Here is a 144,179-nt window from a genome sequence, read left to right as displayed (position 1 = left end):
GAGGAGGTCCCCAAGTCAAGGACTGGCAGCTGTTAGAAATCAGAACAGGCAAGAGAACGGACTGGCTCTCAGAGCGTGCACACAGGAATACAGCTAAGCCAGCACCTTGGCTTTACCAGGTGAGGCCCATGGAAAAGTTGCAACCTCCGAAGTTGTGACATAGTAAGTCTACCTTGTTTATAACCACTAAATTTGTTATAGCAGAGATAGGAAACTAATTCATATGCTTATAAATTGTATTTAAGAACTATTTGAGGCAAGTGTAGTAAGCTAAGCCTCCTCCTGCAACACCTGCATTCCATATGGGCGCCAGTTCTTGTCCCAGCTGCGCCTCTTCTGATCCAGCTCCCTGCTATGGCCTGGGAAAGCAGCAAGGATGGCTCAGGTGCTTGGGTCCCTGTGCCCACGTGGGAGACCTGGAAGAAGCTCCTGGCTCCTGGCTTCCGATCGGCTCAGCTTGCAGCCATTTGGGGCGTGAACCAGCAGATGAATGAGCTCTCTGTTTCTCCCTCTCTCTGTCTGTACCTCTGCCTCTCAAATAAATAAATATAATCTTTAAAAAAAGAAGTATTGATGAAGTGTTTATTCTGTGCTTCATGTTGCAATGATGCATATGGGGAGAAGATAGAAAAGAAGTGCTGATGCCTGCTACAACAGACATCATCCGGCATGTGGCTAACTGTGGAATGTCTGACCGCCCCCAAGACCGTAGTCTACACATCATCTGCCACAGGACTATTGTCCTCAGAGGTCAGTGAGAACGACCCAAGATCACAGCTGAGCTCTCGCCCAGTAGTGGCTTCTGATTTCCTGCATGGCATTCCTTGTGCTGGGAATTACCACTGCTGCCACTGGTTTCCAGTCACCTTTAGGATTCCTGTGAAGCCTGCAGGCCAAGTGCCCAACACTCTCCCACAGAACTTCATATTCAAGCATTCCAGGCATAAGACTCGGACATATGGGGACAAGGTGTGTGGCACAAGAATTGACTGTGCTGATCGCTCGGATGAAGCAGTTTTCCAGGGCCCTACATGTGTCCCGGCTGCAGATGTGCGGCTGTTTTCTTTGCTGACTGTGACTGCATTCCCAAAATCTGCTGCAAAGATGGCATTAGAGACTATGCTGATTGGAGTGATGAAAACTTCTGTGAAGAGAAGACTTTTCTAATCATTGTTTTGGAAAAGCTGAAAACTGTTTTCAGATGCCTTCAGACTTCTCTGGAAAAAATTGTCATCTGGGGCCGTTGCTGTGGCGCAGCAGGTTAATGCCCTGGCCTGGAGTGCTGGCATCCCATATGGGCACCGGTTCTAGTCCCGGCTGCTCCTCTTCCAGTCCAGCTCTCTGCTATGGCCTGGGATAGCAGTAAGAAGATGGCCCAAGTCCTTGGGCCCCTGCACCCATGTGGGGGACCTGGAAGAAGCTCCTGGCTCCTGGCTTCGGATCGGCACAGCTCTGGCTGTTGGGGCCAGTTGGGGAGTGAACCATCGGCTGGAAGACCTATCTCTCTCTCTCTCTCTCTCTCTCTCTCTCTCTCTCTCTCTGTATAACTGTATAACTCTGACTTTAAATAAATAAATCTTTAAAAAAATTGACATCTGAGTCTATCTACACATATCTCTTTCTGGGGGCTGAGGTCAGAGAAGAGCTACTAAAGAACATGAATCCAATGCTCATGGAGATAGAAAATGATGCATAGAAATCAGTCCCAAGCTTCAGTCCATTTCTAAGCCTGTTTCCCAAGGTTAGATTTAAGTTTCCACCCTGTGCAACACAGGATTGCTATGGGGATAACACATGTGTACTTGTTATTTCAACAAATAAAGGATATTAATCCTAAGAATTCTCAGGAAAAGAAAAGTAATGCTAAACATTGTGTTACCTTTTCACTAGTCATTGACATTTCAGACATGAAATAGGATTTTATGGAGCTGGCATCATGGCGTAGTGGGTTAAGCCACAGCCTGCAGTGCTGGCATCATTTATGGGTGCTGGTTTGAGTCCCGGCTACTCCATTTTGGATCCTGCTTCCTGCTAATGTGCCTGGGCAAGCAGCAGAAGATGGCCCAAGTGCTTGGGCCCCTGTACCCACATGGGAGACCCAGAAGAAGCTCCTGACTCCTGGCTTTGGCTTGGCCCAACCCTGGCTTTTGGTGGTTATTTGGTGGTGAACTAGTAGATGGAAGCCCTCTCTCTCTGTGTCTCTCCTTCTTTCTGTGTAACTCTGCTTCTCAAATAAATAAAACAAACTTAAAAAAAAAAAAGAAAGAGGATTTTATTTCTGGTACGCAGATCAGTAGCTATCATTATGTGATGCTCATAGATTCCTAGGTAACTGCTGGTTCATATAGTCCTTCACATTGAGTGCCTGCTCTGTGCCACATCCTGTGCATACAAAGCTAAGGGCGATACAAAGATGAACAGTGTATAATTACTTAATATGACCAAAGAGAATGTTTTGTATGTACTACCACTCAGTCCTTTACTCAATTCCTGAAACATCCAAGTCTACAAAATAGTTAAGGGTTGAGGTTTTCAACCAATGGTATATGTGAGAATCATTATTGTGGGGCATGAAGGGGCAGCTAAAAATACAATTTCTGGACTTGCCTCAGGGATTTCTGACTCAGAAATCTCAGAAGCATTTGGCTATAGCTTTTGGTAAAAGCTTCCTAGGTAATTGTTGACTATGCTTTAGAGATAAATAAATGGAGTAACTCAGGTCATAATGAGAGATTAATGGGTACAGAGGTATTGTTGGATGGGAAGAGCAGGTTCTAAGGTTGTATAGCCCAGGAAGATAACTATGGTTGGAAATAATTAATTGAATATTTAAAAAATAGCTAGTAGAGATAATTTTTTAATTTTTTTCTAAGAATAATGTGGTGATATAATAATTAGTAATATAATAGATATAATATGTAATGTAATAATAAGGCAAAGAAATGAGGTGATAGGGCCATCGCCCTGATCTGATCATTACACATTGTATGCATAGATTGCATTTTTTAAAGATTTATTTATTTATTTGAAAGGTAGAGTTACAGAGAGGCAGAGAGAGAGAGAGAGAGAGAGAGAGGTCTTCTATACGCTGGTTCACTCCCCAAATGGTTGCAACAGCTGGAGCTGCGCCAGGAGCCAGGAGCTTCTTACTGGTCTCCCACACAGGTGCAGGGGCTCAAGGACTTGGGCCACTTTTACCACTTTCCCAGGCCTGGATTGGAAGAGGAGCAGCTGGGACTAGAACCGGCGCCCATATGGGATGCTGGCACTGAAGACTGGGGCTTTAACCCACTGTGCCACAGCACTGGCCCTGAGTTTTTTTTTTTTTTTTTTAAAGATTTATTTATTTATTTGAAAGGCAGAGTTACAGAGAGAGGTCTTCTATCTGCTGATTCACTCCCCAGATGGCTGTAATGGCTGGAGCTGGGCTGATCCAAAGCCAGGAGCCAGGAGCTTCTTTGGAGTCTTCTATGTGAGTGCAGGGACTCAAAGACTTGGGCTATCTTCTACTGCTTTCCCAGGCCATAACAGCTGGATTGGAAGTGGAGCAGCAAGAATTTGAACTGGCGCCCATATGGGATGCCAGCACTACAGGTGGCAGCTTTACCTGCTATGCCACAGCACTGGCCCCATAGATTGAAATTTTACACTGTATTCCATAAATATGTATGCTTAATGTGTGTCAGTAAAAAAGGCCATGACCGGCGCCGTGGCTGACTAGGCTAATCCTCTACCTGTGGCACCGGCACCCTGGGTTCTAGTCCTGGTTGCTCCTCTTCCAGTCCAGCTCTCTGTTGTGGCCCGGGAAGGCAGTGGAGGATGGTCCAAGTCCTTGGACCCTGCATCTGCATGGGAGACCGGGAGACCAGGAGTAGAAGTGCCTGGCTCCTGGCTTCGGAACGGCGCAGCGCGCCAGCTGTAGCACCCATTTGGGGGGTGAACCAATGGAAGGAAGACCTTTCTCTCTGTCTCTCTTTCTCACTGTCTAACTCTGCCTGTCAAAAAAGAAAAAAAAAAAGTCAGGCCATGAAAGAAATCTCAAGAAATTAATATTTTTTTGATTTCAGTAGGTAGTTATATGTTATTTGATTACAATGTAATATGATGACAATTTAACAATAGAAAAAAGCTGTTCAAAATCTATACATTTGAAAATTAGCAAAGCATATCCTTAAATAATTCTCTAGATAGGGAGTCAAAGTAAAATTGTAAAACATTCAGAATTAAACCACAATGTAACTAGTATATATAAAATTGTAGTCAGTGGGGCTGGTGCCATGGCACAGTAGGTTAGTCCTCCACCTGCGGTGCCAGCATCCCATATGGGCACCGGTTCTAGTCCCAGCTGCTCCTCTTCCAATCCAGCTCTCTACTTTGGCCTGGGAATGCAGTAGAGGATGGCGCAAGTCCTTGGGCCCCTGCACCCGCATAGGAGACGGAGAAGAAGCACCTGGCTCCTGGCTTCGGATTGGTGCAGCTCCGGCCGTTGAGGCCATCTGGGGAGTGAACTGATAGAGGGAAGACCTTTCTCTCTGCCTCTCCCTCTCATTGTCTGTAACTCTGCCTCTCAAATAAATAAATAAAATCTTTAAAAAAAGCAAAATTGTAGTCATCAGCCAATATGACATTCAAAGGGAAATTCATAGGCTTATTCTTTTTTTTTTTTTTAAATGAGAGATTGAAAATAAATCATTCAACTCAAGACGATAAAAATGAACAAAAAATGCCAACATAGATGAATTTACAGTAGATTAAAGATAAAAGCAAAAATCAACCCAGTAGAATAACCTTCATAAAATTGGTTTATGAAACAAAAACACTTTTTTCCCTTGAAAAAAGATGAAAAAAGCAAATACACTTTGGTTGTGCTCAGTATGTACTATAATTATGGTGAGTAGTAGCAGTAGGGAAACAGGAGAATGCTCTATGTCAGGGCCATTTGCTGCCCATCAGATGTGTGTGTGCGTCCTCCTAGGGCACTTTTGGCTATGAGGGTTGCTGGCCACTGGACTGGAAGCAGAATGATATTTGCGCCGTCTCCAAAGTAAAGCATGTAAGAGCCTGTGCACAGTCCTTTAGCTTCTTTCTTCTGCTGCAGTTATGGTCTTGAAAGCCATGTGCTGAGATAGTAAAACCATTCCATGGGAGGAGTCTGGATTCCTGAGTCCTCAGAGGGAGACCAATGTAGGGAAGTTGCCTAACTGACATTGCACTCTGTGTGAACAAGAAACTCAACTTTGTCAAGAGAAGTGGCTGGCTCATGTTGTAATGTCACATAACCTACTTTATCCTGCTTCATGTTTTATAAAAAGCATTCTTCTGAGAGTCCCTCTCACTTCTTAGATAAATATCTCTAGCTTGCCCATTTATTCTGAAAGTGAAAGTGCAGGAAGGGGGTGGAAAAGGAAAGATAAACTGAGCTCTTCCCACGTTATGCACACCCGTGAATGCACATACCTCCAAGTTGGCAGAAGGGAAGTTTCCAAGCATGTGTTTTATTGTTTTCTGCTCAGAACATTTCTCTTAATTTGTCCATTCACTGTCACTTTAGAAAGACAGCAAGATTAAGCATCAGTCTTTTGTAGCTTCTAACTCCCAAAGACTGTTAGTATGATTTATCACAATTAACTCATTACAGCATATTTCCATCAAAGTGGGAAAAATGAAAAGGAAACCAACAGGTCTCTGTATAAACTACCTGTAACTTAATTTCACTTGATTTTCATGGTAATTCTCATGTTCAGAATGCAATAGAGCAAGCCACTTAGTGGATGCTGATTCTATGCTATTTATACAGAATGTTTTAAATGGTTAGTTGTATTTCTGAAATATTGAAGTGTGCCATGGTTAAACACATGGTGCCATCTTGTCTGAGTTCATATCCCAACTCCACCATCTTACTCGCTAGGTGACCTTGGGTGCTATTTAACCTCTTTGAGCTGCTTCAGTTTCCTTTTGTGTATAACAGGAATGAGAATATACCACCTCAGGGAGTCATTGTAGGGATTACCAGTATTACTCCATGTAAATTTTTTACTAGATTTTATTGTGGCTATCGGTGCTGCTGCTGCTGCTGCTGCTGCTGTTCAAGACTGAAGTCATCTCAAAGCTGGCTCTGATGGGCAGCTCTGCCTCTTACTGTCTGTGTGTCTTTGTGTCACTGATCCTTCTTGTGTTCAGTTTTCTTATATTTTAGAAGAGGTAATTATAGCTATCCCATAGACTTATCAGGAAGATTAAACCAGAGTATTACAAATAGTTTACAGCATGCAGATGGTACTCCAAGCACTCAATAAATAATAGCTATTACTATGAAAAACAAAGTTAGAAAATTATCACTTTGGTTATGTATACAGCACAAATATCATCCAAAATAATATTCTCTGCTACCAGGCTCTTCTGTGTCTTCCTGAGGACTTAAACATTGCTATTATTTTCTGAACTACCTGTATTTAAAAAAACTTTATTATTATTTTTAGTTATTTGAGAGACAGAGAGGGGGAAGACTCACACACACACACAGATAGAGGGAGAGAGAAAGAAGGAGAGAGAGAGGAGAAAAAATACTTACATTCCATCTGCTCTTTCATTCCTAGATGCCTACAACAAGGGCTAAGCCAAGACCGAGCCAAGACTCAATCCAGGTTTCCCTCATAGGTAGCAGAGACACAGTTACTTGAGCCATCACTGCTGGCTCCTAGGATCTACATTGGTGGGAAGCTAGAGTCAGGTGCTGCAGCTGGGAATCAAACCCAGGCATCTTATGTGGGATGTGAGCATCCTAACTGCTATGCTGAACACATACTCCCTTTAAAAATTTTTTAAAAGATTTATTTATTTAATTGAGAGGCAGAGTTACACACACACACACACAGACAGAGAGCAGAGAGAGAGAGAGAGAGAGATCTTCCATCTGCTGATTCACTCCTCAAATGGCTGCCAACAGCCAGGGGCAGGCCAGGCTGAAGCTGGGAGCTTTATCCGGGTCTCCTACGTGAGTGCAGTGGCCCAAGTACTTGGGCCATCCTCCACTGCTTTCCCAGGTGCATTAGCAGGGAGTTGGATGAGAAGTGGAGAAGCCAGGACTTGAACGGATACCCATATGAAATGCCAAAGCTGCAGGCAGTGGCTTAACATGCTGCACCACAGCACTGGCCCTTAAAAATTTTATTATTATTTTTTTTAATTTGAGGTTTTTTTAAATGTGTTGGTTTCATATCTAGAAATTAGAAATCGTTCTGTTGTTTTACTTGCTCATAATGGAATGAACTCAAAGTTCATGTTTTTGTTTTTCCTGTTTTCTTTTTTATTTCTTCCTTTATTTTCCTCGTTTCTTTCCCCTCCCCTCACTCCTCCCTTTGTGATCTTCCTTCCATTCTTCTTCACAGTTAGGTATGCCTCCAAACTCTAGGAAGCATCGCAGCATGAAGGACAGGATCTGCTTTGTGGAAGAGCAGTTCCGAGAATGCACCATCAGTTCTGGCTTGGACCTTTTCAGCTTCCATATGCCCACCTCAGTGATCGTTCACTCTGCCACACAGAGGCTACCATTGCTTCCAGTCTCTCATTTCTGCCTACACTTTACATTTTTCAAAAGCAGTGACTATTTCAGGTTGCAATCTTATTTGATTATTTTACGCCCATGCTTCTTTCTTAAATGCTACTGTAGCCCTTGCTAGCTCTAGATTTTCTTTTGCTTACTAATTTTAAATCCTGAAGGAAGATGCCAAACAATTAAAATCCAGTCTGGTCTGGCAAAATACACAGCCATATAAAATGATACTGCTTTACGGTCAAGTCCTGACCACAGAGAGAAAGGGTTCCTGGGAAAGCAAACAATTTCTTTCTCAGATTGCAAGACTATTTATTTGTTTGGCACCAAGCTTCAGGGAAATTGAATTATATAGATTGTCTCCAGTGAAGAGGATTCTCACTTTCTGAAAATGTTAAAGCACATGGACTCTTTTAAGACTTGAGTATATTATTAATATTTTATTTGAAAGTACCAAGGAATATTAACAGTTATTGTGTGGGGCTTCTTATCACTTCCCTGAGGAGGACGGGCCACTATGAGGTTTGGGGAGATTGGAGAGAGATCACTTCTTCAGGCATGTTTGGCTCTTGGAAGAGCAAGGGTGGGAGAAGGGAGTACCATGAGATTGCAGCTGGGACACGTTTGTTGTCAGCCTCCTTGTCTCTTTTGAGAAGTAGGGGCACAATTTTGCATATCCATTTTTTAAGAAATTATTTATTTGTATTTTATTTGAAAGGCACACAGACATACAGATGGATGGAGATAGATAGATAGATAGGTAGATAGATTCCATCCACTGGTTTATTTCCCCAATACCCCTAATGGTTGGAACTGGGCCAGGCTAAAACCAAGAGCCTAGAACTCAGTCTGGATCTCCTATATGGGTAGCATGGATGCATCTTCTTGAGTCTTCATTTGCTGGCTTCCGGGACGCTCATTAGCAGGAAGCTAGATGTGAAGCAAAGTACCTTGGACTCAAACCCAAGCACTCCGATATGGGATGTGGGTGTCACTGCTATGTCAGATGTCTGCTCCTGCATATCCATTTTGAGGAGGCAGGACAGCATAAGGATGAAGAGCAAAGGCTCTAGAGACAGCAAAGCTTCAGGAGCCCACCCTAACATTTGCTATTGCATGAGCTTTGACAAATTACTCAGTTTCATCAAGCTTTGGTTCATTCATCTGTTAAACAGAGATAGTAACAATACTTTTGTGGCCAATATTCTGGCACAATGTGTTAAGCTGCAACTTGGTCTCCTATCAGAGTGCTGATTGGAGTCCTGGCTGTTTAACTTCCAATCCAGCTTCCTGCTAATGTACCTGGGAAACAATGGAAGATAACCCAAGTACTTGGGAGGCTTGGATGGAACTCCTGGCTCCTGGTTTTGACATGACCCTGGTGTGGCTACTGTGGTTATTTGGGGAGTAAAGCAGCAGATGGAAGATGTCTCTCTCCTCTCTCCATCACTCTGATTTTCAAATAATTTTTAGGGTTATTAAGAGAGTTGAGTAAGAATGCCTAAAAAGCATTTAGCATAGTGCCAGTCATGTAATAAACTCAGTGTTTAGTATTGTTATGGTTGTTTTAGCATTACTATTATTTTATAGTTTTCATTAAGTTTTATAATGTAATTACTGAGTTTAGGAGGGAATGAGTTTTTTTTTTTTTTTTTTTTTTTTTTTTTTTTTTTTTTTTTTTTTTTTTTTATCTCCGGTCATTTGATTCTTGATTTCAACTTCTGGTTTTAAAATGAGAAGGGCTGCTAAAGGCATTTTGGTCTGGCTGAAAAGCCCATGAGAACATTTCAGGCATGGAAGGCCAGGACACTCATGTAAAAAGTGTTCCTGTATGGAGAACCTCCCTGGGTGAGACCCCAGTGGAAAGAAGTGGTCATCAAAGAAGGAGGTACTTTTCTCTGAAGGGAGGAGAGAACTTCCACTTTGCTAAGGCATTGTCTGAATACTGATGGAGTTTGTCGATTCAAAAGGGCTTCCATGGCCTAGGCAGCTCATATCAAGAGCCTCGGGTGATCACTGATGTCACACTTAAGAGTGTTGTTAAATTAACAACAGGAGTCACTGTGTACTAACTTCCCATGCAGGACCTCTCTCCTCAAAGAGTTACAGTATTAGCATTAATGGTAAAACTTGTTCCCAAAGATTTACCTTATTCTAGTGTGTTATATTCTTATGTGCCATAAGTTCTATTATGTCTAAATGTTAAGTTCCATTGCCTGTATTCTTAGGTATTTCTTTAAAGTTTATTTAGTGTTTCAAACATGGACTCTTATATCCATGCTCTCAGTGTTATTCTTATCTCATATGTTTTAACATAAAGTCAGATACAGAATACAGAGTTGTTAAAAGCCTCAGGACTACTAATAAGACAGTCGCTTCATTGCAACTTATTGTGCGCTGAACTTTTGCCTAAGGGATGACTTCTTCTGCAACCCACTAAACCTGGAATCTAGGATACAGAACTTTCTAAACAAAGCTCAGGTTTCTAAACTAGCGGTAGATTACATGGAATATGTTCTAATTCCAGGAAAGTGTGCTCTCTCAATCAAGGGAAGAGAAAGCTATTCTGTATTTAAAAGACTACTAAGGATATTTCTGGGGATGGCAGAATTCTGTGGAATTTGGATTCCAAGCTTTTGTATTTGCTTTAAAAAGGCCCTGATGCAGACACTGTGTTGGAAAGGGTAGCTACAAGAGTTGTTCCAAAGAATTAAGGAGCTTCTAACAGAAGCTCCAACATTGGGAATTGCTGATGGCAGAATTCTATGGATTCCAGGATTTGGATTCTAAGTTTTATATTTGCTTAAAAAGCCCCTGACACAAAGACACTGTGTGGGACAGGGGAGCCACAAAAGGTGTTCCAAGGAATTAAGGAGCTTTGGACAAAAACTCCTTGGACAAGCCATCTATAGAAAGATCCTCTTCAGATAAGTTGCAGCTTGAATAAAAGGGATCTTACCAGATGCTACAGAGCACAACTACCTCAGTGAAATTAGGATTAAACTTCTACCTCTTAAGTCTTCACAGGTGACTTGACTATCCCTGTAAGCCAATCAGAGACCTTAAGTATCTCTTCAAAGCAAAAAGGACAAGTACAGCCTTTACTCTCCTCACATCAAGACTGCTGTACCTTGAGGCAGACATGCCGTGCCTGCTTCCTCTTTTGATTCTCTCTGGGAACTGTTATTGACAATAAAACTCCTAATGTGGTCTTCTATTATAATCCTCTATGCTCAAGCTAAATGGGGTTATTACCTATCACCAGCCACTATCTGGGAGTCTGTAAGATATGTTCTTTCCATCTTATGGGGCACTCCACTTACAATTGGTCTTGTTCCAGTTTTGCTTAAGCTAATAACAAACTTATATGTTTCAGGACTCGACTTCTGGGAATAACTGACCATGCAGGGGACACAGACATTGGCAGTGACTGAGACTGCTCCAGCTCACAAAGCAAATTTATTAAATGAGATAGGCAGAGACTTCCAGACCCAGGACAGGCAGGGCCTGTGCTACACCCCTCATAAGCAGAAAGCAGCTATAGAAGATGTGATGATCCTACTCCCTTCAACATCCCTTAGGATTAAGGGTATGGAGTCTCTGAAGGGGAATGATGTAGGCAGGTATACAGGATAAAATTCACCACTCCCCTGTGTGACCTCATGCCCCTACCTGACCACACCTGTGTGTCCACCTGCCAATCAGGGTAATTAACCACTCCCATTTGAAAGTGGATTAAAGGCCTGAGATATGGTGGGCCTTTTTTTTTTTTTTTTTTTTTTGCCTCTTTTGCCATTGCCGGCCCTTACTGCCCCATGCCTTCCAAGATGATCCAAGTGCTGGCATCCCAAATGGGCACCAGTTCGTGTTCTGGCTGTTCCACTTCCAATCCAGCTTGCTGCTCATGGGCCTGGGGAAGCAGTGGAGGATAGTCCAAGTCCTTGGGCTCCTGCACCCAAGCGGGAGAACTGGAAGAAACTCCTAGCCCAGCCTAGGCCTTTGTGGCCATCTGGGAAGTGAATGAGCAGATGGAAGATCTCTCTTTCTGTCTCTCCTTCTCTCTCTCTGTAACTCTGCCTTTCAAATAAATAAATAAATCTTTTTAAAAAAATGGGAAGAGCTTATATTTTTCTTTTGTGATTTTTAAATGTTGATTGGAATCTCCTTCCCAGTCCCTAGCTGCTAGCATCCTGGTACTTATAGACCCAGGCTGGCCAGGACCATTGAAGTTCTGAGCAGGCTGCAGCTGCCTGCTGGCTCACTGAAGAGGCTGACACTGTGTCTTCTCTCTCAAAAAGGTTTGTAAGCTGCTGATGGGGTCTGGCTAACCCACGCAATAAAATGTAGGGGCTCATGGTAAAATAAGAGAAATCAACACCAAAGTTCTGGCTCCCAATGCCTCTCTGATGCACGCTTGCTCTCAGCCTCCTTGGGGACACAGGGAGAAGAGTTCTGTATCTCAGTGTATTCTTTCTCCTGAACTGAGTGCAATTGATAAACAGATGATAATGAGGGGCTCAATGAATAGAAAGTCTTTTATTTTCAGGCAAAAGCCAATCAAGTTCCTACAATGTTTTGTTTTAAAATGCAAAAGTATCATTTTTCATTGAAGAAAAAAACTTTTTCTGGATTCCAAAATCTGTAACATATTTTCCAACCAAAAGGGGAGGTGTAGAGACTTAGAAACGTGGAAAGCCTCACTATAGACAAACTCAGATGTTTACCTTTACCCTATCCCACTTGAGAATGATAGAATTTCAAGTTTTCTGATATAAATGCTGCTTCTTATGAAACGTTGTGGTTGAAAGACCATGAGCGGTGTCAATAGTGCCTGGTCTGCTTGGCAAGCAAGCCTCAGGAAATCCACAAAAATGAAAGGACAGGGGAAGTAAAAGGACACGCATGCTTTATGCAGGCCCTTTGTGGGGTAAGGCTTCACTTCCCTATAAGGACAGCTGCTAAAATATAATTATATTCCATATTTTTGGCCCTATTTCTTTGTAATACACTCATCAGTTTGGTGTAATAACCTAAGAAAGTCTTTACGTATTTCATAGCTGATAGTAGTCCTGTTGAGAACTTCACTCTTACCAAAGTTCTCTTTTATTTATGGGCTTCTGGGGCACCCGTGATGCTCCACAAAGAATGGCCAAGACAAGTTCATGCTCTGGGCCTTCTTGAGTGCTTGTCATTTAGATAGCAGTGGCCAGTATGAGAGTGAGCAGCTTTGTGAATTATCGGGAATGATAGCCTCCTGCTAGGAATGGCAGGCTGTCCCCCTTGGGAGGATGGGTGGGGAGGACATGGTCACCAGGCATTGCATTTGGAATCATTTTTCTATAAGTGGTGATGTCCCTTAAGTAAGGGACGGAGTTAGGGAGGGTAGAAAGGGAGCAGAAAGGCATTTGGAGTGAGGGAAAGAGCATGGCCAAAGCTTAAGTGGGCTGTATCTGGTGTGTTTGTGGGACACATTTTAGGGACTAAAATTGAATAAAGCTGAGTAGTAGGGAAGGCCTGCTAATTGTACGACCTAGAGAGGTGGGCCTCAGAATTCAAGCAAATGAAACAGTTTTTCATTGCAGGTTTCTGAGTAGAAAAATGCCATAATAACAATGCACTTTTTCTTGCTATGATTGCCACACACAGGTGATGATACAAGTGCTCCTACAGACACTGACTCCCACAGCCCTGTGACATAAATGCTGTTACTCCTATCCCACTTGCAGAGAAGGAGACATGGCACAGCTACATGGCCGAGGCAGAATTTGCACCTCATCTGTTCAGCTCTAGAGAAAATGTACTTACTCACTAGGCTGGCTGGTAGTCCTCAACATGGTAAGTGGTTATTTAGGGAAGGTTAATTTGGTAGGGATGCACAGGGTTGACTGGAAAGAAGAAAGCATGGCGTGACAGTAATTCTAGGGGCATCAGAAGCCACTCTCACCTCTGCTTCCTCCCTGTCCATCATTTGATTTCATCCATTCCCCCTAGACTTATGCTAAACCCAGGCTCCTCATTCCCTGCCTTCTGCTTTACTACCCTGGACTCCATTCTTCACTGTGCAGAGGGTCTTTATAAAGAGCAAATCTGTTCATGTCACTCCCTTGGCTGAACCCTTCCTGTAGAACCCACACTCAGGTTAGTGTCCTCCATGAGTGGAGCTGGCTCTCGTTTGCTGCCCCAGCCCTGTGTCTAGGCACCTGGGTCCTGTCATACCACTGTCTTGACTCATGATTTGCCGCCTGGCTGCACGTTAGAATCCTCTGATGTCCAGGTCCCACTTTTGATATCAGAAGCTCAGAGGCCAGGGAGAGCAGAGGAGGCTTTGAAAACAAAGAAATCTCCCCAGCTGACTCTAATATGCAGCAGGGTTGAGAACCACTGCGGTAGAGACAGGCTGAGCAGACTCCTCTTTCTGGAATGACCTGCTCTTTTTCTCTGGGGCTTTGAAGGTATTCTTTTCTGTCTGGAGCACCTCTTCCCTCACCCTGTTTCACCTGATTTGGAAGCAGAGGCGCTGGGACTTGAACCAACACTCTCATATGGGAGGTTGGTGTAGCAAGTGGAGGTTTAACCCCTGAGCCATGACCTGGGTCCAAGTCTTTGGATTTTATTGCTGTCTCTCTATACTTAGAAGGGTGCACATAGTAGGCTCTCAAGAAATATTTATTGAATCATTGAACCAACCTGGGTTAGAGGACTGACTAGTGGCCCCCCAGGGTCCACATTCTAATCCCCAGGACCTCTGGATATCCTACCCAACACAGAGAAGGGACTTTGCAGAGGCATTCGAATTAAGGACCTCGAGACAGGGAGGGTAGATTGGATTTTCAGGTGGATCCAATGTCATCAAAAGGGCCCTTATAAGAGGGAGGCAATCGGATTGAAGGGAGCTCAAGAAGTAAGAACAGAAGCAGAGGTCAGAGGGGTGAGATTGTGCTGCAGGCTTTGAGGCTAGAGGAAGGAGCCACAAACCAAGAGGTGCAAGCAGTCGCTGGCCGCTGGAAAAGCAGCACAGCCCTGCCAAGAACCTTGAGGTCAGCCCAGCGACATCCGTCTCAGACTTCTGACCTCCAGAACCAGAAGCTCACAAACTGGTAACAATCAATATTGGTTGTTTTAAGTAACTAGATTTATATAATTTGTTGTAGTATCAGTAGTAAACAAATATATATCTGAGAAGCTTTTTCTGGCCAAGAGCATGTTAAGTGCTTCTACTTGTTGCCAAATATGCCTTTTCCAGGTCTTAGTTTCCCCAAACATTAGGTGCCCAAACTGTTAGCTGTGACCATTACACCATTTTAGCTTGTTTGGCATGCCACTGTGCTTGCTGAATGAACAGTGAGTAGGCATAGAGATGGATAGGATCCATAGCCATAAACTTTTAATCTTCCTACCCACCTCTAAGCCTGATCCCAGGGCCTCGGCAATGGTCCCTTTGGGACCTGTCTTGAAACTATTTCCCCTCTTAGCCCTGTCCTGTTGGAGGATCTCTTTCCTGGCCTCCATTTCACACACACCCTGGACTCCTGGCTCTACGGACTGGAACTCATCCTCAGAGCCCTGAGCCCCCGTGCTGCCTTCAGAAAAGAATTCAGATCAACTCAAAGGAAAAGGAGAGGTGTCACTCAAAGGTGGGTAGATGGTTGCAAGCCGGCTGACTCAGAATGATGGAGAAGGCAGCTGGAGGGGACGGGAGGACTGGGGCTGTGGCGGCTTTCCTTGTTGGCTGGCAATGCCAGTCTTCCATCCTGTGAATGGGTTCGATCATGGCACCTACCTTATGAGCACAAGGGTATCACGACGTTTAAAGGAAAGTGACCCTTTGGTGCTTTGGCACAATGCTCCATCTGTGGGCAGCATCCTCCGGCAGTTGGCATCAATCTGAGCAGGAAAGACAATAAAAGGGCATGACCTGTGTGAGTGACTTCGCAACATTTTGGTATTAGCAGGCACCTTTTACACTCTTACTCTTCATTGAGGACCCAAAGAGCTTATACGTATTTGTATACTCACATCTAGGGATATTTGCCATGTTAGAAAATAAAACTGAACTATTTGAAAAGTTATTAATTCATGAAAGAACATCAATAATAGATCCATTATGTCATCATGCTTTAAAAATAGAAAATCGTCAGTTTTTTTTTCCAAAACAAAAATAATTCCGATGGCATTGCTTTACATTTCTGCTCAGCTGCTTAATGTTTGACTTAGTAGAAGCAGCTGGGTCCCCACATCTGCCTGAGCGCTCACCCTGCTGCAGAATCACACGGTCAGGTCCTTCTGGAACATCCGCGTACCCTCATGAGAGGAAGACAGCAAAAGGCACGTGCCATCTTGCTGTTATTCTGAAGCAATGTTGTCTAAAGGGGTCTCAGGGACCCCTAGATGGTACTGAGAGCACTGACCTGTGAAGTCTTTCCAATCTGTGTATATAGAAATCAAAATAAAAATGAAATTGCACAGAACCTCCATCACCTGGGCAAAAGCTAGAGGCTGACGACACCACGTGTTTCTGAGGATGAGCCAGCAGGAGCTCTCGACCTCTGCTGGTAGTGATTTGTTTAATCAGCGCACTAGGAATTGCCAGTGCGCTAGGAAATCCCCTCAAAGTTCAAAGTGCTCCTATTTTACCACACATCGACTGCACTCCTTAGGAGAATTATGAAACCAACTATGGTGTCTGTAATTGAGTAGTGAATAGTGTTCTGAGTATATTCATATAATGCTGCGATTAGAAATGAATGAACCTAGGCCATGTTGTTGGGCTACGGGAGCCTGAGGTCCAGGTCGACTCATGTGAATTCCCAAGAAACCATGCGAGTCTGGTGGAGAGAGACACTTCCTTCACTTAGGGGAGGGAGCGATGGCAGAGTGCACAGGGTTAAATAGTAGGGGAGTAAACAAGCACAACCGGTTTGTGGTCGGAGCAGCTGGGCGTGTTCCCCAGCTTCTACAAGCTGCAGCTGTATTAGGCCTACATTGGCCTCCCCACCTGATTCCACTTACAATGTTTACTCTGGAGGGAAACAGAGGTCCCTCCCAGAGGCCACCCCCAGGACATGGACTACTCTTTCTCATGTAAACATGAATAAATCTCAAAAATGATGGTGAGCAAACAGATTCAAGTTCAGTGTACCATTTATGTAAAGTTGGAAAATGTGTAAGACCTGGGCCAATGCTGTGGTGTAAGAAGGGGACACTACCATCCCATGTGGGCTGCAGTCCCAGTCCCTGCTGCTCCACTGCTGGTCCAGCTCCCTGCTAATGTTCCTGGGAAAGCAGCAGAAGATGGCCCAAGTGCTTGGGCCCCTGCATCCATATGGGAGACCCAGAAGAAGCTCCTGGCTCCTGGCTTCAGACTGGCCCAACCCCTGGTGCTGCAGCTATTTGGGGAGTGAGCCAGGGAAGGGAAGACTCTCTCTCTCTCTCTTCCTCTCTAACACTGCCATTCAATTAAATAAATCTGTAAAAAGAAAACTATGTAAAACCAAACTATATGTCATTGATGGGCACACACATATGTCATAAAAGTATACAATCACACATAGGAATGAGTAATAGCACATTTAATAAAAATGGTTACCCCTGAAAAATGAGAACAGGTAATGGAATCAGAGAGGGGGTTTGGGAGGCTTTAATTATGTCTTTAACATGTAATTTTTCATGTACTTAAAAATTTTGAATGAAAAAAATGAGTTAAGGACAGGAAGTTAGCCTTGTGGTTCAGATGCCCATGTCCTGTATTGGAGTGCCTGGGTTTGATTTCTGGCTCCAACTCCTGACTCCAGCTTCCTGCTAATGTAGACCTCAGGAGGCAGGACAATGGATCAAATAGTTAGGTCCCTGCCCCCCCCCCCACACACATGGAAGACCTGGATTGAGGTCCTGGCTCTGTTGTGGCAGGTATTTGGGGAGTGAGCCAGAAGATAGAAGATCTCCATCAATGTATCTTTCAGTCTGTGTCTTTCTTCCTTGCAAATAAATAATTGTTAAGAAGAAGTTAAGTTCTGTTTAAGCATTTATTTTGCTGGGAGACAGAATATGGTTTAAAAAAAGAAGCCATGACAATAAAAATAAAACATCTGCAACATGCCTCTGGACAAAATACCCCCAATATTTTTGCTCATGTCGGCTGTGTGGACAGGTGCAGCGATGAGCATCTCGGCTCCAAATATTCATTTGTAATTGCTTGTCTCTTATCTCAGGTTTTCCTGTAGAAACAGCTAAGCACCTGCTGAAAGGGCTAGGCCAGGCACATCTGTCCAGCAGACAGAAACCTGTTAGTTAACTTTACAAAATGCCCAACCAGTAGAAAGAGACCTTCAGGGTTCAGAAGCAGCTCTCTGGGGATGTTTGTTCTGAACCACAGAGCTAGAACACATCCTCTCCCTGGCTGTCCCAATCTGACCCTCCCATACCTTCCTTTCCAGCCAGATTTTGGGGTAAGAGTCTTCTATTTCTACCCCTTCCTTCCTCCCCCATCTTCTCCCTTTTTAAATATTTTTATTTACTTGAGAGGTAGAGTTACAGACACAGAGAGATCTTCCATCCGGTGATTCACTCCCCAAATGGCCACAACTGCCGGAGCTGAGCTGATCCGAAGCCAGGAGCTTCCTTGGGGTCTCCCTTGTGGGTGCAGGGGCCCAAAATTGGGGCCATCTTCTGCTGTTTTCCCAGGCCATAAGCAGAGAACTGGATCGGGAGAGGAGTAGCCAGGACTCAAACTGGCACCTATATGGGATGCCAGTGCCACAGGCAGAAGCTTAGCCTACTACTATGCTACAGCACTGGCCCTGAGTAGTTGTTGTCCATTTTCTTTTGTTATAATAGAATGCTTGAGACTAGGTAACTTTTTTTTTTTTACACTTTGGTTTCTTTAAAAAAAATCTATTTTTAAAAAAATTTTTTTATTTATTTGAAAGTTAGAGTTACACAGAGAGAGAAGGAGAGACAGAGAGAGATAGAGAGAGGTCTTCCATCCATTGGTTCACTCTCCACTTGGCCATTATGGCCAGAGCTGTGCCGATCCGAAGCCAGGAGCTAGGAGCTAGGAGCTTCCTCCAGGTCTCCCACGCGGGTACCAGGGCCCAAGGACTTGGGCCATCTTCTACTGCTTTCTCAGGCCACAGCAGAGAGCTGGACTGGAAGTGGAGCAGCCAGGACTTGAACCGGCACCCATATGGGATACTGGCACTGCAGGTGGCGGCTTTGCCCGCTATACCACAGCACCAGCTCCGCCAATTTATTCTTTTATTTAGGAAGTCAGAGTTACAGAGAAGGAAAGACAGACAGAGGGATAGAGATCTTTCATCTGCTGGTTTACTTCTCAGATGGCTGCAACAGCCAGTGTTCAGCCTAGCTGAAGACAGGAGCTTCATCCAGGTCTCTCATGTGAACAGCCAGGGCCCAAACATTTGGGTTATCTTCCATTGCTTTTCCCATGCCATTAGTAGGGAGCTGGAACAGAAGTGGAGCAGCAGGATCAGGAACTGGTGCCTTTACAGGATGCTGGCATTGTAGCTGTGTCTTTACGCACTATGCTGAAACACTGGCCCTGAGACTAGGTAGCTTATGAAAAATGGAAGTGTACTGTGACTCACAGTTGTTGGGGCTGGGAGGTCTAAGAGCACAGCATCAGCATCTACCCAACTCTGATGAGGGCTTGCTTCATTCTGCTTCAGCTCATGGTATAAAATAAAGCGCAAGTGGGAGGGAGCAGAAGAGAGAGAATACAAGGGGTATTTATTTGCAAGGGAAAGAGAGAGATCTCTTTCCATTCTGGTTCTCTACATGGGTGGCAGAGGCCCAAGTACCTGGGCCATCATCCGCTACCTTCCCAGGAGCATTAGCAAGGAGCTGGATTAGAAGCAGAGCAGGTGGGACTTGATATGGGACTCTGGCATCGCAAGCTACAGCTTTACCTTCTGAGTCACAGTTACGGTCCACAGCTGTGCTTTGTGGCAACCTGTCCTCACCGTCACTGAGTCAGTTCTGTGAGGACTAATGTAGTCTGAGAAAAACATTAATCCATTCATGAAGGATCTGTTCCCATGCCCTAAATACCTCCCCTCTAGGCCCCAGTGCCCCACACTGCTGTATGAGAAGCCACATTTCTTTTCTTTAAGATTTATTTATTTATTTAAAAGTCAGAGTTACACAGAGAGAGGAGAGGCAGAGAGAGAGAGAGAGAGAGAGAGAGAGAGGGAGGGAAGGAGAGAGGGAGAGGAGAGACAGAGGTCTTCATCTGCTGGTCACTCCCCAATTGGCTGCAACGGCCGGAGCTGTGCTGATCCGAAGCCAGGAGCCAGGAGCCTCCTCTGGGTCTCCCATGTGGGTGCAGGGGCCCAAGTACTTAGGCCATCTTCCACTGCTTTTCCAGGCCACAGCAGAGAGCTAGTTTGGAAGTGGAGCAGCTGGAACTCAAACGGCACCCATATGGGATGCTGGCACTGCAGGTGACAGCTTTTACCTGCTATGCCACAGTGCTGGCCCTGATAAGCTACATTTCTAACACGTGAACTTTTGGAGGACACACTTAAACCTTAGCATTAGCTAATCTAGGTTGGCTAGGGTAGGAAGTGTATCTGGCAGGACAGTCTGAGGTTTGTGTTTCTGGGGGTGGATGGCCTGAGGATGTGCAGGTAGGAGATATGAGGAATCTACCAACCTGAATCTCTAAGTTGGAACATCTCTCTCTCTCTCTCTCTCTCTCTCTCTCTCAAGATTTACTTATTTGAAATGCAGAGTTACAGAGAGGTTGAGACAGAGATCTTCCATCTGCTGATTTACTCCCCAAATTGTCGTAATGGCCAGGGCTAGGCCAGGCTGAACACAGGAGCTTGGAACTCCATCTGGATCTCCCATGTGGATGGCAGATGTCCGAGCACTTGGGCCATCTTCTTCTGCTTTCCTAGTCGCATTAGCAGGGAGCTGGATTGGAAGGGAACAGCTGTGACTCGAACAGGCGCCCATATGGGATGCTGGCATCATAGGAGGTGGCTTAACCAGCTGCACGATTCCAGCCCTTGAAATATTTCTTGATCTGCAGTCAGCTTTAGAGTCCTCCCTTGCTGATTTGCTGCTAGGACCTCTTTCACTACACGGCTTCTGAGATTCTCTCTTCTGTTCCACTGTGGACAGAGGCCACTGTCTTTGCACAGAGCTTCCTGGAGCCTGCCACATAGCAGATTTTCAGCTGATGGTGATTCCAGAGTTTCCTTACTCTGGAAAGGAAGGCTTTTAAGATGTGTCTTTCAACATTTTATACAAGCTGGAGGCAACCTCGGTTGTACCTCTTAAATAGAATGGGAGCTGATGGAGAGATGGAGGTTGAGACTAAGCTCCTCTAGCCATTCCAGTTTCCCTACCAAACCCAGTGAGTGTTCATTCTCATCCTTATCTTCACCTTTTTTTTTTTTAAAGATTTATTTATTTATTTGAAAGTCAGAGTTACACACAGAGAGAAGGAGAGGAAGAGAGAGAGAGAGAGAGAAAGGTCTTCCATCTGCTGGTTCACTCCCCAAATGGCCACAATGGCCGGAGCTGCATCGATCTGAAGCCAGGAGCCAGGAGCTTCTTCCTGGTCCCCAACATGGGTGCAGGGGCCCAAGGACTTGGGCCATCTTTTACTGCTTTCCCAGGCCACAGCAGAGAGCTGGATCGAAAGTAGAGCAGTCAGGACTCAAACTGGTGCCCATATGGGATGCCGGCACTGCAGGCGGTGGCTTTACCTGCTAAGCCACAGCACTGGTCCCTCATCTTCACATCTTTTCAATGTCTGAAGTGATCTTAGCTCAGGGATCTAGGAGGAAAAGGCAGAGACTAAAAATAAAAAGCAAAAGGAAATCCAAGTTGATGTCCGTGAACTCAAAAGGCTTCCATAGCCTTGGCAACTCATGACAAGAGCCTATGGAGATTACTGACGCCATAAACAAGAGTGTCAATTTGTTAAGTCTACAACAGGAGTCACTGTGCACTTACTCCTCATGTAGGATCTCTGTCCTTAATGTGTTGTTCAATATGAATTAATGCTATAACTAGTACTCAAACAGTATTTTACACTTTGTGTTCTGTGTGGGTGCAAACTGTTGAAAGCTTTACTTAACATATACTAAATTGATCTTCTGTATATAAAGAGAATTGAAAATGAATCTTGATGTGAATGGAATGGGAGAGGGAGTGGGAGATGGGAGGGTTGCAGGTGGGAGGGAAGTTATGGGGGGGAAAAGCCATTGTAATCCATAAGCTGTACTTTGGAAATTTATATTTACTAAATAAAAGTTTAAAAAAAAAAGGAAATCTGGCCGGCGCCGTGGCTTAACAGGCTAATCCTCTGCCTTGCGGCGCCGGCACACCGGGTTCTAGTCCCGGTCGGGGCACCGATCCTGTCCCGGTTGCCCCTCTTCCAGGCCAGCTCTCTGCTGTGGCCAGGGAGTGCAGTGGAGGATGGCCCAAGTTCTTGGGCCCTGCACCCCATGGGAGACCAGGAGAAGCACCTGGCTCCTGGCTTCGGATCAGCGCGGTGCGCTGGCCGCAGCGCGCCTACCGCGGCGGCCATTGGAGGGTGAACCAATGGCAAAAAGGAAGACCTTTCTCTCTGTCTCCCTCTACTGTCCACTCTGCCTGTCAAAAAAAAAAAAAAAAGAAATCTAAGAATTCCAAGCATTCTCCAAGAGTTTCCAATATGTGTTGGTCCTGATATTCCTTAGAACACAAGTTTAGCTCATTAAAAGTGAATGTTTAATTTTGCTACAAGTTTTTAATAATAATAAGAGCAGATTAAAAAAAGACGCTATTCACCCTTCCACCCCAAGTGTTCTAATTTTTAGACATTCCATTTCAATCCTTAGCTGTAGATCATAGGGGCATATACTTTTAATATTTGTATGGAGTGGATTACAGGGACATGAAGTTCTTATATTATTATTCTCACTGTGTGTATACTTCATAGGCTTCTATCTACTCGTGACACTTACTTTTTACTGCCTGGCAACATTCTGTGGGTATTAATAGAGAAGAGTAATGTGTTCTGGGTTCACACATGGGGAAGACATCAATCCTCAGACTGCTGATTGAAGAGTTGAGGTCATGGTAGACGTCAGGAACCTGCAACGGTATTGAGAGAATCTGAGGGCTGGATAAATGTTGGCTGCTATTATCTATCACCACATCTTCACGTTTGCGCTTCTTGAAAGTCCCACCCACCTAATGAGAGTTGAGGCCTCTCTAACGATGCCCTGCTGTCTGGTTTTAGAGACAAAGGTACACATAGTTGATCACTCTGGATCTTGGGCTGACTAAAGGACCTAAGCAACATCATTTGCATTTCAGAAGGGCACTTCAATGAACTTCATCTCCCTTCTTCACTACGTAACCTTGTCTTTCTGGGGTGGGCATTTGGCATAGTGGTACATAAGACGCTGCTGGGGCACTGGCATCTTATACTGGAGTGCCTGGGTTTGAGTCCCAGCTGTGCTCTGAATTCCAGCTTCCTGCTAATGTGTACCCTGGGAGGCGTCAGGTGATGACACTGGAAGTTGGGTCCCTTCCACACATGTGGGGGACCTGGATTAAGTTCTAGACTCTTGGCTTCAGCCTGACCTATCACTGTTGCAGTGTTTGGGATGTTGGGAAGTGGATCAGTGGCTGGAAGATTCTCTCTCTCTCTCTCTCACTCTCTCTCTTCCAACTAAATAAAATCCACAAAAATTTAAAAAAAAAAAAAGGTGTCTTGTGGTGTGGTGAGTGGGTTGAGAATTCCAGCAGCATCTCTGGCATGAGGCAACTGGAGAAGTGCTGGAGTCATTCATGAATGCTACAACAGATACTTTTTGAGCATCACTTGTTTTTTAAGGCCAGTTTAGTGCCAGACACAGAGCAAGGCTGCTAGGCCCTGAAGATACAGATGAATGACATTTTCTGCTCTAAAGATGCTCACTGTGTAGTAGGGAAAATGTCAAGTGGAAAAAGTGTACATGGGAAGAACACTCAGTCTGAGAGGTCAGGGAGGAGGCAAATTCTCACTGGGACGCTGCTCAAGCTGAACTGGGTAGGGGCCCTGCTGGGAATTGTGCAGTTTAGGTAATGACATTGGAAGAGGTGCACAGGGGCCAGATCCTAAAGAGTTCTGTGTGCTATAATAAGGAGCATTCTCCTGCCCCACCCCAACAGGCCGTGTAAGAAGTCACAATGTATGGAGAAGATAGGAGAAATGGGAATTGAAGGGCAAGCCTTCATCTCTCTCATTTCTCTTTGTTTGCAGCCCCTACACATTTGATCTTTAAGAGAACAAAGGTTATAGCTAAGAAAGAGAGGGAGAAAGGAGACCTGGAAGGCAAAACTTCCAAATAACGACTGCAGAGAGGGAATGGGAGGTTTTGGAGCCAATGGCTGGTGCAGTCATTTGTATTTAGGAGACGTATGTAATTTAGGCATCTGAAAGCCAGAGACTGTCCCAGAAAATAAATTTCTCAGGCTATGCAGCAATCCATCAGTCCTGAGCTTCATCTCCCAGTTATTTATGAGTTTGAAAAACTTGAGTACATTCCAGGCCAGTTTTTTTGCGTTTGGCCCCTCATTTAGTAAGTTTATATTAGAATATGTTCTCCTACAAACAAGTTAAAAGATCCATACACCATGGGGTGAAGATTACTAATGCAAGTTCCAGTCCCAAACCAACTCTTCTCTCAATCACAAGTCAATTAAAGCCAGGGCATTTTTACTTGAGACACATGGAGGTGAGTGTAGATTTAGCAGATGCCACATTGACATAACAACCTTGCAAGGTTAAATAATACCTAAGATTCTAAAAGAATATTGAGCTTGACTCAAATACATTTGCATTTTCTACATGAGTACGAGGCTGATTATACAACCCTGTGTAAGTGATGACTATGATACTATCTGAACATCTGAAAGAACAAAGTAATTCCTTTAGCAACTTTTAAAATTAACCATTTCAATAAACTCTTTAGAAGATATAGGAAGAATTTTTAGTGGAATAACTATGATTTATGAGTGATAAAGACTTCATCTTGGGGTAGGTGTTGGTGCAGTAGTTAAGACGCTGCTTGGGGCATCAGCATCCCATATCAGAGTGTGTGGTTCAAACCGTGGCTCCTCCTCTTTGAATCCAGTTTCCTGCTAATGCCTACTGTGGCAGGGGTCGGTGCGGATTGGGGAGAAGTTAAGCAGGTAATTGCTTAACTACTTGGGTCTTTGCCACCCCCATGGGGAGCTTGAATTGGATTCTGAACTCCTGGTTTTGGCCTGGCCCAACTATGTCTATTTTTTTTAAAGATTTATTTAGTTATTTGAAAGTCAGAGTTACACAGAGAGAGGAGAGGCAGAGAGAGAGAGAGGACTTCCATATGATGGTTCACTCCCCAACTAGCTGCAACGGCCAGAGCTGTGCTGATCCGAAGCCAGGAGCCAGGAGCTTCTTTTGGGTCTTCCACACAGGTGCAGGGGCCCAAGGACTTGGGCCATCTTCCACTGCTTTCCCAGGCCATAGCAGAGAGCTGGATCTGAAGAGGAGCAACTGGAACTAGAACTGGTGTCCATATGGGATGCTGGCACTTCAGGCGAGGGCAGTAACATGCTGTGCCACGGCGCTGGCCCCTCAGCTGTCTATTGCAGGCATTTAGGAAGTGAACCAGTGGATGGTAGATTTGTCTTTCAAATAAAATGAAAATAAATAAATAAACTTTAAAAAAGACTTCAACTATAAGAATAAGTTACATATTTTTTCATATCTAGAGGATCTTAGTTGTCGTGATTGAGTGTAGGTTTGGAATAAGAACTAGTAATAAAATCAACCAGAAAAGTCTAGTGGGAGATCATTCAAAAGTTTTATTAGAAACGCTTAAAGAGGAAAACAACACGAACAGTGACCTCATCAAAATGAGGTGTAAAACATAAACAGATGGGACCCTAGAGGAAAAAAATGTTGTAACAAATCTATTTTCCTTCCACATAATATCCAAAAATAATGAAACCTGTAAAAATTATGTAATGTGGAATTAGTAATGCTTTATTCTATCCCTTTTGTTTTCTCTTTCCCACTTTTTTCATATCTCTATCTGTGCACATCTATTCACAATTAAAAGACGGTGTTTCTTGAAGCCGGTAAGGGGAGAGGAAAGAAAGACCTCCTATGCAGCCCTCAGTAAATAGGCTTATGTCCAGTTGAGCGGAAGTTAGCTGGCTGTGTAGGCTTACCTGAGGAAGGTGGATGTTTTCCTAAGGTGACATGGGTGTTTTTCTTTAAGTTTTTGGTATTTTTAAAAAGACTTATTTATTTGAAAGGTAGTCTCTCTCTCTCTCTCTCTCTCTCTCTCTCTCTCTCTCTCTCTCGCATGCACGCACACTCCCCATATGGTTGCAATGGCTGGGGTTGGTTCATGGGTGGCAGGGGCCCAGGCCCTTGGAACATCATCTATTGCCTTCCCAGGCATCTTAGCAGGGAGCTGAAATGGAAGCAGAGCAGCCAGGACTCCAACTGGCACTCCGATATGGGATGTTGGCATCCCAAACAATGACTTAACCTGCTGTGCCACAATCCCGGGCCCAGGACTTGAAAGCTGGCTGGCAGGTGCTGGTGCCTGTGGAAGTTGCTGTAGGCTCCTCCCGGCTCCTCCGCATCATCTCGGTTGGACAGTCAGGCGGTGGTGTAGGTTCTAGGCAAGGGTAGTGGAATGCTGATAAGCAGACATGAAAGGCAGAGGCCAGCAGAGAAGGTGCCTGTTTGAAAAACTCTCCCAGAAGCTCCACTCTGGTTTTTGCTTACATTTACTCAGCCAGCACTGGTCCCATGGCCATGCCTAAATACAAGGGAAACTGGTGGAGGGCAGGGCTCTAGCTGGGTACATTGCCACTCCCAAAAGAACTGAGTTGTCTTGATAAGGAGAAGGAGGAAGGTGCTTTTATTCTTGATCAGAAAAAGCATTTCTCTTGTTCTTAAATGGCAGTTAGCATTAATCTATTTTTGTTATGCCCTTTCATTTCCCACTGAACCTAATATAATACTTTGCATGTAGTAGGCATTCAACAACCGTGATTGGCTGATTGATGGACTGATTTGTTACCAGAATTTAACAGTAATTGTGCTCCCTGTTAATATTCCAGGATGTTTACAAATAAAGTATACATTCCTGCCTTTAAGGACATTATAATTTTAGACATTTTTATATATATATATATATATGATAATGAGAAAACACTACAACTGATATAAAAGGCATATTTCTTCATTTAGGGTTCACTTTCTATTTTTTGGTAATTATTAATTTATGGTACTAGATTCAGTTTCATGTATGTTTTTATTAAATTATTTGGTTAAATATATCCAATTGTGCAAAAAAAAATTACCCAAAATAAAACAAAACATAATGGGGTCTTTAGACACTTGGGTTTTCATTGCATCACAGTTGTGGGATGGTTGCATAGTCTTTTTACTTCTCATTTTCTCTAGTGCAAAACGTGGACCATACAGCATAGGCATATGGGGGGGGGGTATGGAGACAGTGAGGAGCTGCATGGGCTCCAAGATCCAACTACCCAGCTTCCTCTTCCAGCCTCTTGTCAGTTACTAACTGTGTCACTGAGGGTGTGTGTCTCAGTCAGGTGATGACTGTAGAAACCACAGGGGCTGATGGGAAGATTAAGGCTGCTAATATATGCAAAGTGTTTAAGAGCTTGGCACATGGTAAACACTCAGTAAAAATGAGCTACTATTGTGTAGTGCATAGTGTTTTCCAATTGTTTATTTAGAAACAAAATAGGATCAGCTTGGAAGAACAGGCTTTTTTCCTCCCATGCATGTTATCATGTGTGCTTCCTCCTCTTCCCAGCGTCTTCCTTAAGAAACCATTTTGCCTGTGTCTGCACTGACATCTTTCACTGGATCAGAGGAAGAACACCTAGGAGTCAGGGGGCAACTCAGATGGCTCTGGAGGTGGGCAGTAGCTCAGTGGGGGCAGGATGCCATGAACTATTGTAATGGGCTCTTGAGCTGCATGCCAATCAAAGGAAAGCAACAGGGACCTCCAGGAGAGATGATTTCAGCTGTTACACCTACCCCTTTGTGGACTCTCCCCAGGACTCTTGACTCTTGATGTATGGTCGTTTGACCTGGATTTTTTTTTTTTTTTTTGACAGGCAGAGTGGACAGTGAGAGAGAGAGAGAGAGACAGAGAGAACGGTCTTCCTTTGCCGTTGGTTCACCCTCTAATGGCCGCCGCGGTAGCGCGCTGCGGCCGGCGCACCGCGCTGTTCCGATGGCAGGAGCCAGGTGCTTATCCTGGTCTCCCATGGGGTGCAGAGCCCAAACACTTGGGCCATCCTCCACTGCACTCCCGGGCCACAGCAGAGAGCTGGCCTGGAAGAGGGGCAACCGGGACAGGATCGGTGCCCCGACCGGGACTAGAACCTGGTGTGCCGGCGCCGCAAGGCGGAGGATTAGCCTGTTGAGCCACGGCGCCGGCCTTGACCTGGATTTTGTTAAGCATTCCTTGCATCTTTATATCTGTGTTTTTCTCGTAGTATGTGTGCTACACGGGAGCCAGCGTAGTACTACATTCTTGTCTGGTCTTCTGCCCCAAGCTCTCCTGAGAGTCCAGCTCCTCTCTCTGTTGCACCAAATCCAAAGAGTGAGGTCAGGAGTTCAGAGGCCCAACTCAGCTTGCTCATCAGTGGAGCGATGAGGGTATTTTGTGTTGTTTCCCTTCTTAAATTTCTTCCTGATTTAGAATTACAAATGGGTGCTTGGGGACCTATAGGTCAAAAACAGAATAATCGGGCAAATGATTTTTGATTATAATGATTATCATGAACTTAGCATTGATAATGACCATTAAGGGTTCAGCTCAAAGACATTAAAGACAGAGGCACTAGGCATCTTTTCTCTCTCCCTTTTCCCGGTTCTTATTTCATATCTTATCTCTAGGCATAGTGGTATTAGGATATGAAAGAAGTGAATAAAAATCTTTACCCAGAAAAGTAACTTACTACAATTTATTTTGAATAATTACTTGACAGACGAAACTCCACTTTATCTTATGCTGTTTGCAAACAAAAACAAATGAAAAATAATCCACTCTAATACACAAAGCTGACAATGCCTTTAAAACTCCTGTGTTTGCCTAATTGGAGACATTTCTGGAGTGCTTGTCAAAGGGAAACAGTTACTGCATTTGAGTCTAAATATATCTTCTCGCTTTTGTTCTACTTCAACCTGAGTATTTTAGAAATTCTTGGGTAGAGTTGATTTTCCTTTGTTAAAGATACTGTTTTTCAGAATAGATTATTTTAAAAAATTCTTCTTTTTAAAATTCATTCTATCCTGGGCTCCCACATTTCTTGTTGAGAGTATTTTTCTGTCTGAATTTCAAGAGAGCGATGCCTCCTCAGCATGTCTGATGTTGCAGATGTGGGTTTTATATTGTTCCACTAAAGCTTCTAGCTCTTCCTCTCTCTCATCTTCCTGGGTAGAGGGAAATGTAAACAGTGACAAACTAACTTCTTCAAACTCTCTCCCTCACCCCCCCCTCCCCCCCCCGGTGTCATCTTCCACAGCATTCAAATACATAGGATTTTTTTTAAGGACAGGATTTTTTAAAAAAAATATTTATTTATTTATTTGAAAGAGTGGCAGAGAGAGTCACACACACACGTGTGCGCATAGAAAAATCTTTCATCCACTGATTCATTCCCCAAATGCCCACAAACCCTAGGGCTGGATCAAATTGAAGCCAAGAGCCAGGATCTCCATCCTGGTCTCCTACATGGGTAGCAGGGGCCCATGCCCTTGGGCCATTCTCTGTCTTCCCAGGCACAGTTGGAGGGAGCTGGGTCAAAGCAGAGCAGCAGAACCAAACTGGCATTCCAATAGGAGTCATTAATGTTAGAGGCAGTGGCTTTACAAGCTGTGCCACAACACTGGCTCTACTACACAGTTTTTTTTTTTTTTTTTTTTTAAGATTTATTTATTTATTTGAAGGTCAGAGTTATACAGAGAGAAGAGAGGGAGGGAGGGAAGGAGGGAGGGAGAGAGAGAGGGAGAGAGAGTGAGAGAGAGATCTTCCATCCTCTGGTTCACTCCCCAGTTGGCAGCAACGGCCAGAGCTGAGCCAATATGAAGGCAGGAGCCAGGAGCTTCCTCCATGTCTCCCATGTGGGTACAGGGGCCCAAGGATTTGGGCCATCTTCCACTGCTTTCCCAGGCCACAGCAGAGAGCTGGACTGGAAGTGGAGCAGCCGGGACTTGAACTGGCGCCCATATGGGATGCTGGCACTGGAGGCGATGGCTTTACCTGCTATGCCACAATGCTGGCCCTACTACACAGGGTTTTAAAAAGAAATAATCTCCATTACAACAGGGACTAATGAGGATTCTGTGAAATACTAAATAATTAGGGAGTTTAAATCTGCTAGACCCTCCATATCCATTATTATGGACAGGACTGATAACCTTCATCTCTGTGCCTCTGTAAAGATCTTTGTGGCACTTAAGATATGTGAACTTAGAGCATTCCACTTAAACCAGATGTCTCCATTTCTGCACTGAGGCGGGGTGGGCGCTGTCCCAAGCATTGCAGGATGTTTCATAGCATTCCTGGCTTTTACCCACTAGATGCCAGTAGCACTCCTCCTCCAGTGTTACAACAAAACATGTATCCCAGCATGGCCAGATGTCTATGTGGGGCAATGCTGTGTCCAGGTGAAAACCACTGGTTTATGGTAACTTTCAGTCTGGGAGCACAGAGACAGTTTCTCTACAAAGAGCAACATCACTAGAGGATGTTAGGAGTTAGAACTCTGCACTGCTGATGTAGCTGCAGAGATACCAAAGTGTGCACATGCCCAGTTTGTATGCTAGGGCCTCACGGAGTAAAACCTCCCACAATGCCCGGCTCCGTGTACCTGATGGGTGTCGGTCAGATGCATACTAGAAGGGGAAAGCACCAAACAGCTCATCAAACTTGACTTTGACTAGTTCAGGAAGCTTACTCATGATGTATTAGGGGATATTTCCCGGGGATTTCTAATTTATTTTTTACTTCTGACTGTGGGGATGGGAAAATATCTTTTTCTCTACTCATCATGGGCTCATATCTGGGGCCCAATAACCAATGACAGATGAACAACAGAAAAGCATACACATTTATTTGATATGTTCTATGTGACACAGGCACCTTCACAAGGAACTGAAGACCCAAGAGACATGGGGAAACCTGCATTTTTTTTTTTTTTTTTGGACAGGCAGAGTTAGACAGTGAGAGAGAGAGATCGAGAGAGAAAGGTCTTCCTTTTTCTGTTGGTTCACCCCACAAGTGGCCGCTACGGCTGGTGTGTTGCGGCTGGCATGCTGTGCCGATCCGAAGCCAGGAGCCAGGTGCTTCCTCTTGGTCTCCCATGGGGGTGCAGGGCCCAAGGACCTGGGCCATCCTCCACTGCCTTCCCAGGTCACAGCAGAGAGCTGGCCTGGAAGAGGGGCAACCGGGACAGAATCTGGCGCCCCAACCGGGACTAGAACCTGGGGTGCTGGCGCCGCTAGGCAGAGGATTAGCCTAGTGAGCCGCGGCGCCGGCCCAAACCTGCATATTTTTTTTGACAGAGTGGACAGTGAGAGAGAGAGACAGAGAGAAAGGTCTTCCTTTTGCCGTTGGTTCACCCTCCAATGGCCGCCGTGGCTGGCGCACTGCGGCCGGTGTACCGCGCTGATCCGAAGGCAGGAGCCAGGTGCTTCTCCTGGTCTCCCATGTGGGTGCAGGGCCCAAGCACTTGGGCCATCCTCCACTGCCATCCCGGGCCACAGCAGAGAGCTGGCCTGGAAGAGGGGCAACCGGGACAGAATCAGTGCCCCGACCGGGACTAGAACCTGGTGTGCCGGCGCCGCTAGGCAGAGGATTAGCCTGTTGAGCCGTGGCGCCGGCGCCGGCACCTGCATATTTTTAATACTATGTTTGATGAGGACTGTAGTCATGGGAAAATATGATAGGGCCAAAGGGTAAGATCTCATGGCAAGAAGTGGGTAGATGTAGTGAGGCCTGCCTGTTCAGAGTCTTCTCTGGTACTCTCTGTCCTCAGAAATAAGGACGCTTGCTCTAGACAGAGGTAAAGCCCCTCTCACGTGAAACGTTTATGACCCATTTCAGGGGAGGGTGAGCCACCACCCTTCCCAGGCTGAAGGAATGAGCTGCTTCAAAGGGGTAGGTGGGGAAGGTGAGGGCTGCCTTTCTGCTTCCTCCAATCCTTTCAGCTGAAAATATTCCAGGTTGGACTGTGATGAATCCCATTAGAACGTTGGACATATACTGACTAGATGATGCAGTTTTAGAAATGGCTACAGCAGCAATCAGTGACTCATCAAGTTCATTAGCATTTTTATTTATAAGGATTTATTTGAAGCAGAGTGACACACACACACACACACAGACAGAGACATGCTTCCATCTATCTGCTGGTTCACTTCCCAAATGCCCATATCAGCTGGGGCTGGAACACACTGAAGCCAGGGGCCAGTAACTCCGTTGGGGTCTCCCATGCGGGTTGTAAGGGTTCACGTACTTGAGCCATCATCTGCTCCCTTCACAGGGACATTAGCAGGAAGCTGGATTGGAAGCAGAGGAGCCAGAACTTGAAGCAGGCACTCTGATACTATATGCAGGCTTAACCCACTGTGCCATAATGCCAGTTCCATGTTCATTAATATTTAAAACGTGGGGCCAATGCTGTGGCATAGCGGGTAAAGCCTCCACCTGCAGTGCCAGCATCCTATATGGGTGCTGGTTCGAGTCCTGGCTGCTCCACTTCCAATCTAGCTCTCTGCTGTGGCCTGGGAAAGCAGTAGAAGATGGCCCAAGTCCTTTTGTGCCCCTGCACCCACGTGGGAGACATGGTTGAAGCCAGGCTCCTGGCTTCAGCTTGGCTCAGCTCTGGCTGTTGCAGCCATTTGGGGAGTGAACCAGCAGATGGAAGGCTTCTCTCTCTCTCTCTCTTTCGCTGCCTCTGCCTCTCTGTAACTCTGCCTTTCAAATAAATAAATCTTTTTAAAAAATTAAAATGTAAGGAACTTTATTTCCTTTCTCTTGTCTTTTAAAAATTTATTACTTGTTATTTTTCTACTTGTTCAGCTAATGCAAGTTCATTGTAGAGAGGACAAAAATATAAGCCAAAGAGGGAAAATCATCCTGAATCCTATGACCTCAATGTAACTGCTAATAACATTTTTTTAAACTTTTATTTAATGAATATAAATTTCCTAAGTACAGTATATGGATTACAATGGCTTCCCCTCGCATAACTTCCCTCCCACCCGCAACCCTCCCCTTTCCCGCTTCCTCTCCCCTTCCATTTGCATCAAGATTCATTTTCAATTCTCTTTATATACAGAAGATCAATTTAGTATATAGTAAGTAAAGATTTCAACAGTTTGCACCCACACAGCAACACAAAGTGAAAAATACTGTTTGAGTACTAGTTATAGCATTAAATCACAATGTACAGCACATTAAGGACAGAGATCCTACATGAGGAGTAAATGCACAGTGACTCCTGTTGTTGATTTAACAAATTGACACTCTTGTTTATGGCATCAGTGATCACCCGAGGCTCTTGTCATGAGTTGCCAAGGCTATGAAAGCCTTTTGAGTTCACCGACTCTGATCATATTTAGACAAGGTCATAGTTAAAGTGGAAGTTCTCTCCTCCCTTCAGAGAAAGTTACCTCCTTCTTTGATGACCTGTTCTTTCCACTGGGATCTCACTTGCGGAGATCTTTCATTTAGGTTTTGTTTTTTGGTTTTGACAGAGTGTCTTGGCTTTCCATGCCTGAAATACTCTCATGGGCTAATAACATTTTGATGTATATTCTTCAAAGATATGATCATGTAGTTACAGCTTCCTTTTTCATGAGTTCTACTGTGACGAATGCTCAATATTTTCTTTATATCTACTGCAGCAGCATGACATCACTATGTAGGTCTTTATAAGATACGTTTCTCCTGTACACATGGAATACTTAACAGAGGTATTCTGCTACATGACTATCTTATAAATCCCAGTGTGGTAGGAGGAACAAGAATTATTATCTGTTATTTATGGGATATTAAAAGGTAAAGAGGGGTTGAGTAGATTACTTTATGCCACAGAGTTGATCAAGGCAAGAGCTTTGAAAAAGATCCCAGGTTTTCTGCTTCTTAATTCAAGGTGCTTTCCATTAGCCTGTTTGAATTATTTTAAATATAGATTTCTATAGACACCTTCTTAACCGAAACCTTAGGGGCTTTAGAGATAACTTGTAATTCAAAGAATGCCTGAAACTCTTACAAAGAGTTGTAATGACAAGCAAAGGGATAGATCAGAATTAGTGCTCATCTTGCCCTACCTGGCCCAAGTGCGTTTAAATTTGCTGAGCTCTGTGGCTGCCAAAGAAAACATGTGCATCACAATTCTCAGAGCTAGATCAAAGAGGGGAAGAGTGTGAAGGCCTGTAAGACACAAACAGCTGGTGAAAATTGGTGGAATGAGCTGGGTGTGTGTTAGGGCATGGTGGGGGTTGTGGCTAAGAATAGTGGCCAGGCTCCATCTACAGGAACAGTGCTCCTCAGCTCTGATGGAGAGATGGGCCCTAGCATGCCAAGTCCTCTGATCATATTGAGAAACCAGAAAGAGTATTTTCATATAAAGTATTTAGAGCAAAAAGCAATGCAGGCCATATTAGTATGTTTGTGGCTGAAGGATGCCTCACGGCCCTTGGCCTATTCTAGATGTGGTTGAGTTTTGGCTTCCAGGTATTTTCAGATTTCGAATTCTACCAGGAATGACAATTGTTCTGATGGGTGGATTTTGTTTTCATTTGTCAATATTTTTCAAGGGGAGCTTTAAAAGTGGCTTGATTCCTCCCCATTTACAGATTACTTTCCTTGGGGTAGGTTTTGTGGCACAGTGCATTAAGTGCATTTTGCTGCCTGCGGTGCCAGCATCCCATACGGTCACTGGTTTGAGTCCTGGTGCTCGACTTCAGATCCAGCTCCCTGCTCAAGTGCCTGAGAAAGCAGCAGCAGATGGCCCACGTGCTTGGACCCCTGCCATCCAAGTGGGAGACTGGATGGAATTTTAGGCTTCTGGCTTCAGCTTGGTCCAGTCCTGGCTGTTGCAAGCATTTAAAGAGTGAACAAATGGATGGAAGAGTCTCTTTCTCTATGTCTTTCCTTCTTTTTTTCTGTAACTCTGCCTTTCAAATAACTAATTTTTTTTTAACTTTTATTTAATGAATATAAATTTCCAGTGTACAGCTTATGGATTACAATGGCTTCCCCCCCCCCATAACTTCCCTCCCACCCGCAACCCTCCCCTCTCCCGCTCCTTCTCCCCTTCCATTTGCATCAAGATTCATTTTCAATTATCTTTATATACAGAAGATCAATTTAGTATAAAGATTTCAACAGTTTGCACCCACATAGAAACACAAAGTGAAACATACTGTTTGAGTACTAGTTATAGCATTAAATCACAATGTACAGCACATTAAGGACAGAGATCCCACATGAGGAGCAAGTGCACAGTGGCTCCTGTTGTTGACCCAACAAATTGACACTCTAGTTTATGGCGCCAGTAACCATCCTAGGCTGTCGTCATGAGTTGCCAAGGCTATGGAAGCCTTCCAAGTTTGCCGACTCTGATCATATTTAGACAAGGTCATAAAAGACAGAGTGAGGATAGTAACCAATGATCCTAAGAGTGGCATTTACCAGGTTTGAACAATTATACAGCATTAAGTGGGGAAGAGGACCATCAGTACACACATGTTGGGAGTAGAGCCATTGGTGGTAGAGTAGAGGTTATGATTACAAAGGAATGAGGCCCAAGTGCACTAGACAGGGCCTAGAACAAAGGACAGAGTCATTATTAGAGGAGCTAAGAAAGGTGCTGTCTAAGCTACAATTAAGTTTTCTGATTGAGAGGCAAATAGAACCTGATAGAAGGGGCTTGATAATAATCTGGTGGGCTTTAGGCCTTGTAAATTCAGAGGCCCAGACCTATCTATCTCTTCCCATGGGGTATATCCTAAGGGAGGTGTGAACCTCCTAGGGGAAGGCACTCTGTTGACTTTCATTGCTTGGCTGGCCTGGGAGGAGAGCTGGCCAGGTAAAGGCAGGGGGCATCTCTAACAAGAAATGTACAGTTCTGCCTGCAATGTTGCTGACCCTACTTGACCATCCCCTCAGCTGCAGTGGTCACTTTGGAAGTTGGGCTGAGTGAAGGGCTTTTCAGCTTAGAGCCACTAAGATCTGTGGCTCTGACCTGGGCATCCTTCGACTCCAGGGCAGGTCCATTTCCAGTGATCCAACTCTTGGCAGAGCTGCCAGGGCTCTTCACAAGCTGACTTCTGCTGAAGCCCAGGCTTACCACATTGAAAGCCACTGCAGTGGACTGGCCTGTTGGGTCTCCTTGAGGGCAGATCACTGTACAGATCAGCCATTAATAGGCCTGCCACCCATTGCATCTGATGCCTAGCTTTCTTTTCCTCCTGGTTTTTGTTAAAGCAGACCAGAGGATGCAAGTCAAGGGAGTGCCCGTTTCCCATCTCTAATCTTCGGTGGCCTGAACTACAAGTCTATAGTCACAGGCATGTTCTGTAGTAGTTTTTCTAAGGTAGACAATGCCCATGAGGAAAATTATATTCTCACTTTAAAACTTTCTTTCCCTTTGGTCTGAAAGGGAGGTTTTTTCTACTTACTGTATACTTCGCTGATGGCGAAGTGAATCTAGCTATGAGATTATTATTTGAGTTCTTATTTTGGCTATGCTATTGCAGAAAAATGTTAGCCATCTCTTTTATAAGGTCTAAAGATTAAATTGTGCATCCTACAGATTCCTTCATAATAGAATTAGTTTCCTACCTTGAAGAGAATAGAGAAATGAAAGAACAAGTTGGGCTTAGAATAGAGAAATGAGGGAGCAAGTCCTAGATCGCTTGCTGACAATAGCAATATCACATGAATACTTAGCAAACCGTTTCAACCATTAGATAACAACTTAAGAAAACATTTACTAGAAGGTCCAATGCCTTCTATAAATTTTAAGAATCATGTATTTGAAAACACCTCTTAAATATCTAACATGGTGTAGTTTGTTTAGCCAGTAAACTTAAGCACAACCATCTAAAATGTTTTTAGTTTCTTTCTACCAACAAGTCTAAAACATATGATACACAGATTCAGGTCCCACAAATTAAAATGTATCTTTGATTGATTTTAGCAGCTTAAATTTATGGACAATCTTATCTATAAGCCATTTAAAATAAAACTCTTAATAAAATTTCCCCATGTGGACATACAATATGTACACACATATAATATAGCATAATAGACCAATATAGCAATTTTAATAATAGCTTTTAAAATCTTTAACTCTTGTTGTAGATTGCCAATTGATTTGAATTGCTTTTTGTTTTTAGTAACCTCAGTGAACCATACTTTCTCTCAGTTGGTACTGTTAATACATTATTGGCTTCATCTGTTTACAGAGCCATCCCAAAGTACTGAATACAATAGAAGTGGCTGGAAAAAGTCCATAGGAACCTATAGGAGGACAGCTAAACACAGAACCAACAACGCTTTAGTTTTATGAGCAGCAAATCATATATAACTGTGGATGACAAAAGACTTTAAGTCGCCATGTTTAAAATTATAAACTCATCAACTAACAAGAGGCACTTGCTTACTTCACAGTATTTTTGAAAGCACCTGTAGGATTTTACAAGTATTTAACCCTTTAGGCCTCTGGGGCTTTCTCATTAAGATAACTATCATGTCTAGTAACACAAGATCATTAGACTTTTTAATTCTCAAACATTTGTATTAATAGCATTTTCCATTAGAGAAACTTAAAATTTGGTACCACATCACATCTTGACAGTACTTCTAATATACTCCAAATAGACTGATTAGTTGGTGTCTCTATAAGATGAGAGACATAGGTCCTTCGATTTTTTCAGTTGGGCCCAAACTGGAAAAACCAAAGTCCAGGATTTACTGGAAATTTTAGAGACCAGATTGTTTCAAACTTTGATTTTTTGAATGCCTGTCAAGAATGCCAAGAAGGCTCAAAATCCAAAATATCTGGTTGAAATAAGATTCCTTAAAATCATGACATAATATAGACCAAATTTGATCATTGTTACAAGGTGATTATTCAAATTTTTGAAAAAAGCACATATTTAAATAACCCATAGCTCTTAATAAAAATTCAGCTGTTTTTGAACAATTAGAATTTAACAGACATCAAGAGAACATAATAGATTACTTTAACACATTGCTTTAACAGAGCATCAGAGTTTAATTCTATGTCAAAGAGAAATTGAGCTTCCTGTGATCTTTTGCTGTGAGGTTTCCTTCCTTTACCTTCTTTCATATTGGTGACCATGTTTCTGTGTTTCTGTGTGTAACACATCTTTAAGCATCTTTTGCAGGGCAGGATGAGTGGCAACAAATTCTTTCAGTTTCTGTTTGCTATGAAAAGTCTTAATTTCACCTTCATTCACAAATGAGAGCTTTTAGGATATAGTATTCTGGGCTGGCAGTTTTTCTCTCTTAATACCTGGGCTATGTCTCGCCATTCCCTTCTAGCTTGTAGGGTTTCTGATGAGAAGTCTGCTGTGAGTCTAATTGGAGATCCTCTAAGAGTGATCTGACATTTCTCTCTTGCACCTTTTAGGATCTTTTCTTTATGTTTCACTGTGGTGAGTTTGATTACAACATGTCGTGGTGAGGATCTCTTTTGGTCATGTTTATTAGGGGTTCTATAAGCTTCCTGTACTAAGATGCCTCTGTCCTTCTCCAAACCTGGGAAATTTTCTGCTAGTATCTCACTGAAAATGCCTTCTAATCCTTTCTCCCTCTCCATGCCTTCAGGAACTCCTAGAACCCGAATGTTGGGTTTTTTAATAGTATCCTGTAGATTCCCGACAATATTTTTTAGATTTCTAATTTCTTCTTCTTTTCTTTGGTTTGCCTGTTTCCTTTCCTGTTCTCTGTCTTCTAAGTCTGATATTCTCTCTTCTGCTTCGCCCATTCTGTTTTTAAGGCTCTCTAATGTGTTTGTCATTTGATCTATTGAACTCTTCATTTCATTATGATTTCTAGTCACTATCAGAGTTTCTTGTTCCACTAGTTGTTTCATTTCATTTTGATTCCTCCTTAATATTTCACTTTCACGAGAGAGATTTTCTATCTTGTCCATGAATGATTTCTGTAGTTCAAGAATTTGTTTTTGAGAACTTCTTAATGTTCTTATCAATTTTTTGAGATCCGCTTCTTGCATTTCTTCGATCTCATCATCTTCATAATCTTGAATTGGGGTGTCTTTTTCATTTGGGGGCGTCATAGTTTCTTCCTTGTTCTTGTTAGCTTGGTTTTTGCGTTTGTTGTTTGGCATGTTGGAGATATTTGGTTTCTTCACTGTGGTGTTTTTTCTTGTTACACTATGGCTCTATATTAAGTGGACTGTCTGCTTTCAGTGGAGCCTTAGAGGCTTGAGATGAGTGTGGACTGAGAGCTGTGTTTGGTTCCTCAGGGTTGAGGGTGTGTCAAGGATGACACTCCCAGGTTAGGTGTGGTAAATCTCTCTTTTTTTGATTTAAAAGGGAAGTAATTCCGCACAGCTGAATGTAATTGGAGGTAGTTAGCAGGCAAATGCTATACCCACAGGAGCCAGAGATCTGAAGCTCTTTCCCAAGGACCACACGGGGAATCTCTGCTGCCCTCAGTGTGGGCTCCAATTCTCTTGCAGTCTCCCACTGGGTTTCCAAGTTAGATGCTAATCTCCTGTTATTTCACCCCTCCCCACAGAGTCAGGTTTTTCTGCTAGGCTCAGGGCTGGTGCAGACCTGAGGTTGCCCTGCTTATGACGTATGTCCAAAATGGCGCCTGCTCTGTCTTGCTCGCCTTTGAGAGGTGAGCGGAGAGAGAGAAACTTGTGTCCGTATCAGTCACTTTTTAAATTTTTTTTCTCTCTCTTCTAGTTAGCCTGGTGAACTTTTCCCCACGGAGTTTCAAGCCTCGTTCCCTCTAGTCTCCTCTTTCCGCTTGCCCGCTGGTGTCTCGGGCTATTGTGGTTCGGCTCACCTCGCGTTCCAGCGCTGGTGCGTTGAGTCTGCCGCTGGTGTCCCGAACTTGGGCTCCCACGCTCTCCACGCAGGTCCACTGTGAATCACTAGTTCCGGAAGAGTTTCCTCTGCTGTTTCATCCCCTACTCTTCCTTGACCCTGCAGTATCTCCACTTATATTAAACTTTCTCTCCCCCCAGACTAAGTGTGCTCCCTGCCTATTCCGCCATCTTGCCGCTAAATTTTTTTTTTTAAAAACTGGTTTTTTAAAAATTATTTTGAAAATTATAGAGAGGAGGAGAGGGAGAGGGAGAGAGAGAGAGGGAGAAAGAGAGGGAGAGAGAGAAAGAGAGAGAGGTCTTCTATTTGCTGGTTTGCTCCCCAGATGGCTGCAATGACCAGGACTGGACCAGGCTGAAACCAGGAGCCAGAAGCTTCATCCAGGTCTTGTATGTGAGTGGCAGGGGCCATTAGCAGAGAGCTGGATTGGAAGTGGAACAGCTGGGACACGAACCAGCACCAATATGGACTGCTGGCATTATAGGCAGCTGCTTTGCACACTATGCCACAATGCTGGCCCCGACAAATAAGTCTTCTAAAAATTTTTCCAACCTTGTGTCCTGTTAGGGCTGCTATTTACCCACTGTCTACACATCGTAGCTCCCATGTGGGTGAGCTCTCTCCTTGGGCAGGGCTCATGATACAGACACAGAGGCATCAGGCTTCTGCTTAGTGGTTCTGAGAGCTGTCAGTCAGGCCCAAGGAAATTGTATTTTAATATCTCTGCCTGTGTGGCCACTTCTCTGGTCTGTGATTTCTCATTGATTACAGGAGATCGGTCCCTGTAGGAAAGCAGAGGGTGACTTTCTCTTTACAACTGCAAACTACTCTTTTTATCTGATACTAACACTTTTTTTTTTAACCTAATAATACACTCATTTCTTGAAATATAACAAACGCTTCTCTAGAATGGGACAAGATTGTTATTTCTGTCACATGTGTTCAGATTAGAGACACAAACATTTTCTGTTCTGGAGTTCTTCACGTTTGCCATCTTGAGAAAAATCTTTCTTCCCTGCGGAATGGAATTCTAGAAGTTCAGGAGCCCGGTGACACCCTGATGTATTTTCCACTCACTGAGTTCTGTAAAACACATGCAAATGGTGCGAATCTTATCTTAGATGATGGTGCAAATCTTAGATACAAAAATGTGCACAGGGTGTTGTGTTATGCAGATAACATATTTCTTGTAGGTACACAGGCAATGTTCTACAAGGTCCTCTGGGGAAATGAGGGCCATGAAAATGTCCTGACTGTAAACAGTGCCATGCAATTAATGACTTGGTCATGAGAGGGCAGCATTGCCTACACAAATCACAGGACGGAGCCCGAGTTTGCACTGTATAGATATATTTTTGTGAGACTCTTCCACCATTTGGTTTCAAGCATGAGGAACAATAAGAGAAACAACATTATTTATGCTCACACTCATCATTTTTTCAGTAAAGCATCTTTAATATCTTGTTCTGGGCAGCCAGTAGGATAGGCTGTTATTTAACAATGGTACATTTCTTTTCCCTTTATATTTCTCTCCCTCCCTGTCTCTCTCACTCTCTCTCTCGCAGGTCCCTACAGTTCTATAACTCAGTTTCTGTAGTTTTATTGTTACTTTTAAAAAGGCACCTTGCTCTTATACGATCCTGGCAACACTAGTTAATCCCAGTCAGACTCAGTTCCTTTTTATTATTTTTGAGGTTTTTATTTATTTTTGTTTATTTGAAAGGCAGAGAGGGATGGGGAGAGGGCATGGGAAAGAGAGAGGGAGGGTGGGACTGCGAGAGAGAGTGAGCGAGCGAGAGAGAATGTTTCTATCCACTAGTTTACTCCCTCAATGCTCACAACAGCAAGGACTGGGCCAGGTCTAAACCAGGATCCTAGAGCTCAGTCTGGATCTGCCAAATGGGTAGTAGGAACCCGAATACTTGGACCATCACCTGCTGCCTCTTGTGGTGCACATTAGCAGGAAGCTGGACTTAGAAGCAGAGCCAGGACCCTGGTATTCCAAAACGGGATGTAAGCACCCCAGGCAGCAGCTTAACTTCTATAAAAGCTCCTGCAACAAGACTCAATGTTTGTACAGTGCTTATAAAACTCATAGGTAGTTCAGTGTGGATGATAAAAATGGGACCACAGCTGTGGGTAGGTGTTGGTGAATTTCTACTTGGAGACTTGCTTTTTTCCCATTGGTGAACTGAAGGTAGTTCAAGCATACTTTAAAAAGATCAAAAATGGAATTAAAAGGTAAGTTTTTTGGGAAGGGAGTTTGGTACAGCAGTTAAGATGCTAGTTGAGATGCTAACATCTTATATGAGAGTGTCTGGATTTGAATCCTGGCTCTGCTCCCGACTCCAGCTTCCTGTTAGTGTGTGCTCTGTGGGGCAACAAGTCCTGACCCCCAACTATGGGAGACCTGGACTGAGTTCAAGGGTCCCAGCCTAGGTCTGGCTCAGCCCTAGCAGTGGCAGGCACTTGGGGAGTGAACCAGCAGATGGGCTATCTCTCTGCTTTTCAAATAAATAAACACATACATTTTAAGAAGTTTTAGAACTATAAGTTTATTAAAAATAGTTGATCTAACTTAGAATGTTGATTTAGTAGAGTTTGGAAAGGTGGTGAAAGGGCTTAGAGGGAGGTTAGATAATAGGCACCAAAATACACTCAAATAGGAGTAACCAGTTCTAGTTGTAACACAGTGGGGTGATGGTGGTTCACAATAATGCATTACATTCTGTACAAAGAGCTGAAAGAGGATCTGGTGGGCTCCAAACAGAAACAAAAGACAAGAAAATGAACAGGCTACCTGCCCGATTTGATCGGTGTATGCTGTGCTGTGTATTGAAGTATTATGTGGTGCCTCAGTAACATGTTTAAGTATTGCATGTTAGCAACAAAAGTTTTTAAAAAGATTTATTTATTTATTTGAAAGACAGAGGTACAGGCCAGTGCTGTGGCTCAATAGGCTAATCCTCCGCCTGCGGTGCTGGCACCCCAGGTTCTAGTCCCGTTGGGGTGCCGGATTCTGTCCCAGTTGCTCCTCTTCCAGTCCAGCTCTCTGCTATGGCTCGGGAGTACAGTGAAGGATGGCCTAAGTCCTTGGGCCCTGCACCCACATGGGAGACCAGGAGAAGCACCTGGCTCCTGCCATCGGATCAGCACAGTGAGCTGGCCGCTGTGCACCGGCTGCAGCGGCCACTGGGGGGTGAACCAATGGCAAAAGGAAGACCTTTCTTTCTGTCTCTCTCACTGTCCACTCTGCCTGTCAAAAAAAAAAAAAAAAAAAAAAAGGGAATATAGCGCCCAGGGTTAGAAACCATGACGGGGCGGGGCTGGGGAAAAAAAAGAGGTACAGAGAGAGACAGACAGACAGATCCTCTATCCACTGGCTTACTCCCCAAATGGCCACAATGGCTAGGGATAGGAGCCTGGAGCCTCCTTCAGGTCTCCAATGTGGGTTTAGGGGTCCAAGTACCTGGGCCACCCTCTGCTGCCTTTCCTAGGCCATCAGCAGGGAGCTGGATGGGAAGTGGAGCAGCCGCAACCCGAACTAGCACCCAGACCTGAACTGATGCCCATAAGGGCTGCTGGCATTGCAGGTGGCAGCTTTACTTGCTGCACCACAATGCTGGCCCTGCAAACATTTTTAAAAATAAACTATTCAAAAAACATTACTTTGGTACAAACGAACTTTGAAATCCATACATAATTTTTTGTTATTTTTTCCACAAGTTCTTTTTTTAAAGATTTTATTTATTTATTTGAGAGGCAGAATTACAGAAAGATAGAGGGAGAGACCAAAATCTTCCATCTGCTGGTTCACTCCCCAAAAGGCTGCAACTACAGGAGCTGGGCTGATCCAAAGCCAGGAGCCAGGAGCTTCTTCTAGGTCTCCCATGTGGATGCAAGGACCAAAGCACTCAGGCCATCTTCCATTGCTTTCCCAGGCCATAAGCAGAGAACTGGATTGCAAGAGGAGCAGCTGGGACATAAATTGGAACCCATATGTGATGCTGGTGCCACAACGCTAGCCCCTCCATAAACTTTTTGAAGCTCTCTTGTCGCATCGCGTTGGTCACAGGGCTGTTGTGAGGTTGTACTTTACAGCGGCCCTGTCTTAGTCCACAGGGGCTGCGTTCTAAGACCCCAGCGCATGATTGATGCTGCGAATAGCACTTTCACAGTCAGTCCTCCATGTCTGCAGGTTCCACGGACTTAATGTACATGGAGTCAACCAACTCTATAAGAACAACAACAAACTGTGTCTAGTAAGCAGGTACAGACCTTTGTTATTCTTCAAAAATGCAATGTAATCACCATTTATGTGGCCTTCGCATTATATTATAAGAAATCTAGAGATGATTTAAAGTATCCTGGAGGATGTACATGGTTATATTGCAAGTATGACTCCATTATAAAGGGGCCTTGAGTGTCCACAGATTTGGGGATCTGAGGAGGATCCTGGAACCAATCATCCTCAGATATCAAGGGATATGATGGTATTCCCCCAACCATGCACACAAGCATATGATAAAATTTAATTTATAAATGAGGCACAGTAAGACATGAACATCTAATAATAAGATAGTAGTTACGATAGTCATAGCAACTAGCCTTATGTGTATGTTGTCCTTTCCGTTAGAATATCTTGGACTGTCCTGTTGTGTTTGGTGGCTGTGGGGAACAGAACCCTGGAAAACGAACCCGTGGATATGGGTGACTATTATAGAACAGATTTATATAGGGCTTGGTGCATAGAAAGTGCGCAACAGACAGTGCAGGAACAGTGGTGGATTTTCTTTTCATCCGAGGAGCTGTGAACACTTGCATGCCGGAGAGCTCACATAAAGTCCATTTCCACCAGCCCCGCTCCTCCCACGCAGGTTGCTGGCTTGGCTTCTCTGGGCCCTGGGCTTCTTGTCCCTTGCTGAATCCTTCCATCTCCCAGAAATCTGTTCTCTTCAGATGATGACAACACCTACACCACGGCCAGCCAGAGAAGCAGCGGGAAGGACGCAGGCTCTTCCTCCAAGTTGCAGGATTGGGTTGCACTCAGTCCTGATAACTCTCTGTAGATTCTTTTATCTGCTCGATCCAAAGCCCCTGGGCTGCAGTTTAATCTAATTTGTTTCTTTTGTCGGTTTTCATTTCGAGGTCGAAGCCTTTGAGAGAACAGGAAAGAATGTTTCCTATGGGAAATCTGGTCTCATTCATTGTAGGTGACAGGCTGGGGGTCAGGCCTGGCAAATTGAGAGGACATCTGGGGCCTGATGGGAGAACAAAAGCCACTTCGGCCAGACGTAGGACAGCTCCTCTGTGACATCCTCTCTCTCCTTTTCCCCTTTCACTTCCTCTTTCCTCTAAGCCCTGTGTGTTAAGGGTCATCTTATTTTTATTTCTAAAAAAACAAGAATTTGTGATTTATAACTAAATGAATTGCTTACAGTAGGCATTCAGGGAGCTGGCTTTGCGCGCCCCAGTGAGCTCCTGGCTCACACCTGTCTGCTAGGAGCAGACCGGGGCACGTTTACAAAGCCTTGGCCAGGAGAGGCTCGGAGGCGGCTGCTCTTGGTGCAGCTGCTCTGGAGGTGGCAGCAGAAGCCCGGGATGGCGTTTCAGCTCATTGAGAAGCCGCACACATCGACGGGCCTCTGCGAGAACCCTTTCCAGACAGTAAATCGGGGCTGGAGGAGCTGCTTAATTAAGTAAGTCCTGAGGTCACGGGAAGGAAGTGCACCCCTCTCCCTCCCAGACCTGACCTGGCTCACGTAATGTGGCTGCTAGAGAGCCTGGAAATGTGTTAGTAGGACTAATGTGCATACAGCCAAAGAAGCCACTTCCGGGCCAGACTACCAAGCAAGCAATTCCAGCTGGAGACGACTGCAGCTCTGTCCTTCCAATTTAAGTCTGTGTGCAAGAAACAGTGATAAAGATGGTGAGAGAGGCTGAAACGCTGTTTCTGATCATAGTGCAAAGGATGGCTTTTTTTAAAAAATAGATTTATTTATTTATTAAAGGCAGAGCTACAGAGAGAGAAGGAGAGACATCGAACAAGCGAGAGTGAGTGCAAGCAAGCTGGTGTACTCCCCAAATGGCTGCAATGGCTGGTACCAGGCCAGGCCAAAACCAGGAAGCAGGAACTTCTTCAGGGTCTCCCCATGGGTGCAGGGGCCCAAGCACTTGGCCCATCCTCCACTGCTTTCCCAGGCACATTAGCAGGGAGCTGGATCAGAAGTGGAGCAGCTGGGACCCGAACTGTTTCCCATATGGGATGCTGGCGCTGCGGGCTGTGGCTTTAACCCACTGTGCCATAGTGCCAGCCCCAGAATGAATTTCTTAAAAGAATTTGGGTCTTCTCTGAAGGGAGGAGAGAACCTCCATTTTGCTTATGGCCCTGTCTAAATACTGACAGTTTGTGGACTCAAAAGGCTTCCATAGCTTTGGCAGCTCATGACAAGAGCTTTGGGTGATCATTGACATCATAAATAAGAGTGTCAATTGTTAACAACAGGAGTTACTGTGCACTTGCTCCACACGTAGGACTTCTGTCCTTAATGAGTTGTATTATGAGAATTAATAGTAAAACTGTCTTCAAACAGTACTTTATACTTTGTGTGTCTGGGTGCAAACTGTTAAAATCTTTACTTAGTATAGAGTTGATCTTCTGTATAAAGGTAATTAAAAATAAATCTTAATGAAGAATGGGATGGGAGAGGGAGTAGGAGGTGGGATGGGAGTGGGCGTTGGAGGGGGGTATGGGGGAAGAACCACTATATTCTAAAAGCGGTACATATGAAATTTGTATTTATTATGTAAAAGTTTTCTAAAAAAAAAAAAAAAACACAAACTTGGGTCTAAAGAATCCTACTAGTGGCCAGAAAGGATGGGAAGCTTTCAGGCAGTCCTATATTATGAGTGTTGGGAAGTGAAAATAATTAGCCACAACCACTAAGTCAGGAATGAGCATAACCTAGGATTTGATAACCTAGATGGGACACAAGCTAAATGGAGTACGAAAGAAGGGGAAGACACAGCATAAAGAAGGCAAATGGAGCAGGCCACTAAAGGCAGGACACTGGGCGTGCCACCAAGTCAGTGTATTCTACACAGGAAGGCCGGCACAAACCACTTGGCCTCTGCTTTCTTATTGAATTTCCTCTGCAGTCCACAGGCTGTGTGGTTGCTGCTCACTATAGCTTCTCTCCTCACCCCTCCCCCACTTTAAAGGTAGGGTCACATGACAGAAAGGAAAAGAGCAGAATGTCAATATGAAGTCACAGCCTTGGCAGGATCTTCAGTTTTAGCTCTCGGACAAGAAGACTGAAGGGGGAACTTGCATTTAGCCTGGCCAGCAGGTGTAGGATGCTGGCCCCGTGGTCATAGTGGATGGCCCTGTCTCAAGCACGTGGTTCCAGTGATGAATGTCACGATGTGAAACAAAGGGATTGGTGCCTGGGAGTCGTTGTCTAACCTGTCACGTCTATAATCATTTATTGATTTTGTTTATTTTTCATTTATAATTTTCTATGACTCCTTATTTCCCATGATACAGCCCTATCAACCTCATTAGCCCCTTTGGATCTATTCATTAGCTGGATCAATTCTTGTTAGGATTTCAGGTTAAGTTCACAGGTGTGAGAGGAAAGCTTTCGGAGAGACATTTATTCACTTCTGGGTCTGGTAGGTAGACACAAACCTCTCCCATGCCTTTTTTTTTTTTTTTAAATCTATTCCTCCTGGCACTTTCTTCTTTCTCCTTTGTCTCCTCCTGTTTTCTTCTCCTTTTTAAATTATGAGGAGAGTCCAAAGGGTGAGGTCAGGGTTTGTGATAGAGGTCAAGTGTTTGCCTCACCTTAATCAGCTGTCCCTCATTCCTAAGCCTTTAATGAATAGCAAAGAAATGAAGCACCAAGGGATATGGACAGCAATGTCAAAAGGTGCAAAAAAGACCTGCAGGGCAGGGGATCTGGAGGCAGGAGACCTTTGACTTGGTCAGTCATCTACCCCTTTGGGCCATGGTTGTCTCAGCTGTAAGATCAAAGGACCAGACTGGCATGCTCGAAGACTAGCTCTGGGGTTCTGTGACTCATGAACTGGGAAACAGCAATTTGCAATTTTAAAGTCCTGTTGCAGACTTTTAATGTTTATTTATTGAAAAAAAAATCCCTTTGTGTGATCTGTGCATTTATACCCCATTATCAATGCTGTGGCATAGGAATATCATACTAAAGTCAGTCAAAAATGGGGCGGGGGGGCAAAGAGCAGAGTGATGAAGTAGGTACTGATGCTACCAGGCTCATTCTGGTAGGTGAGTAATTTGTTTATTTTCTCTGGACTTGGAGTTGCCACTACAGCTGGACTAGAAAAACTCATAAATATTTTTAATGTGACAAGAAAATCAAAGCATTCTGTAGGTTGCACACTGTTGTTACTACATGTTTTCTTTCTTTCTTCTTCTTCTTATTAGCCATAACCTTTGGGCTGGTCTGGTACAAGAGCCCTGTGTGACCCTGAGAAGGGTGAGAGGCCAGGTGGAGCCATCTCTGTGTGCTGGGGCATCCAGTAGTAATTCAGAAGACAATGATCAGGGCCCTTCTGCTAAGGTATATGGAGTTGATTGGTTGTATAATTCAGGAATACTTATTTTTATCGTGGGATTACCAATATATAGTTGAGTCTTAGGCTAACCATGTAGAAAGGTTCAAAATCTCTTCAGACCCATACACATTTTCCACAAGCAAACAGCATTCCCATTGTCTAACTTGATCCGCCCAGCCATTAGCAAGTTTATTCTCTTCTCTCCAGTACATTAAATAAAGGAAACACACACATGCGCGCACACACACACATCATCTGCCCTTCTTTTTGAAAACTTAATAAAAATAATAGCATAGCAAAGAAAGGCAGGGTTTATTCAATTTGGTGTAGACCTGGGCAACATTAATTTCCTTGTCTCAAGACAGCCCATATCGTAGAAGGATTTTATACAACTCGGCAAAGGTAGACTTGCAGCTGGGGAGTTGCATGTAGCGACTCCTCCTACTGGCGCAGAGAGAGTTAAACTTAAAAAAAATTGAAATGCAATCTCGGCTCATGTTACCCATTAGCTGGGTATACTATTGACTGAACTTATAGTCCGATAATGCAAACAATAACAAAGTTATTGATTGTGGGGATGTCAGGCAAATAGGTACTTATCATGATGCTGCTGATAAGCTTGGGATCTCCCTCCTGTGGCAGCGACAGAGGCCTATTGATTTTGCAGTTGGTCATCTGTGGCTCTCAGCCTTATGGGATCTGCAGGCTGATTCCATATGCAGGGGCTGAACTCACAGCAGCACAATGCTGCTGGCAGCAGAAACGATGCTGCCAAACTCTGGCTGTGTCTCCACATCAAAAAGAGGAGTTGGCAGTGCCACTAGGTCACATGGCACTTTGGGGCAGTGTTCTCCTTAGGGTCCGCTGCTTCCCCCTGTGGCTGCATGTTGCACACTGGAGCAGGTCCTTAAGCAGCTGGCATTAGCGTGGAGATTCGAGCTGACCAGTAGGGGTGCAGAAGACAGATGAGACCTGCAGACCCTCCCTACTGAAAGCCAAATGTATCACCTCTACAGCACATCTGCTCCCAAACCTGGGCCTTCCAGTTGGCAGGGAAATCTGGCCAGACGTATTATTATTGCTTCTCCCAGCATGTGATCAGCCCGAGGCATTCATGGTTGATTGTCTAAATTTTAGATGTGAACCAGCAAACCGCTCTCTCTCTTAGCACTTTTAGTATTAACCAATTACATGGCTGTAGAGGAGATATAATAATACTCATTATTTTTTGGATAGCCTTGCAAGGGAAAGTTGCTTGAAATCTGCCAAACAGACCCGGCTGATTGCTTGACATTTGGGTGTGTGAGGGAGAGAGGGAAGCTGGTATGGGGGTGTGGTGTGAAGGATGAGAGGAGAAGGAGGTTATTTATTTTCTTGCCTGCCCATAAATTTTGTACATGATTTGCTGGTTTCATATGTGCGGGAACAAAACATTTTGTGTTCATCATTGTCAGTTCTTTTTCATGCAGAATGACACCAAAAAAGGATGTGATCTTTTCACAAAGGTTATGATCCAGGAAGGAAGAAGAATTCCATCAATTCATTTATTCCACCCATCATTCATTCAGTGGATATCTACTGAGAGCCAGTCAACCATGTGCCAAGCACTGTGCACAGAGCTGCGTAGAGCAGGCAGCCAATTCCTGCCCCCATGTTGGTTTCCATCTGATGATGGCACAGGTGGAGTGGAGGCAGGTAGCCTGCAGCCACATGTGTCTACTCACTGCTCTATTTTTGGAGATTGAGATCGGTTCCAATTTTCCTGCTCTTGTAAATAAGCAGTGAGCATCCTCTGGAGGTCTGAGATAATTTCCAGGGGAAAAGCCACTGTTGATCTTACAGGCATCACTTTTGAAACCAGGGGTCCAGCAGGACAGATGGTATTTTTGAGATTTCCTTTTTAGAGTTATCTTTCAAAACTTATTTTTAATGTTTTCAGTTCTTTGAGAGTGAATTTAACTTGGCTTTTAGAAATACTCCAATGTCATCTGGCTTTACATCTGGTAAATATGGGGGGGGGGGATGAATCATCACCATCTCTCTTTTGTTGTTGGAAATGAGTGACTATAAAGTAATGTAACTATTTTTTTTTTTTTGGTATGTGTGAGACAGGAAGGCTCCTTGAGCCACTCTACAAGTGAGCACAAAAGAGTTCTAAAGTGTTTTGAATGGTGGCAGCCAAACAAAGGCCATGAGGTCAGAGGGCTTGGGGTCTTCAATGGGACTCCTTTACATTCTGCCCATCCTAAGCCTCAAGTTGATCATTTACACAATGAAGCTACATAGAGTTATTGTGAAGATTCAATAACAGAAAATAACTAATGGTAAAGCATTTGGTACAGTGCCTGACAGATGGCTGTTGTTATGATCATCATTATTTTCTTATTTTTTTTTTAAATGAGAGAGGGGAAAGGGGTAGCAAAGCTAGTTGACTCCCCAAATACCTGAAACCACTGCGATTGGGTCAGGGCTGAATAAGGGAGCCGGGAACTCAATCCAGGTCTCTCATGTGGGTAGCAGGAACTCAACTCCTTGAGCACTACCACTGCCTCTAACTTAAGCATGAATCTGGGGCCAGGAGCAAAGTCAGGAATTGAACCCTGGCACTCTGATCGGAAATATGAGTATCTTAACTGCTAGGCTAAATGTTGGTCCCTGTTATTATCAATAATATGTGAAGTTTTCTGCAAAGGAATAATTTGAAGGGAAACACTCTTCTTAGAATGACAACTTCAGTCTATTTGTAAAATCTATCAGTGGGTCCCATGCTGTGGTGCAGTGGGTGAAGATGCCACTTGCAGTGCCAGCATCCGATATGGGCATTGGTTTGAATCCTGGCTGCTCCACTTCTAATCCAGCTTTCTGCTATGGCTTGGGAAAGCAGTGGAATAGGGCTCAAGTCTTTGGGCCTTCGCCTGCATGGGAGACCCAGAAGAAGCTCCTGGTTCCTGATTTTGGATTGGCCCAGCTCCGGCCATTGTGGCCATTTGGCGAGTGAACCAGCAGATGGAAGACACCTGTCTCTCATTAATTCTGCCTTTTGAATAAATAAATAAAACTGTAAGCAAAAAAAGCATCTTATAAAAAAAATCTGTTAGCATCATGCTGTGTGTGTTTGGGTACTGTGCTGGGCGTGATCTGTGGATAGCCTTGGATCCTCTCCCTGTTTTCTCCTTCCTGTTCTGCACTCTGTGTGGACTGAATTGGGCAGACCTTGGTGCCCTGGCTTCAGAATAGGCTCAGACAACGCTGATTCTGACAGGTGATTTCAAGAAGATATTTATTTTCCCTGCTTTCTTTCCCAGCAGGTGCAGCTCTGTGTTAGGGACCACAGATCCCAAGTCTAGCTCCTCTATGATTTCTAGTGCTCCTCTCCCTTTCTCCCTTCTTGTGTAGGCCTGCTAACAGCGTTGCTGTTGCTGACCTCAGGGTAATTCAGCACCCTTATTGGTTTTAACCCTCGACAAACTCACAAACTCTTCATTGAAAGCTATTCATTCACCCTATGTGAATCCCTGTCAGTCTTCTAAGGTTTAGAAAAAATGATTTGATTGCATTGATTGTGTCTGGAAAGAGAATAGGATCTCAGGAATTTGGAGCCATGCGGAAAGTAGAATTTAAGAGAATCTGAGAGCAGGCTTCAGAAATGCATATGCTTATGCTCAGAGTTTGCTTTCTAGGCAAATTGTCAGAATTCGCTCTTTCCTTTCCCTCCTGTAATATTACACTTGTCTTCATGCTAAGTGCTTGCATTGTCAGAGGAGCACTCAGAATAAGTAATGTTACTCAGTGAGTCACAAATGGAATCCATGTCAGGCAATGTCGTGAAATGGATCTATAACTGGCTTTTTGTCCCTCAATTTGAGATGATCTAATTCAATTTCTATGATTTATTGCCTGAGAGAAGACACTTTCTGTCTTTCTCCCGAACTTTCATCCTGATTCTCTATTACTCCCAAATTTCCAAGGATCTGGAGGAAATTCATTTTTGAAGGCAAAAACAAAAAACAAACAAACCAAAAACAAAATTTGAGCCCATTGCCATAGCCTAGTAATAATTATAATTACTTTGTTTTTCTATTGCTGTGAATACAAGTGATGTGAAGTATCACTGGAACCAACCTGTGTTTCTTGTATTAAAATGAGAGTTCTTTTGTATCAAAACCAAATGAATTTTTTACTCTGGTTCTGCAAATCGTGAAGACTGTATTAAAGTAACTGACTGGTCTAATTGCCCACATGAACTGCTAATTTGAAGATGTGTTTTGTGCTCAAGTGGCTACTGTAGCTGACACTGCCCAGCCTAGGTGGCCAACAGGAAGTCACTGTCCCTTTCATCTAGGCTGTAGCAAATCACTAATGTCTTCTTTCACTTTCTTTCTCTTTGTTTTTCAAAGATTTACTTATAGCCCACAATGTGTTACAATGCCAGGCCTGGCTTCTTCCAATTTCTGTGTCAATAGCAAAGTATCTGAGATTGAGAGAAGAGGTTTATTTAGCTCACAGTTTTGAAGGCTGAAAGTCCCAGATCAGGTGGTCTCATCTAGTCAGTTTCTGGTGAGGGCCCATTTGGCTTCATCCTAACATGTGAGAACACATGCAGGAGGGAGATCACATGACGAGACAGGGAGCCAGAGAGGTTTAGGGCCAGACTCCCTCCCTTTATGGTAACCCATTCTCAAAGGAACTAAAATGGATCTCCAAGAGTTACATAAGCTCTTCAGAGAGTGACACCTCTGTAACCTAGGTACCTTTCACTAGGTTCCACCTCTTAAATGTTCCATCACTGGCCTACTGGATACCAGTCTTCTAGTATATGGAACTTTGGTGTACACACTTCAGCTGCATCTAAACCATTGCAGCTTACATAGTGGACACCAAAGGCAGATCTCCTTGCCTAAAGGGTTACACTTCACAGAGGTCTTGCTTCCTCCATGCCCCCCTTCTCTTCCCAGCCTGTGTCTCCCTTTCAGCATCCCCTCCTCTTTTGTCTGATGCCCTCACACTCATGTTCCCCAAAATCCCTGCCTATGGCTCTGCTTCTAGGGAACCCGACCCTTGTCTCTATTTTATTTTTGAAGAAATTTTAAGTGTAAGAGGCAGAGAGGGAGACAGGTAGGTGCTATTCCTGTCCACATGAGCTTGACTTGCCCATTTTTGCTTCTTGAAATGCTTTTTGGATAAAGAGGGGCCATTCTGGGGGTGGCACCTGAGAAGTCCATGGACATATATAGTTGCTTGAGTTTTGACTTTTACCAGTTGTGACCAGAAACTGTCTCAGGATAGCTTTTGTCATCAAAATTCTTGAGTATAGAAAACGTTTGCTGGCTTTTTTGCTGACAGTGTTTTTGCAAATTCTTTCATCCTTGGGTTTTCTGTGGTAGTTCATGGAATATATGTTGTGTGTGCTGGCTTACTTTATTTACTTTGAATTTAATTAATTTTATTTATTTGTGAGCAGAAAGAGAGAGGGAGAGAGAGACTGTGAGAAACAAAGATCTCCCATCTGCTGATTTGCTCCCCAAATGCTTGCGGCAGCCTGGGCTGGGCCAGGTTACAGCCGGGAGCCCAGAATTCCATTTGAATCTCTCACGCAGGTGGCTGGGACACAAATACCCAATCCATCACCTACTGCCTAGCAGGGTGTGCATCAGCAGGAAGCCAGAATGGAAAGTGGAGTTGGGACCTGAGTGCTGGCACCCCAATGCAGGATGTGAGAATCCCAGTGACAGCTTAACCACTAGCCAAGTGCCTGCCCCAGCTCACAGTGTCTAGGAAACATGGCTTTTGGTTATCTGTAAACCTCTTGCTATCTATCTATTTTTGGGGAAGGTTCGCTCTCTCCCTCTTTTGTTAAAGTTCCTTGCCCTACTGAAATTGTGTTCCTAAGACACTCTCTGAAGGAGTCTGTCCCATCATTCCTGTGTCCTTCTGACCATCATTCATTATGATTCCACATAGCTATGTTCACTCTGTCAGAGCTCAGGACAAAATACCCCAAAGTGTGGCACGTTGTGTTGCTGTGCTTCACAGAACATCTGAATTCGGGCAGATTGGAAAGGCTCAGGGGCAAGGTTTTCTGACCTTCTCCTGTCCTCTTAGCCTCCCTCTGCTGAGGTAAATCACAGAAGCCAAAATTCCTCGAACCCAAGATGGCTCATAGAAATTAGAGTCTTTATTGCCCAAGGGAAGCCATGAAGCCTAGAAAAGTCAGTCTCTTTCTCCTCTGAAGACCCTCATTTCTGATAGATTCTGCCCCACAGCTGGGCAGAAGGAATGCTGCATGGAGAGACCAAGAACAATCTGAACAGATAAGCCTTGCTGCATTTCCCCCATTGTTTTTTTTTTTTTTTTCATCATTAATGAGCATAACCTTCTGTCTGGCTTTAGCCTTACATGACTGACCAATTGTCCATTCTTATTTCCAACATAGGCATAAAAACAGTTTTCCTTGAGTCCTTTAAGTCTTCATTTCTGAAGCTTCTGTGTCACAAAATTTCACTTCAGGGAATGGGTGATTGGTGCAGCCATCAGCTTATCACTTGGGATGCCTGCATTGCATATGAGAGTGCCTGTTTGAGCCCTGGCTCCTTTGTTTCTGATCCATCTCTGGGAGGCAGCAGGGATGGCTTAAATACTTGGATATCTGCTACCCATGTGGGAGTTGCAGATGCAGTTCTAGGCTCCTGGCTTTGGCCTGGCCTAGCCCTGACTGTTGCGGGCATTTGAGGAATGAATGAGTGGATAAGATTTCTCTTTCCTCTCTCTCTGTTTCTCTGCCCTTCAATATGAAAGAAACCTCAACAACAAAAAACCTTTCTTAAATAAATTTGTTATGCATATGTCTTATTAAACTGTCCTTGTTACAGGAATGTAGGCTTTGCTCGTAATGCTGGGTCAGGAAAGGCGTTACACCATTTGGCCTCTTCAAATCACACTTAAGACATGTGTAATCTTTCTATATTATTCCTTTGAAATTGTATGGAGTAGCATACACAAAGTGTAGACTTCTTATGTGTACACATTGATGGATTTTTAAAAAAGATTTTTATTTATTTATTTGACAGGTAGAGTTACAGACAGTGAGAGAGAGAGAGACAGAGAGAAAGGCCTTCCTTCCATTGGTTCACTCCCCAAATGGCCGCCATGGCCAGCACTGTGCTGATCCAAAGCCAGGAGCCAGGTGCTTCTCCTGGTTTCCCATGCGGGTGCAGGGGCCCAAGCACTTGGGCCATCCTCCACTGCACTCCCTGGCCACAGCAGAGAGCTGGAGTGGAAGAGGAGCGACCAGGACTAGAACCTGGTGCCTATATGGGATGCCGGCACCACAGGCAGGGGATTAACCAAGTGAGCCATGGTGCTGGCCCCAGATTGATGGATTTTTACATATTCATTTTCCCAGGAAACTACCATATGAATCAAGATGTGGAATATTTCCATTACCCCATGTACCTTCTCAGTCCATTGTCATCTACAGAACTAGAGGTAACCACTTGCTATTTTGATTTCAGATACCAAGATTAGTTGCACTTGTTATTGATGGAATAATAATAATAATAATAAATGGAATAATATAATAGAATAATATAATATGTATTCCTTTATAATTGGCCTTTTTGACTCATTGTTATGTATGTGAGACTCATACATATTGTTATTTATATTATTTCTCATATTTTTGTCTTATTAATTAAGTTCTATTTTCCCTTTTCCCTTGAATACTTATTCAAATATAGACTGTGTCTTTAATATATCTCATATAAATATATTATGGATATCACAGAATATTGCATGGGTGACTTCTGACCAGATTCCAGTTCACATGGTTATGTAATGAAATAAATTTTTGTTTTCTCTCCTTAGTTGCATTGCATATATAGGTGAAATAGTTGTTGCATATTTTATTGTAATAATAATAATAATAACAATAATAGGTATTTATAGGATTTTAACACAATGAATTCAGAGTGACTTTCAGTTTCTAGTTTATATTTTCATTTTATTTTAGAACTTGGCAGGAGAGGCATTGAGGTCTCTTTGCTGATGGATAAATGAAGATGATTTAAGGATGAGGCGTTGACCCCAAGTTCTGGGGAACATTAATGAAAAGACTGAAAACTGAAGGAATAGTCTAGTTTTAGCTCGTTCTGTCTTTTGGACTCAATCTCATGCTGTTCTCATCTCTGGGAAATGCTCTAGGATTATTCCCATGGAAGTAGATGTGTTAGTATTACCACAAATATCAGAAGCTTAAGATTTTAGAATTTTATTATTTTATGAGTTCTTGTTATACTATTGTTTAATTCTTTTTTTTAAACTATTATTTAATGAATATAAATTTCCAGTGTACAGCTTATGGATTACAATGGCTTCCCCCTCCCATAACTTCCCTCCCACCTGCAACCCTCCCCTCTCCCGCTCCCTCTCCCCTTCCATTCACATCAAGATTCATTTTCAATTCTCTTTATATACAGAAGATCAATTTAGTATACATTAAGTAAAGATTTCAACAGTTTGCACCCACATAGAAACACAAAGTGAAACATACTGTTTGAGTACTAGTTATAGCATTAAATCACAATGCACAGCACATTAAAGACAGAGATCCCACATGAGGAGCAAGTGCACAGTGACTCCTGTTGTTGACCCAACAAATTGACACTCTAGTTTATGGCGCCAGTAACCACCCTAGGCTCTCGTCATGAGTTGCTAAGGTTATGGAAGCCTTCCAAGTTCACCGACTCTGATCATATTTAGACAAGGTCATAAAAGACAGGGTGAGGATAGTAACCAATGTTCCTAAGAGTGGCATTAGCCAGGTCTGAACAATTATACAGCATTAAGTGGGGAAGAGGACCATCAGTACACACAGGTTGGGAGTAGAGCCATTGGTGGTAGAGTAGAGGTTATGATTACAAAGGAATGAGGCCCAAGTACACTAGACAGGGTCTAGAACAAAGGACAGAGTCATTATTAGAGGAGCTAAGAAAGGTGCTGTCTAAGCTACAATTAAGTTTTCTGATTGAGAGGCAAATAGAACCTCACAGAAGGGGCTTGATAATAATCTGTTGGGCTTTGGGCCTAGTGAGTTAAGAGGCCTAGACCTATCTATCTCTTCACATGGGGTACATCCTAAGGGAGGTGTGAACCTCCTGGGGGAAGGCACTCTGTTGACTTTCATTACTTGGCTGGCCTGGGAGGAGAGCTGGCCAGGTAAAGGCAGGGGGCATCTCTAACAAGAAATTTACAGTTCTGCCTGCAATGGTGCTGACCCTACTTGGCCATCCCCTCAGCTGCAGTGGTCACTTTGGAAGTTGGGCTGAGTGAAGGGCTTTTCAGCTTAGAGCCAACAAGATCTGTGGCTCTTACCTGGGCATCCTTCGATTCCAGGGCAGGTCCATTTCCAGTGACCCAACTCTTGGCAGAGCTGCCAGGGCTCTTCACAAGCTGACTTCTGCTGAAGCCCAGACTTACCACATTGAAAGCCACTGCAGTGGACTGGCCTGTTGGGTCTCCTTGAGGGCAGATCACCGTACAGATCAGCCATTAATAGGCCTGCCACCCATTGCTTCTGATGCCTAGCTTTCTTTTCCTCCTGGTTTTTGTTAAAGCAGACCAGAGGATGCAAGTCAAGGGAGTGCCCATGTGCCATCTCTAATCTTCGGTGGCCTGAACTACAAGTCTATAGTCACAGACATGTTCTGTAGTAGTTTTTCTAAGGTAGACAATCCCATGAGGAAAATTATATTCTCACTTTAAAACTTCCTTTCCCTTTGGTCTGAAAGGGAGGTTTTTTCTATTTACTGTTTACTTTGCTGATGGCGAAGTAAATCTAGCTATGAGATTATAATTTAAGCTCTTATTTTGGCTATGCTATTACAGAAAAATGTTAGCCATCTCTTTTATAATGTCTAAAGATTAAATTGTGCGTCCTACAGATTCCTTCATAATAGAATTAGTTTCCTACCTTGAGGAGAATAGAGAAATGAAAGAACAAGTTGGGCTTAGAATAGAGAAATGAGGGAGCAAGTCCTAGATTGCTTGCTGACAATAGCAATATCACATGAATACTTAGCCAACAGTTTCAACCCATTAGATAACAACTTAAGAAAACATTTACCAGAAGGTCCAATGCCTTCTAAATTTTAAGAATCATGTATTTGAAAACACCTCTTAAATATCTAACATGGTGTAGTTTGTTTAACCAGTAAACTTAAGCACAACCATATAAAATGTTTTTAGTTTCTTTCTACCAGCAATTTTAAAACATATGGTACAGAGATTCAGGTCACACGAATTAAAATGTATCTTTGATTAATTTTAGCAGCTTAAATTTATGGACAATCTTATCTATAAGCCGACTAAAATAAAACTCTTAATAAAATTTCCCCATGTGGACATACAATATGTACACACATATAACATAGCATAATAGACCAATATAGCAATTTTAATAATAGCTTTTAAAATCTTTAACTCTTTTTTGTAAATTGCCAATTGATTTGAATCGCTTTTTGTTTTTAGTAACCTCAGTTAACCATACTTTCTCTCAGTTGGTACTGTTAATAGATTATTGGCTTCATCTATTTACAGAGCCATCCCAAAGTACTGAATACAATAGAAGTGGCTGGAAAAAGTCCATAGGAACCTATAGGAGGACAGCTAAACACAGAACCAACAACGCTTTAGTTTTATGAGCAGCAAATCATATATAACTGTGGATGACAAAAGACTTTAAGTCGCCATGTTTAAAATTATAAACTCATCAACCAACAAGAGGCACTTGCTTACTTCACAGTATTTTTGAAAGCACCTGTAGGATTTTACAAGTATTTAACCCTTTAGGCCTCTGGGGCTTTCTCATTAAGATAACTATCATGTCTAGTAACACAAGATCATTAGACTTTTTAACTCTCAAACATTTGTATTAATAGCATTTTCCATTATAGAAACTTAAAATTTAGTACCATGTCACATCTTGACAGTACTTCTAATATAATCCAAATAGCCTGATTAGTTGGTGTCTCTATAAGATGAGAGACATAGGTCCTTCGATTTTTTTCAGTTGGGCCCAAACTGGAAAAACCAAAGTCCAAGATTTACTGGAAATTTTAGAGTCCAGATTGTTTGAAACTTTGATTTTTTGAATGCCTGTCAAGAATGCCAAGAAGGCTCAAAATCCAAAATATCTGGTTGAAATAAGATTCCTTAAAATCATGACATAATATAGACCAAATTTGATCATTGTTACAAGGTGATTATTCAAATCTTTGAAAATAAGCACATAGTTAAATAACCCATAGCTCTTAATAAAAATTCAGCTGTTTTTGAACAATTAGAATTTAACAGACATCAAGAGAACATAATAGATTACTTTAACACATTGCTTTAACAGAGCATCAGAGTTTAATTCTATGTCAAAGAGAAATTGAGCTTCCTGTGATCTTTTGCTGTGAGGTTTCCTTCCTTTACCTTCTTCCATATTGATGACCATGTTTCTGTGTTTCTGTCTGTAACACATCTTTAAGCATCTTTTGCAGGGCAGGATGAGTGGCAACAAATTCTTTCAATTTCTGTTTGCTATAAAAAGTCTTTATTTCACCTTCATTCACAAATGAGAGCTTTGCAGGATATAATATTCTGGGCTGGCAGTTTTTCTCTCTTAGTACCTGGGCTATGGCTCGCCATTCCCTTCTAGCTTGTAGAGTTACTGATGAGAAGTCAGCTGTGAGTCTAATTGGAGATCCCCTGAGAGTAATCTGACATTTCTCTCTTGCACATTTTTTTTTTAACTTTTATTTAATGAATATAAATTTCCAGTATACAGCTTATGGATTACAATGGCTTCCCCTTCCCATAATTTCCCTCCCACCCGCAACCCTCCCCTCTCCCGCTCCCTCTCCCGTTCCATTCACATTAAGATTCATTTTCAATTCTCTTTATATACAGAAGATCAATTTAGTATACATTAAGTAAAGATTTCAACAGTTTGCACCCACATAGAAACACAAAGTGAAACATACTGTTTGAGTACTAGTTATAGCATTAAATCAAAATGTACAGTACATTAAGGACAGAGATCACACATCAGGAGCAAGCGCACAGTGGCTCCTGTTGTTGACCCAACAAATTGACACTCTAGTTTATGGCACCAGTAACCACCCTAGGCTGTCATCATGAGTTGCCAAGGCTATGGAAGCCTTCCAAGTTCACCGACTCTGATCATATTTAGACAAGGTCATAAAAGACAGGGTGAGGATAGTAACCAATGATCCTAAGAGTGGCATTTACCAGGTCTGAACAATTATACAGCATTAAGTGGGGAAGAGGACCATCAGTACACACAGGTTGGGAGTAGAGCCATTGGTGGTAGAGTAGAGGTTATGATTACAAAGGAATGAGGCCCAAGTGCACTAGACAGGGTCTAGAACAAAGGACAGAGTCATTATTAGAGGAGCTAAGAAAGGTGCTGTCTAAGCTACAATTAAGTTTTCTGATTGAGAGGCAAATAGAACCTCACAGAAGGGGCTTGATAATAATCTGGTGGGCTTTAGGCCTTGTAAGTTAAGAGGCCTAGACCTATCTATCTCTTCACATGGGGTATATCCTAAGGGAGGTGTGAACCTCCTAGGGGAAGGCACTCTGTTGACTTTCATTACTTGGCTGGCCTGGGAGGAGAGCTGGCCAGGTAAAGGCAGGTGGCATCTCTAACAAGAAATTTACAGTTCTGCCTGCAATGTTGCTGACCCTACTTGGCCATCCCCTCAGCTGCAGTGGTCACTTTGGAAGTTGGGCTGAGTGAAGGGCTTTTCAGCTTGGAGCCAACAAGATCTGTGGCTCTGACCTGGGCATCCTTCGACTCCAGGGCAGGTCCATTTCCAGTGACCCAACTCTTGGCAGAGCTGCCAGGGCTCTTCACAAGCTGACTTCTGCTGAAGCCCAGACTTACCACATTGAAAGCCACTGCAGTGGACTGGCCTGTTGGGTCTCCTTGAGGGCAGATCACCGTACAGATCAGCCATTAATAGGCCTGCCACCCATTGCTTCTGATGCCTAGCTTTCTTTTCCTCCTGGTTTGTGTTAAAGCAGACCAGAGGATGCAAGTCAAGGGAGTGCCCATGTGCCATCTCTAATCTTCGGTGGCCTGAACTACAAGTCTATAGTCACAGACATGTTCTGTAGCAGTTTTTCTAAGGTAGACAATGCCCATGAGGAAAATGATATTCTCACTTTAAAACTTTCTTTCCCTTTGGTCTGAAAGGGAGGTTTTTTTTTTTTTTCTACTTACTGTATACTTCGCTGATGGCGATGTGAATCTAGCTATGAGATTATTATTTAAGCTCTTATTTTGGCTATGCTATTACAGAAAAATGTTAGCCATCTCTTTTATAATGTCTAAAGATTAAATTGTGCGTCCTACAGATTCCTTCATAATAGAATTAGTTTCCTACCTTGAAGAGAATAGAGAAATGAAAGAACAAGTTGGGCTTAGAATAGAGAAATGAGGGAGCAAGTCCTAGATCGCTTGCTGACAATAGCAATATTACATGAATACTTAGCAAACCGTTTCAACCATTAGATAAGAACTTAAGAAAACATTAACCAGAAGGTCCAATGCCTTCTATAAATTTTAAGAATCATGTATTTGAAAACACCTCTTAAGTATATAAGATGGTGTAGTTTGTTTAACCAGTAAACTTAAGCACAACCATATAAAATGTTTTTAGTTTCTTTCTACCAACAAGTTTAAAATATATGATACACAGATTCAGGTCCCACAAATTAAAATGTATCTTTGATTGATTTTAGCAGCTTAAATTTATGGACAATCTTATCTAAAAGCCATTTAAAATAAAACTCTTAATAAAATTTCCCCATGTGGACATACCATATGTACGCACATATAACATAGCATAATAGACCAATATCAAAATCCAAAATATCTGGTTGAACTAAGATTCCTTAAAATCATGACATAACATAGACCAAATTTGATCATTGTTACAAGGTGATTATTCAAATCTTTGAAAATAAGCACATAGTTAAATAACCCATAGCTCTTAATAAAAATTCAGCTGTTTTTGAACAATTAGAATTTAACAGACATCAAGAGAACATAATAGATTACTTTAACACATTGCTCTAACAGTGCATCAGAGTTTAATTCTATGTCAAAGAGAAATTGAGCTTCCTGTGATCTTTTGCTGTGAGGTTTCCTTCCTTTACCTTCTTTCATATTGGTGACCATGTTTCTGTGTTTCTGTGTGTAACACATCTTTAAGCATCTTTTGCAGGGCAGGATGAGTGGCAACAAATTCTTTCAGTTTCTGTTTGCTATGAAAAGTCTTAATTTCACCTTCATTCACAAATGAGAGCTTTGCAGGATATAATATTCTGGGCTGGCAGTTTTTCTCTCTTAGTACCTGGGCTATGTCTCGCCATTCCCTTCTAGCTTGTAGGGTTTCTGAAGAGAAGTCTGCTGTGAGTCTAATTGGAGATCCTCTGAGAGTAATCTGACGTTTCTCTCTTGCACCTTTTAGAATCTTTTCTTTATGTTTCACTGTGGTGAGTTTGATTACAACATGTCGTGGTGAGCATCTCTTTTGGTCATGTTTATTAGGGGTTCTATAAGCTTCCTGTACTAAGATGGCTCTCTCCTCCAAACCTGGGAAATTTTCTGCTAGTATCTCACTGAAAATGCCTTCTAATCCTTTCTCCCTCTCCATGCCTTCAGGAACTCCTAGAACCCGAATGTTGGTTTTTTTAATAGTATCCTGTAGATTCCCGACAATATTTTTTAGATTTCTAATTTCTTCTTCTTTTCTTTGGTTTGCCTGTTTCCTTTCCTGTTCTCTGTCTTCTAAGTCTGATATTCTCTCTTCTGCTTCGCCCATTCTGTTTTTAAGGCTCTCTAATGTGTTTGTCATTTGATCTATTGAACTCTTCATTTCATTATGATTTCTCGTCACAATCACCATTTCTTGTTCCACTAGTTGTTTCATTTCATTTTGATTCCTCCTTAATATTTCACTTTCACGAGAGAGATTTTCTATCTTGTCCATGAAGGATTTCTGTAGTTCAAGAATTTGTTTTTGAGAACTTCTTAATGTTCTTATCAATTTTTTGAGATCCGCTTCTTGCATTTCTTCTATCTCATCATCTTCATAATCTTGAGTTGGGGTGTCTTTTTCATTTGGGGGCATCATAGTGTCTTCCTTGTTCTTGTTACCTCGGTTTTTGCGTTTGTTGTATGGCATGTTGGAAATATTTGGTTTCTTCACTGTGGTGTTTTTTTTTTTTTTCTTGTTATACTATGACTCTAGATTAAGTGGACTGTCTGCTTTTGGTGGAGCCTTAGAGGCTTGAGATGGGTGTGGACTGAGAGCTGTGTTTGGTTCCTCAGGGTTGAGGGTGTGTCAAGATGACACTCCCAGGTTAGGTGTGGTAAATGTCTCTTTCTTTTGTTGATTCAAAAGGGAACTAATTCCGCACAGCTGAATGTAATTGGAGGTAGTTAGCAGGCAAATGATATACCCACAGGAGCCAGAGATTGGAAGCTTTTCCCAAGGACCACACAGGGAATCTCTGCTGCCCTTGGTGTGGGCTCCAATTCTCCTGCAGTCTCCCACTGGGTTGCCAAGTTAGATGCTAATCTCCTGTTATTTCACCCCTCCCCCCAGAGACAGGTTTTTCTGCTAGGCTCAGGGCCGGTGCAGACCTGAGGTCGCCCTGCTTATGACGTATGTCCAAAATGGCGCCTGCTCTTTGTCTTGCTCGCCCTTGAGGGGTGAGCGGAGAGAGAGAAACTCGTGTCCGTTTCGGTCACTTTTTTTTTCCCTCTCTCTCTTCTAGTTAGCCTGGTGAACTTTTCCCCACGGAGTTTCAAGCCTCGTTCCCTCTAGCCTCCTCTTTCCGCTTGCCCGCTGGTGTCTCGGGCTATGGAGGTTCGGCTCACCTCACGTTCCAGCGCTGGTGCGTTGAGTCTGCTGCTGGTGTCCCGAACTTGGGCTCCCACGCTCTCCACGCAGGTCCACTGTGAATCACTAGTTCCGGAAGAGTTTCCTCTGGTGTTTCATCCCCTACTCTTCCTTGACCCTGCAGTATCTCCACTTTTATTAACCTGTGTCTTGCCGAAGAATATCAATGTGCTCCCTTCCTATTCCGCCATCTTGCTATTTTTCTCTTGCACATTTTAGAATCTTTTATTTCTGTTTCACTGTGGTGAGTTTGATTACAACATGTCGTGGTGAGGATCTCTTTTGGTCATGTTTACAAGGGGTTCTGTGAGCTTCCTGTACTAGGATATCTCTGTCCTTCTCCAGACCCAGGAAGTTCTCTGCAAGTATCTCTCTTAAAATGCCTTCTAATCCTTTCTCTCGCTCCATGCCTTCAGGAACTTCTAGAACCCGAATGTTGGGTTTTAATAGTATCCTGTAGATTCCCAACAATATTTTTTAGATTTCTAATTTCCTCTTCTTTTCTTTGGTTTGACTGTATACTTTCCTGTGCTCTGTCTTCTAAGTTCGATATTCTCTCTTCTGCTTCACCCATTCTGTTTTTAAGGCTCTCTAATATGTTTGTGATTTGATCTATTGAATTCTTCATTTCATTATGATTTCTCGTCACTATCACAGTTTCTTTTTCTACTAGTTGTTTCATGTCATTTTGATTCCTCCTTAATATTTCATTTTCACGAGAGAGATTTTCTATCTTGTCCATTAAGGATTTCTGTAGTTCAAGAATTTGTTTTTGAGAACTTCTTAATGTTCTTATCAATTTTTTGAGATCTGCTTCTTGCATTTCTTCGATCTCATCATCTTCATAATCTTGAATTGGGGTGTCTTTTTCATTTGGGGGCGTCATAGTTTCTTCCTTGCTCTTGTTACCTCGGTTTTTGCGTTTGTTTGACATATTGGATATATTCTTTGGTTTCTTCACTGTGGTGTTTTTTCTTTTTTTTTTTTCTTTTTTTTTTAAATTTTTTTTTTTTTATTTTTGACAGGTAGAGTGGACAGTGAGAGAGAGACAGAGAGAAAGGTCTTCCTTTTTTGCCGTTGGTTCACCCTCCAATGGCCGCCGCAGTAGGCGCGATGCGGCCGGCACACCGCGCTGATCCGATGGCAGGAGCAGGTGCTTCTCCTGGTCTCCCATGGGGTGCAGGGCCCAAGGACTTGGGCCATCCTCCACTGCACTCCCTGGCCACAGCAGAGAGCTGGCCTGGAAGAGGGGCAACCGGGACAGGATCGGTGCCCCGACCGGGACTAGAACCCGGTGTGCCGGCGCCGCAAGGCGGAGGATTAGCCTAGTGAGCCGCGGCGCCGGCCGTGTTTTTTCTTTTTATGCTATGACTCAAGATTAAGTGGACTGTCTGCTTTCGATGGAGCCTTAGAGGCTTGAGATGGGTGTGGCCTGAGAGCTCTGTTTGGTTCCTCAGGGTTGAGGGTGTGCCAAAGCTGACACTCCCAGGTTAGGTGTGGTAAATCTCTCTCTCTCTCCCTTCCTTCCTTCCTTCCTTCCTTCCTTCCTTCCTTCCTTTCTCTCTTTCTCTCTTTCTCTCTCTTCTTTCTTTCTCTTCTTTCTTCCTTCCTTCCTTCCTTCCTTCCTTCCTTCCTTCCTTCCTTCCTTCCTTTCTTTCTTTCTTTCTCTCCTTCCTTCCTTCCTTCCTTCCTTTCTCTTTCTTTCTCTCTCTCTCTTTCTATCTTCCTTCCTTCCTTCCTTTAAGTAATTCCACACAGCTGAACAGAATTGGAGGTAATTAGCAGGCGAATGGTATACCCACAGGAGCCAGAGATTGGAAGCTCTTTCCCAAGGACCACACAGGGAATATGTGCTGCCCTCAGTGTGGGCTCAAATTCTCCTGCAGTCTCCCACTGGGTTTCCAAGGCTACCGAACTGTAGCGTCTGGAGAGCACTCACGTGAATTCCGTGAGTTCTCTCCTCCACCGTCTCCTTCTTCACAGTCTCAGTTCACCAGCAGCACACATTCATTAGGTCCTAATCTCCTGTTATTTCACCCCTCCAGAGTCAGGATATTCTGCTAGGCTCAGGGCCGGTGCAGACCTGAGGTCGCCCAGCTTATGATGTATGTCCAAAATGGCGCCTGATCTTTGTCTTGCTCGCCTTTGAGAGGTGAGCGGAGATAGGGAAACTCGTGTCCATATCAGTCACTTTTTTTTTTCTCTCTCTCTTCTAGTTAGTCTGGTGAACTTTTCCCCACAGAGTTTCAAGCCTCGTTCCCTCTAGTCTCCTCTTTCTGCTTTCCCGCTGGTGTCTCGGGCTATTGTGGTTCGGCTCACCTCGCGTTCCAGTGCTGGTGTGTTGAGTCTGCCGCTGGTGTCCCAAACTGTGGGCTCCGACACTCTCCACGCAGGTCCACTGTGAATCACTAGTTCCAGAAGAGTTTCCTCTGCTGTTTCTTCCCCTACTCTTCCTTGAACCTGCAGTATCTTCACTTTTGTTAAACTGTCTCTCCCTGGACTATCTGTGTGCTCCCTTCCTAATTCTGCCATCTTGCCTAGTGTTTTGTAATTTTCAATGCAGAGATATTCTACTCTCTCAATTGAATTTACTCTGAAGTGCTTTTTCTGCTATTATAAATGCGTTTTTCCTTGATGTCTTTTTCAGATAGTTTGTTATTAGTGCATGGATAAATTATTGGTTTATGTATACTTATTTTATATCCTTTACCTTTACCAAATTTGTTTTCTTTATGTGGTATCATGTCATCTATGAACAGTGACAATTTAATTTCTTTCTTCCAGTTTTGGTGCTTTTATGTTTTTCTCCTACCTAATTGTTATGGCTAGGAGTTCCAGTATTATGTTGAATAGAAGTGTGGAGAGAGGCCATACTTATCTTTTTAATGATTGTACATTTTTAATAGAAAGCTTTTATTTAACAAATACAAATTTCATATTCACAGTTTTAGGAATATAGTGTTTCTTCCCCCCATACCCGCCCTCCTTCCTCCACTACCATCCCACCTCCTACTCCCTCTCCTATCCTATCCTATCCTTCATTAAGGTTCATTTTTTATTAGAAAGCTATTATTTAATAAATACAAATTTCATATTCATAGTTTAGGAATATAGTGGTTCTTCTCCCCAAACCTGCCCTCCCACCCCCACTCCCGTCCCATCTCCTACTCCCTCTCCCATCCCATTCTTCATTAAGATTCATTTTTAATTATCTTTATATACTGAAGACCAACTCTATACTGACACACAAAGTATAAAGTACTGTTTGAAGACAAGTTTTATTGTTAATTCTAATAGTGTAACTCATTAAGGACAGAGGTCCTACATGGGGAGTAAGTGCACAGTGACTCCTATTGTTGATTTAATAATGAACACTCTTATGACATCAGTGATTGCCTGAGGCTCTTGTCATGAGCTGCCAAGGCTATGGAAGCCTTTTTTGTTTTTAAAGATTTATTTATTTGTTTGAAAGGCAGAGTTACAGAGAGACAGAGGCAGAGGCAGAAAGAGAGAGAGAGAGAGAGAGAGAGAGAGAGAGAGAGAGAGGTCGGTCTTCTATCCGCTGGTTCACTCCCCAGATGACCGCAATGGCTGGAATTGCGCTGATCTGAAGCCAGGAGCCAGGAGCTTCTTCTCGCTCTCCCACATGGGGCAGGGACCCAGGGACTTGGGCCATATTATACTGCTTTCCCAGGCCATAGCATAGAGCTGGATCAGAAGTGGAACAGCCAGGACTTGAACCAGCACCCATATGTGTTGCTGGCACTGCAGGCAGCAGCTTTACCTGCTACTCCATAGCGCCAGCCCCTGCGGAGGCCTTTGAATTCACAAACTCTCAGTATTTAGGGGCCTTAAGCAAAGTGGAAGTTCTCCGTGCCAAGGGATTCCAATACAATCCCATCAAAGTGCCATGCACCAATGCCATCTCACTTGTCCAAGTGATCAATTTCAGTTTACAATTGATCACACTGATAGGTCTAAGAGTCAAAGGGATCACACAAACAAGACTAGTGTCTGCTAATACTAACTAATAGAATCAAAAAGGGAGAGAACGATCCAACATGGGAAGCGGGATACACAGCAGACTCATAGAATGGCAGATGTCCTAAACAACACTCTGGCCTCAGAATCAGCCCTTAAGGAATTCGGATCTGGCTAAAGAGCCCATGAGAGTATCTTAGGTATGGAAAGCCAAGACACTCCGGAAAAAAAAAAAAAGAAGACCTAAATGAAAGATCTCTGCGAGTGAGATCCCAGTAGAGAGAATGAGGCCATCAAAGAAGGAGGTACCTTTCTCTGAAGAGAGGAGAGAAATTCCACTTTGACTATGACCCTACCGGAATAAGATCAAAGTTGGCGAACCCTAAAGGCTTCCATAGCCTTGGCAACTCATGACTAGAGCCTAGGGAGATTGCTGACGCCATAAACAAGAGTGTCAGATTGTTGGCCGGCGCCGTGGCTCAACAGGCTAATCCTCTGCCTTGCGGCGCCGGCACACCGGGTTCTAGTCCCGGTCGGGGCACCGATCCTGTTCCGGTTGCCCCTCTTCCAGGCCAGCTCTCTGCTGTGGCCAGGGAGTGCAGTGGAGGATGGCCCAAGTGTTTGGGCTCTGCACTCCATGGGAGACCAGGATACGCACCTGGCTCCTGCCATCGGAACAGCGCGGTGCGCCGGCCGCAGCGCGCTACCGCGGCGGCCATTAGAGGGTGAACCAACGGCAAAGGAAGACCTTTCTCTCTGTCTCTCTCTCTCACTGTCCACTCTGCCTGTCAAAAAAAAAAAAAGTGTCAGATTGTTAAGTCAACAACAGGAGTCTCTGTGTACTTACATCTCATGTGGGATCTGTCCTTAATGTGTTGTCCAATGTGAAGTAATGCTATAACTAGTACTAAAACAGTATTTTTACACTTTGTGTTTCTGTGTGGGTGCAAACTGATGAAATCTTTACTTAGTATATACTGAATTGATCTTCTGTATATAAAGATAATTGAAAATGGAAAAAAAAAACCTGGTGTTAAATTGGAAATGGCATAGAAAATTAATTAATTTTTAAAAAATATATCATGTAGGATCTCTGTCTTTAATGTGCTGTACACTGTTATTTAATGCTATAACTAGTACTCCAACAGTATTTTTTTCATTTTGTGTTGCTATGTGGGTGCAAACTGTTGAAATCTTTACCTAATGTATACTAAACTGATCTTCTGTATATAAAGAGAATTGAAGATGAAAAAAAAAGTGGAAGTTCTCTCCTCCATTCAGAGAAAAGTACATCCTTCTTTGATAGCCCCTTCTTTCTACTCAGGTCTCACTCACAGAAATTCTTCACAGGCCACAGTGTCTTGGCTTTTCATGCCTGAAATGCTCTCATAGGCTTTTCAGCCAGACCAGAATGTCTTAAGGGCTGATTCTGAGGTCAGAGTGCTGTTTAGGGTGTTTGTTATTCTATGAATCTGCTGTGTGGCTTGCTTCCCATGTTCGAACATACGCTCCTTTTTAATTCAATCTATTATTATTACCAGACACTTGGTCTTATTTATGTGATTCCTTTGACACTTAATCCTCTCTATATGATCAGCTACACACTTTTTTAAATTAAATTGTATTTTCTTTTTTTAAAAAAGATTTTTATTTATTTATTTGACAGGTAGAGTCACAGAGAGAAACAGAGAGAAAGGTCTTCCTTCTGTTGGTTCACTCCCCAAATGGCTGCAAAGGCCTGAGCTGCACCGATCTGAAGCCAGGAGCCAGGAGCTTCTTTCCCATCTCTCATGTGGTGCAGGGGCCCAAGCACTGGGCCATCCTCCACTGCTATCCTAGGCCATAGTAGAGAGCTGGAGGGGAAGAACAGCACCTGGGACTAGAACCAGCACCCATATGTGTTGCTGGCACCGTAGGCGGAGGATTAACCTACTGTGCCATCGCACCAACCCCATCAGTTACACTCTTTTTTAAAATTTTTATTTAATAAATATAAATTTCCAAAGTATAACTTTAGAATTGTAGAGGCTTTTACCCCCATAACCTCCCTCCCACCCGGAACCTTCCCATCTCCCACTCCCTCTCTCATTCCATTCTTCATCAAGATTCATTTTCAATTATCTTTATATACAGAAGATCAACTTATTATATACTAAGTAAAGATTTCAACAGACTGCACCCACAAATACACACAAAATATAGAATACTGTTTGAGTAGTAGTTTTACCATTAATTCTCTTAGTACAACACATTAAGGACAGAGATCCTACATGGGGAACAGGTGCACAGTGACTCCCATTGTTGATTTAAGAATTGACACTCTTATTTATGATGTTAGTAATCACTTGAGGCTCTTGTCATGAGCTGCCAAGGCTATGGAAGCCTCTTGAGTTCACCAACTCTGATCTTATTTAGACAAGGCCATATGAAAGTGGAAGTTTCTTCCTCCCTTCAGAGAAAGGTGCTTCCTTCTCCAATGGCCCGTTCTTTCTGCTGGAAACTCATTCACAGAAATTGTTCATTTAGCCTCGGTCCTACATGCTCCCCATGTAGGACCTCTGTCCTTAATGTGTTGTACTATGTGAATTAACAGTAATACTAGTACTCAAACAGCACACTATACTTTGTGTGTTGTGTGGGTGCAGTCTGTTGAAATCTTTACTTAGTATATACTAAATTGTTCTTCTGTATATAAAGATAATTGAAAATGAATCATGATGAAGAATGGGATGGTTGAGGGAGTGGGAGTTGGGATGGTTGCGTTTGGAGGGAGGTTATGGGGGAAAAAGCCACTATATCCAAAAGTTATACTTTGGAAATTTATATTCATTAAATAAAAGTTGAAAAAAAACCATGTAAGATGGAATTTGGACCACCCAATTTAATTGGATTTGGAGTCCTATGGCAAGTTTTTACCCTTAGGGGTAAGCCTGTGGGAATGTGTGCCGAACTGTGCATCTCCTCCCTCTCTTATTCCCACTGTTATTTTTTATTAGGATATATTTTTAATTGGATTTAAATACCTATGAATAATTATGTGTTAAGTAAAGAGTTCAACCAATGATATTAAGTAGAAAAGAAAATAGTAAAAAATAAAATACTAATCTGTTCCTCGATAGTCAAGAAAAGGGCTATTCAAGTCATTGCTTCTTCTTCTTCTTTTTTTTTTTTTTGATAGGCAGAGTTGACAGTGAGAGAGAGAGAGACAGAGAAAAAGGTCTTCCTTTTGCCGTTGGTTCACTCTCCAATGGCTGCTGGCGGCTGGCGCACTGCGGCTGGCGCACCGTGCTGATCCGAAGTCAGGAGCCAGGTGCTTCTCCTGGTCTCCCATGGGGTGCAGGGCCCAAGGACTTGGGCCATCCTCCACTGCACTCCCGGGCCACAGCAGAGAGCTGGCCTGGAAGAGGGGCAACCAGGACAGAATCCGGTGCCCTGACTAGGACTAGAACCCGGTGTGCCGGTATTGCAATGCGGAGGATTAGCCTATTGAGCCATGGCGCCGGCAAGTCATTGCTTCTTAAAGTGTCAATTTCCCTTCTGCAGATTTCCTTTTAAGTACTTTGTTAGTTGTCACAGATCAGGGAGCATATATGAAATTTTCCCTTTGGGGCTGGCTTATTTCACTAAGTATGATGTTTTCCAACTTCATCCATTTTGTCGCAAATAACCAATTTTTTAACTTTTATTTAATAAATATAAATTTCCAAAGTACAGCTTATGGATTACAATGGCTTCCCCCTCCCATAACTTCCCTCCCACCTGCAACCCTCCCATCTCCCTCTCCCTCTCCCATTCCATTTGCATCAAGATTCATTTTCAATTCTCTTTATATACAGAAGATCAATTTAGTATATATTAAGTAAAGCTTTCAACAGTTTGCACCCACAGAGAACACAAAGTGTAAAATACTGTTTGAGTACTAGTTATAGCATTACTTCACATTGTACAACACATTAAAGACAGAGATCCTACATGAGGAGTAAGTGCACAGTGATTCCTGTTGTTGATTTAACAAATTGACACTCTTGTTTATGGCGTCAGCTCTTGTCATGAGTTGCCAAGGCTATGGAAGCCTTTTGAGTTTGCTGACTCTGATCATATTTAGACAAGGTCATAGTCAAAGTGGAAGTTCTCTCCTCCCTTCAGAAAAAAGTTCCTCCTTTGATGGCCTCTTCTTTCTGCTGGGATCTCACTCGCAGAGATCTTTCATTTAGATTTTTTTAGTTTTTTTATTTTTATATTTTTTTATTTTTTTATTTTTTATTTTTTGCCAGAGTGTCTTGAATTCCATGCCTAAAATACTCTCATGGGCTCTTTAGCCAGATCCGAATGCCTTAAGGGCTGATTCTGAGGCCAGAGTGCTATTTAGGACATCTGCCATTCTATGAGTCTGATGTGTATCCTGCTTCCCATGTTGGATCATTCTCTCCTTTTTAATTCTATCAGTATTAGCAGACACTAGTTTTGTTTATGTGATCCCTTTGACTCTTAGACCTATCATTATGATCTATTGTGAACTGAAATTGATCACTTGGACAAGTGAGATGGCATTGGTACATGCCACCTTGATGGGATTGTATTGGAATCCCCTGGCACGGTTCTAACTCTACCATTTGGGGCAAGTCAGGTTGAGCATGTCCCAAATTGTACCTCTCCTCCCTCTCTTATTCACACTCTTATATTTCACAGGGATCACTTTTAAGTTAAATTTAAACACCTAAGAATAATTGTGTTTTAATTACAGAGTTCAACCAATAATATTAAGTAGGACAAAAAAATACTAAAAGGGATAAAGTATTAAGTTGTTCATCAATAGGACAAGAGCTGATCAAGTCACTGTTTCTCATAGTGTCCATTTCACTTCACCAGGTTTCCTTTTTGATGCTTGGTTAATTGTCCCCACTGTGTAGTATTCTATAGAGTACATATTCTATAATTTCTTTATTCAGTCTTCCATTGATGGACATTTAGGGACATTTAGGTTGATTCCATGTCTTAGCTATTATAAATTCAGCTGCAATAAACATGGAGGTGCAGATAGCTCTTTTATTTGCCAATTTCATTTCCCTTGGGTAAATTTCTAGGAGTGGAACAGTAGGGTCCTATGGTAGAACTATATTTAAATTCCCAAGGTAGCTCCAAACTGTCTTCCATAGTGGCTTTACCCGTTTGCATTCCCACCAAAAGTGGATTAGTGTACCTTTTTCACCATATCCTTGCCAGCATTTTTTGTTTGTCGATTTCTGTATGAAAACCATTCTAACTGTGGTGAGGTGAAACCTCATATGGTTCTGATTTTTATTTCCCTGACAGCTATTGATCCTGAACATTTTTTCATGCATCTATTAGCCATTTGAATTTCTTCTTTAGAAAAATGTCTGTTTAAGTCCTAGAGCCATCTCTTTTTTTTTTCAATTCTTCCCAATTTTTTTTTCATTTATTAAACTTTTATTTAATGAATACAAATTTCCAAAGTACAGCTTATGGGTTACAATGGCTTCCCCCCTCACATAACTTCCCTCCCACCAGCAACCCTCCCCTTTCCCACTCCCTCTCCCCTTCCATTCACATCAAGATTCATTTTCAATTCTCTTTATATACAGAAGATCAGTTTAGTATATATTAGGTAAAGCTTTCAACAGTTTGCCCCCATATAGCAACACAAAATGAAAAAAATACTGTTGGAGTACTAGTTATAGTATTAAATAACAGTGTACAGCACATTAAAGACAGAGATCCTACATAATATTTTTTAAAAAAATTAATTAATTTTCTATGCCATTTCCAATTTAACACCAGGTTTTTTTTTTTTTCATTTCCAATTCTCTTTATATACAGAAGATCGATTCAATATATAATTAGTAAAGATCTCATCAGTTTGTACCCACACAGAAACACAAAGTGTAAAAATACTGTTTTAGTACTAGTTATAGCATCACTGCACATTACACAACACATTAAGGACAGATCCCACATGGGATGTAAGTACACAGTGACTCCTGTTGCTGACTTAACAATTTGACACTCCTGTTCATGGCGTCAGTAATCTCCCTAGGCTCTAGTCATGAGTTGCCAGGGCTATGGAAGCCTTTAGAGTTCGCTGACTCTGATCTTATTCCCATAGGGTCATAGTCAAAGTGGAAGTTCTCTCCTCCCTTCAGAGAAAGGTACCTCCTTCTTTGATGGCCCTGTTCTTTCCACTGGGATCTCACTCACAGAGATCTTTCATTTAGGTCTTCTTCTTTTTTTTTCTTTTCCATAGTATCTTGGCTTTCCATGCCTACAATACTCTCATGGGCTCTTCAGCCAGATCTGAATACCTTAAGGGCTGATTCTGAGGCCAGAGTGTTGTTTAGGACATCTGCCATTCTATGAGTCTGCTGTATTTCCCACTTCCCATGTTGGATCGTTCTCTGCCTTTTTGATTCTATCAGTTAGTATTAGCAGACACTTGTCTTGTTTGTGTGATCCCTTTGACTCTTAGACCTATCAGAGCCATCAATTGTGAACTGAAATTGATCACTTGGACTAGTGAGATGGCATTGGTACATCCCACCTTGATGGGATTGTATTGGAATCCCCTGGCACATTTCTAACTCTACCATTTGTGCAAGTCCGATTGAGCCTGTCCCAAATTGTACATCTCCTCCCTCTCTTTTTCCACTCTTAAATTTAACAGGGATCACTTTTTAGTTAAATTTAAACACCTAAGAATAATTGTGTTTTAATTACAGAGTTCAACCACTAGTACTAGAACAACAACAACAACAACAAATACTAAAAAGGATAAAGTATTACATTGTACATCTAGAGTCAGGACAAGAGCTGATCAGGTCATTGTTTCTTATAGTGTCCATTTCACTTAACAGGTTTCCCCTTTGGTGCTCAGTTGGCACTGATCAGGGAAAACAAATGATATTTGTCTCTTTGGGACTGGCTTAATTCACTCAGCATGATGTTTTCCAGATTCCTCCATCTTGTTGCAAATGACCGGGTTTCATTGTTTCTTACTTCTGTATAGTATTCTATGGAGTACATGTCCCATAATTTCTTTATCCAGTCTACTGTTGATGGGCATTTGTGTTGGTTCCAGGTCTTAGCTATTGTGAATTGAGCTGCAATAAACATTAAGGTGCAGACGCTTTTTTATTTGCCAAATTAATTTCCTTTGGGTAAATTCCAAGGAGTGGGATGGCTGGGTTGTATGGTAGGGTTATGTTCAGGTTTCTGAGGAATCTCCAGACTGACTTCCATAGTGGCTTTACCAGTTTGCATTCCCACCAACAGTGGGTTAGTGTCCCTTTTTCCCCACATCCTCTCCAGCATCTGTTGTTGGTAGATTTCTGAATGTGAGCCAGTCTCACCGGGGTGAGGTGAAACCTCATTGTGGTTTTGATTTGCATTTCTCTGATTGCTAGTGATCTTGAACATTTTTTCATGTGTCTGTTGGCCATTTGGATTTCCTCTTTTGAAAAATGTCTATTGAGGTTCTTGGCCCATCTCTTAAGTGGGTTGTTTGTTTTGTTGTTGTGGATTTTCTTGATTTCTTTGTAGATTCTGGTTATCAACCCTTTATCTGTAGTATAGTAAACAGCATGGTACTGGTACAGAAACAGATGGATAGACCAATGGAACAGAATAGAAACACCAGAAATCAATCCAAACATCTACAGCCAACTTATATTTGATCAAAGATCCAAAACTAATCCCTGGAATAAAGACAGTCTATTCAATAAATGGTGCTGGGAAAATTGGATTTCCACGTGCAGAAGCTTGAAGCAAGACCTCTACCTTTCACCTTACACAAAAATTCACTCAACATGGATTAAAGACTTAAATCTACGACCCGAAACCATCAAATTATTAGAGAGCATTGGAGAAACCCTGCAAGATATAGGTACAGGCAAAGACTTCTTGGAAAAGACCCCAGGAGCACAGGCAGTCAAAACCAAAATTAACATTTGGGATTGCATCAAATTGAGAAGTTTCTGTACTTCAAAAAAACAGTCAGGAAAGAGAAGAGGCAACCGACAGAATAGAGCCATCTCTTAACTGGGTTGTTTGTTTTGTTGTTGTGGACTTTCATAATCTCTTTGTAGATTCTGTTTATTAATCCTTTATCAGCTGCATAGTTTTCAATAATCTATACCATTCTGTTGGTTGCTTCTTCCCTTTCCTGACCATTTCTTTTGCTGTACAGAAACTTCTCAATTTGATGTAATCCCATTTGTTTTTTTAAATTTTTTTTTAAAGAGTTGTTTATTAAGTTGAAAGACATACCCACAGTTTGAAAGAGGAAAGAGGGAAGGAGGCAAAGAGAGAGAGAGGGAGATCAATCTTCCATACACTGGCTCACTCTCTTTTTTTTTTTTTTAAACTTTTATTTAGTAGATATAAATTTCCAAAGTACAGTTTATGGATTACAATGGCTTCCCCCCCCATAACTTCACTCCCACCCGCAACCCTCCCATCTCCTGCTCCCTCTCCCATTCCATTCACATCAAGATTCATTTTCAATTCTTTTTATATACAGAAGATCAATTTAGTATATATTAAGTAAAGATTTCATCAGTTTGCCCCCACACAGAACACAAAGTGCAAAATACTGTTTGAGCACTAGTCATAGCATTAATTCACATTGAACTACACATTAAGGATAGAGATCCTACATGAGGAGTAAGTGCACAGTGACTCCTGTTGTAGACTTAACAAATTGACACTCTAGTTTAAGGGATCAGCAATCTCCCCAGGCTCTAGTCATGAGTTACCAAGGCATGGAAGCCCCCTGAGCTCCCCGACTTTGATCTTATTCCAATAGGGTCATAGTCAAAGTGGAAGTTCTCTCCTCCCTTAGAGAAAGGGACCTCTGTCTTTCATGGCCCATTCTTTCCACTGGGATCTCACTCGCAGAGATCTTTCATTTAGGTAATTTTTTTTTTCTTTCTTTCTTTTTTTTTGCCAGAGTGTCTTGGCTTTCCATGCCTAAAATACTCTCATTGGCTCTTCAGCCAGATCCGAATACCTTAAGGGCTGATTCCAAGGCCAGAGTGCTGTTTAGGACATCTGCCATTCTATGAGTTTGCTGTGTATCCCGCTTCCCATATTGGATCGTTTTCTCCCTTTTTTATTCTATCAGTTAGTATTAGCAGACACTAGTTTTGTTTATGTGATCCCTTTGACTCTTAGACCTATTATTATGATCTATTGTGACCTTAATTGATCACTTGGACTAGTGAGATGGCATTGTTACATGCCATCTTGATGGGATTGAATTGGAATCCCCTGGCACATTTCTAACTCTACCATTTGGGTCAAGTCAGCTCGAGCATGTCCCAAATCGTACATCCCCTCCCTCTCTTATTCCCACTCTTATATTTAAGAGAGATCACTTTTCGGTTAACTTTAAACACCTAAGAATAATTGTGTGTTAATTACATAGCTCAACCAATAGTATTAAGTAGAAGAAAAAAAATACTAAAAGGGATAAAGTATTAAATTGTTCATCAACAGTCAGGACAAGGGCTGATCAAGTCACTGTTTCTCATAGTGTCCATTTCACTTCACCAGGTTTCCTTTTTGATGCTCGGTTAGTTATCACCGATCAGGGAGAACATATGTTATTTGTCCCTTTGGGACTGGCTTAATTCACTCAGCATGATGCTTTCCAGATTCCTCCATTTTGTTGCAAATGACAGGATTTCATTGTTTTTTACTGCTATATAGTATTCTATAGAGTACATGTCCCATAATTTCTTTATCCAGTCTACTGTTGATGGGCATTTGGGTTGATTCCAGGTCTTAGCTATTGTGAATTGAGCTGCAATAAACATTAAGGTGCAGACAGCTTTTTTGTTTGCCAATTCAATTTCCTTTGGGTAAATTCCAAGGAGTGGGATGGCTGGGTTGTATGGTAGGGTTATGTTCAGGTTTCTGAGGAATCTCCAGACTGACTTCCATAGTGGCTTTACCAGTTTGCATTCCCACCAACAGTGGATTAGGGTCCCTTTTTCCCCACAACCTCGTCAGCATCTGTTGTTGGTAGATTTCTGAATGTGAGCCATTCTCACCGGGGTGAGATGAAACCTCATTGTGGTTTTGATTTGCATTTCTCTGATTGCTAGTGATCTTGAACATTTTTTCATGTGTCTGTTGGCCATTTGGATTTCCTCTTTTGAAAATTTTAAGATAAATTTTCTTGTTTACTTCTTTCTCTTTCCCTCTGGTTGATGGCATCTCTATCCACACTGTGTTCCCTGGGGTTAGATGAAGGAAAATGTGAATAATGAAAAATTGACCTTTCTACTCTCTTCAATTTTTTTTTTCTTATTATTATGCCATAAATAGGTATGCTGCTTCATTTACTTTCTTTCAAGTAAAGGTATTATGTGAGGACAGTTGTTCAAATGGATATTTCTGCAGGAGGATGATCGTTGGGAGTCCTATTCTTATTTTTTTAAAGATTTGTTTTATTTATTTGAAAGGCAGAGGTACAGAAAGAGAGAGAGAGACGGAGAGGGAGAGAGAGAGGGAGAGGGAGAGAGAGAGTGGTCTTTCATTTGTTGATTCACTTCCCAAATGGCTGCAGTGGCCAAGGCTTGGCCAGGCCAAAGCCAGGAGCCCAGAGCTCCATCTGGGTTTCCCACATGGATGGCAGGGGCCTCTGCTGCTTTCCTGGGCATGTTAGCAGTGAGTTGGATCAGAAGTGGAGCCTCCAGGACTTAAGACAGTGCACATATGGGATGCCAGCATTGCAGGTGGCTTCACTAGCTGTACCATAACACTGACCCTCAGAATACCATTCTGCCATCTTGGTCTGCCCCTCTTCCTGAAATTCTGTTTTTCTTAAATTTCATACCTGAGATAAATTTTAGTATTCTTCTCAACTTCTAGGGTGATTTAACAAGATCCTCTAAGAAAAAAAAATGTATTAATGGCAACTAAGTCATCAATTTTGAGAACTGTTTAACTTCTTTTGATTCCTCAAGCTCAAATCACAAATGTAATGAAGAAATGAACTGTTCCCAAGTAATTCCACATAGTTATAAATAGTTAGAAAAGATCAATCCGGTGATTTCCCTGCCAGGTTTTAGGAAATTCTATCCATAAATATCATGCCTTTACATATTGGGTATTTTAAGGTGAAGGAATTTGAAAAATGGCAGGTGCAGGAAGAACTCTGACCTCTTTCTTTCTTGAATCGTCTTATGACCTTCTTGTTAGAGGTGCCTCTCCCTTTACCCACAGGGAAGGTGCACGCAGCCTTATTCTGAAGATGGGGGTCTGCCAAGAGGAATCTGAAATGAACTGGCCTTGCTACATTTTCCACAGTTAATTGTACTTAGTTTGTTCCTTTTTTCCTATTGTGCTTTTCCATGACTTTCCATTCTTCATCAAACTTAGCATAAAAACCCTTAGGCTTAACCATTTCTTAGGATCTTCATTTCTGTAATGAAGTGTTCTGTGTCATATAAAACTTGTTAAAAATTGTAGGCTTTTCTCTTGTTAATATGTCTCTTGTTAGTGTGATTTATAAGGCCTCGCTCACCTGGACAACCTAGGATGAGTAGAGGGGAACAGAGATTTTTTTTCCTTCCTTGGTAGTACATGTTAAAATTTGTGGTAATTATGTTTTCTGTTTTGAAAAAAGCTCAAAATGCCATGTAAGCACTCAGCCCAGGAAGGAAAGGTTTTATAATTCACTTTGTTCATGAGATGCTATAACAATAGGTAGAACTGGTGTTCTGGAAACATCTGTTATGTCAATTACATGGGAGGATGTCAAATTCTAGAATGGGTGGATTTATATTGGTAAAAATTTTGATAACCAACATAGACACAACGTAAAGAAGAAAGCAGATAATAAACTAATGTGAGCTTGATCTTGATGGTTTCTATGTTTTATTGAAACCTGAACATTAGACACTTTTACATGCAATATATTTTTCTCACATAACAGTTCCCAAATAAACAGTTAGAGTGGTTTTAGGTGATTAAAGCAATATAGAAGATTAGTTTTGCTATGTATAATCACCTTTGCTTTTCCTTTATTTATGAAAAGAGCTTTTCTCAGCGGGTTGTGTTATCTATTTTAGATATTGCCTGATCTTGTTTTTTAAATGTAAATCAGCTTTTTAATCTTTTTTAATGTAAATTTGATAGCCTGTACCAGCAATTATTCTGCTTTGTTGCAGCTAGCTCTTTAGAACTGTCTCTGTTTTATGTTTAATTGTCTTAATTGTCCAAATTTGAATAAACCTGGAGAACAGCAATGGAGATCATTACTTGTTTTTAAATTTACAAAAAGGTTTAAGTACTCCTTCCTGAACCTCTCTTTAATTCTTTACACTGTTAATTATGATCTGAGAGATTGGAAAACCTTGTTATTGTCCCAGAGCTGCTACTCCAAATTATAGGTTTGTTTATTTTGTTTTACTGCTTTATATCAGGCTTCTCCTTCTTAAGAACATGATAAAAAGCTCATCAGAGAAAATTTGTTAAGTTCACTTTTTAATCAGTGCAAGATTTTATCAAGGGGTTATTTAGGTGAAGAGGTACGTTATGTAGTTTAGAGGTTGGGCCAATGATTACGGTCCAGGAAAAGGAGTTCACTCATTTCATCCCCCTCCCCCTTCTTTCTCCATCCTTCCATTCCCTCAGCTACCTGTGTATTCATCTATCACTTTTTTTGGAAGGCTTGAGCTATATCATTTGGATGAGCTTATGTTTTGTCAACAATTTTTAGAAAATGAGTTGATTCTGGTCAAAATTGAGTTTTAAAGTTGATTTAACTCTTACACTAATTGGAATACACAAAGACAAAAGAAGAAAACCAAGAGAGTCTTATCTCAACTTGTTGAGATTGTTTGCAGTTTGGAGTTTTATGTTGTGGTTCAGATCAAGGCCTTGGTCAACAGATAGGGCACTTGATTTAGCAGCTGAGCACAAGGTACATCTATATCTGGTGTATCTATATTCAGTGCATCTGTGTCTGGTACAGTGTCTCTAGTCAGGACATTATTCTTCTATTTCATGCTGAGCATCCACCTTTAATTCACTCACAGGTTCACTTAGCAGCTAAAGACATTGGAATGAATAAAAATGTATGTTAATTTCTGGTCAATCTGCCATGCTAGTTTGGCTGTGCTCAGATATTAGTGAGAGAATTTCTTCATATAATATAGAAGTCACATATAGATCTATAAATAACAAGCTTGATTGGTTTTTGTGGCCAGTGCTGGTTAGGATTGCCTAAAGACACAGAGCCTTGGAATGACCTTGGATAAACCATGCAAGTCCTCTGAGGTTAATTTCTTCACCTGTGAGGCCAGGGGTAGGAATAATTCTCAGGGGTACAATATTAGGAGAACAGACAAGCGTCAGTGTTTTAGAGAAGCTCCATTATCATACGCAAGGTCACATCAAATGAAAATGAAATGTTCTCTTAGAGCATCTATGAGTTTCAGCAAGTGAATTCTAATCATGCTTTGTATTCACAGACAGGAAATGTCTGTTCAGAAGGAATGAATAATAGATAACAACTTTCTTTGCTTTATACCTAGTTATAATTCTACAACTAACATAATATTAAATGGATTTCCCCCTCCCTGTTGTTTCATATTCTGGTAACATACTGTAACCTCAAAACTCAACAGCATGAAAAATCAAACAGCTGGGGAAAATGTAGCTTTAATTTTCCCACCGATTTCCCACCCCCTGCCCTCTTGTTCAGATTATCTGCCCAGTTCTTAGACAAATGTTATATTTTAAATCCCTCTACTCTCATAAAGATGATGGACCCCAGCCAATCTTAGCTCCAGTTTCTCTGATCCAGCTTTAGTTTGCTAGTTTTTAGAACCAAGGTTTACTTTCACAGTGGTGTGTTAAATACCTCATTTGCTGAATCATACCTCAAATAAATTTAACAAAATTGTTTTTTTCTGAAATTGCATGTAGTGTTCATTTTTGGTGTTATATAGCTCATGAGTTGATTTGTAAGAAGTAATAATGAAAGCTCATCCTGTTTCTTCAGAATTGTAAACTGTGTTGTTATATATGATGTATCACTGGTGAGAAGAAATGGAATCAGGGTCAAAGAAAGTCATAATTTTGACCCAGAAGAAATAACACTTATAATTTTATTAACCACTCATTGAAGAAGCAAGGGAACAATGGTTCTGAAAGATGAAGTGACCTCTTCAAGGTCACACCACTGGTTAGCTCCAGAGTTGGCCCCAAACCTCACAATTTTTGGCATCTGGTCCAGCACACTTTCCATCAAAACATGCAGCCACTTAGTTGGTTGGTTTTGGGTCAGAAATATAATAAACATAGGGCAGGAAGCCTAGATTATGAAAACATTGGAGGGGAATCTAATGAAAACCAAATTTTCATGAATGCCCTGGGCAGCTGACCTGTTCTATGATATATTCAAGGCATGCAGCTGAAAATGGAATTTGGTGAGTGGCTCTTCTTTCCTCTTTGACCTGCTGGTTCTCTTCCTGAGCTGGTGATTTAAGAGCCTATGGCAAGTGCACAAAATTTAGCAGAGTGATAAAAGTAATATAGTCATAAATAACAGTAAATAAAAACAGCACAGAAAAGCTTTTTCAAAATGCAGAATGAAAGTAATAAAAGTATAGTTTCAAGAATTCTGATGTGAAATGATGAAACAGTTGCTGGGTAGCACCAAGCCCACACAGATCCTATTTAAATATATGCAGATGTATAATATGTGCATGTATATATATATGTATATATATATATATGCATATATAAAGACACACATATATAGGACTCCAGTTCCATGATATGCACTTCTTTGGTTATCTCTGTAATATCCACTGATAAAGAATATCTCTGAGAATTGTTAGAGATTCCCAGTGAATTTCAAGAGTAATTACAGTCAGAATGCTAAGAGAAGCAGGCCAGGTAAGTGGCTCATTCCTCTCTGGCTCTGTACCCCTCTCTTTTTGTCCCTACCTCTGAGTAATGAGTGTCCCCTCACAGGGTCCTGGGCTAGTGACTATACTGTCGTTTTTTTCCCTTTGGGATTTATTTATTTATTTGAAAGGCAGAGTTGCACAGGGAGAGGCAGAGACAGAAATCTTTCATCTATTATATTCTCCTGTTGAAGTCAGGGAAATGCTCTGGTATAGGAAGCAAGTGTGGTAAGCTAAGAGATTACAGACGCAAGATGGATTTGAAGTGTTGTGGCATGTTCCGAGGTGTATGTGGTCACAAGCAAGGTGTGAAGCCAGAGGTTTTTAGAAGGTAAAGGCAATCCTCAGCTGACAGGCAGCAAAAGCAAAGAGCAGCCTCAATCCTAAAACTGCAAAAATGAAATTCTGCAACAATGTGAATGAATTTGGTAGAATTCTTTTCCAGAGCCTCCAAAAAAAAAAAAAAAAAAAAAAACCAAAACCAAAAACCCCAAAAACCAAAAAACAAAACAAAACAAAAAAGGAACACAGCTCTGTTCTGCCAACACCTTGATGTGGTCTTATGGGAGCAGGAGCAGAGGAACTAATTCACCATACTCTGCTTACACTTCTGACCCATGACCATGGCAAAAGCATAAATGAGTGTTAATTTAAACCTTTAAATTTGTGATAGCTTGCTTATAGTAGCAATAGAAAATCAAAACACAATGTTAGTATGTTTAAGTTTGATCCAAGAAAATAATCTGAGAAAAGCAAATCCAAAACATAGTTGTACATGTGACTTCCCATCTCCCCTCCCCTACAACAGAATTCAAAGGACAAGGACAGTGAGACACAGGAAGGTGATTCAAACACCAACTGTTATCTGTAAGATATAATGAAAAGTAAACATCTGGCTCTTTGCATAATTTTGATCAAAGGAGGATAATATGTTTTGCACACATTTGGAAGAAAACCAAGCACATTAGGATTTTCATCAAGGAAGAACCGTACAGGTGTCACACAGGATCTAGGACACTGAGTCACCTTATGTTACAGTGATAAAGGAGGGGGATGTGCAAGTCTAATTTGGGTGAGGAAGTGGTCAGCCACAGAGTGCATGGCGGAAGGTCCAGGCCACCACCGTCAACGTGGAGATGGTGGAGTTAAAAGAAGAGCAGAGAGAGGACTTTTCTTCGGGCTCATTTTATGTTTGTTATTTGCCTGTCCTGGATAAACTTCTGCTCTAGATCAGTGTTCCTGTGGTGCTGTCCTGTCATGTGTTAGTGTTATTTTTACTTTTTATGAATGCCTTTCAGAGTCCTAGGGAAATGGAGTGTGGGGTCCATGGTTTTATAATGAAGCTGTGTTCTTTCTGTTCCTGTAGTCTCTTCTTGTGTAAATAGTGTTGCAGGGAGGAATCACACCCCTCTGTCCCCATATGCTGTCTGTTTGAATGACTTCTGATCCCCCCTCCTGGCTCCAGGATTGGGCATGTGACCCGAGCTGGCCCATTTATATATATTTTTTTCTTGGTATAGGAATTGGTATACAGATGTGGCCAAAAAACAAGCAAACTAAAAACCACCCACCTGAAGATCGTGAAGTCTCTCTCTGGGACTTTTGGTTGGCCATGTACTCTTCCTGCTGGCCTTGCTTAACTAGGGGGACAGATGCTCCTATCACATGCCAAGGGTCTCTCTGGGAGTGAAGGCAGCACAGGCAAAGCAAGACTGAGAAATGATACCATTGTTTGAACCTGTATTGTAGATCTAGCTGAGTCTCTGGAGTTTTACCCTGGACTTTCTGAGTTGCTTGATTGAAACTAACTTGACGTGGGCTTTTCTCCCTAGACATGGAGTCCCGATAAACCTACATCAGTGCTATGTCAATGCTGCTGACATGAAAATCTCATTGTCTTTCTAATAATGCACTTTCAATTGCCTTTAGAGCATCTGCACTGGAGTTATCTTCTGACACTGAGACTTGAATGGGTTGAAAAATGAACTCATGATCTTCACTGGTCTCTGACACTTCCTCATACCCTTGCTCTTATGCTTTACAACTGTGCCTCTTTTCCAACTGAGTTGGATATACTATAATGAAGACTTTTTTATGAATGAGAAATTCTTTGTTTTTCTGTGAACAGTCCATTCCTTGCCTTGGGTATGTGTCCTTAGTGCCTCTATGTGGATTAGGTGGCTCATCCACCCAGCACTGAAGCTCCATCCTTCTGGCAACTATATAACTGGCCCAGGGATGGGTGCATCACTCCAACTGGTTTATGTCATTTTTTTACTTAAATCGTCCTAGAAGAGTTTCTGCCATTTCTTACTCTATCCACCTCCAAGCAGCCTGGTCTAGTCTCGGTCTGAGTATCTTGGACGTTATTTTCTGTGATTTTCCCCTTTTCAAATATATTAACATTTTTCTAATTATATAATTATGTTCACAAGAAATAAATGTCCAATACTGAATTATAGAAAATATAAGCAGGTGTTAGGGAGTTTTTTCTTCTTGGCTAAAGACCCCTACATCAAAAGGTAGATTAGTAAGAGAAAAGCATAGAAATTAGGTTTTATGTTACATGGGAGTTTTCAGAAACAAAGACCTAAAGGAACAGGGAAACCTGTGTAGTTTCATGCTAAGTTTGATGAAGAAATGAATAACTGTGGAAAAACATGATTGGAGGACCAAAGGGTATGAGCTAATGGTCATAAACTTGGGAGAACACAGGAAGGTCTGCTTGTTCAAATTCTTACCTGTCTCTTCAGAAAAAAGGACATTCCTTTCCTCTGATATAAGATGGGTAAGTATGTTATAAGGGCTTTATCATGTATTTCAGGGGAAAATCAGCTAGGTTTTACCTCAGGAGAGAAACAGTGAATGGGAGGGGAGAAAAAACTTGCTTCCGTAATTTTCTGAATTTCCAGGGTCTCACATTGTGGAGCATCATGCATGTACAACAGAAAATGTGATTCACCACTTTGAACACTTTATGTGATTAGACTACTCCCACCTGGATAATCCACATCCACAACCATAATTATATCTACAAAGTACATTTTGATACCCAGGTTCTGGTTGGGGGAGAGCTTGAGTGTCATATGTAACAGCTGACATATGTAACAGCTGTGCCAGCTTGTGACTGCACACCCAGCAACCAGCTGAGAGATGTCTGAGTCTGACTAGAAGAATCGACATGGGGCTGGATGCCCATGACTATGGGAGCCTTGTGTACTAGGACTGTGAAAACACTGTGGCTGCCTAGGAGGATGAAGGGTATGGCTGGGTCTCTGGGAAGTTGCTATGGGAAACTCTACACATTTGGGGCTCCCTGGTTGCCTGGAGAGGGTCAAAACTGCAAGACTTATGTTCACACTGAGGACTGCATGCACTTTTGTGTGTTCTTGTGGTAGTGCAGATGAATACTACATCCACTGGGGCTAGCATCTGGGCATTGGTATCCTTGGAGGAGGTGAATGTAAGATTATCCCAACAGAGTTGATCAAGCTCTCCATTCTGGTAAAGAGATTTATCTCACCCAATTTGGGTGCCACCTTGGACCCTCCCCTCATCCTGGAACACTGAATCATACCCTGGCCATACCCAGCACACACCTCTGGGTATTTACTGAAAGAGCAAGAAAACACTCCACAAAGCCACAGAGGCATAGCCAAAGATAAAAGCCACCAAAGGGGAAAAAACCCAACAAGTATCTCCACAAATGCCTAAAAATAAACACAGAAATTCAAGAAAAAAGAATAAGGAAAACAGCATGACACCCCAAAGGAACAAAACAATACTTTAATACTAAAATGTGAAGATGAAGAAATTGCAGAAATATCAGAAATAGAATTGTAAATATTGATCATAGAATAACTTAGAAGTAATCAGAATCAAATCCACGAATTAAAGAAATCCATACATGACATGAATGAAATTTTTTCCCATGAAATTGAGATTTTAAAGAGAAATCAAAATGAAATATTGGAAATGAAGAATTCAGTAGATCAAATAAAATTGTGATGGAAAGCCTTAATAACAGACTCAGTGAGGCAGAAGAAAAAATATCTGAGTTAGAAAACAAATCTCTGGGGGCTGGTGCTGTGGCGCAGTGGGTTAATGCCTGGACTGAAGCACTGACATCCCATATGGGCACCAAGACTCGGCTGCTACACTTCCAATCCAGCTCTCTGCTATGGCCTGGGAAAGCAGTAGAAAATGACCCAAGTCCCTGAGTCCCTGCACCCACGTGGGAGACCCGGAAGAAACTCCTGGATCCTGGCTTTGGATCGGCACAGCTCCAGCAGTGGCGGCCAACTGGGGAGTGAACCATGAGCTGGAAGACCTCACTTTCTCTCTCTGCCTCTCCTCTCTCTATGTAACTCTGCCTTTCAAATAAATAAATAAATCTTTTTTTTTAAAGAAGACAAATCTCTGGAGAGACAATGGGTTAGAAGGCCTTTTTATGAAATCATTATAGAAAACTTCCCCAGTTTGGATATAAAAGGGACATTAAAGCAGGATGCACATAGAACTCCTAATAGATATGATCAGAAAAGATCTTCACCATGACACATTGTAGTCAAACTTTTTACAGTAAAACATAAGGAAAAGATTCTAAAATGTGCACAAAAGAAATGCCAGATTACTTTTAGAGGATCTCCAATTAGACTCACAGCAGACTTCTCATCAGAAACATACAGGTCAAGAGAGAATGGTGAGATATATTCCAAGTCTTAAGAGAAAAAAACTGTCAACACAGAATACTGTACCCTGCAAAGCTCTCATTTAGGAATGAAGGTGAAATAAAGACTTTCCATAACAGAAATTTAAAGAATTTGTCACCACTGGTCCAGCCCTACAAAAGGTGCTTAAAGGATATGCTACACACAGAAACAGAAACATGATCATCACTAGAAAAGGAGATTAAGGCAGAAACTCTCCCAGTAAAAGCATAAAGGAAATTTAAACTAAACAGTAGGAATATTTATGGAAAAAATGCAGGGCAAAGTCATTGCTTATCAATAGTCACCTAGAATTTAAGTGGCCTCAACTCTACAGTTAAAATGTACAGACTAATTGAATGGATTAAAAAACAAAACCCATCTATTTGTTGCCTACAAGATATACCACTCACCGTCAAAGATAGACACAGACTGAAACTGAAAGGATGGAAAAAGATATTCCATGCTAAAAGAAATAAAAAAGAGCTTGTATAGCCATCCATCCTAATATCAAATAAAATAGACTTTAAAACCAAAACTGTTAAAAGAGACAAAGAAGAGCAATATGTAATATTAAGGGATCAATTCAACAGGAAGATGTAACTATTATAAATGTATAAACAAAATTGACAGACCACTGTTCCAACTAACCAAAAAAGGAGAGAGAAGACCCAAATCAATAAAAATAGAGATGAAAAAGGGAATGTAACAACAGACACCACAGAAATAAAAAGAGTCATCAGAAATTACTACAAAGAGCTGTATGCCAACAAACTGGGAAACCTAGAAGAATGGATAGATTCCTGGACACATACACCCTATCTAAATTGAACCATGAAGACATAGAAAACCTAAACAGACCAATAACCACAATGGAAATTGAATCAGTAATAAAGACTCTCCCAAAAAAGAAAAGCCCAGAACTGGGTGGCTTTACTGCTGATTCTACCAGACATTTAAAGAATTAATTCCAATTTTTTCAAGTTATTCAAAACAGTCTTAAAGGAGGTTATCCTCCCAAACACCTACTATGAAGCCTACATCAACTTAATATTTAAACCTTGAAACTATGCAGCAGAGAAAAAGAACCATAGACCAATATCCCTGATGAACATAGATGCAAAAATCCTCAACAAAATATTAGCTAAGCAAATTTAAGAACACATCAGAAAGATCATTCACCAGGACCAAGTGGGATTTATCCCCAGTATGCAGGGATGGTTCAATATTTGCAAATCAGTCAATGTGATACACTACATTAACAAACTGAAGAACAAAAATCATGTGATTATCTCAACAGATACAGAGAAAGCATTTGATAATATACAACACCCTTTCATGATGAAAATACTAAGCAAATTGGGTATAGAAGGAACATTCCTCAACACAATCAAGGCAGTCTGTGAGAAACCCATTGCAAGTGTCCTATTGAATGGGGAAAAGTTGGAAGCATTTCCATTAAGAAAGATCTGGTACCAGATGAGGTTGCTCACTCTTACCATTGCTATTCAATATTGTCTTGTAAGTTTTAGCCAGATCAATTAGGCAAGAAAAAGAAATCATAGGGATACAAATTGGGAAGGGGGAAGTCAAACTATCGCTATTTGCAGATGACATGATTCTATATATAGGGGATCAAAAAGATTCCACTCAGGGGCAATTGTTTGTAATGTGGCAGGAAATAAAATTAACACACAGAAATCAATAGCTTTTGTACCTACAGAAAATGTCATGGCTGAGACAGAACTTAAGGCTTAGTACCATTCGCAATAGCTACAAAAAGAATCAATTACCTTGGAATAAATTTAACCAAAGATGTCACAAATCTCTATGATGAAAATTAAAAAATATTAAAGAAGTAGAGAAAGACATTAAAAAATGGAAAAAATCTTCCATGTTCATGGATTGGAAGAATCAGCACCTTCAAAATGTCCATATTACCAAAAGCAATTTCAGATTCAATGTGATACCAATCAAAATACCAACAAATTCTTTGCTGATATAGAGAAAACTATATTGAAATTCATATGGAAACAGAAGAAACCTTGAATAGCTGAAGCAATCTTATACAACAAAAACAAAGCTGGAGGCATTACAATACCTGATATCAAGACATACAGGGCAGCTATGATCTAAACATGTTGGTACTTGCACAAAAACAGACTTATGGACCAATGGAACACAATAGAAACTCTAGAAATCAGTCCATGCATCTATAGCTAACTTATATTTGATAAAGGAGCTAAAATCAATCCGTAAAGCAGGCACAGTCTCTTTAACAAATGGTGCTGGAAAAACTGGATCTTCACATGCAGAGGTATGAAATTAGACCCCTACCTTACACTCTTCATAAAAATCTACTCAAACTGGTTTAAAGACCATTAGGACCCTATACCATCAAATTCTTAGAGAACATGGGAAACTCTATAAGACATTGGCATAGGCAAAGACTTCTTGGAAAAGACTAGAGAAGCTCATACAATCAAAACCAAAATTGACAAATGGGACTATGTCAGGCTGAGAAGCTTCTGAACTGCAAATGAAACACTCAGCCGAATGAAAAGGCAACAGAGTTGGAGAAAATATTTGTAAAGTGTGCAACTAATAAAGGATTAACATCCAGAATATATAAAGAGTTCAAGAAATTCAACAACAATAAAACATACAATCCAGTAAAAAAATGGGCAAAGGACTTAAGCAGTCATTTTGAAGAGAGGAAATTCAAATGGCCAACACACACTTGTGATAATACTCAGGATCACTAGCCATCAGGGAAATGCAAATCAAACCACAGGAAGGTTTCAACTCACTCCAGTTAAGATGGATAACATTCAGACATCAACAAAGAACAGATGCTGGAAAGGATGAGGGGAGAAAGGTACCCTGCCCCACTGTTGATGGGAATGTAAACTGGTGCAACCACTGTAGAAGACAGTATGGAGATACCTCAGAAATCTGATTACAGACCTACCATATGACCCAGACATTCCACTCCTAGGAATTTACCCCAGGGAAATGAAATCAGCATATGGAAGAGTTATCTGCAACCCTCATGCTCAATTCACAATAGCTAATATATGGAGTCAACCCAAATATCCATCAATTGAAGACTGGATAAAGAAATTATGGGATATAAACTCCATGGAATACTACATAGAGGTAAAAGAAAAATGAAATCGTGTCATTTGGAACAAAATGGATGCAACTGGAAAACATTGTACTTAGTGAAATAAATCACTCCCCAAAAAACAAATACCATGTGTTCTCCCTTATGTGTGGTAACTAATATAGTACTTAAAAGGCCTTCTGTAAGGTGGGTGATCCCATGGGACTGCCTGCCCTGCCCATGCGGGAGGTTGGAAGGGACCCCACAGCCTGGCTGCTGGCAGGTAGCAGGAGTTCCAGGCCCTTTTCCCCATTCCCCCATCCTTTGGAAGCCTTGTGGCTGTGCTTTATGACTGATACACAGAGTCAATAAGCAAGTCCTACATTCCAGATGTGGGCTGGTTGCACAAAGGGGCCTACATGGCCTATGTGACCTATAAGTCGATTGGTTAGGTTTCTTTTGGCATACTGCCTCTTCTGTCCTATAGAATTGCTGTTACAATCCTAGGTTTTTTCTCTTACCCTATAAAAGTCTGTGCCTGATTGCTAATAAACGGACATGCTCACCAGGCTTGTCTGCAGTGTTTCTTGTCAAGAGATACCATTGCTCTTCCAGCCCAACAGCTAAGAGTCTCACACAAAGAGACCTCACTATAGAAGTAAAATTGGGCCGGCGCCGCAGCTCAATAGGCTAACCTGCTGCCTTGCGGCGCCGGCACACTGGGTTCTAGTCCCGGTTGCCCCTCTTCCATGCCAGCTTTCTGCTGTGGCCAGGGAGTGCAGTGGAGGATGGCCCAAGTGCTTGGGCCCTACACCCCATGGGAGACCAGGAGAAGCACCTGGCTCCTGGCTTCGGATCAGCGCAGTGTGCCGGCTGCAGCACGGCGGCCATTGGAGGGTGAACCAATGGCAAAGGAAGACCTTTCTCTCTGTCTCTCTCTCTCACTATCTACTCTGCCTGTCAAAAAAATAAATTAATTAATTAAAAAAAGTAAAATGACACTTTGAGATGCAATGACTTTGAACAGCCTTTGTCTCAACTGTTGAACAACATTTTTTTTTTTAAAAAATACTATTTGTTGAATTCTTAGTGTAGGGGTAATCTTATGTGTTAATTGAAATTAGATCTCAGTAAAAAAATAAGAATGGGAATAGGAGAGGGAAGATGAAGAATGACTGGAGTGCAGGTGGGAAGGAGTATAGGGTGGGAATAATCACTATGTTCCTAAATTTGTATTTATGAAATGCATGGTTTGTATACCTTAAATAAAATTAAAAAAGAAAAGGTGTAACACAAGAAAAAAAGTAATTATAAAAGTTGATGAAGGGAGAAGAGAACTTCCACTTTGACTATGACCCTATCGGAATAAGATCGAAGTCGGCGAACTCTAAAGGCTTCCATAGCCTTGGTAACTCATGACTAGAGCCTAGGGAGATTACTGACGCCATAAACAAGAGTGTCAAATTGTTAAGTCAACAACAGGAGTCACTGTGTACTTACATCTCATGTGGGATCTGTCCTTAATGTGTTGTCCAATGTGAAGTAATGCTATAACTAGTACTGAAACAGTATTTTACACTCTTTATTTCTGTGTGGGTGCAAACTGATGAAATCTTTACTTAATATATACTGAATTGATCTTCTGTATATAAAGAGAATTGAAAATGAATCTTGATGTGAATGGAATGGGAGAGGGAGTGGGAGATGGGAGGGGTGCGAGTGGGAGGGAAGTTATGGGGGGAAAGCCATTGTAATCCATAAACTGTATTTTGGAAATTTATATTTACTAAATAAATGTTAAAAAAAAGTTGATGAAGACATTCTGTAGACAGGTAGCTTACAGTCTTCCACCTATATTTTGATATAAGCTGAGACATTTTTTGAACAAATATCCACTGCATAAAGTCTGAATGGTCTTTTTTGCATTTAACACTCATAATAGTTTCCAGTTTTATTTGTCTGTTTAAAGTAGAGTGAGAACTCAGAGCTACTTACAAACAATATGAGTGAAAAATTCTAGAATTTTTATGATTTTGCCTCATTGTTAAAGTTATATTTTCCACATCAAATTGTTAGAATGTCCACCTATAACTCTTTTTTATTGAGAATTTCAAGGGATTCATCCAAGGTTTTTTTTTTTTTTTTTTTTAAATCAACTCTTTACACTCAGATATCATTGGTTTCTATAGCTGAAAAAAACACATAATTACACTAATATTAATTACCTTAATATATTTGAGAAATTAACTGACTTCAGGTAAGTTAATTTAAGAGTTTAGTTATGGGCCGGTGCTGTGGCTTAACAGGCTAATCCTCCGCCTTGCGGCGCCAGCACACCGGGTTCTAGTCCCGGTTGGGGCGCCGGATTCTATCCCGGTTGCCCCTCTTCCAGGCCAGCTCTCTGCTATGGCCCGGGAAGGCAGTGGAGGATGGCCTAAGTCCTTGGGCCCTGCACCCGCATGGGAGACCAGGAGAAGCACCTGGCTCCTGGCTTTGGATCAGCACGATGCGCCAGCCACAGCGGCCATTGGAGGGTGAACCAACGGCAAAAAGGAAGACCTTTCTCTCTGTCTCTCTCTCTCACTATCCACTCTGCCTGTCAAAAAAAAAAATCTTAAAAAAAAAAAGAGTTTAGTTATGAAAGTTGAACCACAAAGATTTGAAGAGAGGAGTCTGCTTGCAGTAGTTCACTCATTCATGCATGCGTTCAGTATTTATTTGATGACTATTACATGTCAGGCACTGTTTTGGAACCTGAGTATATAGAAATGAACCAAACTGGTGAAACCCTTTGCTGCTTGGAGCTTCCATCTGGCACTAGCATGCGGTGTGCTGGGACATCAGTTAGCACACACTACATAAGAAATAATACTATCAGTTGAAGAAAAGAGGTGGTCACTTGAAAGAACTCTTACCATATTTTCCTTTTTTTTTTTATCCCCCTGCTTAATCTGAGGTCATTTAAAACTGCCTCTTTTATGCTAGCATCTTAGCTATTGTCAATTTCTCTTAGATTTTACTCTGCAAAATCTCCTGGCAAATTAAAATAGTTACTTTGTCTTTATCTCAAATATGTGAACAGATGCTAGAATCACAGTCCTTGGGAAGAATTCTCACCATCATACTCTGGAAGACATGCTGGGTTCCCTGAGCATACGACCTGTGCATTTCCACAGAGTTCTGTGCTCAGAAGTGTTGCATACTTGGCTTAATGCTTTCCTGTGACTGTGTTGAGATACTTAATGTTGAACAAAGTCCTTGCATTTTCTCATTACCTATTTTATTAATTTTTTTTATTTGAGAGGCAAACACACACACTCAAGAGTGAGTAAGTGAAAGAGAGAATGAGAAAAACACAAACACACATACATACACACAGCTCTCATCCATTGGTTCATTCCCCAAGTTCCACCAATGGTTAAAGCTGAGCTGGGGCTGGAGCCAGAAGCCAAGAACACAACCTAAGTCTTCCACACAGTGGCAGGAGTCTGACTACTTGAGCGATAACCATCTCCTCCCTGGGTCTGCATCAACAGAATGTAATCAGGAGTGGGAGCCAGTAATTGAACCCATATACCCCGATGTGGGATGTGGGTGTCCCAATTGGTAGGCTAAATGCCCACTAAATACTCTACATTTTCATTTTACCTTAGGCGCTTTTAAGTTATGTAGGTGTCCTGCCTAAAGATCCTACAGTAGGTCCTTATTTTCTGATTTTTTTTTTTGACAGGCAGAGTGGACAGTAGAGGGAGACAGAGAGAAAGGTCTTCCTTTTTGCCGTTGGTTCACCCTCCAATGGCCGCTGTGGCTGGCGCATCGTGCTGATCCAATGGCAGGAGCCAGGTGCTTCTCCTGGTCTCCCATGCGGGTGCAGGGCCCAAGGACTTAGGCCATCCTCCACTGCCTTCCCGGGCCATAGCAGAGAGCTGGCCTGGAAGAGGGGCAACTGGGATAGAATCTGGCGCCCCAACTGGGACTAGAACCCGGTGTGCTGGCGCCGCAAGGCGGAGGATTAGCCTGTTAAGCCATGGCACCGGCCTCTATTTTCTGATTTTTATAAAATGTAAATTCCTCTGCCTTACCACTAAGGTGAATGCCCACCTTCCCATCTTGATTAGTGCTATTTTAACCTTTCTTTGTTGAACTATTTGTTTAAGGCTACCTAGACATGCTACCCTGAACCTACATCTTTTTGTTTTTTTAATGATTTATTTATTTACTTGAGAGGCAGTGATACACACACACACACACACACACACGGGGGGGGGGGTCCTCCATCCATTGGTTCACTCTCCAAATAGCCACAATGGCTGGAACTGGGCCAATCTGAAGCCAGGACACAGGAGCTTCTCTCAGGTCTCCCACATTATTACAGGGGCCCAAGGATTTGGGTCATCCTCTACTATTTTCCCAGGCCATTATCAGGGAGCTGGATTGGAAGTAGAGCAGCTGGGAGTCGACCTGGTGCCCATATGGTCTGCTGGTGTCATAGGTAGATGCTTAAACTTCTATGCCACAGTGCTAGTCCCCCTCAACCTACTTCTGCCACTGTGTTATGGTTAAGCAGCTCTTCAATGAATGAGCTCCATCTCTGCTCCAATCTAACTCCCCAAATCTTTATATCTGATGCAGAACTCATCTCCCTCCAACCTGAGTTGTTTTTCCTCTCAGTATTTATGTAATTATGAATTTAATCTTTCTAATAAAATAGTAATAGGTGCTCCTCACCTAGTGTTTATTGCAGGTCTCCCTGGCATGGAATTAAGTGCTTTACATCCATTATTCTATTTTTCTATAGTGTTCTGTGTTTTTTCTTCAGTTTTGGGCATACTTATTTAGTATGGTCTGACATTCCACATAGACTCCAAATTTTCAGAGCCCATGGGTCATGTCTTTCTCATTTATTTGTACTCTCTCGACACTGTACACATGGTGCTTGGAGTAGTGCCAGGCCTCTGTGCCTGTTGCCAATTGACTGACAAAATATTAATAAAAGCTGAAAGTATAAAGAATTGCACTGCTTTCATCCACTGATTTTTGCAGCTAGCAGCATCCCAGGAAGACTTTGCTGGCCTGAGGACTTTTAAAACTGGTCTGCACCATAACTTGAAATAATTGTTCTTATGATTGAAACTAACAACTATATAATGCCTGCTAGGCATATTGCCAAGACATGATTTGATTTCTGGTTAAATTTGCAGCTAAGTTGATTTTTGCAAAATGTGCCCACATGTGCTCAGGCAGTGTGATTGCCCTTCTTACCTCCACTCACGCTGAAAAGTGCATTTGTCCATGGAGTCCGAAATCCTTCACTTGTTGGCATCTTTGACCCTCTGCATTTGAGGCTGAAGATTCCAAGGCTAATTAGAAAGCATTGTTGATCAGCCTCTGCCAAACGTAAAAATGCCACATTCACATGCCTGTAGGACATCCATTAAAACAGCCGGAAATGGGGTCATGGTATTTATCAAGTCAAGGGAGACGCATGCCTAATAACAGTGAGTTGTTTTATGCCATTAAGAAATGAGCAGACCTGTCAGGAGAATGTTCAGCATAAGGTAATGTCAAACTTGCTGGAATAACTTACTCACTGCGGGGCTTCCATCTGTGAAGCCACTGGGGAGGTGGCTGCCTCCATGTGATTCCTTAGATTTGTCAGTTAAATTAGATGCCCAAAGGCAAAACCCACTGACAGGGGCATTATGGGACACTCCTGGAGGATTCAAAATTCATAATCCCATGAGTAGGTCCCATTCACAATTTTGTTCACGCTGATATGAGGGGTCATATCAGATTTATAAGCAAGGAAGTGATAAGAAAGAAAGCCAGCAGGTCAGTCCCCTGAAGACTGTCAGTAACAATATGCTTAATGCATATCTTGTATGCTTGGAGAGAAGGGAATGGCTTTATTTTGTTTTCCAGTAGGAAAATCCCAGGATATTATCTTAAAAGAAGAGCTCATTGGCCTTAGGAATTGAGTGTCTTGGTTGCACGAAGGTAGGTTACTATCAGGGATGTTATATTTATGGGATGCTGATTGAAGATGTGCTAGTGAACTATGGCATTCAATACCTGAAGATACAAGAGGATATGATAGCCCAAACACTGCAAGTCTCTGTTCTGACCTCCTCCAGCAACTTTAAGAAGTGCAATCATTTTATTAATTTATTTTAAAATCTCATGATCATTCTTCCTCTTTATTTTTTTTAAAAGATTTACTTATTTATTTGAAAGTCAGACTTACAAAGAGGCAGAAGCAGAGAGAGAGAGAGAGAGAAAGAATCTTCCATCCACTGGTTCACTCCCCAAATGGCTGCAATGACTGGAGCTGGGCCGATCCAAAGCCAGGAGCTTCTTCTGGTTCTCCCATGTGGGTGCAAGGGCCCAACGACTTGGGCCATCTTCTACTGATTTCCCAGGCCATAGCAGAGAACTGGAGCAGCCAGGTCTCAAAACGGTGCCCATATGGGATGCCGGCACAGCTTGCAGAGGCTTTACCCATTACACCATGGTGCCAGGCCCCTTATTCTAATTTATTTTATTCTTTTTCTTTGCACCCTCTCCCTTGTTCCCACCGTTCTCCACTAAGACCCTTCAGAAGACCATGAATGTGGAGTAAAGATATCCTGAGGAAGGGCACGTCTAAACTAAGGCACAACTCAAAACTGCACCAACCTACTGCCTTGTCTCCTACCAATACTAATCTGAAGTCCTTGCACCAAGTTGGTATATCTCAATTCTTTCTTCTCTGAGGGCAATTTTTCCCCAGGAAATTCTTTGAATCTGAATGAAAACAGACTTCTGAATAAACTCTTTAGTCCCTGGATCCAACCAGATATGTCTGAGTCCTAGAGTGAACACAGAATCAACCAAGAAAGCTCAGCTCCCTCCATGTCAGAATAGCTGTTTGAGTTACCTTGGAATTTCAATGTCAGGTGATGGGATGGGTATTATGGCACAATGGATTAAGTTGCCACTTGGGAAGCCCACCTGCCCTATCAGAGTGCCTGGTTTGAGTCAGAGTGCCTAATTCAAGTCTTAGCTTCCAGTTAATGCACCTGGGAGGCAGCAGAAAATGGCCCAAATTCTTGGCTTACTGCCACTCATGGAGACCTGGTTGGAACTGCAGGCTCTTGGTATTGAGTTGGCCAAGCCCAAGCTGTTGTGGGTACTTGGGGAGTGAGCCAGATGATAGATCTCTCTCTCTCTCTCATGCTCTGCTTCTATCATTTCTTCTCTTTCTGTCACTATTCTTTCAAACAAATAAACAAATCTTTAAAAAGTCAAATGGCAAAACCCAAAGATTGACTAGACCTTGGTGAGTATTTTACATTAGATTCTTCAAAAGCAGATCCTGGTACAAGGAGTCATATGGATGTAGCATATTTAGGAGGTGGCTCCAAGAAACAGTGGCGGCTGCAAATGGAAGTGACACAGGGATGGGAAAGAAGCCACTAAAGATAGCATTACTGAGCCAGTCATCATTTGAGGCAACTGGAGCTCCTCCTGCCTAGGAACTCTGGTAATGAGTGTAAAACATACTTCAGACTTACTGCATCTGAGAGGCAAGGAAGCTGGGGTATTTATCTCCAAAATCCCCTCTGTCATTTGTAGATGGTTGCTTCTAGGAGCAACACGACCCTAGCACTTCGAGCTTGGCATGTTGGAGGGCTAACCTGCCTCTTGTAGTCAGGAAATTTATGCAGAGAATTGTTGGTTTTCACTGTTATCATGATTTGAAATATAGAGGGGAGTAGATATGGAAAGGCAAGTGACTGAGCCTGTTGCAGCAAAAGTAGGATGCAGAGTAATTAATGATCAGGATCAGCAAAAAAATCAATCTTTTCCTATCAGTGCATTGACAAATTTCATCTCAGATAATAGAAAACTGGGGGAATGGCAAGTTAAAACTTCAAAAACTTAAGAGTTTATATGATTTCTGCAGGGTCAGTAATAGTCACTTGATATTGTGTAGGTGTCTACGAAGTGTTAGCAAGAAAAGAGAATTTTGATGGACAGATAGGCTCAAAGAAATCTGATTGTAAAATATATTTTGAAATTATCCATTGTGGACTTAATCTCTTTGTATAAACCCAAGAGTCCTTTAGTTAATTCTTTTCCCAGTGAAGGAGCCAATCAATGTTCTTTCAGGGAAGAAAATTACTAGAGAGCCTAGTATGTGTTTTGATGCCCTAATGAGGCACTATGAATTACCCAACCCAAACCAATTAAGTCTCAGCCTGGATAGAGGGCTACTGAGGAGATGAGGACACAGCATGCATTTAGGGCAGAATTAACTGCTCCCATAGCCTGGAAACATGCTTGGGGGGAAGCCAAACCTTGTAGGCACTCTGCTGTCCTTAAAGCTGGCAGCCAAAATGTGATCTAGCCCAATGTTAGCTTTTGACGCTTTTGCTTCTTTGGCCTTAAATTTTTAAAATGTCTGTAAAACATAAAATATGTTTTGAACATTACATAAGGCTATTAAGAGGGGGTGAATCATGAAAACATGGTATGTCAGAGACAATAAAGCAAGTGAAATGAACTGCCGCTGACTAGCTGCTTGACCTTGGGCCAGTTGCTCAGTCCTTTCTTGTCAATCAAATAGGAAATTATAGCCCAATAATGTGGTTTTGGATTGCAGCTCAATAAGCAAGCTCTAATCTCTTGGTTACGCATTACTGTACCATGGGAAACCAAGCACTTATTTTCATTTTAATGTGATCTCTTCCAGTGGACTGTGACTTTCTTAAGCACCCAGCACAATGCCTGGCTTGGCTTAGGAACTCAGGAGCTATGTGGTGAATAAATGCAGAATGAATAGTGGAAGAAGTTATTTCAGATATTATGGTAAACCTAGAAATATGTGAACAAGCATATTAAAAATATAAATAACTGCTTAAAGGGAATGATGAACATTAGAAATTTTATGCAACCCATGTACATCAGTGATAGAGGAAACCTTGTAGGACAATTGTCACAGGTAAGAAAGTGTGTTGAGAAGGTATTCCTAAGACTCAGGCTTTGGAGTCAGGCAGCCCTGGTTTGGAATCTTGGTTCTGCTACTCATTAGCTTCTCTTGTGCGAACTTCTCTGGGTTTCAGTTTCTTCTTGTCAATTTTATAATTTTTAATAAGAACCATACAACCCTGCAACACTAGAAAGGCTTGAGTAATAATCTATTGCTTGGAAGAGCTCGGTCTAAGCTAGTTATGCATATACATGAAGCCCAGACTGAGGTACAAATCTTCATTAAGTTGCTTTTCACGTCAACCATGTTACCCTTTGATGGATATCAAAGTGGACTTCCCCTACACTGATATCTTTTTTTTTTTTCTCTATGATCCCACTCTGTATCTTAACTCAATTTCCTGGCACTATCATTGTTCCATAGCTTGGTGAAACTCCTGCTCCTCTCTTAGCTTATGATGATGGTGGATCATTGGAATGGATCCTCAAATCTGCCATGGGTTAGATATGGGTATTCCAGATTCTTCAGAGTAAGAGCATCCATAGGACAATATTGACCCCTTCTTGTAGCATCACTTTGAGTACCTATACTAAAGTTGTCTACTGGGTGAATGTGGGAAGGAACAAAAGAAAATTTTTTTTTTTACCACATTGTAATAAGAGATTTTAGATCATACATTCTTCTAGCATCTGCCACATAATGGTTGCTCAAGACATAGTGACTATGTTCCATCTTCATGGTGGTAGATAGAGATCTAGGGGCACTCCTTGCCTCTCCTTGATTCACTGGGTTTGTGTTTTGAATGCCCACATAATCCAGAGTTGTGAGCAAGTGTCTAAGCCTGGTTAGAACAGCAAAGAGGATGATTGAATATTCCTTGTTTGAGTTGGCAACAACCTTTGGACAAAGATCCTTGATCAATGGATTAGATATATCTCCATCAATCTTTAGGTGCAGTTTGAGATCTTGTTTTTCTGAAATGGAGGCTCATTAGTTGGCATTGGTGTGTGAGCACCTTCCTCTGGGAAAAATACCTCATTTTTCCCCAGTGTGACCAAGGAAAACATCAGTAACCTCTTGTCCCAGAAATCTTGGAGCCCTTTCTGCCCTTAGGTGTCTTTGAAGAAAGGCTGTCCATGAAAAATCTGTTGAAAAATATATCTTTTGCCTTCTATTATAAAATAATTAAGTGCTTAGTATGCCCTTTGTACATGCATTTCAAAAATTTAAGCAGAACAAGAATTCTAAGGCAAATCTATTCCAACTCATCTTCACTTGAAAGAAGAGAAAACATAAATTTTGGTTTGTTCCAAGTCCTCCCTGTCTGTTTTTTTTTTTTTTCCTTTTTCCAGTATTTCTGAATGCCAAGAGCTTTGGGTGAAAAAATTTAAATCTAAATCTAGAAATTATATGCTTGTAGACTATATTGTAAAGACATATGTTTTAAAATATTCCTTAAGATAAAACAAAATTCACAGTTGAGGTTATGTAGCTGCTTGGTGAGGTGGTGACATGGCATAATGCTTAATATGGCTTATTTTTATTTATTTTTTTTACACCCATGTAATAGCAAAAAGACACAATGACATGGAGAGCCATAAAGCCAAACGACTCTCCCATTTCATTTTACAGCACAAGGCGGGGGAAAGGCACAATTTGGTATCCTGACCATTTTTATAGGGGTTCGGAGACAGGTTAGACATGTCTGAAATATGTCCTTCAATTCTTAGAACTCTTTCAGGCATTCCTGCTGAAGGATGTTCCTTGGAGAAATACCGCTATAAATACAGGATGTTTTCATTACTGCATGTGGTTGATTCAGCCTGTTGGCTACATGACATTGAGAAGAAGTGCCTGAGAAACGACTTCATATAGACCGCGTTCAAACAGTCCCCAGAGCTCCCCAGATTAGAATGACTCTAGTGGGAGCGCTTGGAAATGAATGTTCATATATCACTGAGGTCTTTAAAAAAAGGTTTAAGGTTCTGTAGGCTGTCTCCCTCTGTGCAGGGAAATGATGGAATGATAGCACGTATGGAGATGAATTTCTGCCTATGGAACTTTTCACTTCTCCTTATGGAGGAAAGCTACAAAATCAATAGTGCAGGTAGCAAAAATAAAAAACAAAAATTAAACAAAAACGAACAAGCAATAACCAAAACCCGCGTAAGACACAAGATATAGCTAGATGATTTGCCTGGGATCATACAGTAAACATAGGGGCACATATTATAGGTTCATTTTGAGTGTTTGCTGTCACTTGCTCATGGAGTGGAAAGTGAACATTTAAAACTTCTGTTATTTTAAATGATAACATTGCACGTCTATGTAGTTCTTTACAATCTATAAATGGTGTTACTCTTTTATTTGAGTCTCCAAATTACCTGGGAAGATGGATGATATTTTTATAGACGGCGAACCTGAAGCGCAGAAAGATTAAGCAACTCACCCAAGGTTGCATAGCTAACAGCTCTCTAGATCTTCCCACTCTCTAACTGATGCTCTTGCTACCAACCCACACTGACAGATAAAATACCACTTTTCTGTTTGTGTAATATTGCCAGTGTTGTAAAAAATATTGCAACCTCAACTTCCCTGATCAAAAATTAACTGCTCTTTATTGAATAAAGATTTTATTGTTTGAAAGACAGAGCGATATGGCACTTTTGATGCAGGGGGCTAAGGAATTAACTTAGAAATGCATCATTCAGAGTGATGGTGAATTGGTAATGAAATATGCAATTTTATAGGGTTTATTGTGAAAATATAGAAAATAATGAGCAGGCTGGAGAAAAGCAGAAATGTGAATTGAGAAAATTATTTACTGTAGTTAGATTAGTCTGTGGGCAAGACAAAATTTATGAACAAGGGCAAACTTTTGCCTGCCAAGACAAAGGTAACACAATCTTGTGTGCATAATAAAGCTAATTACTATCAGCAAGGATTTTTTTGTCTCTCTTTGCTTGTTGCCCTAGGTGTTGTAGAAATTTTTGGGTATTTATTTATTTATTTATTTTTTTGCAACACCTTAGACAATTTGGGAATTATGACCAGAGAAGTTTCAGAAGACATAGACACAAATAAGGTTATGTAAGCAGTGAGTTCTATCCCGACATAGGTAGTTCATCACTCATGAATATTGTCCATTTTAAGAGAAATGCTTGAAGGGTGATTTCTGAGTATTTCACAGTCATAAAAACCAACCAATCTTATTAAAAAAAATAACCCAAACTGATCCCCAAATGAAGAATAGCAGCAACTCATTACGATAAGTAATTAAAAGATTATCCAACGCTGGCCTTTACATTATAATATTATAATAAATATATAATACTGGCTTAACACAGTGAAGTTTCACTGATTAAGATTAATTTGTGGCAAGAGCTGAATTAGTAAAATATCTAAATTATATAATATTTTGTGAGGAATGAAGATGTGAAGATTAATAATCTATACAACAGGGGCCAATGCTGTGGCATAGCGGATAGAGCCGTCGCCTGCTGGTTCAAATCTGGGCTGCTCCTCTTCTTCTTCTTCTTCTCCTTCTTCTCCTTCTTCTTTTTTTTTTTTTTTGACAAGCAGAGTTAGGCAGAGAGAGAGACAGAGAGAAAGGTCTTCCTTCTGTTGGTTCACCCTCCAAATGGCTGCTACGGCCAGAAGAGGAGCAACTGGGACAGAATCCAGCGCCCCAACCAGTACTAGAACCCGGGGTGCCGGCACCGCAGGCAGAGGATTAGCCTAGTGAGCTGCGGCACTGGCCCGGGCTGCTCCACTTCTGATCCAGCTCTCTGCTATTGCCTGGGAAAGCAGTAGAAGGTGGCCACATGGGGGACCTGGAAGAAGCTCCTGGCTTCGGATTGGCACAGATTTGGCCATTGTAGCCATCTGGGGAGTGAACGAGTGGATGGAAGATCTCTCACTCTCTATGCCCCTCCTTCTCTCTCTGTGTAACTCTGACTTTCAAATAAATAAATAGATCTTTAAAAAAATAATCTATAGAACAATGTTACTTTAGAAAGAGCAAATCAAAAAGGATACTTTTTGATTTGAATACTTTTTGATTTGCACACTTGTTGCTTTTAAGTAAATGGACTCATGAGTATTCATAATACAGTCATTTGAAACAGTGAGCCTTTGGTTATAGTTATTGAATATTGAATGAATATACACTATGTGCCATACCCTGCACTAGGCACTGGAAATTTGAAAAGAAGCAAATTTTGAGCTCATTACGGACAAGGACTCTGTTTAGGAAAGGAAACGTAAATAGGCCATTATAATGAAACCTGGCAAGCCAAACTAGAGAGACAGAGACAAGCTGCATTTTTTAAAAGTACAGTGAGTTCTCTTAAATGCTTTTCAAATAATTATGTCTATACTCTGTATAAACATGATAAATCTGTTATATCACATAATTTCCTGTGAGAAGTATGTTTCAAGTGAATTGAATGCGACTTCAAGATGGTTTACTACAGAACAATGAAAAAGGATATGTTTGCTCATCTTCTTGTGAAGGGAATCATACGCTCATATAACCAGCATATAATAAATGATACATAGTACTAAGAGATAGCAAAAGGGAAAGGTGTTTAGGCTTTTAAAACAGATAAAGAAGAATATGAATCTTTTCTATGAAGCACATTTTAACTCAGAAAAGTGTATTGCTTCCTCATTGTATGCTAGCAATACACTAGCTCGCTGCATATGGAAGGAAGTTGTGCACCACGTACCTTCCTTTTCCTAATGTAGTAGAATTGACTGTTTTAGCTGCTGGGACATCCAGATCACACTGTCATGTTAGTATTTCAATGTAGTAGTAAGTTCTTAGACTTATACAGTATTTCACTCTTGTTAAGGCCGCTAATAATAATATCTTCTTTCTGTGATAAGCCTGGAGCTATGCTGACTTGAAAAACATGATCTTTACCACAGCCCCCAAACTTAGCTATTATCACTCAGATTTTAGGGGCCGGCGCTGTGGCTCACTTGGCTAATCCTCCGCCTATGGTGCTGGCATCCCATATGGGCACCGGGTTCTAGTCCTGGTTGCTCCTTTTCCAGTCCAGCTCTCTGCTGTGGCCCAGGAGGGCAGTGGAGGATGGCCCAAGTGCTTGGGCCCGGCACCCACATGGGAGACCAGGAGGAGGCACCTGGCTCCTGGCTTTGGATCATCAGTGCCGGCCATAGCAGCCATTTGGGGGGTGAACCAACAGAAGGAAGACCTTTCTCTCTGTCTCTCTCACTAACTCTGTCAAATAAATAAAAAAAAATCATTCAGATTTTATCAATAAGGAAAATAAGGTTCAGAGACAGTGACTTGCCCCAAATCACAGCACCAGCAAGAAAATGACAGCACTGGGGGTAAACTATTGGTCCCCTCAACATTTCAATTCTCTTTATCACCCAGAAAATACATCCACATGGCAAGCACTTTCATATAATTAACTCATTCAGTGCTTAACAACTCTGAGGTATTTTCATTATTTATTATTAATTTTCATGTGGAGTTTCAGAGAAACTTGCTTGCTCAAAGCACCCAGCTATTAATATCAAACCTTCAAGTCCAAGGTACTTACTACTATACCATTGGCTATTTCTTATTCTTCTTCTTTTTTTTTTTTTGACAGGCAGAGTGGACAGTGAGAGAGAGAGAGAGACAGAGAGAAAGGTCTTCCTTTTTGATTGGTTCACCCCCCAAGTGGCCACTGCGGCCAGCGCACCGTGTGATCCGAAGCCAGGAGCCAGGTGCTTCTCCTGGTCTCCCATGTGGGTGCAGGGCCCAAGCACTTGGGCCATCCTCCACTGCCCTCCCGGGCCACAGCAGAGAGCTGGACTGGAAGTGGAGCAATCGGGACAGAATCCGGCGCCACGACTGGGACTAGAACCCAAGGTGCCAGTGCCGCAGGCGGAGGATTAGCCTATTGAGCCGCGGTGCTGGCCAAACATGGGCTATTTCTTATGAAAACATTAATATTACCCAAAATATATCAAATGTCCTGAATAATGCCCTCAGAATGTTCAAGCAAGGAAAATGCTAGGATGAAGGAAGGAATATTACTATAAACAGAGTAAGGAACTTAAGTTAGATTAAAAAAAGAATGTTTTTAATATAACAGCTTAAGATAATATTCATGTATCAAATAATTTACAATTCAGTGATTGTCCATGTGTTTTCTGAGTTGTATATTCATCTCCACTATCAATTTTATGACAGTTTTACCATCCCCATGAGAAAGCCCATAGTCTTTAACAGTCAATTCCTATTTCCCCCCTAGATCTCCCCAGCCTTAGGCAACTACTAATACTTTTTGCATTTCTGTGGATTTTTCTCTTCTGGATATTTCATATTCATAGAATTATGCAATACATGATTGGCATGGTTTGGATATGGTATAAGTATATTCCCCATGGGTTCATGTGCTGGAACCTTGGTCCTCAGTGGCAATATTGGAAGGTGGAGCCTGTTAGGAAGCCCTTAGGTCATTGGAGGAATTCTTGGGGTGGGGGAAAGAGAGGAATTAAGTGACTGTTTTGGGACCTACAAGCTCTTGCAAGAGCAAGTTGTTGTAACATAAAGTCTGACCCCTGAGTCAATCTCTTTCTGTTTCTAGATGGATTCTCTTCTTCACCTGTGTGCTTCTGCCACTGTGATGTCAGCCATCACGAAGTCTCACCAGAACCAAACCAGTGCTGGTTTCTTGCCCCGAATCTCCAAAAATGCAAGAAAAATAGACCTCATCGTTGATTGGGAGTCCCAGGTATTTCACTGCAGTGGTAAAAAATGGAATAATACAATAATAGTCTTTTGTGACTTTCCTTTTCATTGAGAATGTTTTAAATTTCATTTATTGTAGCATATATCAGTGGTTAATTCCTTTTTATGGATTAGTGATATTCTGTGGTATGGATACACTTTGTATTTTTATTTTTTTAAAAAATGATTTATTTATTTGAAAGGCAAGGTGACAGAGAGAGAGAGAGGGACACACACACACACACATACACACACACGGAGGGAGGGAGGGGAGGAGAGAGGGGGAGAGAGAGAGAGAGATATTTTCCATCCACTGGTTCACTTCCAAGATGGCTACCATTGCTGGGGCTGGGTCAGGTCAAAGCCAGGAACCAGGAACTCTATCCTGGTCTCCTGCATTGAGGGGCATGGGTCCAAGTACTTGCGTATCTTTTACCGCCTTCCCTGGTGCATTAGTAGGAAATAGCAGGAAGTGGAGAAGCTGGGAATCCAATGGGAACTATGATATGGGCTGTTGGTGTTGTAAATGACAGCTTAGCTGGCTGTACCACAATGCTGGCTCCATGCTCTATATTTTTAATCCACTCATCAATTGATGGACGGTCGGGATAGTTTCCACTTTTTGGCTATTATAAATAATACAGCTAGGACTGCTTGCATTTTCATGTGGACATGTTTCAGTACTCTTGGATATATCCTTGGGGGTGAAATTTCTGGGGCATATGGTAACTCTATGTTTAACTTTTTGAGTAAGTGCTGAACTCCTTTTCAAAGCAGTGCATCATTTTATGTTCCCATCAGGTGTGTATAAGGATTCTAATTTCTCCATGTCCTGGCAAGCTTTTGTTAAAATCTGTCTTTCTGATTCTAGTCATCCTCATGGGTATGAAATGATAGCTCATTATAGTTTTGATTTATTCCTCCTTGAAGATGTTGCATACTTTTCACTGTATTTATTGGCCATTTGTTTATCCTTGGAGAAATGTCTATTCAAATTCTTTGCCTACTTTTAAATTGGGCTATTTGTCTTTAAATTCTTTTTTTTTTTAATTTGAAAGGCAGAGAGACTGAGAAAGAAAGAGAGAGAGAGAGAGATAAAGACCTTCTGTTTGCTAGTTTACTCCCCAGATGTCCACAATGATTTGGGCTGGGTCGGGCTGACGCTAGGAACTCAACTCTCCCTCATGGGAGATCAAGTATTTTAGCCATTAACTGCTACCTCTCAGGGAGCATATTAGCTGGAAATAAAAGTGGATCTAGGCCTTTAACCTGGGTTCTTCAATATAGGATGCAGTCATGCTAACAGGCTTCTTAACCTGTGTACCAAAATCTGTCTCTATTTGCCTTTATATTATTGAATTATGTGAGTTCTTTATAGGTCCTAAATACAAGTCTCTGATCAGATACATGACTTGCATGTGTATTTTCTTTCATACTTGGAGCTGTCTTTTCAATTTCTTTATATGTTCTTTAAGGCACCAAGTTTTTGAAGATTTGATAAAATCCAGTTTGTCAGTTTTTTCTTTTGCTGTTTTTGCTTTTGGTGTTATATATAAGAAATCACTGCTCAATCCCAGGTAATGAAGATTGACAGATATTTCTTTCCAAAAGTTTTATAGTTTTAGATATTATATTTTGACATTTAAAAAACACTGCTTTGAAACACAGAGAGAAAGATTGTTCATTCACTGGTTCACTACCCAAATGGCAACAACAGCAAGGACCTGGGTCAGACTGAAGTCAGGAGTCTGAAACATCATCTGGGTCTCCCATAAGAGTAGCAGGGATGCAAGTACTTGAGCCATCCTCTGCTGCTTCCCAGGCACATCAGCAGGGAACTAGATCAGAATGGAGCAGCCAGGACTCAGACTGATGTGCAGATATGGGGTGTAGATGTTCTAAGCAGCACCTTAACCCACTTCACATAACAATTGCCCCACATTTAGACCTTTAATCCATTTTGAATAAGTTTTTGTATGTTTTGTGAAGTAGAAGTCCAACTTTTTTCTTTTGCCTACAGCTAACTAGTTATTTTCATACCATTTGTTGAATTTGTTTTTTTCTCTTGAATGTTCTTGGCATCTTTGTTGAAAAACAATTGTCCAAGATACATGGGTTTATTTCTGGACTTCAAGTGTTATTCCCTTGATCCATCATTTTGTCATTACCACACTGTCTCGTTTACTGTAGCTTTATAGCAAGGTTTGAAATTGGGAAGTGTGAATTTTCCTACTTTGTTATCTTTTTAAAAAATTCATTCTGGGTCTCTTGAATTTCCACATAATTTTTAGGATCAGCTTGTCAATTTCTATCAAGAATCCAGCTGGAATTTTGAGAAACCATGTTTTACTATATGTTAAAATAAAACTCTAAGTCATACAGGAAACATTTAGAAACACCCTGTGATATTATAGCACTACAAAAGCCAATTCATCAATTAATGGACTTTGGTAACATGAACACAAGCTTCAGCAGAAGCTCTCCCTTCTAATTAGGTAAGCATTTGCAAAAGTCACTGGGATTATCTGTGCCTATTTATTAGCCTATTATAATGAGATAAATTGGACTATTTTAAGAACTAGACAATGTAAGGATAGTGGAAAGGCAATCTATGGAATAGAAAAATATTACAATATATTAAACTTACAAATAATTTGTATTTTGAATAATGAGGAAGTCCTAACAAATCAGGAAGAAAAAATGTAGACCACCCAGTAAAAAATGGGCAAAAGAATTTAACAGGCACTTGTCAAAAGAGAACGAACAAATTACGCCCACCTTCTATGGGCTGAAAAAATGGCTCCACAAAAAATATTCATTCCTAATTCCTGGAACCTGGAGATATTATCTTATGTGGCAAAAACATGAATATTACCTTCAATGGCAAAAGATACAATTCAGTTAAGGATATTGAGAAGAGAAGATTACCTTGGATTATCTGGATGGCCTCTATATGCAGTTACATGTATCCTTCTAAAACAGAGACAGCAGGAATTTTGACACAGACACACAGAAAAGATTCAGAGATTGGAACGATGCTGCTGTAAGCTGAGGAATGCCAACAGCCTCTCAAAGCTGGTAAAGTTAAAGAATGGATCTCTATTAGAACCTCCAGAGGGTGAGCAGCCTTGCTGACACCTGTATTTTGGACTTCTGGTTTACAGAACAGCCAGAGAATAGTGTATGTTGTCTTAAGCCACCAAGTGTGTGGTAATTTGTTAGAGCAACCACAGAAAAATTCATGAGCCACCTTCACTAACAATTAAAAGTACAACAAATTAAAAGTACAAGGTGATTCTTTTACCTATCCATAGAAAAAGGAAAGAAAAAATACAGTGAATTTTAATTATGGAGGAGGAAGTGGGGCCAATGGAAACTTGCCTTAAGGGCTGATTCTAAGGTCAGAGTGCTACTTAAAGTGATTGTCATTCTGTGAGTCTGTTATGTGGACTGTTTCCCATGTTGGAGTAGTCACTCCTTTTTAATTCTATCTATTATTATTACCAGACACTTAATCCTACCCATATGATCACCTTAACAATTAAGATGATATTTTTATATTCCCACAGCAAGTTTTTAAGTTGTACTCTTAGAAGGAAGTCCATAGGAATGTATGCAGAACTATACAGTTTTATAGTTACAAACTTCATACCCTGCATAATTACAACTTTAGGAACATGGTGATTCTTCTCACTGTGCTCACCCTCCCACCCCTCTTCCTCCTCCCTCTCTTATTCACACTCTTTTTTTTATTTGACAGGTAGAGTTATAGACAGTGACAGGGAGAGATAGAGAGAAAGGTCTTCCCTCCGTTGGTTCACTCCCCAAATGGCTGCCATGGCCGGCACTATGCCAATCCAAAGCCAGGAGCCAGGTGCCTCCTCCTGGTCTTCCATGTGAGTGCAGGGGCCCAAGCACTTGGGCCATCCTCCACTGCCCTCCTGGGCCACAGCAGAGAGCTGGACTGGAAGAGGAGCAACCAGGACTAAAACCTGGTGCCCATATGGGATGCTGGCACCACAAGGGAGAGGATCAACCAAGTGAGCCACGGTGCCAGCCTCCACACTTTTTTTTTTTAAACTGAGATCTATTTTCAATTGACTTTATATACATATGTTTAACTCTATGTTAAGTAAAGAATTCAACAAATAGTATGAAAAAAAAAACTGCTCCTCAACAGTGAAGACAAGGGCTGTTCAAGTCATTGCTTCTCAAAGTGTCAATTTCACTTATACAGATTGCCTTTTAGGTACTCTATTAGTTATTAAGGTCAGGGAGAGCATGAGGTATTTGTCCCTTTATGGCTTATTTATTTCAATAACTATGATGTTTCCAGATTCATCAATTTTGTTAAAGATGATTGAATTTCATTTTTTTGGTTAATGCTGAGTAGTATTCCATGGTGTACATATCCCGTAATTTCTTTACCCAGTCTTCAGTTGATGGGCATTTGGGTTGATTCTGTGACTTAGCTTTTATGAATTTAGCTGCAATAAACATGAGGGTGCAGATAACTCTTTTATTTACTGAATTTCCCTTGGGTAAATTCCCAGGAGTGGAATGGCTGGGTCATATGGTAGGTCTATATTCAGATTTCTGAGGTATCTCCATACTGTCTTCCATAGTGGCTGTACCAGTTTACATTCCCACCAACAGTGGATTAGGGTACCATTTTCTTCACACCCTTGTCAGCATTTGTTGTTTGTTGATTTTTGTATGAAAGCCATTTTAACTAGGGTGAGGTGAAACCTCATTGTGGTTTTGATTTGCATTTCCCTGATGGCTGGTGATCCTGAGCATTTTTTCATGTGTCTGTTGGCCATTTGGATTTTCTGTTTTGAAAATACATGTTTAAGTGTTTTGCCTATTTCTTAACTGAGTTTTGACTGGTTTGTTTTGTGGTTGTTGCATTTCTTGATCTCTTTATATATTTGAGATTTTAATACTTTATCAGTTGCATAGTTTGTAAATAATTTCTCCCATTCTGTCAGTTTTGTTTTCACTTTCTTGAGTGTTTCTTTTGTAGACAGAAGCTTCTCAATTTTATATAATCTCATTGTTAATTTTGGTTTGATTACTAGTGCTTCTGGGTTCTTTTCCAAGAACTCTTTACCTGTGCCAATGTTTTGCAAGGTTTTCCCAATGTTCTCTAATACTTTGATGGTATTGAGTTGTAGATTTGGGTATTTAATCCATTGTGAGTAGATTTTTGTGAAAGATGTAAGGTAGGGTACTTGTTTCATACTTCTGCATGTGGAAATCCAGTTTTCCCAACACCATTTGTTGAGGAGACTGTCCTTGCTCCAGGGATTGATTTTAGCTCCTTTGTCAAATATAAGTTGGTTGTAGATGCTTGGATTGATTTCTGGCATTTCTATTCTGTTTCATTGGTCTATCCATCTGTTTTTGTAGCAGCTCCCGACTGTTTTGATTATAACTGCCTAGCAGTATTTCTTTAAACCTGATATTGTGATGCCTCTGGCATTGTTTTTTTTTTTTGACAGGCAAAGTGGATAGTGAGAGAGAGAGACAGAGAGAAAGGTCTTCCTTTCGCTGTTGGTTCACCCTCCAATGGCCGCTGCAGCCAGTGCACCGTGCTGATCCGAAGCCAGGAGCCAGGTGCTTCTCCTAGTCTTCCATGCGGGTGCAGGGCCCAAGGACTTGGGCCATCCTCTGGCATTGTTTTTGTTGTAGAAGATTGCTTTAACTATTTGGGTTCTCCTGTGTTTGCATATCAATTTCTGCATATTTCTTTCTATATCTGAGAAGAATGTCTTTGGTATTTTGATTGGTATTACATTGCAAATGTAAATTGCTTTCAGAAGTACAGACATTTTGATGGTATTCATTCTTCCAATCCATGAACATGGAAGATTTTTCCATTTTTCAGTATTTTCTAATATTTCTTTCTTTGATGTTTTGTAATTCTCATCACAGAGATATTTAACATCTTTGGTTAAATTTATTCCAAGGTATTTGAACTTTTTTGTAGCTATTGTGAATGGGATTGGTCTTAGAAGTTCTGCCTCAGCCTTGGCATTGTCTGTGTATACAAAGGCTGTTGTTTTTTGTGTATTGATTTTTATATCCTGCTACTTTACCAAACTCTTCTATGAGTTCCAATAGGCTCTTAGTGGAGTCTTTCAGATCCCCTATATATAGAATCATGCTATATGTAAATACAGATGGCTTGACTTCCTCCTTCCCAATTTGTATCCCTTTGATTTCTTTTTCTTGCCTAATGGCTCTGGCTAAAACTTCCTGGACTATATTGAATAGCAATGGGGAGAGTGGGCATCCTTGTCTGGTATCAGATCTCAGTGGCAATTCTTTTTTTTTTCTATTTCTGAATATGAGTTTATTGACATTTCCTGAGAGTCATATTGAAAGGCAGGCACCCAGCCTTGTACCAAAGCTGGGAATGTTGGATCTTTTAATTTCAGATCTTGAAAGGGTCTTTTTTTTAACTTTTATTTAATGAATATAAATTTCCAAAGTACAGCTTATGGATTACAGTGGCTTCCCCCTCCCATAACTTCCCTCCCATCCGCAACCCTCCCCTCTCCCGCTCCCTCTCCCCTTCCATTCACATCAAGATTCATTTTCAATTCTCTTTATATACAGAAGATCAATTTAGTATATATTAAGTAAAGATTTCAACAGTTTGCACCCACATAGAAACACAAAGTGAAACATACTGTTTGAGTACTAGTTATAGCATTAAATCACAATGTACAGCACATTAAAGACAGAGATCCCACATGAGGAGCAAGTGCACAGTGACTCCTGTTGTTGACCCAACAAATTGACACTCTAGTTTATGGTGCCAGTAACCACCCTAGGCTCTCGTCATGAGTTGCCAAGGTTATGGAAGCCTTCCAAGGTCGCCGACTCTGATCATTTTTAGACAAGGTCATAAAAGACAGGGTGAGGATGGTAACCAATGTTCCTAAGAGTGGCATTAACCAGGTCTGAACACTTATACAGCATTAAGTGGGGAAGAGGACCATCAGAACACACAGGTTGGTAGTAGAGCCATTGGTGGTAGAGTAGAGGTGATCATTACAAAGGAATGAGGCCCAAGTGCGCTAGACAGGGTCTAGAACAAAGGACAGAGTCATTATTAGAGGAGCTAAGAAAGGTGCTGTCTAAGCTACAATTAAGTTTTCTGATTGAGAGGCAAATAGAACCCGACAGAAGGGGCCTGGTAATAAACTTGTGGGCTTTAGGCCTTGTAAGTTAAGAGGCCCAGACCTATCTATCACTTCACATGGGGTACATCCCAAGGGAGGTGTGAACCACCTGAGGGAAGGCACTCTGTTGACTTTCATTACTTAGCTGGCCTGGGAGGAGAGCTGGCCAGGTAAAGGCAGGTGGAATCTCTAACAAGAAATTTACAGTTCTGCCTGCAATGTTGCTGACCCTGCTTGGCCGTCCCCTCAGCTGCAGTGGTCACTTTGGAAGTTGGGCTGAGTGAAGGGCTTTTAAGCTTAGAGCCAATAAGATCTGTGGCTCTGACCTGGGCATCCTTCGACTCCAGGGCAGGTCCATTTCCAGTGATCCAACTCTTGGCAGAGCTTCCAGGGCTCTTCACAAGCTGACTTCTGCTGAAGCCCAGGCTTACCACATTGAAAGCCACTGCAGTGGACTGGCCTGTTGGGTCTCCTTAAGGGCAGATCACTGTACAGATCAGCCATTAATAGGCCTGCCACCCATTGCTTCTGATACCTAGCTTTCTTTTCCTCCTGGTTTTTGTTAAAGCAGACCAGAGGATGCAAGTCAAGGGAGTGCCCATGTGCCATCTCTAATCTTCGGTGGCCTGAACTACAAGTCTATAGTCACAGGCATGTTCTGTAGCAGTTTTTCTAAGGTAGACAATGCCCATGAGGAAAATTATATTCTCACTTTAAAACTTTCTTTCCCTTTGGTCTGAAAGGGAGGTTTTTTCTACCTACTGTTTACTTCGCTGATGGCGAAGTAAATCTAGCTATGAGATTATAATTTAAGCTCTTATTTTGGCTATGCTATTACAGAAAAATGTTAGCCATCTCTTTTATAAGGTCTAAAGATTAAATTGTGCGTCCTACAGATTCCTTCATAATAGAATTAGTTACCTACCTTGAAGAGAATAGAGAAATGAAAGAAGAATTTGGGCTTAGAATAGAGAAATGAAGGAGCAAGTCCTAGATCGCTTGCTGACAATAGCAATATCACATGAATACTTAGCAAACCGTTTCAACCATTAGATAACAACTTAAGAAAACATTTACCAGAAGGTCCAATGCCTTCTATAAATTTTAAGAATCATGTATTTGAAAACACCTCTTAAATATCTAACATGGTGTAGTTTGTTTAGCCAGTAAACTTAAGCACAACAATCTAAAATGTTTTTAGTTTCTTTCTACCAACAAGTATAAAACATACGATACAGAGATTCAGGTCACATGAATTAAAATGTATCTTTGATTAATTTTAGCAGCTTAAATTTATGGACAATCTTATCTATAAGCCGACTAAAATAAAATTCTTAATAAAATTTTCCCATGTGGACATACAATATATACACATATATAACATAACATAGTAGACCAATATAGCAAATTTAATAATAGCTTTTAAATATTTAACTCTTTTTGTAGATTGCCAATTGATTTGAATTGCTTTTTGCTTTTAGTAAACTCAGTTAACCATACTTTCTCTCAGTTGGTACTGTTAATAGATTATTGGCTTCATCTGTTTACAGAGCCATCCCAAAGTACTGAATACAATAGAAGTGGCTGGAAAAATTCCCTAGGAACCTATAGGAGGACAGCTAAACACAGAACCAACAACGCTTTAGTTTTATGAGCAGCACATCATATATAACTGTGGATGACAAAAGACTTTAAGTTGCCATGTTTAAAATTATAAACTCATCAACCAACAAGAGGCACTTGCTTACTTCACAGTATTTTTGAAAGCACCTGTAGGATTTTACAACTATTTAACCCTTTAGGCCTCTGGGGCTTTCTCATTAAGATAACTATCATGTCTAGTTACACAAGATCATTAGACTTTTGAATTCTCAAACATTTGTATTAATAGCATTTAGTACCATGTCACATCTTGACAGTACTTCTAATATAATCCAAATAGCCTGATTAGTTGGTGTCTCTATAAGATGAGAGACATAGGTCCTTCGATTTTTTTCAGTTGGGCCCAAACTGGAAAAACCAAAGTCCAAGATTTACTGGAAATTTTAGAGTCCAGATTGTTTGAAACTTTGATTTTTTGAATGCCTGTCAAGAATACCAAGAAGGCTCAAAATCCAAAATATCTGGTAGAAATAAGATTCCTTAAAATCATAACATATTATAGACCAAATTTAATCGTTGTTACAAGGTGATTATTCAAATTTTTGAAAATAAGCACATATTTAAATAACCCATAGCTCTTAATAAAAATTCAGCTGTTTTTGAACAATTAGAATTTAACAGACATCAAGAGAACGTAATAGATTACTTTAACACATTGCTTTAACAGAGCATCAGAGTTTAATTCTATGTCAAAGAGAAATTGAGCTTCCTGTGCTCTTTTGCTGTGAGGTTTCCTTCCTTTACCTTCTTTCATATTGGTGACCATGTTTCTGTGTTTCTGTATGTCACACATCTTTAAGCATCTTTTGCAGGGCAGGATGAGTGCCAACAAATTCTTTCAGTTTCTGTTTCCTATGAAAGGTCTTTATTTCACCTTCATTCACAAATGAGAGCTTTGCAGGATATAATATTCTGGGCTGGTAGTTTTTCTCTCTTAGTACTTGGGCTATGTCTCGCCATTCCCTTCTAGCTTGTAGGGTTTCTGATGAGAAGTCAGCTGTGAGTCTAATTGGAGATCCCCTGAGAGTAATCTGACGTGTTTCTCTCTTGCACCTTTTAGAATCTTTTCTTTATGTTTCACTGTGGTGATTTTGATTACAACATGTTGTGGTGAGGATCTCTTTTGGTCATGTTTATTAGGGGTTCTATGGGCTTCCTGTACTAGGATGTCTCTGTCCTTTCCAGACCCAGGAAGTTCTCTGCAAGTATCTCACTAAAAAGGCCTTCTAATCCTTTCTCTCTCTCCATGCCTTCAGGAACTTCTAGAACCCGAATGTTGGTTTTTTTTTTAAATAGTATCCTGTAGATTCCTGACAATATTTTTTAGATTTCTAATTTCCTCTTCTTTTCTTTGGTTTGACTGTATACTTTCCTGTTCTCTGTCTTCTAAGTCTGATATTCTCTCTTCTGCTTCACCCATTCTGTTTTTAAGGCTCTCTAATGTGTTTGTCATTTGATCTATTGAATTCTTCATTTCATTATGATTTCTCATCACTATCACAGTTTCTTGTTCTACTAGTTGCTTCATTTCATTTTGATTCCTCCTTAATATTTCATTTTCACGAGAGAGATTTTCTATCTTGTCCATTAAGAATTTCTGTAGTTCAAGAATTTGTTTTTGAGAACTTCTTAATGTTCTTATCAATTTTTTGATATCTGCTTCTTGCATTTCTTCTATCTCATCATCTTCATAATCTTGAATTGGGGTGTCTTTTTCATTTTGGGGCATCACAGTGTCTTCCTTGTTCTTGTTACCTCGGTTTTTGCGTTTGTTGTTTGACATATTCTTTGGTTTCTTCACTGTGGTGTGTTTTTTCTTTTTATACTGTGACTCTAGAATAAGTGGACTTTCTGCTTTTGATGGAGTTTTAGAGACTTGTGATGGGTGTGGCCTGAGAGCTGTGTTTGTTTCCTCAGGGTTGAGGGTGTGTCAAAGGTGACACTCCCAGGTTAGGCGTGGTAAATTTCTCTCTCTTTATCTCTCTCTCTCTCTCTCTCTCTTTTTTTTTTTTGATTCAAAAGGGAAGTAATTCTGCACAGCTTGCGTTGTAGCGCTGGTGTGTTGATTCTGCTGCTGGTGTCCCGAACTTGGGCTCCTACGCTCTCCACGCAGGTCTACTATGAATCACTAGTTCCGGAAGAGTTTCCTTTGCTGTTTCTTCCCCTCTCTTCCTTGAACCTGCGGTATCTCCACTTTTATTAAACTGTCTCTCCCTGGACTATCAGTGTGCTGCCTTCCTATTCTGCCATCTTGCCGCTGTGGTAATTCTTCCAGCTTTTCACCATTCAATAGGACACTGGCCATGGGCTTGTCATATATTGCTTTGATTGTGCTGAGGAATGTTCCTTCCATACCCAGTTTGCTTAGAGTTTTCAGCATGAAAGGGTGTTGTATTTTATCAAATGCTTTCTCTGCATCTATTGTGATAATCATATGGTTTTTGTTCTTCAGTTTGTTAATGTGATATATTACATTGATTGATTAGTGAATGTTGAACCATCCTTGAATACCAGGAATAATTCCTACTTTGTCTGGGTGAATGATCTTTCTGAGTGTTGTTGGATTTGATTGGGTAGAATATTTTTGAGGATTTTTATGTCCATGTTCATCAGGGAAATTGGTCTGTAGTTCTCTTCTCTGTTGCATCTTTTTCAGGTTTAGGAATTAAGGTGATGCTGGCTTCATAGAAAGAACTTGGGAGCATTCTTTCCCTTTCAATTTTTTGAATAGCTTGAGAGGAATTTGAGTTAGGTCTTCTTTAAATGTCTGGTAGAATTCAGCAATGAAGCCATCTGGTCCTGGACTTTTCTTTGTTGCCTGGGTCTTTTTTTATTGACTCAATTTCCATGTTGGTTCTGGGTCTGTTTAGATTTTCTATGACTTCATGGTTTAATATAGATAGGTTGTATGTGTCCTTCACTTTCTATCCATTTCTTCTAGGTTTCCCAGTTTGTTGGCATACAGCTCTTCGTAGTAATTTTTGATGATTCTTTTTTTTCTATGGTATCTGTTTTTATATTTCCTTCTTTATTTATAGTTTTATCGATTTGAATCTTCTCCTACCCCTTTTCTTGGTTAGTTGGACCAATGGTGTTCAAGTTTGTTTATTTTTGCAAAAACAAGCTATTCGTTTTGCTGATATTTTGCATTATTTTTCTGGTTTCAATTTTGTTCATTTCTTCTCTATTTTAATTACTTCTTTCTCCTACATGTTTTGGATTTGGTTTGCTTTCGTTTTTCTAGATCCTTGAGATGCATTTATAGCTCATTTATTTGGTGCCTTCCCAAGTTCTTTCTTTCTTTCTTTATTTTTTTACAGGCAGAGTTAGACAGTGAGAGAGAAAGAGACAGAGAGAAAGGTCTCCCTTTTTCCATTGGTTCACCCCCCAAGTGGCCGCTACAGCTGGCGCGTTGCAGCCAGCGCGCTGTGCTGATCTGAAGCCAGGAGCCAGGTGCTTCCTCCTGGTCTCCCATGTGGGTGCAGGTCCCAAGGACCTGGGCCATCCTCCACTGCACTCCCGGGCCACAGCAGAGAGCTGGACTGGAAGAGGAGCAACCGGAACAGATCTAGTGCCCCGACTGGGACTAGAACCCAGGGTACCGGCGCCGCAGGTGGAGGATTAGCCTATTGAGCTGCGACGCTCGCCCCCTTTCCAAGTTCTTGATGTAGACACCAAATGCTGTAAACTTTCCTCTTAACACTGCATTTGCTTTATTCCATAAGATTTGATATGCTGTATTGTCTTCTTTATTTGTTTCCAGAAATTTTTTGATTTCTCCAATGATGTGCTATTTATTCATGAGCATGTTATTCAGTTTCTATGTGTTCACATATGTTCTAGAGATTATGCGTTGCTGATTTCCAGTTTCATTCCATTGTGGTCTGTGAAGATACATGGTATGATTTCAATTTTTTTGAATTTGCTGAGACTTGCCTTATGGCCTACTATGTGGCCAATCCTAGAGAAAGTTCTGTGGAATGGTGAAAATAGTGGGTTTTCTGTGGCTGTAGGATGGAAAGTTCTGTAGATACCTGTTAGGTCCATTTGGTCTATATGTAGATTAAACCTGTTGTTTCCTTGCTGATTTTCTGTCTGGTTGATCTTTCCATTGCTGAAAGTAGGGTATTGAAATCCCTCTTTACTATTTTATATGAGTCTTTTCTTCCTTTAAATCTCTTAACATATCATTTAAATAGCCAGGTGTCTTATAATTAGTTGCATATATGTTTATAATAGTTACATCTTCCTTTTAAATTGAACCCTTAATCATTACATAGTGCCCTTTTTTTTCTCTTTTAACAGTCTATTTCATCTGACATTAAGATGGATACACTAGCTCTTTTTTGGTTTCTGTTGGCATGGAATATTTTTTCCATCCTTTCACTTTCAGTCTATGTGCATCTTTGTGAGATGTGCTTCTTTTAGGCAGCAATAGATGGGTCTTATTTTTTAATCCATTGGGCCAGTCTGTGTCTTTTAACTGGAGAGTTGATGCCATTTACATTCATGGTTACTCTTGGTAAGTTATGACTTTGCCCTGCCATTTTCCCATAAATATTCCTATTTTTTAATTTGGAATTCCTTTATACTTTTACTGGGAGATTTTCTGTCTTTACCTTCTTTTGTAGTGATGACCATGTTTCTGTGTTTCTGTGTAACACATCCTTAAGCATCTTTTGCAAGGCTTGACAAGTGGGTGACAAATTCTTTCAATTTCTGTTTGTTATGGAAGGTCTTTATTTCACCTTCATTCCTAAATGATAGCATTGCATGGTACAGTATTATGGGTTGACAGTTCTTTTTCCTCTTCAGTCTTGGAATATATCTCACCATTCTCTCCTAGCCTGTAGGGTTTCTGATGAGAATTCTGTGAGTCTAATTGGAGATTCTCTGAAAGTAATCTTGCATTTATATCATGCACATTTTAGAATCTTTTCTTTATGTTTTACTGTAGAGAGTTTGAATACAATGTGTCATGGCAAAGATCTTTTCCATTAGGAGTCTATTATGAGTTGTATGTGCTTCCTGTACTTGGATGTCCATTTCTTTCTCCAAATTAGGGAAGTTTTCTGTAATTATTAATTAAAGAGACCTTCTGATCCTTTCTCTCTTTCCACACCTTCAGAAACTCATAGAACCCATATGCTGGGTCATTCAATAGTTTCCTGTAGAATCCCAACAGTGTCATTTAGTTTTCTCCTTTCTACTTCTTGTTTTTGGTCTGACTGTGTAATTTCTTGAGATTTGTCTTCTAAGTCAGATATTCTTTCCTATGCTTCACTGATTCTCTTGTTAAGACTTTCCACTGCATTTTTATGTGTTCTATTGAATTCTTTATTTCCAAGATTTCATTTTGATTTCTCTTTAAGTTCAATTTTGTGGGAGAAATTTTCTTTCATGTTATGTATAGATTTCATTAGTTTGTGCATTTGCTTCTAATTACTTCTAAGAAACCCTTGATCAATTTTTTGAATTCCATTTCTGGTATTTATTCAATCACTTCATCTTCATAATCTAGTATTGAAGTGTTGTATTCTTTTGGGTGCTTTATGTTGTGTTCTTTATTCTTGTTTCTTGAATTGGTGCATTTATTATTTGACATTGTGGAGATACTCATTGGTTTCTTATTTGTTTTTTCACTGTGGCTTTTATTTTTGGTCTATGCTCTGGATTAGTGGAGTGTCTACTTTTCCAGTTAATACCTAGAAGTATGTGGTTGGTGTGGCCAGGGAGCTCTGTTCATGCTCCAGTGTGGAAGCAGTGTCTAAGGTGACGCCCAGGTTGGTTGTGGTAAATTCTGTCTCTCTCTCTTTTTTATCAGAAGGGAAATTTGTTCTGTTCTGTTGGCATAGACTCAGCTCACCTCCTCTCTTCAAAGGAGACCAGTGCCTGGGCATTAGCCCTAGTGGGTATAATATTCTTCCAGGGTGCCACAAAGACCATGCCAAGGATCTGTATAGTCCTCAGTATAAGCTCAGAGTCCCCATCAATGTCCCTCACCAGGGAACCTGGGAGCTCTGAGCATGTGGAGCCTTCCACAGAGACTGCCCAAAGTCCCACCCACATCCTGAGCCCTCTCATGCAGCCTGCGTTTTTACAGTCCCAGCACACAAGCCTCCACAGTCACAAGCACATAGCCACCTGTCAGTTCTCCCTGCCAGACTCAGGACTCTCTGCTAAGCTGGTTGCTGGGTGTGGACATGAGCTTGTGCAGCTGTTATGTATGTCCAAAATGGCACCCACTCTCTATTGGATGCCATTGCAGGGTGATTGGGGAGAGAACAATGCGTCCCCTCCCTTATTTTCTCCTGTAGTTTGGCAGGTACACTTTCCCCCACTGACTTTCAAACCAGATTTCCTCCAGCTTCTTCCTGTGACCAGTGGCTTGGGCTGCTGCAGTGTGGTCTTACCTTACTCTCCAACACTGGTGCACTTGGCTGCTGGGGTCCTGAGTTGTGAGTGTCCATGCCCTCCACCTGGGTTCATATGTCCCTCTAATTTGTGTGGAGTTCCTTTTGCCATCTTCTCCCTAACTATTCCCTGAGACTGCACTCTCTTCACTTTTTAAAAACTATCTTCTCCTAAGCTAGAGCAGTAAGCTCCCTCCCTGCTGCACCATCTTAATCCCAGTAGTTACTTTTTCAAAAGAATCATGACAAAGAGTGGGTTTGAGGAGCTAGACTCTACTAAAAGCCAATGAAATCTATTTTAATTCATAGGGCTGTATATCATTCATTTGTTCATGTAACACATATTCATTTGTTGAACTTCTATTTGCCAGTAACCCTTTCAATGCTAGTATTAACCATTAAATAAACAGTTTCTGCTGCTACAGAGTTGACTTATTGTGGTTCCCTTTCTGAATACAGGAGCATTTCTTGGTTTGGTTATAACTTGTCTCCTGAATTTCTTTTTTTTTTTTTTTTGACAGAGTGGATAGTGAGAGAGACAGAGAGAAAGGTCTTCCTTTTTGCCATTGGTTCACCCTCCAATGGCCGCTACGGCCGGCGCATCGCGCTGATCCGATGGCAGGAGCCAGGTGCTTCTCCTGGTCTCCCATGGGGTGCAGGGCCCAAGCACTAGGGCCATCCTCCACTGCCTTCCCGAGCTACAGCAGAGAGCTGGCCTGGAAGAGGGGCAACCGGGATAGAATCCGGCACCCCAATCAGGACTAGAACCCAGTGTGCCGGCGCCGCAAGGCGGAGGATTAGCCTGTTAAGCCACAGCGCCGGCTTGTCTCCTGAATTTCCATCTGCTGGGAGCTTTGTACCTGGTTTTTGATACTGAGAAGTGATGGAAGCTTTAAAAGGGTGGGGCCTAGTGGGAGATAATTAGGTTGTGGGAGCCCCATTAATTAATATCTGTTTCTGGGGGCTGGATTTGGCTTCGTCCATAAGAGCCTCTGGCAGCTCTCACACATGCTCTGACCATGTGATGCCCTGCCATCTTGTAACATACCTGCACAGCTCTCAAAGGAGGCTGAACAAATAGGACCACCTGAGCAAGCATTTTCAGCTTCTACAGGAGTGAGCTAAAGAATTCTCTTTCCTTTGTAAAAATACTCAGTCCCAGGGATTTTGTTATGGCCCCACAAAGTGAACTAAGTAAGGCAAGTACAAAGTTACATTGTTCATGGCTAGTATTTCATGCTCTGTGACTTAGGTAGTCCTCTCCCACAGTGAGCCTGGATTTGGCCACGTGGCCTACTTTAGCCAATGAGACCTTGGCTTGACAAGTGCTTGCACACCAGGGCATTAGCTCTTGGGGTGCTCCTATTGGAAGCCAGCTGCTGTGCTGGAAAAGTGTTTATACTTGATGTTGAAAGACCACATGGAGGAAGCATCTTGAGAATGAAACATCTTGGATCCTCTGCCCCACAACCAAGCTCCCAGCTCAGTGCAAGTCCATGAATGGTTTTAGCTTTGCCATGTTGGGCAGAAAAACCACTTGATGGAGTCCAGACAAATCATAGACTTGTGAGAAATAATACATTGTTGTGTTTACTAAGCCACTTCATTTTTGGAGTGGGTTGTTACATAGCACTGGATAACTGAAACAAATAATAAATAACTAAAGAGTATAATATCAGATTTGGATTTGGGCTATATAAAATTAAACTGGTTAATTATTTAAAGATGACCTAGGAGAAATTTCAAAGACAGTGTGGCACATTTTAAAGCTCCAAGATGGCACATACTTGTGTTAGTAGGGTATTCTATTACAGAATCCGAGGAATTGGGTACTATGTTGGGTACAATGAGGGATCAACAATGCATGAAAAACATAAAATTAAAATTAGAAGGGATGAATTGGAGCTACAACTCTGCTTTTGACCTAGGGCAAAACACTGGTCCTTTGGGAGCCTCAATTTCCTCATCTCTAACATGGGGCAATAATATGTATCATACCTTCTAAAATGTCTGATGAAGTTACAGTTGCTAATGTATAATAAACTACTCTAAAGTTTAAAAATATCATTTAAATTAAGAACATTTCTGTGAATAGGAAGATAGTTTGATAATTCATTTGTTTTTTGAGGTTTCTGTTCTGTCCACAAATTGATACATTTAAAGACAACAAAATAAAAGTTATCAGCCATAACTGCTACCTGGCTGTACATTCTGCTGGTATGGGCAGTGTTACATATTAATCTTTAAAAAAAATTTTTGAACGACATCCATTGGGACCATAGTTCTGCAGTTTTGACAAACTTGTCACTGAAAGCTACTATTCTCTATTTTGATAATGAAGATAAACATCAATGAATAGCCTTATTAGTGTAAAAAGTCACACAATCCAAAGACTCGATCCTATTAGGAAAAACCTCAACATATGTCATGTTGCATTAATAAATACTGCATGTGCAAAGCGTCCCTTCCTTAACAGCAAATTTCCCTATGGAAAAATTGATTTGCTTTAAGATTTTAACCTTTTTTCTTCTATAGATTCTGAGTAGGCTTTCTTTTTCTCCCTTACCCTCTCTTCTACAAAGAATGTAAGTTTGTATGAGAAATGCAATATTCTCTAAACCAAATAGCAAAATGAGACACAAAATTCAGACAAAATAGAAGTAAGGAGAAATAAAGGGAAAAATAACAAATTGGTCATTAAAGGGAAAAAGATGCACGAGATAAAAGAGAGGGAGGCAAGACGTGCATCTACTATATTGGGTTTCAGTGCAGATGTAAGTATAAAATGCTCCACAAGTCCTGTAATTGAGAAAATCTATCAAATGTCCTGACAGCTACTCCGGCATTTCCAGAAGCGATAAAACTTGAATTTATTTCACTCCTAGAAAAGGGGCAGTATCACCTTCTGGCGGCTTTAATGAAATGCCATAAAATTCGAGGAAAAACTGTGTTGGAAAGTCATAAAAAGGTAGTCGGAAGTGGATTGTTGGAAATGCTGCGGGAGGGCTTGGTGGGCCGGCAGAGGGGCCCAAGGGAACGGAGGCCCCTGGATGTGGTCAGGAGCAGCTGCATGCAGGCTTCACATGGGTTTCTGACTCCTGCAGTGCTGGGCTTGGGTCAGGGGCAAGTACGAGGGGGAAGCACGGTCCCACCTGCCTGCCCCTTGCCCACTCGTGCGACTTGGCAAGTAGCTTCACGGTCCTATGACTTTTCACACGAGGAACCGAGACTAGCAGCCTGTTTTCCAGGCTTACCTACGTGGCTTGCATTTTGCAGAGGTGGCCCCAACAGTGCACTCCTCTGCATTTCTCCAGCTAGAAATACTATAGCCAATTGTCATGGATGGTCCTTTCTCCTAGCTGCAGACCTGTGCGGGAGTCTTCTGGTCCCACCCACGAGGACAGAGTTTAGAGCAAACACAGCCAGACTCGCCCCCATCCTGCTGTCAGTTTGGATTATTCAGAGTTTGGCACACTCGGTTCTACCCTTTTTGTTTGTTTGTTTGTTTTTGACACATTTGATGTTATATCTACCAGTCTGCTTTTTCTCCTGGCTGATGAGCAACTACAAGGCTAGGGAGTGTCTCCAACTTTCGTTTTTGTTCCATTGGCCCCTTGCCTCCTGCTTTGCACATGGCAGTAGCTTATTAGATATTCCAAGGCGGGAATACATTGCCATGGGAGCTTCTACCTTCCAGCCATTTGTATGGTTGAATAGCTGCCCTTGGTTTCATCTATGGGAACATGGGCTAAATTCATTTACTTAAGAGTATTGTACAGGGAGAAGTTACCTAGCATTTTACTTTGTACTTTCAAACTTTGATATTTTAATAAAGTCATAGTAGATTCCACACAAATAATTTTATTTCAAGGTAAATAAACAGAAGACCTGAATCCCTCAGTGAATATCTTTGGCCAGTCAAACTTTGGGCAAATATTATGAAGTTAAATTGTAAACACTGATAACAAGAGATGCCAAAGGAAGGGTTTATGTGTGAACACAGACCTAAGAGCTAATGTTATTCAAAAAGAGATGGAAAAGAGAATTCTAAATGACACCATCAGTAAGAAAAACCCTAACAAGGACCTCTTGAGGATATCTTAATAAAAAAACCCAACTAAATAAATGAAATTCAGAAAAAGATGGTTTGGGGATAGTGTAAATGTGTGTGAAAATCAATAAAGTTAATGAAGACAAAGGAAAGAAAGCTGGATTGAGAAGTTTGAAAATGGCTACTTTTTTTTTTTTTTTTTTGCCTTGAGGAACTGATGACCTTGAACCAAAGGCCTATAAGGAAAATTTCCACAGCACAGCTTTGACCCAAACCTTGGGTTAAAGGAAAAGCAGTAAGAATGCCAATCCTTGGAAAGTCTTGTGAGCACTATTATTGAGTTATGGCTGTCACTGGGGCAGGGTCTTCAATGGAAGCCGATATAAATTTCCCTGAGGCAGAAGTGAGTGTGTGGAAGCCAACACAGTTTAGTGATCATCCTTTCATTTTTCTACCCTTAAGTCTTTTGTCAGCTTCAGAACCGGGAAGTCAGCTATTAAATTAGAGATGAAATAACGCCAGACTCCAGATGTGGCTGCCTCACACTCCTGACTTCAGCCAGATGTGCCCAAACCATCACATTCATCATGCTTGGACTGAGAGTGGAGGGGAAGTGTCACTGGACTCACCCCCAGAAATCCTGGTGACCCTCCCCAGGGGAGAGGAGAGTCGCTGCTCAAGAGACAGGACACACTGGTGAAGCCTTTTCAAAAGTCCTGCAAAAATTTTATTTTTATGGATAATTGCTTCCAGCTCCAGCTTCCAATGATCTTCATTAGGTCATTTAAGAAGCTCTTTGCATAGTCATATTCAACCAGCCACCTCTAACCCTGCAGATATCCTGCTCTGTGATACAGAATTTTCCTTGCTTAATTGCTTTAAGCTTTGGAGGAAAGCCTTCCACTTCCCTCTCATCACTCTCCACCCACTTGTAGTCAGCAGAAAGCTTGAATGGGCACCAGCTGGCGTGGGAACTATATTGAGGGCAACATGGTAGGAGAAACTCACAATGGTGGCGATAGGATCTGGGCAGGCTGAGCTGAAGACTACTTGCAGCTAAGTGCACTTGGGCATAGTCATTCTGGCCCAGGCATAAGCTGGTCTCAGGGCAAGAGAAAGAGGCCACAGATGATCACTGTCCTACCAATTAGACTATCTCAATCATTTATTTTCCACAATGGGAGGTGAGACTGTGGATAAGGGAAGGGTGTGAGAGCCTGGCAACTGGTGTGGACCTGTATAAAATGAGTGGGTTTTTCATGTTTCCTTCAGAGCTTGCAATCTGCATGACTTAACTGCTTCTGTCGGGTGTGAGTGAAGCCCTTGCTGGGGCATGACTGGGGAGGAGCTGTGCTATATGCCATTTAAGGGCCATGTTCATCAGAGTGATTTTACTTGGACTCATGAATTGTCCTTTGAGAATTCTTGCCTCCAAGAGTGGCTTCTTTGATGAGTGAAATTATAATAGTTACCTGGATTGAATGTCCCTTCTCTCATTACATAAAACAAAATGGACCAATATCAATCAAAAATGTCCCATGCAAGTTCTAGGGGTTTTATGGTGACCAAACCTGATAGGTTACCTAGACAACATGGTCATTTTTATTAAGGCAAAGATATCAGGATTACTTGATAAGAATCTTTAGAATATATTAACAATTTAATTGATATTCCAAAACTTATAACAGATGACATATTCTTCTCTGAAATGTTTTCAACTAATATTTTTCACCTTGACAGTGCAGAAAATCTTCAATCTTCTCTCCTTCTAAAAGGCAGAGGGGGATTCAAGATGTGAGGAGGGAATGAGAGAGAGAGAGAGAGAGAGAGCGAGCGAGCTATGGAGAGAGGAATGACAGTGAGAATCACCAACAATTTTAGTTCATTCGGAAGTGGAGGAGACTTATTTTTCAAATGTATTCTCTGAAATCCAGACTCGTATAACAGATGCTCTCAACTTCCAAGCTCCTTCCATCTGTAATTCAATTTCCTTCTGAACGTGATGCTGACATCTGTTGCAATGCAGATACATACTCAAGTACCTGCAATTTCTCTGTCAAGCTCGGTGTCATGCTAAAGACTGGGAACTTTGCAGGGAAGGAGAGCAGACACTGCTGCCACAGGGCTGCAGGCAGAAAGAAATTTAATGTCTCTTTCATGGTTCTGATGGCTCAGCATCTTTTCCTCTCTGACACTGAGGCTCTTGTTGAAGGTTTTCAAGGGAACATAAAGTGTTTATTTAATAGTGCGATTAATTGTTAGCTTCTCTTCTGGAGCAGTCTCAAATCAGCACTTGCTACGACTTAGCAGGGAGGCAGAGATTGTGCCTTTAGATTCTTCCTGACAGAGTGGATTAGATAAATTACCATGCAATTCTCTAAAGTGTCTTTAAAAAAAAAAGCACTGCATGTTGCATTTAAACATGCTGATCTCTGTTCTCCTCTCTGTGTGATCCCCTTCCCCTGGCACTAGTGCAAAGCAGGACCATTTGAGGCATGGGTTGAGTTCAATGATTCCATCTTTAATTAATTCATTAAACAAATATTCTGTGATAGTACTGTGCCAGGTGCTAGGGATATAAAGGACGATAGAAGGCAGGGGCCATCTCCAGGGAATTTCTGAGGTGTTTTGCTTTAGGAAAAGTACTTGCTCAGACTGCAGGGTGTGAAAACAGTTTTATGCCAAGGGAAAATGTGTAAGTCCTCACTAGAGTGCAAACCTATTACTGGGTTAAATATTCTTCCTTTAGCAGGCACATGTTTTTGCTGTTTCATAGGAAAGTGAGGATCTTTGCTATATACATTAATCTGGAGCTCATGGGGATGGGAAGAATGGCTTATTCTTTCTCACCCTCCCTGTCTCTCCCACTGCAGGTGATCAGCTAACATCTGAAGTGTGGCATTTGATGATCCATAGTGTGTCTTTAAGTAGCTTTCCTGGGGCTAGGATAGAATTCTGAAATCATCCAGGTCTTTAAAAAAGTTTGCCATGACATTTAACGTGGATACCATTTCTGCCAATTAGCATCATGATAGTTTTGCATCATCCGTGGTCCCAGCTGGCTGTGTGACTCTGGTTTGTGTGCTGCCACTGACTCAGGTTGAGTCTTGCCTTGAGTGCCCCCAAGCTGTGCTTGAAGGTGGGTGCTACTATTCGAGTGTTTCTTCCTTCCAAAATTCATATTGAAACTGAACTGCCATTGTGATGGTATTAGAAAGTAGGATCTTTAAGAGGTGGTGAAATGAAAAAAAAATTAATAAAAAAAAGTATTCTCAGTCACTCAGTTCATCAAAAAGTTTTTCTTGGGTCACTGATCTATTTTTGTGAGCTTGTTAGGTACCATGGGAGAACAAAAAATATTCCTACCCACATGAGGAAAAAGAAGGTCACATGTGCCATCACTGGAGATGTGACCTGGAAGAGAATACAAGTCAACATGAGAATTCAGAGAAAGGAAGAACATTGATATTTTTAGTCATTAGGTTTCTGAATTTTACTATGTCAATTTCCTAGAAAAAGGAAAAAAAGCAATTTCTTTCAGTGGAAAGAAGCTTTTAGGAAGCAAAGACTGTAGCTATTCAACATATCCAAGTGTATAAGACATTTGTATTCAAATCACATTTTCAAGAAATTCTTTTTTTGTTATGTAGAATAAGAACTCAATCCCAGGCAACAAGTATTACTTACACCTGGGAGAATATAAAAAGAAATGATGGTGAATAGACTTATAGAGACTTGGAAGAAGGATTAACAATACACATTCTATTCTGCAACCCTTTGGGGGCCCACACAGAAAATCTCATGCTTGAAAATGATTGTAGTGGTTGAAAAAGACCCGGGCCATGTTTTTAAATTCCAGGTTTAATTTAATATCGACTCTCTGGCTAGACTTGTGGTCTGGGTTTGCTTTATGCAAGAAAGGCTGACACAGAAAGCTGGAAAGGTCAAGGTCTTATTGGCATTGAATAAGGAAGAGTTGGCTACTTTCCCCAGGAGCAAACTCTTAGTCCCTTATGTCACCATTTTGACAAGGACTAGTTACCACAGATGGACAATTTAAAGCCACTGCCGATGGCTGGGAGATTCTAGTTTCTTACAGGATTTAGTACATGCGTTGCATGTATATGCATAAGATGCTACATTTCTGGGAGTGAATGCTGATGCATGAAGATATTGAATCCTGGCTTGAGCCTTAATAAAAGTTAACATTTGTTGACCAATTATGTCTCAGGTACTAGGCTAAGTGCTTTATTTGTTTTATTAAATTCTTACAACTACATTATGAGGCAAATTCAAGTAATACTCTCTTTTGTAGCTAAAGAACTGGGCACAGTGGTTAAGTCACTTTCCAGTGTCACCAGTTAGCAAGCGGCACCAAGGGGGAGCTGAATCCAGGTGACTATGCTACTCATCACCACCCCTGTGCTCATGTGCTCATGTTCATTGTGCCTTGGTCTTTCACCATATGGATTATTGGCCCTCAACTGTTTCCTTTTGAGATGAAATGATGATTCAAGAACTCCGGGGGGGAGGGGGAGCATCAGTGGGTTTGCAAGCAGTCTCCAGTACCGAACAAAGGACCCCTGTCATTTTCTTTGTCCCTACTCCTGTACTTCAGCCACTGCTTGAAGAAATCACGAGCCAGGCCAAATGGTTTCCCTGCAAAGAGAAAGTAAGCCTAGATAGGGCCCTTCATACTACCAAGCAAAGCTTGCATTCTCTTGCAAAGAGCTGTAAACAATAGCTCTTTCAGGCAAGCCAAGGCCTTAAGGCTCTAGCCCCAACTCGACCCTCCAACATTAGAGACCTTAGCAGGTGAACTTTTTTCCAATTCTGGAAAAAAAAAAAGGAGACCTATCTAACCTGAACTAGCTTCACCTTCCTAGCCAGAATGTCCTTGTGTACCCTGTATCCTAACATTCCCCATCTATTTCAGAGGCAGAAACACCCCAGGTTTTCTTTTTTAGACCAATTACACATGCACCCATCAATCTCTATCCCTCTGTTGTTTCCAAGCCTGGGTTTCCCAGGTTCTTCTGTTGTTCTTGAACCCTCAATCATTTCTCTCCTCTCTACTGTTTCTTCTGCAGAGGCATGAAGATAGGGTTGCCTAGACTGGATTTCAGCCTCTAGATCAGGCTGCCTGACCATGTGCCCACTTATTTAGTACTGCCTCTTCCTGTGTGACAATTTACTTAACTCCGCTTAGATTCCAGTGCACATTTTTGTGATACCTTTATGGTTGGGAGCATTAAGTGAGCATTAAATCCATGTTGAGGGATACTCAGGCTCTTTCCCTGACAACTTGCTTCACATCTTCCCCCAGTCAGTTTACATTCATGATCATTGCTTCAACTACGTCCTAATCCAATGACGTGACTCCCTGCCTAGCTGATTTTAACCACCTGTCTCCCCATGCAGTGAAGTAGGCTGCTGAACCAGAGCTAGCAAATACCCACGTTGTGTCACCTTCCCTGCACCGCGTTCCTTTCAGGTTTACAGGAAGAGTCACTGACTTTTGCTCCCTCTTCACAGATTACCATTTTACATGGTGTTTTTTTTTTTTAAAGTCATTTTCTTGTAAACTCTTGTTATGCTCTGAACTTTAAGAGGCAGACCCTGCAGACATACCAAAATATCTAGGAAGAGTAGCGGAGTGGCTCTGGCATCAGACTTACTGGTGCAATTCTCAATGTTGCCTCTTGTTATCTGTGTGACTTTAGGCATGTTTGCAAGCTAAACTCTCTGTGTCTCAGTTTCTCATCTACTTTGTTAGCTTGTCTGAAAGTTTAAATTGTGTTACCATAAGGAAAATTCTTAGCAGAGTGCCTGTTCTGATTAAACCTTCAGATAAATGTTACTTCTTATTTACAAGAATTGGCATTTGGGTTCCTCTGTCCTTTCCTGTATCTGTAAGTCAATTACATGGACTTTAACGTCACAATCAGAGTCAAAGGAAGCAGAGATCATCATCCAGAGGCCCTGTTTAATAGATAAGGAAGTAGGGGATTATGGTAGTGTACAATTCAGAATAATAAAGTCCTGGAACATTGCTTTGTTCCTGGCAGCTATGGTCCAGGAATCTTGATAAATCCAAGAATTCTTGATAGTTTTTCAAGTCCTCCTGCTGTCCTGACTTGATTGGTTCTGATGTAATTCTGATTAGGGCAATCTACTATCTAAAGGACGTTGAGAGTACAAGCACAGAGCCTACTAAAGCTAAAGGGCCCTTGGGATCCCTGGGCTCACTCCTCAGTTTCCGTAGGCAAGGCTGTGGAACTGCAAGTGTGCTGTGATGCTTTGGAACTGGTCTCCTGATGCAGCAAACTGTAGAGTTTCAGACCCACCCAGGGAGCCCCACGTCCAGCCAGTGAGGAGCCGAGGTGCAGGGAAGCATGTGCTGTGTTGATTCATTTTGTGCATTTCCTGTGTGGTTCCTGTGTCTTCCATCCAAGCTACTGACTCAGCTTAACCCTGCTTAGCTTGCAAGACCTTTCAGGGAAATCAGAGCACTGGATGCAGTCACTGCAAGTTGTCACACATGATTAAATAGCCAGAGGGAGTGATTTATGTGGAAAGATTAAAATCCCTAAATATGTATGGCTGTGTGCTGCTCTGACCGGGTGGGGGCTTCAGGTCTTTGAAAACTGCAGACTCCAACAGGGGTAGGATTGCTTTAAAGAGGTTGAAGGGAAATGTGGGTGGCAGAAATGTGATGATATTAAAACAGGGTACTACTTCCTGGTGGTGCCAAAGAGATTAGGTTCAAACAGGAAGCTCTTTGGCAGCATTTATCTTGCCAGGCCACTGGTTATCTCTGGAATTTTCTACATGCATAACTTGTGTTCTGTGCCATCACCTACACAGTTTGCAGTAGTTCTGCCACCTTGCTCTGCAGGGTCCCTCATGGCTAGAACTCTCCCTGTTTCCACAGCTGTCGCCTTGCTAAACACTTACCTAACTTTGCCTCTTTCTGCCTCACTGCTTTCCACTCCCTCACTGGCCCCTTTCCACCAGTCCCAGTCAAATATGGTTTCTGAGAGCCCTCATTTTAAATTGGGACTGTCAAGTTAGAGTTAATTAGATAAACTATTCCTGTTGAATTTTATCTGATAATTAACTGACAATTAACTGACTCCTCAAAACAACCCTGACTATGCCCTTGGTAAGTGTTGAGACTCTTTAACGCTGGGTGTGTTTGTGTTTGAGTGTTTAAGGGGTGGAGGAAAGGGAATAGGGCTTTAGCAGCCTGCATCTGGCCCCATGCAGGCCACAGCATCCTCTCAACATGGCTAAGCATATGGAGTCATTGACTAATCAGAAAGACTTCTTTTACAAAGATTTATTAGAAAGGCAGAGGGAAAGAGGGAGAGAGAGAGGGAGGGAAGGAAGGAGAGAGAGAGAAAGAAAGAGAGAAAGAGAGAGATATCTTCCATCTGTGGGTTCACTCCCCAAATGGCCACAATGGCCAGGACTGGTCAGGCCAAAACCAAGAGCCAGGAGCTTCATCATGGGGACAGGGACCCAAACACTTGGGCCATCTTCTGCTGCTCTTCCAGACTCATTAGCAGGGAGTTGGATTGGAAGTGGAGTAGTGGGGATTCAAACCGACACTCATAAGGGATATCTGTGTGGCAGGCGGCAGCTTAATCTGGTATCTAATTCTAGCCCCTCAGAAAAACTTCTTACAGAAGTGATGCTTAAACCAGAACATACAAGATGAGTCTGAGTTATGTGCAAGGTAAGGGGCGGGGGATGGGAGATAGCAGGGGGCAGGGTGTGTGTTAGTTTGGGCTATAATAATTGAATGTCAGGGACTGAGTGGCTCAAACAATAGAAATGTATTGCTTATAGTTATGGAGGCTGAGAAGTCCAAGATCAAAGAGCTGGCTGATTGGTCTCCTGGTGAGTACCCTACTTCTTGCTTGGAGAGTATGGCTGTCTTCTCACTGTATCCTCACATGGAGAGAGAGAGAGAGAGAGAGAGAGAGAGAGAGAGAGAGAGAGAATGAATGAGAATATGCTCTGGTGTCTCTCCCTCTTCTTTCAAGGGCATTAATCCCATTATAGAATCTCCAGCCTCTGGAGTTCATCTAAGTCTAATTACTTCCAAATACTCTACCTCCTTACAACATTGCATTGGGAGTTAGGACTGCAGCATAAGAATTTTAGGGGAACACACACATTTAGACTTAAGCAGAAATAATCCCTTAATTCTTTTTAAAATTTATTTTTTTAGTAAATATTTATTATTTATTTGAGAGGCAGAGTTACAGACAGAGAGAGGGAGAGGCACAGAGAGATCTCTTCCATCTGCTGATTCACTACCCAGATGGCCACAACAGCCAGAGCTGGGCTGAACCAAAGCCAGGAGCCAGGAACTTCTTCCTGGTCTCCTATATGGATTCAGGGGCCCAAGCACTTGGGCCATCCTCTGCTGCTTTCTTAGGCCATTAGCAGGGAGCTGGATTGGAAGTGGAGCAGCTGGGACTAGAACTGGTGTCCATACAGGATGCTGGTGCCGCAAGCAGAGGCTTAAACTAAAATTACACCATAGCACCAGTCCCAATCCCTTAAGTCTTAAGGAGGATCTTTTAAAAGTCTATCCCATATCTCAATTTGGATAAAACTGTAATGATACAGTAATAGATACTGTTGTAGACTAAAAAAATGATGTCCTAGCATATTGATCATTGTCTTCTTTTTTTTAAAAAAAGATTTATTTATTTGAAAGAGTTACACAGAGAGAGAAGGAGAGGCAGAGAGAGAGAGAGAGAGAGAGAGAGAGAGAGGTCTTCCATCTGTTGGTTCTCTCCCCAGTTGGCTGCAATGGCTGAAACTGCACTGATCCGAAGCCAGGAGCCAGGAGCTTCTTCTAGGTCTCCCATGTGGGTAGAGGAGCCCAAGGGCTTGGGCCATCTTCTACTGCTTTTCCAGGCCATAGCAGAGAGCTGGATGGGAAGTGGAGCAGCTGGGACTAGAACCAGTGCCCATATGGGATGCCAGCGCTTCCAGGGTGTTAACCCGCTGTGCCACAGTGCCAGCCCCCAATCATTGTCTTCTCAAGAGCAAGTCTAAGATAGCTTATTTGTGGTCTCTGCTGCTCCAGAGGATGTAGGATGGCACATCAAGCCCTCTGAATTCTCTTATCCCTACCTGAATGGTCTTTTCTTCTAGCCCTGAAGTTCCTAGACCACATCTTATGTGAGAATGCCTTTGAGTGGTCTATTCTTCTGTTCCTGGATTATCCCCCTACCATTTGGGTTTATCTGCTATTCTCTTGACTTTCATGCTAATCCACTTTATAAACTGACCTCTCTGTGAAGGAGCTGAAGGCATCTTCCTCTATAACACAATAGTGTTTTATACTTATTTCCATTTGGCTCATATTTCAGTATCATATTTGTTTGAATATATGTTGCTTCATCTAGTCTGTTTTTTTTTTTTTGAGCAGTACTCAGGACTTAGCAATATTGTTGGGCATGGGATAGGCGCTTTTTAAATATTTTTTGGATAAAGGAGCAAATGGTGACATAATTATGCATATTCTAAATTATAATGTATGCATATAAACACTAATGGATTAACAATAATCCAAAGCTCAAATAGTAGAATATTCTGAAATTTTTGTTTTGTTGAGCAATTGAAAAACCATGCATACATTTAGTCATTCAGTCCCAGGTGGTTTTTTTTTTTACTGTTTTTTTTTTTTTTTTTTTTTTTTGTAGGGGGAGGAGTAAACTGCAGGTGTCTCTTTCTAAAAAATAATTTTCTTAAGATTTACTTTTTGGCTCATACCTGTTAGGTTATTTTAGTGTTTTAAAATATCTGATTTAGATCATCTGAAATTCTTAAATTATACTTTAAGCAGCTATTAGCATAATGATATTATCTATTAATAGAGATTCCTACAGGAGTAAAGCTACCTGCAATTTACATGAATCAGAAAACTTGGTGAGATTAGTAGCATCACAACAAACCCAGCATGAATATTGTACTGTCTACTTCCCGTCACTGTAATTATCTCTCAAGACTTTCATTGGGAACATTGATTGCTGTTTGCTCACTCATTCACTTTGCGAAAGTAGAATGATGAACCAGTGCCAGTAGTGAACCAGTATCTGCACAGGTCCTGAGAATGGTTTCGAAATGAACTATTTGCATTGCCCAGGAGAACTGTGTGAACAATCTAGGTCTGAAATAAATGCTAGATTCCATATTTCTTTCAATGTTAAGATTTCAATGAAGATGAAGGAGAGTTGGTTATTTTCCAAGAGAAAATATGTAATGATAATTTGTACTTGAAGAACCTTAGGCAAAATGTTTCACGTCTCCCCTTCCCTTACTATGCATGATTCAAATTCACATGTTGGGAGGAAGGTAGGGGTCCTGCTGTGTCTGATCTCCCGAATACAGGGCCTCAGCCAAGGCTGCTGTCACCGCCTCTCCCTTGGGCTACTTCTGCTGCATTGGAACTGGTCTCCTGCTACTCCCTGTTCTTATCTCTAGTTCATTCTCTGCCCTGCAGCTGAAGCGCCCTTTCTAAACAGCAGATCTGATCATGTCACCCTCACTGCCCTGCTTCTGTGACTCATTCATGGCTATGTATGGGCCAGATGACAAAATGCCTTATAAGCCATGATCACAGGATCCTGAATTTGCCTCTTGGCCGGCCCGTTTCCACCACTTTCCTTCAAATCCAGTGAAAGCAGAGTTGGATCTGTCCTGTTCATCTGGTATCCATAGCACTTAACTGGAGATGACCAGAAATGCTGGAGAGAGTGAGCTATTCTATCTCCCAAGGTTGCTTTTCACTGCCTTTAATTCAGACATAAGGCAGAGTCTTCATTTAACCCCAGTATCTATTTCTAGCCATTGTCCCACACTTTTCCCGTAGAGGTGGATTTTCTTTCTGGAAGATGTCTCAAAGAATAGAATGAAAAGTGAGACCATGGTTCCAATTGAGTTGTTCTGAGTACGGGAAATGCAAATATGGATTAAGAGGTGTAGTCTGTTTCTCCCAGAGCCAGGCAGGAAGGACTAGAGCTGATTAAGCAGAACTGTAGAGTGTGTGTGTATGTGTGTGTGTGCACGCATGCATGAATGTGCCTGTGTGGGTGTCTGGATGCATTGTGCTGCCAAACACCAGGATGGGTGAGCTTTGTTAGAAATTAATGCCTGTGAGTTCTTCTGATAAAGCAGTTGCTGAGCTATGCTTTCTTTGCCAGAGAATGACCTATGTGTGTCATAATGGTATGTTTGCACAGGGAAAAGTAGCAAATCCTAAAAAGTTACTCTTAGTTATCTGATCATTGTGGTAGCCCAGTTTTTATGACTAAGAAAATTCTTTCAGTCTCTTTGATGTGACTGGATATGTATGTATAAGTGATTGACATTGGACAAGAAGAAAATGAAATTATAGAATATGTAAAAGATAACCCAGGGTATGCAGTTTTAGGTAGGTTGTGGAGATCTTGAATTTGCAAATTTATTAAAATTATGTTTTTCTCAAAGTCGCCCCACAGCTCCCACTGAGAGTTCTTTGGAGAGATGCTATACAAATTTTGCTGACTCCTCTATTTTTATCAGAGACTAGAAGATAATTGTGAGGATGTTTGTCTGCTATTGCTTAGCCCCGTGGAATGCCATAGGCACTTGGAGTGACTTGCTTTGTCTAACAAATGGCTAATGCATTTAAACAAGTCTGGTGGACTCCTGCCAGGATGTACACAACCTTGGAAGCAAAGGAGTCTAAATAGTGCCTCTCACTTCCTCCCTGCTTTATGGAATCCTGGGTCCACATAGTCAAATGCAGAGTCTTAGCAAGTACCAAGCAGGTCAGTTTTCTGATAAATCACAAAACAAATATGTGTCATTTACATTTCTTTTTATTTGTTTTAAATATTCATTCATTTGAAAGACAGAGTCTCTCTCTTACACACACAGGAGGAGAAAGAGAGAAAGAGAGAGAGAGCGAGAGCGAGAGTGAGAGAGCGAGTGAGCAAGAGCGAGCACACTCTTCCTTCCCCTGGTTCACGCCACAAATGGCTGAAATAGTTGGGGCTGGGCCAGGCTGAATCCAGGAGCATGGAGTTCCATCTGGGTGTCTCACGTGGGTAGCAAGGACTTAAGTGCTTGAACTAGCATCTGCTGCTTCCTAGATGCATTAGCAGATAGCTGAACCAGAAGCAAAGCAGCCAGGACTCAAACCAGGACTTGAACACTGGCTTCCCTGGTGTCAAATCGCGTTCCAATTACATAATTTAAGAAAACTTTGGGAAAATGCCTGTCAACCTACACCTTTCCTGTGAACCATGCAGTTGCGTTTCCACCATATGAAAGCAGTTCCAGAAGTTCTTTTTCTCTTGTTCCCTTGCCCCACCTGCCTCACCCGCTTTGGAAACCTCATCACAGCTTGGTAGCCCCAGAGAAGATTCCCTGGGTCCTGTAGGTCTTGCTTTCCTTTGGAGCTGTATGTGACACCAGCAGGTATACCCTGAACTGGGCAGAGGTTTGTTTTGTTTTTTACATTTGGAAGGGTCAGGATGTGATAGGACCTCTCCAGCTCAGCCTTACTTTTCCATCCATTCAGAATCAGCTTGCACATGCATTTTACATTGCGTCATCAATCAGCATGCATTTGTGGTGGCTTCTTCAGCAGTGAGTAAACCGTGGTAGTTTATCTATCTGGGAGTTTCAGTGTTAAGGGCTGTGTCTGCAACCCCTGAAATGTGTATATTGATGTGCTATCACCCAGTACCTCACAGGGCAACCCTATTTAGAGACAGGATCTTTAAATAGGTATTTAAGGTAAAATGTCCTTTTTAGAAGACTTTAGGAAACGTGTGTGTAGGGAGGAATGGCCATGCAAAGAGTCAGTGGGAAGATGGCCACCTGCAAGCCAAGGAGAGAGGCCTCAGAGGAAACTAAACCCATTGACGCATTGATCTGGGGCTTCCAGTCTACAGAACTGTGAGAAAACACATTTCTGTTTTTCAAACTGCCCAGTCTGTGGTATTTTTGTTACGTCAGGTAGAGACAACTAATACACACGGGATGACTAGGTACAGTTATGAGGCACGAAGAGCTTACCAGTCCAGCTGGAGAGACAGGTGGGGTATATATCTAGCTCTCTATCTCTTTATGTATCTGTACCCATATATATGTCATGGACTATAAAATTAGAGCAGAGAAAAACTTTTTCATGGCTTCAAACACCTGCTAATTGAGAAAGTGGGTAAATACAACCAGAAGGTTTTTATAAGATTTGAAATGGAACATGTTCTTTTTTAGAGACTGATAATTCCACGTATTAGCCTTTCATGAAGACAGATAAGGGTTATTCTTTTAAAAACTCTTCTTTTGTACACCAGTAGGCTGAATAGTCAGGAGTTGGCAAAGCCTTTTATGATGTTTATTGGAGCAGCTGTGGAAATAATTTTGCACCTTGGATTCTGTGATTTATTTCCATTATGAATAAATTTGGGATTTATTTTAAGGTTTTCAAAAATGGGAGTGCTGTGGTCTCAGGATTATTTTTTATTAAACATTGTCTCTCTCAATTTTGGCTGCGTTTCAGGTGCTGGCTGAATTCTGCACAGTGGGCTGTGTCAGCATTAGAAATGCTGTTGAATGATAATCATAATAATTATGTATATAAAAAGGGATGGAATTGGCTTTCAATTTGCTTTGGCTGAACCTTATATTTGACTTTACTGACTGAGTTCTGGAATCTTCAAAATGAATATAACTGATAAGTGCCCTCGTGTCTTTGAAGATTGGGCACTATCGTGTTTCAAAAGGGATTTGAACCCTTGAATAAAAGGTGCCTTGAATGGAAATAGTTACATATTCCAATCTATATGTTTTGTAGGTTGTCATTTGAGAAAGGAAGGGAATCTTCCATATACTGTTAGTTTAAGACTGACTTCCAAATATGAACTAAATAAACACAGGTAGACAATAAATCTGTGAAGATCTGACTCTCTCTAGAAGAAGCATGGCCAACTTGCTGTCACTGTGAGCTAGAATTGCTACCTTCTTCTCACAGAATCTTATTCTGGAAAGACAAGTTACGTATTTTGCTTCCAATCCAAGTCGTGTATCTTAACCCTCCTTCCTGTTCTCTTTTCATTCTCTCCTTCCACCAAGCCAGTGAATTCTCTGTTTCCGTGAGAGCTTCAAGGAAAGGGGATTGGATCATCCTACAAAGAGAAAACCTCAACCATCTAGAATCCTCAACATCAATCTATAATTCACTTGGATATGGTTTAAATGATGGACAAACAATAAAGAATGGGGGAGGAGATTGAGGGAAGGAGAAAAATGCCTTGTTCAGGGAAGCTCATGGAAACTAACCAGAAACTACTAAGGTAACATTGAGAGAAACACATATAAAACTAGTCGCTTTTGCCCTCCAAGAACTTTGAGTCTGCTGGGGAGAAGAAGTATGCTAACAATTCATGAGACACCATGACACAGTTGGTAGTAGTCATTGGTACATCGCTTTCCTTTTGTCTCCAGAATGTGGAGCCTTTCTTTCCTGACTCCCATTAGCAGTCTTAGCGTCTTGACAAGTGTGCTGGTAGCCTTGACTCCGTAAGGGAGACCAGCACTGGGGTGGTCTTGTGGGTGCCACATCTGGCAGCAGTACCCATTGCAGGAGACTCCTTTGTTGTTCAAGTGACAACCATCTCCAGTACCACAGGGGAGTTCCCCTAGGTTTAGACATGATGAGTTCAGATGATTGGTCTCAGGGTCCTTAGATATTTTCCTTCTCTGCTCCCTTAAATTGTCCTCCTAAGGATCTGGAAATGTCTTCTCATAGATCTTTAAAGTAATATTTGTGATATCCCAGTCCCTGGAAAAATGGACCCATATTTCTGTTCTACTAATGTCACTGCTTTGGTGATAACTATCTTGAGAAACCATCAAGTTGACCATTTGTCAAAACTTTTGTTAAAGGAAGAAAACAAAGAAAAGCAAAACAAAAGAATGGCCACCTGTCAGGTAAGCAAAGAAATATATGCTGAGCAAAAACAAACTGACATATGCCTTATTCTATTTAATGTCCATGATAAAGCACACAAAGTAGTTGTTCTTCTTCACATTTTACTATCTTTTAAGATTTATTTAATATATTTGAAAGGTAGAGTGACACACACACACACACACACACGGGGTGGGGGAGGGAGGGAAAGAGAGAGACATGGAGAGGGAGAGGGAGAGGGAGAGGGAGAGGGAGAGGGAGATGCAGAGAGAGGGAGAGAGGGAGAGAGAGAGAGAATCTTTCATTTGTTGGCTCACTCCCAAAATAGCTGCAATGACTGGGGCTGGGTCAGGCCAAATCCAGGAGCCTGGAACTCTGTCCAGGTCTGCCACATGGGTGGCAGGGGCCCAAGTACTTTGGCTATCTTCTGCTGCTTTCCCAGGCACATTAGCAGGGAGATGGAGTGGAAGTAGAGCAGCCAGGACTTGAATCAGTGCTCCCATATGGGATACCAGTGTCACAAATGACAGCTTAACTTGCTGTGCCACAGTTCCACCCCTTCTTCATATTTTATTGAATGGAGAGCTAAAGATCACAGAAGTTAAATACCTTGGTTAGGGCTATACCTTTAGTAGAGTCAATGCTGCATCTGTTACCCAGGATGGTGTGCCTGGGTCCTAGGATAAAAGAGGAAGCACTTCCTGAGAGTTGGGAAGTGTTTGAGGAGGAGTTATTTTAACTGATTCTTTTTTTTTTTTTTTGACAGGCAGAGTGGACAGTGAGAGAGAGACAGAGAGAAAGGTCTTCCTTTTCCGTTGGTTCACCCTCCAATGGCCGCCGCGGTTGGCGTGCTGCGGCCGGCACACCGCGCTGATCCGAAGCCAGGAGCCAGGTGCTTCTCCTGGTCTCCCATGGGGTGTAGGGCCCAAGCAATTGGGCCATCCTCCACTGCACTCCCAGGCCACAGCAGAGAGCTGGCCTGGAAGAGGAGCAACTGGGACAGAATCCGGCGCCCCGACCGGGACTAGAACCCAGTGTGCCGGTGCCGCAAGGTGGAGGATTAGCCTGTTGAGCCGCGGCACCGGCCTTAACTGATTCTTTACTGAACTATAGTTGGCTTTGGCTAGACAGGGGATGAAGGTCAGGCTATACCTGGATTTCAGGGATTAGCATGACTAAAACCAAAGGTAGGGAAAGGGCAAGGTGTGTTTGGAAGACTGTGAAGACTGTTTGGGCTGGAGAGGGGGTTTCATTCATAAAATGAAATGGCATCCAGCCAAAGAGAGGAGAACAATGAAGACTGCGTATGCCATTGTTGTGACTTTGGAATGTCAGGCCCCTCTGTTCCATGAGGACAAGCAGTACTGACCTTCCTTCACAGGCAGGCTGGGCCTCTGAATCATCAGCAACTGGGAATGGCACGCACCATTATTTGAGGCATGATATTATATCCATCAGCTATTTTGTGCAGTTGGATTTTTGTTCCATTGAAATGATACTCTCAGTGTGAGCTCCATAGCAAGGGGCATGATGGTAGTTTTTCTGTGTTGCCAGAAACTAGGTCTGAATTTCTTCCAGCGCCTCCTGCTCTAAAGCACCTCTTATGATTAATTAACCTTTTGTGGAGTAACTAGGACATCTGTGTGGGATGAGATGTACTTTGGTCAGACTTCAGTTTTTGGTTGTTCAGCAAGAGGATAATTAATTATAAGAGCTGAATCTGAACAGAAGACTGTTGGAGGAAATCCAAATGAAGCAAAACATCTAATTATCAATGAACAGAAAGTTTTTTTTTATTGTTGTTGTTGTAGTAGTGAATAAAATGCTTAATGCAATATAAATAAAAGGTAGTAACAATTTAAGTGCAGACTTTGAGTATATCCTTAATGTAAAATATTTTAAATTTTATTTTTTGCAGATAAAGTACAATGAATTAACCACGACTAAACCAATTGGAAATAGAGGTGAAGTTAGTGTCTAAAGTAAATATATATTCTGCTTTGAGAGAATAATTGTGTTGACTTCAACAAGGGTGTGTCTAGAGTCACCTGGCCATTATTGCCACTGAAAAATCAAAGTAAACATCTCTTGTCTATAGAAGAATGTTGGACTAAGATGCGAAATAAAAGATAAAATGCAGGAAGCTGAAACAGTTCAAAATCAATTACTGGAACACAAATGGCTGCTGTGACAGAGGTGGATTCCAGTGCTTCACTTTCTGAGGTGAATCATCTCCAATATTTAGGTCACATGTGCACAATACAAAGCTCCCACACAACTCGTCAGAGACACATATTCCAGCGTGGCTTCCTTGACTATACTGATAGGATCCGTGAGTGGACAATGTAAGAAATTTCCACACTTAAGCAAAATGACACTACATTCGCTGGTAACTTCTTCTTCTTCTTCTTCTTTATTTTTTAATTTATTTGACAGAGTTATAAACAGTGAGAGGGAGAGACAGAGAGAAAGGTCTTCCTTCTGGGTTCATCCCTCAGATGGCCGCTACAGCCGGAACTACACTGATCCGAAAGCCAGGAGCCAGGTGCTTCCTCCTGGTCTCCCATGCGGGTGCAGGGCCCAAGGACTTGGGCCATCCTCCACTGCACTCCCGGGCCACAGCAGAGAGCTGGACTGGAAGAGGAGCAACTGGGACTAGAACCTGGGGCCCATATGGGATGCCGGTGCCACAGGTGGAGGACTAAGCAAATGAACCACGGGGCCGGCCCCTGGTAACTTCTTATATTCTGCGTGATCTAACTCAATGAGAGGATCTGAATCTGGTTTGTATTTATCAATATCATCACACTTCCAACGGCATGAAGATGTGTGTCCTTTCGTGTTTACTTCTCCTGTTGCTGTGAAATAGTTTCATTCCTATTTTCTTTCTACTTGGTGGCTTCTGCTGCCTCATGTTAGCACTTGCTGCCTACTAGTTGTGTGTCCCTTTGGTTCTGTGATGTTTTACTGTCTGCTGTGATTGGAGACAGTTGTCCTTGAGTCTCTTGCATTTCTGCATATCTTGCAATAAGAGGCACTGACAGTGTTTCTTCTGGTTACATCTTTTCATGGACATTTGCATAGACAGCAGACTCAGAAGATAGAGGCAATGTCACC

This window comes from Lepus europaeus, chromosome 1, assembly GCF_033115175.1.
Source record: "Lepus europaeus isolate LE1 chromosome 1, mLepTim1.pri, whole genome shotgun sequence".
NCBI classification, from domain to species: Eukaryota; Metazoa; Chordata; class Mammalia; order Lagomorpha; family Leporidae; genus Lepus; species Lepus europaeus.
This window is presented reverse-complemented; position numbering follows the sequence as displayed.